A 133,255-nucleotide genomic window follows, 5' to 3' on the forward strand; every position below is an offset into this window, starting at 1 on the left:
CTTCATCCTCTGTTTTGGAACTGTCACCCTATCTAGAGACAATCCCTGTTTTTTGTCCTTCCAGAAGCGACAGCTCCACTGTGTTAAAAAAAAAAAAGCTTTCATCCCTGCACTCAGAACCTTTATTGGAATGAAAATGAAAAAATCCCACCACATTTTTACACCGCCCTCTCCCTCTGCTTTTTTAAGAGAACAGTAAATAGCTGTATGAATCAAGGAAAACTTGATTCCTCAACCACCGCGCCCACTGAAAAAAAAGATGAATGAAGTTAAAAAGGAACACACGTGCATGCCTGCGCACAGAAAAAATGCAAGAAACAAACAAACTCTCTTTAGAAATGTAAATTACAAGAAAAAGCACCCCACCCTACATTAACATTGTTCTCCATTGAAAAATGTAATATACACAAACAGTTCAGGAGTGGTATTATAACTTTTTAAAGACATTTTAAGATGCACTCTTATTCCCACCACTTCTGTGTTTACATCTAATGCCAGTGATCACCAAGAAAATGAGAGAAGTCCTGGAAATAATATGATCGCTTGTGCCTATTCCTCTTCTGAACCCAGCTTGGACATCTGGTATTTCTCATTCAGTTTATGGTAAAAGTCTTTGTTGTAGACTCTATTGAGCATGTCCTTCTTGCATGAGTATTAATACAGTTACTATTAGGGCTGGGCGGTTTCGTTTCGTAATTTCGTAATTCGTTTAAAATTCATTATTTTTTTGATAACGAAGCGATTTTGAACCATTCAGGAGCATCTAAAAAACGAAACGAATTTTTCAATTCGTTTCGTAATTGCTTCGTATTCGTTTTGTATTTGTTTCGAAATCGTTTCGAAATCGTTTCATTATTATTTCCGCATGTCTGGGGCAAGTTTTATAGTTGTTGTTTGTTTAATCAGTGAAAAAAAATATAAATATCACACCAACAGTCAACACCAGAGGGAGAGGGAAGCTTCAGAAGTTCCCCCTGTCCCATTTGGAGGTTTTTTAGCGTATTGCGCGGTCGCGTCCGCCATTAACGAATCGATTCGTAATTGTTTCGTAATCGTTTCGTAATTGTTTCGTAATTTACGAAATTTCGTAAATATCGAACTTTTTAAAAGAAAAATTTCGTAATTCTTTTAAAAATCGAAACGCAAAACCTCCCAAAAAACGAATCAATTTTAGAAACAAATTTTTCCGTGGTTGCCCAGCCCTAGTTACTATGTATTGTCGAAGGCTTTCATGGCCGGAATCACTGGGTTGTTGTAGCTTTTTTCGGGCTGTATGGCCATGGCCTAGAGGGACCTTTTGGCTGCAAGAAATTGTGGGATGGTGTCTGTGTCTCTGCAGCATAGAAGAAAAGTCAGGGAGCACAGTAGATGTGCTTTCCTGATCCTTAGTTTTTCCAATTTTCATGTGTCTTGAAACAGTTTCTCCCCGTAGAGATGTTCAATGTATTGTCGAAGGCTTTCATGGCCGGAATCACCGGGTTGTTGTAGGTTTTTTCAGGCTGTATGGCCATGGTCTAGGTTACTGTACTTACTGTAGTTACTGTATTGTAATCCCTGGTGCCTTTTTCTTGGGGTTGGAATGTATATCGAATGTTTTCAACCTGTAAGCCAATGTTTTGTTTTTCATATTTGCTGACAAATTTTGATTAGAATTTGAGCAGTTTCTCTCTTTGTAGCTTGAAGCTGCTCTCTTGGAATGTTGTTTGATCATGGTGATTTATTTCTCTCAAGTGCAACTTCCACTGCATTTTCCAATGGTTTCCTTGCTGAATCAATCCATCATTTTTTTCATTTCTTTTAAATAGTTTTTTGGCACGTTGTTTATGTCGTCTATTTATTTCTTCATCATATAATGTTTTCTGCTGCTGATCATAGAACATATCCAATTTTAGTTTAAATTTCCCTTTAATTTAAGTCTTGACCTTCCTCCGGAATGCCAGCAGTGAAGGGGCCTGTCTGATGTCCACAGGTAGGGCGTTCCACAGCCAAGGGGCCACCACCGAGAAGGCCCTGTCTCTCATCCCCGCCAATCACGCCTGCGATGCAGGCGGGACCGAGAGCAGGGCCTCCCCAGACGATCTTAATGTCCTGGTCGGTTCATAGGAGGAGGTGCGTTCGGAGAGGTAGGTAGGGCCAGAACCGTTTACGGCTTTATAGGCTAAAGCCAGCACCTTGAATTGTGCCCGGTAGCAGATTGGCAGCCAGTGGAGCTGGCGCAACAGAGGATATCTATATATCTATAACAATAATATCTACATGTCTATAATTATAATATCTGTCTGTCAATAATATCTATACATCTATAATAATAATAGCTATATGCCTATAATATCTATATCTATAATAATAATATCTATATACATGTATAATATGTATACATCTATAATAATAATAGCTAAATAATAATAATAATAATAATAATAATAATATCTATAGGTTTGTAATAATATCCATACATCTGTTGCTCGTTTTTGCTCAAAAGATGTTTAGCCCTGTGCTCCTTCTATTTTTTTTATCAATTTTATACTAATTCATGCAATGCTTTGAGTCCCCCCAGGAGTGAGAAAGGCAGTATATAAATACTGTAAATAATAATAATAAAATTTTGATATGAAATAAAAAATAACATCTATAATAATAATACCTATATAACTTTAATAATAATATTTGTGTCTATAATAATAATATCTATAAGCCTATAATAATATCTATATGTCTATAACAACAACAACACCTACATAATATCTTTGAACTGGGTTATATGGCAGTGTGGACTCAGGTAACCCAGGGCCCTTCCACACATCCATAGAACCCTTTAGCCTCGAGGAGACTGAAAAGGGGCCTATATTAGGTTGACACTTTGCCACTTCAGTTGTGTATTGATAGCTTAGAAACCAGCTCTTCCTCTTTTCTTTCTTTCCCATTTTTCCACAATGGGCCATAGCAACGCGTGGCCAGGTACAGCTAGTGTATAAATATAACAAAGACATGAAATCTTTCCTGTACCAGATTTCTCTCCCATGGTTTTTCTCCCTAAACGCTTTCAGAAATTTGGCAAGATGGCTATTAATTGCATTATATGAATACGGGCAAGTCAAGGCCTCTCCCACTTATTTAATTAGGATGATTAATAAAATCGAGGCCTCTGCTCAGCCACTTCCAAGTTATTGCTCTTCTGTTGACTACAGAGCATGTGTTAGTTATGTTGGAGAAACTCTGACCAAAAGTCCACTTTTAGAATGCAAAAAATGCCTTGGATATTGAGAAAGTTGGCAGTGCCAATCAACGAAAAACTGGTCCCAAATGAGAACACATTTTAGTCAAAAATTTCATACTGTTTCCAATTTTGAGCAAACAGTATTCTTGCTATTGTTTTCATTTACTGAAGAATGCATGTTGATTATTCATTTCTTTATCCATAAAAAGATGGAAGGCCGACCAGACTCTGTACCCGATTATTTCCATCAATGCCTCGAGGCCGTTACTGGATGGCTGCGTGCCAGCAGGTTGAGGGTGAATCCAGCAAAGACGGAGATCCTATGGCTGGGTCGACCGGGCAGTGGGGACATCCAGCTGCCTACCCTGGATGGCAAGGTGCTATGCCCGTCATCATTGGTAAAGAGTCTGGGAGTCCTTTTGGACCCTCTGCTGACGATGGAGGCCCAGGTCTCCGCCGCTAGCAGGACCGCCTTCTTTCATCTGTGGCAGGCTAGACGGCTGGCCCCCTACCTGTCCAGGGACGACCAAGCTACGGTGATCCAGGCCATGGTCATCTCAAGGCTGGACTACTGTAACGCCCTCTACATTGGCCTTCCTCTGTCGGTGATCCGGAAGCTCAAATTGGTACAAAATGCAGCTGCTCGGCTTCTTGCAGGAATTCCGATGAGATGCCACATAACAACAATCTTATGGCAGCTGCATTGGTTACCAATTGAGCACTGGATAACTTTCAAAGTGATGGTACTCACCTTTAAGGCCTTGCATGGTCTGGGGCCGATGTATCTGAGGGACCGGCTCACCCCCTACCAACCCCAGAGATCCCTCCGTTCTGAGGACCAAGATCTATTGGAAATTCCCAGTGTCAAGACCTTGCATCTAACAGCAACCAGACGCAGAGCCTTCACAGCAGTGGCACCATCACTCTGGAATACTCTGCCACCTGAAGTCCGTGCCTTGCGGGACTTACCAGCTTTCCACAGGGCATGTAAGACATACCTATTTTGACAGGCTTTTAATGTTTGATATCGCTGTTTTAAATTGTTTTAAATTGCTTTTAAATTTTGTTAGATTCTAGCTATTCTTCTAAGCCGCTCCGAGCCCCAGGGGAGTGGCGGCATATAAGTTCAAATAATAAATAAATAAAAATAAATAAAATAAAATCTAGTAAAACATTTCTAGTGATATTAATAAAATTTACATTTAATTATTTTTGGATTAACCTGCAATTTTTTGTCTAATAATTCTGGTAAGTCCAGTGCCATTTTTAAAAAATCCTTTTTCTCATCTCTAACATTTTTTTGAAATGTGCTAAAAAAAATTTGACAGCTTATTTCGATTTACATAATCTTATACATGTTTTCTTTTAAATTACAGTACAAAAAAAGATTTACATTTTTGAACCACATTTTTCCCATTCACCAATTTGAACTTTATGCCCACCTTATGTAATTGGTTCCTGGTTTGTCCTCTAATTCTACTTTCAAAAGGCATTTATACTCATCATGACACGGCTCTTTAAAAAAACTATTTTTTTCCAACTTCTGTGGTCAGATCTTTTTTATCTTGAACTAGCCGTCTCCTGCCACGTGTTGCTGTGGCCCATTCTATATATGTGTGTGTGTATATATTTGTGTATATGTGCATATGTGTGTTTGCATATATATGTGTGTGTGTGTGGTTCTGCACATGCATTGTAATGTAATTTTTGAGATTTTTGGCTTTTAAGTCTCTTCTGCTATGTTTTTAGTGTTTTTATGAGTGATGGTCACTCGTTGGCCTGATAGGTGTATTGTGTCCAGATAATAATAATAATAATAATAATAATAATAATAATAATAATAAACCTAACATCTCCCGAAGGACTTGGTGCGGCTTACAAGAGGCCGAGGCCCAACACATCAATAAAACAACAGCATAACAAATACAACAATAAATAATCTCATAAAACAAGCAATAAACATGAAAACAATAGCAATAAGCATTAGACAATAACACCATGACACATTTAAAACTAAGGCCGCGCCAAATGTAATGATTAAAATTTTAAAATGCTGAACATGACAGGTGAGATGGATAGGTATTTGGAGATAGGTGTGGTGTGCAGACAATCTTAAATCTCTAGTAAAGTGCAATTGGGACATGATGCTAGGAGTTTCCTATTCTGGGAAGGCACACTGGAACAACCACGTCTTCAAGCTCTTCCTAAAGACTACTAATGTTGGGGCTTGTCTGATATCCTTGGGGAGAGAGTTCCAGAGTTGGTACCACCACGGAGAAGGCCCTGTCCCTCGTCCCCTTGCAACGCAGGTGGGATCGTGAGCAGGGCCTCTCCAGATGATCGGAGAGATTGTGTGAGTTCATATACGGAGATGCGGTCATGCAGGTAGGCGGGTCCCAAACCATTTAGGGCTTTGTAGGTAAGCACCTGCACCTTGAATTGGGACCGGAAAATGAACAGCAGCCAATGGAGCTCCTTGAACAGGAGGGTTGACCTCTCCCTGTAAGGAGCACCAGTTAACAACCTGGCCACCGCCCGTTGGACCAGTTGGAATTTTCGGGCTGTTTTCAAGGGCAGCCCCACGTAGAGCGCATTACAGTAGTCCAATCTGGAGGTGACTAAGGCATGGACCACCCCGGCCAGATCCGCCTTCGCGAGGTACGGTCGCAGTTGGCGCACGAGTCTCAATTGTGCAAAAGCCTTCCTGGCCACCGCCGACACCTGAGCTTCAAGCATAAGTGATGAGTCCAGGAGGACACCCAAACTGCGGACCTGTGACTTCAGGGGGAGTGTCAATTTGTCCAACCATCTCCTATTTTTATTCCATTCTGTGGGAGCAAATACTAATAGTTTAATATAAAAGTAATATTTATTTAGGATAACTACATTATTGATAGAGTAAAAATGATTCCTAACAATACCTACTCTAAACTCACTCTCAGAAACACAGAAGCAGCAGAAAATTCCAGGGAAAGACTAGAAACTCGAGGAGAGGTAGGGGCTCTGAGACTATCAGTCTAATGATCATAGATGGGTGCAGGACAGATTTTTTTATTTGTCATGTCAGGGCAACCAGTCAATTATATTACATTTTTAACAGAAACAAAGCAAACAAATAGACAAAATACAAAATTTGTGAGTTTGGTAGTTGATTAAATGTCCTTTGACCAGTAGCTGGCCACATGGAGTGCTTGTGGTGTTGCTGCAAGAAGGTCCTCCATTGTGCATGTGGCAGGGCTCAGGTTGCATTGCAGCAGGTGGTCAGTGGTTTGCTCCTCTCCACACTCACATGTCGTGGATTCCACTTTGTAGCCCCATTTCTTGAGGTTGGCTCTGCATCTTGTGGTGCCAGAGTGCAGTCTGTTCAGTGCCTTCCAAGTTGCCCAGTTTTCTGTGTGCCCAGGGGGAGTTTCTCATTTGGTATCAGCCATTGGTTGAGGTTCTGGGTTTGAGCCTGCCACTTTTGGACTCTCACTTGCTGAGGTGTTCCAGTGAGTGTCTCTGTAGATCTTAAAAAACTATTTCTAGATTTAAGTCGTTGACATGCTGGCTGATACCCAAACAGGGGATGAGCTGGAGATGTCTCTGCCTTGTTCCTTTCACTATGGGTTTCTACTTCCCGGCAGATGTCAGGTAGTGCAATACTGACTAAGCAGTGTAATTTGTCCAGTGGTGTAGGACGCAGACACCCTTTGATAATGCGGTATGCCTCATTAAGAGCCACATCCACTGTTTTAGTGTGGTGAGATGTGTTTCACACTGGGCATGCGTACTCAGCAGCAGAGTAACACAGCGCAAGGGCAGATGTCTTCACTGTATCTGGTGGTGATCCCCAGGTTGTGCCAGTCAGCTTTCATATGATATTGTTTCTAGCACCCACTTTTTGCTTGATGTTCAGGCAGTGCTTCTTGTAGGTAAGAGCATGGTCCAGAGTTACTCCCAGGTATTTGGGTGTGCTGCAATGCTCCAGTGGGATTCCTTCAGATAACTTAAGGATAACTTAAGAACAGATAACTTAAGAGGATCAGTCAGGGGAGAGATTTCCCTTACAAAATATCTTTAACCCTATTTATTGATCAATCAATTCCCATCACGAGGGCTATTTTTCTGTAGAACATTGCTGAAATTCTGATGCAAGAGTGTTTCGGATTTTGATTTTTTTGAAGGGGTTCCAATACCTGTATTTGCATAAACATAGTGAATGATGAGGAAAGGCATTAGTCATGCATCCAGCACCTATTTATCCCCCCCACAGGAAATAGAAAGGGGGAGGACCCCCATTTCCACAGATCCACTCAAGCAAGACTTCTAGATGCTTCCCCACCTGCCAACACACTCTCTTCCTTTTTCATAATTGTTTTGAATTAACGGAATACTGTTATTCAAAATTGTTACTCTCAGATATTTAATCTGCCTTTTCCAACACTTGTGTTCTGATAGCTTATTTATACAGATGTAGACATTGTTGTTATGTAACAGCTATTAGATCATAGAATCATAGAATCAAAGAGTTGGGAGAGACCTCATGGGCCATCCAGTCCAACCCCCTGCCAAGAAGCAGCAATATTGCATTCAAATCACCCCTGACAGATGGCCATCCAGCCTCTGCTTAAAAGCTTCCAAAGAAGGAGCCTCCACCACACTCCGGGGCAGAGAGTTCCACTGCTGAACGGCTCTCACAGTCAGGAAGTTCTTCCTAATGTTCAGATAAAGCCCTCTCCACTGAGCTTCCCTTCTCTCTTCTGGCTTGGGAAGAAACGGGAAGCAAGTGAGTCTCGAATTGGAAGGAATATTCAAATATGTTTGAGAACTGGTGGAAAATTGTGAAAAATGGCTTTTAGGAGGATTCTGGACACTTAAAAAGCCTCTTTTCACCCCCTTTAATTGAGTATTATTTCCATGGACCTGTATTTCATTATTGCAAGTAAATATACATTGGGATCATTGTTAACAACCAGAGTGATGAATGCCAAAAGGAAACTGAACAACCCAAAATCTGAAGTAAACAAGAAAATGGTTACAAAAGTTTTTCATTGTTGACTAAACAGGAAGAGAGAAGCAATGACCTACTTGACAAAGCATTTACTGGATAAGTAAAGGTTACTGAAGTACAAACAATAAGAATTTTAGATATTTCTTCTTGGGTACAGAAGCTGTCAAATGGAGATGAAAAGGTAATAAATGCCTCACCATGCACTGAGGTGTAACTTTCATGTTTCACATATATTTAAGCCTATGTTGCTAAAAGGAATGTTAAGGTGAATAATAATAATAATAATAATAATAATAATAATAATAATAATACATTTTTACTTCTAACTCACCCTCTACCCCCAAAGGGACTCTGGGCAAATTCTAGTACTGGAGAAATATGTGTATTATGAAGAAAATTAATACAAAAAAAATATGATTGGAGAAACAGACATATGACAATTATCCCAGTGATGGCTGCTTGCAAAAATGTGTGCAGCATGAAATATTCCATGTAAGAGCACATATTTGAAAATTTCTCACAAATGCATTTGAATTTTCAGGCAGACTTTAAGAAAGTTTCAGGCTAGTATAGAAATGGTATTGAAGGAGACTAAGGCTTGACAACTGGAAAATAGAGGGAGAAAATGTGGAGGCCGTGACAGACTTTGTATTTCTAGGCGCAAAGATTACTGCAGATGCAGATTGTGGCCAGGAAATCAGAAGACGCTTACTTCTTAGAAGGAGAGCAATGTCCAGTCTCGATAAAATCGTAAAGAGTAGAGACATCACACTGGCAACAAAGATCCACCTAGTCAAAGCCATGGTATTCCCTGTAGTAACCTACAGATGTGAGAGCTGGACCTTAGGGAAGGCCGAGCGAAAGAAGATAGAGGCTTTTGAACTGTGGTGTTGGAGGAAAGTTCTGAGAGTGCCTTGGACTGCGAGAAGATCCAACCAGTCCATCCTCCAGGAAATAAAGCCCGACTGCTCATTGGAGGGAAGGATACTGGAGACAAAGTTGAAGTACTTTGGCCACATTATGAGAAGACAGCAAAGCCTAGAGAAGATAATTATGCTGGGGAAAGTGGAAGGCAAAAGGAAGAGGGGCCGACCAAGGGCAAGATGGATGGATGGCATCCTTGAAGTGACTGGACTGACCTTGAAGGAGCTGGGGGTGGTGACGGCCGACAGGGAGCTCTGGCGTGGGCTGGTCCATGAGGTCACAAAGAGTCAGAGACGACTGAACGAATGAACAAGGGAACAAGGCTTGACAGATGCAATACAAAGAAAAGAACAAACCCATACCTATAAAAATGGAGGATGTGAGGCAAGAAGAAACTGGGGAAAATGGCAGAATATTTTGATACTTGTACACATGTTGTGGAAGGGAATTATTGAACAGAAGGATGAATAATATTGTTTTATATCACAGGATCAAAAATGCACAGAATATGCAAACTATATGCAAACTTGTGAAAGCACAATTATGTTTTGCATGCTGAGTTTCTTGGGATTAGTCACTGACTTTTCCAGTTTTATTTTGTCAGATAGGAAGTTACATTTTCAAAACACGCGACTGAAGATGTGTTTTTGCACTCGTGTAATAAATTCTTTAATGATACATTATGGTTGTTACGATTGCCATCCATGAATAAATATTACTTCCAAACACGCGAAGCTGTTTAAGAGATAAGGTATAATATCCTTCCAGTTAAGATACTTGAGAGAGTTAAAAAGAAAGTTAAACTATGACATATCGTGGGTGTCAAGGAAATGGTTGTCAAGGAAGAGAGTTCCAGAGATGAAGTAGCCCAGGCAGGCCCGTAGCCAGGATTTCGTTTCGGGGGGGGGGGGCTGATTTTTTTTCAGGGGGGGGTTTCGGGGGGGGGGGCTGAGTCTGAGTGAAAGAGGGTCTAGCCTAGCAAACCTTTTGTATCATTACCCCAATACCCCCATGCATATGGGATATATTGAGTATGGTGATCAGATCATGATATGAATAAACATAACAGTTTAAATAATACACCAATAAGGCCTTTTCGCGAACCACCATGAAAATTTCGGGGGGGGGGGGCTGAAGCCCCCCGAGCCCCCCCCCCCTCCCTGGCTACATGCCTGAGCCCAGGTGAGAACACTCTTCTTTGTTCCTACTTCCAATTCAAGAATGGAGGTATCTTCAAAAGACTTCAGTGGAAGAGCATTGTGTTTACACAATTAGAAATCCAGGCCAAAAAGAGCTCCTGGTCATTGAAGTAGACAATACTGGGCTAAATAAGTAGCTTGATATGTTATAAACCAGCATCCTGTGTCTGTTTATCAGTTTCAGATTCTTCCTAAAAATACCAGGCAAGATTCTGGAAAAGATTGTTAAGGAAGTGGTCTGCAAACACTTAGAAACAAATGTGGTCATCGCTAATAGTCAACATGGATTTATCAAAAACAAGTCATGCCAGACTACTCTGATCTCTTTTTTCGATAGAGTTACAAGCTGGGTAGATGCAGGGAATGCCGTGGATGTAGCGTACCTGGATTTCAGTAAGGCCTTCGACAAAGTCCCCCATGACCTTCTGGCAAGGAAATTAGTCCAATCTGGGCTAGGCAAAACTACGGTGAGGTGGATCAGTAATTGGTTAAATGGACGAACCCAGAGGGTGCTCACCAATGCTTCCTCTTCATCCTGGAAAGAAGTGAAGAGCGGAGTGTCACAGGGTTCCTTACCTCACCACAGGCATGATTTTAACATAATGTTTATACTCATGTATAAGCTTCAAAAATTGACCCAAAATACCTAGGTCAACTTTTTCACAGGTCAATGCAAGCACTGTAACCTACTTTTTGCATATAAAGGGTGTCCCAAAAATGTATACACACTTTAAAATCTGATAGCTTAATTGATGTATTGTGGGTGGCACTTGGCACAATGTGTAGAGGAGACACACTTTTCAACAAAGATTGTGCGGAGTGACAAGGCTACATGAAAATTAAATCGTTCAATTAACCGCCATAATTCCATCTACTGGGGACTTGATAACCCACATGTTACGGTGAAACAGCCTGTTAATTTACCAGGAAAGAAGTGACGAGTGGAGTGCCGCAAGGTTCCATCCTGGGCCTGGTCCTGTTCAACATCAATGACTTAGATGAAGGGTTAGAAGGCATGATCATCAAGTTTGCAGACGACACCAAATTGGGAGGGATATCCAATATTCCAGAGGACAGGAGCAGAATTCAAAACGATCTTGACAGATTAGAGAGATGGGCCAAAACTAACAAAATGAAGTTCAACAGTGACAAATGCAAGATACTCCACTTAGGCAGAAAAAATGAAATGCAAAGATACAGAATGGGGGACACCTGGCTCGAGAGCAGTACGGGTGAAAAAGATCATGGAGTCCTCGTGGACAACGAGTTATACATGAGCCAACAATGTGATGTGGCGGCAAAAAAGCCAATGGGAGCATAGTGTCTAGATCTAGGGAAGTCATGCTACCCTCTATTCTGCTTTGGTTAGACCACACCTGGAATATTGTGTCCAATTCTGGGCACCACAGTTGAAGAGAGATATTGAGAAGCTGGAATGTGTCCAGAGGAGGGCAACTGAAATGATCAAGGGTCTGGAGAACAAGCCCTATGAAGAGCGACTTAAAGAGCTGGGCATGTTTAGCCTGAAGAAGAGAAGGCTGAGAGGAGACATGATAGCCATGTATAAATATGTGAGAGGAAGCCACAGGGAGGAGAGAGCAAGCTTGTTTTCTGCTTCCCTGGAGACTAGGACATGGAACAATGGCTTCAAAGGAGATTCCATCTGAACATTAGGAAGAATTTCCTGACTGTAAGAGTCATTCAGCAGTGGAACTCTCTGCCCCGGAGTGTGGTGGAGGCTCCTTCTTTGGAAGCTTTTAAACAGAGGCTGGATGGCCATCTGTCAGGGGTGATTTGAATGCAATATTCGTGCTTCTTGGCAGGGGGTTGGACTGGATGGCCCATGAGGTCTCTTCCAACTCTTTGATTCTATGATTCTTTCTTCGCTGGAAGGGAGCAAAGAGCCCTCCCCACCTCAGGTATGAGGGAAGGGGAGAAAGCAATTATAGTGTCAGTGTAGATGTTCCCTGCTTCTAAAGAATAAATAGTTTAATACTGAATAAGCCATCCTAGGAAGAAAATTCTAAGGGTGTGGTGCTGTCATGAAGTAGTTTTCGCAGTAGATATTTGCCTATTGAAGGTGAGGATGCCCAGAGATGCATCCAAAAGAAGACATTCACAGACTTTTAGGATTACATAAATGTGCTAATCCCACCCACTGAAAAAAATCTCAGAAATTGATAGTGGGAAAAATGAGGCCATTAAAGCTAAATGCCATTTTTGGTTCTGCTTGTGCATGCAAAACAAAATAACATCCTTTTCCTAGAAACGAGTATTTGTCCTTGCCTCTCTCCTATATCCTGTGAAAATTCCCTGTAGTTCTGTAACATAGCCTTTCAGATTGGCTATGTTACAGTAAATGAAGTTTTGCTTTATGTCCACACCTCTGTAACTTGTGACTTTCAATGCAACCACTGTAAGTTATGAACTGCCAAATCCCAATGAGCTGGTACTTGTTTGGGTCATTCTACCAACACCTGATAGATAACAGACAAGGTTGAAGTGACCCTCAGGCAAGCAACAGTCCACTGAGATTTGGCAGCTCATAATGCTGCCTTAGGTTTGGAATGTCACATGTTTGAGCATTCAGAATTCTTTAGATAATTGTAGAGATAATTCTGCATAACATTATATTTTTGGAAAGTTTCAGTTGTGAGATGACTTTTAGTCTTTCTTATTAGTAAGGGCCAAGCAGCCATATTTTAAGTACAAATTCAATATCACTTATCCAAAATGTTTGGGACCAGACATGTTTGGTCGGTGGTGACTCCCCGCTTGTGGAATTCGCTTCCCAGCGAGATTAGATCGGCGTTCTTCTACCTTTCCTTCAGGAGAAAGCTAAAATCGTGGTTATGGAACCAGGCCTTTGGTTAATGGGTGTAGCAGCATTCTCAACATGGAACTGGACTTGATGACTGTGACAATAATTTGGAATTGGATATGTGACTATGTGATTGGGTGATGATACAACTAATTGTTAATGTTTTTAACTTTTTATGTATTTTCATATCTTTGTTCATCTGGAGAGGCCCTGCTTACGATCCCACCGGCATCGCAAGCGCTATTGGTGTGGACGAGGGATAGGGCTTTCTCGGTGGTGGCCCCTCGACTCTGGAATTCTCTCCCTAAGGACATTAGGCAGGCCCCATCACTAGCAATCTTTAGGAGGAGCTAGAAAACGTGGTTGTTCCAGTGTGCCTTTCCAGAATAAGGAAACTCCTAGCATTATGTCCCAATGCACTTTATCAGAGATCCAGGATATCTGCATGCCCATCCTCCTCCAAACCCCCCACCTTGCCATGCCCAGCACTTTTTAATTTTTAATTATTACATTTTGCCCAGCCATTGTTTTTAATTGCGTAATTGGGTGTTAATGTTTATTGCAGTGGTTCTCAACCTGGGGGTCGTGACCCCCAGGGGGGTCGCCTGGCCATTTTGGAGGGGTCGTGAGGCCACTTCCATTGGCCCCGCCCCAAGAGCATGGGCCAGGCGAAGGCTCCTTTGCGTGAGGCCTGGGCTCAGGCAAAGCCCGCCTCACCTGCCTCGCACTCTAGTCATCCAGCGAAGGTGCGGGGCAGATAAGGGGTCCTCCGCACGAGGCCTGGCCTCATGCAAAGCCTGCCTCACTTGCCTCGCACTCCCGCCATCCAAGAGCACAAGGCAGGCGAGGTTGGGGGTCACCACATGGTTGGGGTCACCACAACATGAGGAACCATATTTAGGGTTAGAAAGGTTGAGAACCACTGGTTTATTGTTTTGTTTTTTTGAGTTATTGCATTGTTGTTGCTGTTGTTGTTTTTATTGTTGTATTTGGGCTCGGCCTCTTGTAAACCACACCGAGTCCTTTGGGAGATGATAGCGGGGTACAAATAAAGGATTAATAATAATAATAATAATAATAATAATAATAATAATGTTTTATACTGGTGTTATTGTTATTGTTGCATCGAATTGCTGCCTATGTTTGCCGCTCTGAATCCCCCCTCGGGGGTGAGAAGGGTGGGGTAAAAATGCTATTTGTTATATTTGCATATGCATAATGAGATATCATGGTTATGGGAACCAAGTCTAAAAACAACATTCAGTTATGTTTCATATACAGCTTATATACATAACTTGAAGGTAATTTTATACACAATACATTAATACTTTTGTGCACTAAACAAAGTTTAATTGAAGCAACAGGAAGCAAATGAGCATTATATCATCATTCATGTATCAATATCTCATATTTTCATATTTCTAGATCAGTTGTCAATATCTCAGCTTTTCAAATTTCTGGATAAGGGATAATCAAAATATATTCTAAGAGAAAATACTGTTTCCTATGAGCAGGCCCGTAGCCAGAATTTTGATTCGAGGGGGGGGGGGGGGCTGAGTTTGATGGGGGAGGGGGCTGAGTCTGGGTGAAAGAGGGTCTACCCTAGCAAATCTTTTGTATCGTTACCCTAATGCTCCCATACATATGGGATATATTGAGAATGGTGATCATGATATTAATAAACATAACAGTTTAAGTAATGTACCAGTAAGGCCTTCTTGCGGACCACCATGAGCATTTCGGGGGGGGGGGCTGAAGCCCCCCAAGCCTCCCCCCCCCCCCCCCCCAGCTACATGCCTGCCTATGAGACTTATATGAGAGAAGCTGTCATTTAAGCCCTCACCACACCCACACTGCACTCCAGTCCCATGGCTTTGGAAATAATCTAACTGGTTATCTTTTTTTCCATCCTTCAGAATTAGATTGAGTATTAATTGGTTACTTAATAGACATTCAATATCGCAACACATAATTAATTGGTTACTTTTAAATATGTTTTGCTAACTCTTATTCCCATTTCTTGAGCAAGGTTTACTGGCAAACAAATTTGCTATTCTTATGATGCGATAGACAAGAAATTTGCCTTGTTGTGCAGCCCAAGAGGAAAAGTCCACTTGGAAAGTACTGGATTATTAGAAACTGGATATAGTAGTGATTGAAATTGGAATTCCTGGCTCTCATGTGCAAAACAGTGTTGCACATGATTATGCATGGTGAGGTAGATTATGCATGGAGAGGAGATTCCATCTGAACATTAGGAAGAACTTCCTGACTGTGAGAGCCGTTCAGCAGTGGAACTCTCTGCCCCGGAGTGTGGTGGAGGCTCCTTCTTTGGAAGCTTTTAAACAGAGGCTGGATGGCCATTTGTCAGGGGTGATTTGAATGCAATATTCCTGCTTCTTGGCAGGGGGTTGGACTGGATGGCCCATGAGGTCTCTTCCAACTCTTTGATTCTATGATTCTAGAGGATGAAATTATTTGCAAATAGTGCAAGAAATAGTATACATTGTGTTAAGCCATTTCTGTTAACATTAACAATGAATTTAATAAAGTATTGAATTGATTTTCCTTTTCCACTGAACTTTAATTGGCAGCCAAAACGTTCCAGACAAAGTTTGGATGTGCATCGTTCAGGGATCATTTAATTGTGTATTCTTGGATGGAAGGGAGCTTGACAAGACAAGACTTGATCCTATAAAACAGTGATTTATGCATCCCTCGAGCCTGCAGTTGTTATAGCATCTCTTGACTCTTCCAGAGTCTTCCTTGAAGTTGCCTTTTCATTTTGGGTGGTCTGTGTAGCTCAAGGGTTTCAAGGCAGAAATCTGAGCACAATTGCTAATTTTTCCTATATGCAAGCCAATGTATACTTGTGTACCAAATCTCTGCTCTTTAGAGTTTTTCATTTCATAACTCCACAAATGCACACAGCAATGTGTACATATATTAAGGAAATGTGTCCACCAGCCTTCATATATTGGGTGAGACATTACACAGATAAGTATTCTTTTCAGGGGGGAAATGCTTCCAAAAGGTATGTATAACAGGAAAAGTGTGTGGAAGAATGTGTTTAACCTGTGTGTGTGTGCAGAGGGAGGGTGTGTGTGTTTCATGCAGCGTTTGTTTCTTTTACATTTCTTGATCAAAACATAGATTGAAACAAACAAGCAACTGGAGAAAGGAGAAATTCAGGAAAACTGGGATTAATTAATCTTTCCATCTGTCCTCCAATCTACTCAAACAGTAGCAATTAATTTAAGATTCTCAGGTTTTGTGAAACAAGCAGAGTCATCAGGCACCCGGTTCCAGGAATCATAGAAATGGCACAACAACCATCAGAAAGTAGACAAGTCACTTTCAACAATTGGTAGCAGGCAGTGTTGGCTCTTACATGAGTTGCAGCCATCTATTCCTAATCAGGAGCCCGGCAAGGAGCCCCATTAAGTTCTGTCTGCAGTTGCGGAGATGCATAGTGATGGATGCTGTGAGTTTCATTTCATGTATATTTATGTTTAAAGCCCTTGTCCTTGATTGTGTATGTTAATGTTTTGTCCATTGGTGAAAGGACTTTTTATACTGATCCTCATTTGCATTATTATCACCATCACCATCTTATCTCCTACCTCCAAGGTCAGGGCAGTGGCAGTTGGGATAGATGGAAGGTCATTCATCTGCTTCTGGATCCAGACATTATAAATTTATTTTAAACATTTATCACTTCACTTCACTTCACTTTATTTCTTAATTAGTTGCTCTCCACCAAGGTGCTCCGAGCGACTTACAGTCTAAAATAGCATTTACACAATATAAAAACATTCAACATAAAAACATTCAACAGTGACTATTTGGCAAATTAGATCCGATTACTTAAATGCACAACCAAACAGCCAAGTCTTGAGTGCCTTTACAAGACGTCACAACTCCGACATTGCTCTAATGTATGGAGGCAATGAGTTCCACAGAATTGGAGCATAGGTCGAAAAAGCTCTACGCCTTGTAGCTTCCAGGTGTACCTCCCTAGGGCCCGGTATGTATAGAAGATTTTCCTGGGTGGATCGAGGTAACCACTGATGGAGAAAAGGAATGAGGCGGTCCCTAAGATATAAAGGTCCTTGGCCATTTTGAACTCTAAATGTCAGGATCAGTATCTTGTAAGAGATCCGATGTTCTATTGGTAGCCTATGCAGTTGTTGCAGAATCGGTGTGATATGGGATCTTATAGATGATCCTGCTAGCAGCCTGGTCGCTGCATTTTGGACCATCCGAATCTTCTGGGTTGTTGACTTCGGAAGGCCGGCATATAAAGCGTTGCAATAGTCCAACCTCGTGGTGACTGTTGCATGGATTACTGTTGCCAGTGCTTCTACTGAAAAGTAGAATGCCAATTTCCTTGCCTGGCAAAGATGAAAAAAGGCCTGCTTACTTATGGCAATGATCTGAGCCTCCATCGTCAGTGATGAGTCCAACACAATCCCAAGGCTTTTAACAGTGGCAGACGGAACCAGAGCTTCCCCATCAAAATCAGGCAGAGACTGTATTAATTCTGGCGGCTGGCCAGGCCAGAGTATCTCAGTTTTTGCAGGATTCACTTTTAGTCTGCTCGCTCACAGCCAACTCATCACTGCTTCCAAACACAGCTTAAAGTTCTCAGGAATCACGGTTGTCCCAGGTTCGAGACGCAAGAGTAGCTGGGTATCATCTGCAAATTGGTAGCACTCTATGCCAAAGCTCCGCACCAGTCCAGCAAGTGGCTGGACGTAGATGTTAAATAACAGGGGCGAGAGGATAGCACCCTGGGGAACTCCACAGCAAAGGCAGGAGCTCTCAGAGGTTTGGCCTAACCACTCCACCCTCTGTCTCCGGTCCCGGAGGAACGAATTGAACCATTTCAGGCCTAAACCTTGTACACCAGACATAGCCAATTGATGAATCAGCAAGTCATGGTCCACGAAGTCGAATGCAGCTGTGAGGTCCAAGAGTACCTGAGATGGGGAGGGTTTTTTCATAGAATTATAGAGTTGTAAGAGACCTTGTGAGCCATCCAGTTCAACCCCCTGCCAAGAAAAAGGAATATTGCATTCAGAGGACCCCTGACAGATGGCCATCCAGCCTCTGTTTAAAGCTTCCAAAGAAGGAGCCTCCACCACACTCTGGGGCAGAGAGTTCCACTGCTGAACAGCTCTCACAGCCAGGAAGTTCTTCCTAATGTTCAGATGGAATCTCCTTTCTTGTAGTTTGAAGCCATTGTTCCATGTCCTAGTTTCCAGGGAAGCAGAAAACAAGCTTGCTCCCTCATCCCTGTGACTTCCTCTCACATATTTATCATGTCTCCTCTCAGCCTTCTCTTCTTCAGGCTAAACATGCCCAGCTCTTTAAGCTGCTCTTCATGGGGTTTGTTCTCCAGACCCTTGATCATTTTAGTTGCCCTCCTCTGGACACATTCCACCTTGTCAATATCTCTCTTCAGTTGCGGTGCCCAGAATTTGACACATTATTCCAGGCTCTAGATTTTTTTGAGCTATTAATGATGCTACGATATCTATGTATCATTTCAGGAGCAAACCAAAACAGTTGTATTGCATTAAAAACAAACAAACAAACAAAACACAAAGTTTGAAGACTTGGTATTCTATTAAATGTCCTTTGACCAGTAGCTGGCCACTTGGAGTTCTTCTGGTGTTGCTGCAAGAAGGTCCTCCATTGTGCATATGGCAGGACTCAGGTTGCATTGCAGTAGGTGGTCTGTGCTTTGCTCTTCTCCACACTCGCATGTTGTGGATTCCACTTTGTAGCCCCATTTCTTAAAGTTGGCTCTGCATCTCATGGTGCCAGAGCGCAGTCTGTTCAGCGCCTTCCAAGTCGCCCAGTTTTCTGTGTGCCCAGGAGGGAGTCTCTAATTTGGCATCATCCATTGATTGAGGTTCTGGGTTTGAGCCTGCCACTTTTGGACTTTCACTTGCTGTGGTGTTCCAGCAAGTGTTTCTGTAGCTCTTAGAAAACTATTTCTTGCTTTAAGTCATTGACGTGCTGGCTGGTACCCAATCAGGGGATGGGATGGAGATGTCTCTGCCTTGGTCCTTTCACTATTTGTTGCTACTCCTTGGTCAGGTGGTCAATACCGGCTAAACAGTGTAATTTCTCCAGTGGTGTAGGGCGCAGACACCCCGTGATAATGCAGTATGTCTCCTTAAGAGCCACATCCACTGTTTTAGTGTGGTGAGATGTGTTCCACAGTCGCAGCAGAGTAGCATAGAGCAAGGGCAGATGTCTTCACTGTATCCCCAGGTTATGCCAGTCAGCTTTCGTATGATATTGTTTCTAGCACCCACTTTTTGCTTCATATTTAGGCAGTTCTTCTTGTAGGTCAGAGCACGGTCCAGGGTAACTCCCAGGTATTTGGGTGTGCTCCAGTGGGATTCCCAAGTAGTCCTCGGAGCTCGAGATGCTTGTCTGTTCTTAAGATGGAAAGCACATATCTGTGTTTTAGATGGATTAGGAATCAGCTGGTTTTCCCTGTAATAGGTAGTAAGAGCGCTTAGAGCTTTGGAGAGGTTCTGTTCAACCATCTCTGTTCTGTTGCCACTGGAGCCGAAATGAAGTGCTTTTAAGAGAGGATGTTAGGCTTCCATCCAGCGGGAAGCCAGGGCCCCCGAAAAGAAGCCTTTAGGAAAATTTCCCTTATTAAGCAATCTTTATGAGGCTTGAGCTTAAATTTAACAGTTCTTTATTAATGAACAAAGAGGCTTAACAGTCTATTAGCTCTTGCAATCTTGTTTACAGGAAACAGGCACTATCTTCAAGAACTTTGTTAAAAGGAAAATTCCCCTTTCTAGCTCCTCCCAGGCTGCTGTGGACCTAAACCTGACTGATTTGAGTCCACTACCGGCTGAACTGCGTCTCAGAACCTAGCAGACATATCAACAGGCCTGTAGTCACTTAGCTGGTTGATGAGCAGAGCTGTTATTCCCTCCGGAAGTCCTCAGGGCTGTAAAGCTGTTTCCCTGGAACCTTTTGGGAATCTGTAGAGGCTCTTAAAACTGTTCTCCCCCAGGAAGTCTTAAGAGACGAAGCCTTTGCACAGGAGGACGTTTGTGTACATCCTCTGCATTGACTTCCTTTTTGAGACTGCCTGAAAAATGGCCCCTTCCCTCCAAAAAACCCAGAGAGGGGCGGGACCAGGGAACCTAACTGTTATTGACAGGTGGCTTGTCCTATGAATGCAAATTACAACAGGAAGCCACCCTGCTGCAAAATCCTGGGATTGCAAACCAACATTTAATTCAAAGAAATAACATTGGAACTCCTGGAACAGCTGTTCCAGAACAATCTCAAAGCTCCCTGCTTGAGAGGTAATGGCACGATCATCAGCATAGATGCTATGATTAAAAATGCAGGTCTGAATGTATTGTCGAAGGCTTTCATGGCTGGAATCCATGGGTTGTTGTAGGTTTTTCCGGGCTATATGGCCATGTTCTGGAGGCAATTTTTCTCCTGACGTTTCGCCTGCATCTATGGCAAGCATCCTCAGAGGTAATGAGGTCTGTTGGAATTAGGAAAAACTAGGTTTATATATCTGTGGAATGACCAGGGTGAGACAAAGGATTTTTGTTTGCTGGGGCTAGCTGTGGATGTTTCAGCTGATCACCTTGATTTGCATTGAGTGGTAGCGCCATTCAATGGCTTGGTAGCGCCAAAAAAAAAAAAAGATTCTCCCCAGGCGCTACCAAGCCATTGAATGCAAATCAAGGTGATCAAGTGAAACATCCACAGCTAGCCCCATCAAACAAAAGTCCTTTGTCTCACCCTGGTCATTCCACAGATATATAAACCTAGTTTTTCCTAGTTCCAACAGACCTCATTACTAGGCCTGGGTAACAACGGAAAAATTTGTTTCTAAAATCGATTCGTTTTTTGGGGGTTTTTGCGTTTCGTTATTTAAAATAATTACAAAATTTTCCTTTTAAAAAGTTCAATATTTACGAAATTTCGTAAATGTGAAAAAAATTACAAAACATTAACGAATCGATTTCCGAAACAATAACGAATCGATTCGTTAATGGCGGATGCGACCGCGAAATACGCTAAAAAACCTCCAAAAACTTCTGAAGCTTCCCTCTCCCTCTGTTCTTGACTGTTGGTGTGATATTATATTTTTTTTCACTAATTAAACAAAAAACAACCATAAAACTTGCCCCAGACATGCGGAAATAATAACGAAACGACCTCAAAACAATAACGAAACGAATACAATAACGAAATATGAAGCATTTACAAAACTATTTAAAAATTCATTTTTTAAAAAAATTGCTCCAGAATGGTTCGTTATCGTTTTGTAATTTAAAAAATTAACGAATTATTAACGAATTACGAATTAACGAAACGAAACCGCCCAGCCCTACTCATTACCTCTGAGGATGCTTGCCATAGATGCAGGCGAAACGTCAGGAGAAAAATTGCCTCCAGAACATGGCCATATAGCCCGGAAAAAACTACAACAACCAATGCAGGTCTGATTATTTTGCTCAGAAAGTCTGCCTATTTGGAATCCTTTTCTTTTGCTTCAAATGATGTGTGTCTCTCTGTGTGTGTGTTTGCTAAAATGTACAAACTGCCGATTCAGACTTTTTGCATAATCTGTGGAATATATGATAGCAGTGCAAATGGACTGGAAGAGAAATGAGTTGGTAGTGTAGAATGCACAAAACCCAAAGAATTAGATATGTAACTAGAAACACTAACAGATACACTGAAACCAAGGGATCCTGCTGCTTCATGCTCTTGAAACGTGTCTTGCTGTCATGGCCAGAGGGTGCTTCAGGACATTCTCAAAAGTGTGGCTGTAACCACTGTTTCCTGAGTGGGAGTGTCGACTGTTTGGGAGCAGATGCATAATTACAGGGAGGGTCTGTCTGTGGCACCACAAGTGAACTACAAGATTGTAAGGTCTGGAGCAGCCGTTTACTATACTTTCATCTCTCTCCCCATATATGATTTCTTAAAATGCAAAAATCTAAGCATAATAATTTAAAAACCATATTGCAAAGCTTCAGTTCTATTTGTATTTTCCCGAGTGCTCAAAGAATGAAGGAACTAGCAGGCCATCCAGGATGAAAGAGAAGTGTGCAGGGTTGCTTCACAGAGGCAATTTACATGTGGCTGTGTCTTCTCCCTTCTGTTCTCCTACAATGAGTTCTTGTCCACCGCAGGATCTTATCCTTTGGCAGCTACTAATCAGGTGAGTAGCTAGCAAAGGTGTTGTTGCCTCACCCAGCTCATCTAGTCGGAGCAGCTATCTCTCCTTTGTTGTTATCCTGCATTTCCTTTGCACAACTCAAATGGACTGAAAACTAGTCATACTGCATCTGCCTCCTCAGAAGAAGCAACTGCTCCACAATTTTCTCCTGTGTGGAATTAGAAAAAGGAAACAGATGGTGAATGGTCTTTCTGGTGGGTTATATTATGCAATCTCTGTCTGTGTATGTGTGTGTGTGTGTGTGAGAAAGTGCAGTCAGAATTTTTAAAAAGTATTGAGGGAAGGAGTTTGGAAAACAGTGGTGACATCATTTTGGAAAAGAGAAAATAAGGCAGGGAGCTGCACAAAGTGTTTTTGTTTGTTTGTTTGTTTGTTTGTTTGTTTGTTTGTTTTGTCATGTCAGAAGCGACCTGAGAAACTGCAAGTCGCTTCTGGTGTGAGAGAATTGGCCGTCTGCAAGGACGTTGCCCAGGGGACGCCCCGATGATTTGATGTTTTTTATCATCCTTGTGGGTGATCCTTCTCTCATGTCCCTGCATGAGGAGCTGGAGCTGATAGAGGGAGCTCATCCGCCTCTCCCCAGATTTGGCCATCTGCAAGGACGTTGCCCAGGGGACGCCCCGATGATTTGATGTTTTTTATCATCCTTGTGGGAGGCTTCTTTCATGTCCCCGCATGAGGAGCTGGAGCTGATAGAGGGAGCTCATCCGCCTCTCCCCAGATTCGAACCTGTGACCTGTCGGTCTTCAGTCCTGCCGGCACAGGAGTTTAACCCACTGTGCCACCGGGGGCTCCTACACAAAGTGTTGTGTGGAGTGGTGAGCTAGCTGAACTATAAAAATTGAAAAATGGGAGTCACCGAGAAATATTAAATGTCTCTTAGTATTTGAGTACCTGGAAACAACCAGCTACTCATACAGGAAATCTAGAATGTTTTTCATGATAGGTCTGGTAATGGGCCTTTGTGATATAGTGCTTTGAGTGTTGGGCAATGATACTGGAGACTAGGGTTTGAATCCCTGCACAGCATTAGAAGCCTAATGGGTGGCCTTGGGAAAGTAATACTTACCCAACTTAAAAAAAAAAAAACCCTCCCAAATATTGCCAAGAAAAATTGTGTGATAGGAATTTTATGATTTGCAAAATTCAGAAATAACGTTTAGGATTTTATTGCACAAACCTGCTGTTCTACTACACTCATACTATCAATGATTGTACAGACATATTGGGTTGAGCACCTTTGATATTGCATTTTTCTTCAGTTGTCAGTTTGTCATTCTGCCAGTTCATGGTCTTGTGTTTATAATTTTCCATGACTTCATAGCCCCGCTCTCCCTTACTATTCAAGTTTTATGGTTTATAAATTTTATTTTAATTTTTAGAGGAAATTGAATAATTCTAAAAAATATATAATTTATTGTCGAAGGCTTTCATGGCCGGAATCACTGGGTTGTTGTAGGTTTTTTTTGGGCTATATGGCCATGGTCTAGAGGCATTTTCTCCTGACGTTTCGCCTGCATCTATGGCAAGCATCCTCAGAGGTAGTGAGGATTCTGGCCTCTGTTGTTTAACATCTATATGCGACCACTTACTCAGCTAGTTCGAGGTTTTGGGCTTGAGTGTTACCAGTATGCCGACGACACTCAGCTTGTGCTGAAGATGGAAGGCCGACCGGACTCTGTACCCAATTGTTTCCATTAGTGCCTCGAGGCCGTTACTGGATGGCTGCGTGCCAGCAGGTTGAGGGTGAATCCAGCAAAGACGGAGATCCTATGGCTGGGTCGACCGGGCAGTGGGGACATCCAGCTGCCTACCCTGGATGGCGAGGCGCTCTGCCCGTCATCATTGGTAAAGAGTCTGGGAGTCCTTTTGGACCCTCTGCTGACGATGGAGGCCCAGGTCTCCGCCATTAGCAGATCCGCCTTTTTTCATCTGCGGCAGCCTAAACGGCTTGCCCCCCTACCTGTCCAGGGACGACCTAGCTATGGTGATCCAGGCCACGGTCATCTCAAGACTGGACTACTGTAACGCCCTCTACATTGGCCTTCCTCTGTCGGTGATCCGGAAGCTCAAGTTGGTACAAAATTCAGCTGCTCGGCTTCTTGCGGGAATTCCGATGAGATGCCACATAACACCAATCTTACTACAGCTGCATTGGTTACCAATTGAGCATCGGATCACTTTCAAAGTGATGGTACTTACCTTTAAGGCCTTGCATGGTCTGGGGCCGATGTACCTGAGGGACCGCCTCACCTCCTACCAACCCCAGAGATCCTTCTGTTCTGAGGACCAAGATCTATTGGAAATTCCCAGTGCCAAGACCTTGTGTCTAACAGCAACCAGATGCAGAGCCTTCACAGCAATGGCACCATCACTCTGGAATACTCTGCCACCTGAAGTCCGTGCCTTGCGGGACTTACCAGTTTTCCGCAGGGCATGTAAGACAAACCTGCTTCAACAGGCTTTTAATGTTTGATATTGCTGTTTTTAAATTGTTTTACTTTGCTTTTAAATTTTGTTAGATTTTAGCCATTCTTGTAAGCCGCTCCGAGCGCCAGGGGAGTGGCGACATATAAGTTCAAATAATAAATAAATAAATAAATATAGCCCGAAAAAACCTACAACAACCCAATTATATAATTTAATAATAACAAAATAAACAGAATACAGCTTGGAATAGCAACAGTCATCATGCTGGCACAGAAGCATTGCAAAAAGGTATGTTATAGGAATGTTGTGAGATTGGGAGTTATTGATGGGTTTTAGACATCAATAGTTAGGGAAAGAAGAATCACAGAGAGGAGGCAAATTGGCAGTGGGATGTGTATGTCATCATGCAATAGGAACCATGACCAAAGCTGTGGTTCTGGTTTGCTTACCTGGTGCCATGAAGTCCGAAGGCACAAAAAAACAATAACAACAATATGCTAGGCCTTAATGTGGAGGAAGGAGGAAAGAGAAAAATAATATTTTCTATAAACATGAGGAAAAGGGACAAATATTGTGATCTTTGACACAAAGCTATGGTACTTTGGTGTTTATGTTGAAATTCTTTTTTTTTTAATTATTACTTCGCCCATTTTTTTAAAATAAAGCTCTGCCAGAACTATTTTAAGGGGTGATGAGTTCACAACCTGTTTGGCTTGTGAGAGAAGGTCTATAACAAAATATGCATAATTGGTTCACCTGAGGTAAACCAATACCTCATTTCATTCATCTGCAAAGCTTGTTGTGTTTATTGTACTGGAAACAAGGAATGAATATATTAACCCGTGTTTTGCTTTCCTTTGCTTCTATACTGTTCACTCGTTTTCAGATGCAAGTTTATTCCATCCCACTTCCACAGCAATTAGTGGATTAGAGTCTTTTAATCGTTTTATCCTGTACATGCGGCCCGCCCATTGTTATTGTGATTGTGCTTATTGGAATATTTACAGCTTACAGCTTTTTTTATATTCCGCCCTTCTCACCCCGCAGGAGACTCAGGGCGGATTACAATGTACACATATATGGCAAACATTCAATGCCAATTTTTGACATACAAACATATACAGACATACACAGAGGTTATTTAACTTTTTTCATAGAATCATAGAATCAATCATAGAATCAAAGAGTTGGAAGAGACCTCATGGGCCATCCAGTCCAACCCCCTGCCAAGAAGCAGGAATATTGCATTCAAATCACCCCCGACAGATGGCCATCCAGCCTCCATTTAAAAGCTTCCAAGGAAGGAGCCTCCACCACACTCCGGGGCAGAGAGTTCCACTGCTGAACGGCTCTCACGAGTTCTTCCTCGTGTTCAGATGGAATCTCCTCTCTTGTAGTTTGAAGCCACTGTTCCACGTCCTAGTCTCCAAGGAAGCAGAAAACAAGCTTGCTCCCTCCTCCCTGTGGCTTCCTCTCACATATTTATACATGGCTATCATATCTCCTCTCAGCCTTCTCTTCTTCAGGCTAAACATGTCCAGCTCCTTAAGCTGCTCCTCATAGGGCTTGTTCTCCAGACCCTTGATCATTTTAGTTGCCCTCCTCTGGACACATTCCAGCTTGTCAATATCTCTCTTGAATTGTGGTGCCCAGAATTGGACACAATATTCCAGATGTGGTCTAACCAAAGCGGAATAGAGGGGTAGCATTACTTCCCTAGATCTAGACACTATGCTCCGATTGATGCAGGCCAAAATCCCATTGGCTTTTTTTGCTGCCACATCACATTGTTGGCTCATGTTTAACTTGTTGTCCACGAGGACTCCAAGATCTTTTTCACACGTACTGCTCTCGAGCCAGGCATCCCCCATTCTGTATCTTTGCATTTTGTTTTTTCTGGCCCCAGGGGAGCTGTCGCTTTCATCGTCCATCTGCGACGCTGATGAAGCACTTCTGCATTCCCCACATGCTTCCCCGCTGGAATGCTTTGCTGGAGTCTTCTTTATGGCCTCATAAATCAGTTAATTTAGCCTCCCCACACTTTAAGGTGGTACCTTATTTTCCTACTGGACAGATGCAACTGTCTTTCGGGTTGCAAAGGTCAACAACAGGCTACACACAATTGGTTGGAAACCCACTCCAACCCGGGCTGGCTTCGAACTCATGACCTTTCGGTCAGAGTGATCTTAATGCAGCTGACACTCAGCCAGCTGTGCCACAATCCCACAATTTTATGACTGTGTTTATAATTTTTTTCTTTATGTAATGTTGATGCTCATAGAATCAAAGAGTTGGAAGAGACCTCATGGGCCACCCAGTCCAACTCCCTGCCAAGAAGCAGGAATATTGCATTCAAATCACCCCTGACAGATGGCCATCCAGCCTCTGATGTTGTTTATTGTTTATGCTCTGGTCTTATCTTGTTGTAATTTGTTGTTCGAGCTTGGCCCCATGTAAGCCGCTGCAGGTCCCCATTGGGGAGATGGTGGCGGGGTATAAATAAAGATTATTATTATTATTATTATTATTATTATTATTATTATTATTATCCCATCTCCCCAGTCTGTATGGAAATTCATGTCTGTGAAGCATTTTGACTCTCTGAAGAAGTAATGCCATAAGGATAAAAATCTGCATAGATGTATGCTGTCATAGGTGTAGTCTCCACAAGGATGTATGGATTTGAGTCTGAGAAGTGAGACTGTTTGTGAGAGAGATGCAGGGATTGTACAGAAATATGCACAATAAGTTTCATAGAGAATTGGAAGACATCAATGGATATTTTAGTAAAATACGAGGGGTATTTTTAAGTAAGGTCAGTTTGAACATAAGTACACAACAAAAGTTTATTTCAAAAAAGTGAATTGATTTGCAGAAAGTACATACTTCACTCTATTTTTCGACATAGTTGCCAAGTTTGTTCAAACACTTATCATACCTCTGAACCAATTTTAAAATACCCTCTTCATAAAAACTTGCCGCCACCAAAAGCCACCAAATTGTCTGTAATCAAAGAAGGGCGACCGGAGCAGTCCTCATCATGGACGTTGTCATGGCCATCTTTGAATTGTCATACCCACTTATGCACTTTGCTTTAACTCATAACAGTATCACCGTACACTTCACAAATCTGTCGATGAATTTCTGCAGGAGGCAGGTTCCTTGCTGACAAAAACCGTATCACTGAGTGAACCTCACATGCGGAGGGTGAGTTGATAGTCTTAAACATTTTTAAAGCACAGAACAGAACCGTACAGGTTAGTTACAGAGTGGAAACTGAGCACAGTTGTTCCTGAGGCATGCCGGTACACGACGCACGCACTCGTTGCGGTATGCGCGAACTACTAGTGTCTACAACAAAACGGACCTTACTTTAAAAATACCCCTCATACATTCCTTGACATAAAATACATAAACTATGTTCCTTGAAAAGTCAGATTGAGGTAAAGGGGCAGAAACCTTGATTACATTCTGTTCTACGTGGGGCTGCCTCTGGAATTGGTTTGGAAAGTTCAGAAGCTCCTAAGTGCTGCATTCAGGCTGTTGATAAGGGCTGGCTAGATGATACAATGACTCCCCCGCTTTAAACAGCTTCATTGGTTACTCAACCATTTCAAAGTGACTTTTAAAGACTTAACTAGCTTGATTCCATATTATCTGAAACACTGTGACCTCATCTACATTGAGCATTTAATATGCAGGGAAAAGGTCCAGATCAGAGAATCGAAGAGTTGGAAGAGACCTCATGGGCCATCCAATCCAACCCCCTGCCAAGAAGCAGGAATATTGCATTTAAATCACCCCTGACAGATGGCCATCCAGCCTCTGTTTAAAAGCTTCCAAAGAAGGAGCCTCCACCACACTCCGGGGCAGAGAGTTCCACTGCTGAACGGCTCTCACAGTCAGGAAGTTCTTCCTCATGTTCAGATGGAATCTCCTTTCTTGTAGTTTGAAGCCATTGTTCCGCGTCCTAGTCTCAAAGGAAGCAGAAAACAAGGTTGCCCCCTCCTCCCTGTTGTTTCCTCTCACATATTTATACATGGCTATCATATCTCCTCTCGGCCTTCTCTTCTTCAGGCTAAACATGCCCAGCTCCTTAAGCCTCTCCTCATAGGGCTTGTTCTCCTTGATCATTTTAGTCACCCTCCTCTGGACACATTCCAGCTTGTCAATATCTCTCTTGAATTGTCTTGCACAGAATTGGACACAATATTCCAGGTGTGGTTTAACCAAAGTGAAATAGAGGGGTAGCATTACTTCCATAAATCTAGACACTATGCTCCTATTGACAAAATCCCATTGGCCTTTTGCTGCCACATCACATTGTTGGCTCATGTGATGTTGCTGCAGGATTCAGACCTTTCTCAGTGTTTTTTTTTAATCTGGGATCCAGCTGTATTAAGTGGCTTACACCACATTTAATCACATTAATCTGTGTGCATTTTATGGAAACACCAAGCTAATATGATTCCCACACTGCATTATATAGGAGTGTACATGGGGCCTGTGATTACTGGAGAAATGAAGAGCTGATAAATGTATCCACAAAAAATGCTTGTTCTTAAGCCAGTCCTGGTGCCAACTAGGGAATCATCCATGTGATTTCATTTGAATAACCTGAAAGTATGATTGCCTCGAGAATTCCATGAAAAAATGTGATAGTTCATTTGTAAATGGAAAATATTCTACTGAATTGATTTGAATGGGTCTTTGTGAGCATTGCTGTTAGCATTCATTTTTGACCACATACTGAAGAGGTGGTCAATTTGTAGCTCTGTAGACCCGCCACCCTCAACAGCTCTAGCTGGCACAACAAATAGTGCAGGATGTCAGAAGCTGCCATTTAAAAACGTTCAGTAAAATGCAAGTTCATACTGACACTTGAATTACTATGAAAAAAGTCACCTAATTAGATGTCTATTTAACAGATTTCATCAACTGGTCCCACCTGACTAAATTTCTTGCTCAATCCTAGATATTAAGCCCCACAGAATTGCAAGATCCATGGAGATTAGAAGATAATGGGCTACAGATGTTGTCTAAGTGCTCAACATGTTCAGACAGGAGACAAGAGAAAGTTTTAGTTGAAAGTTTTAAGCCTAGATGCCGCCATACCTAGTAACTATCGCCCAGTTTCAAACCTTCCATTTTTGGGCAAGGTGACTGAACGGATGAGACTGTGGATTTGGACCCCTTTCAATCAGGCTTTCATTCAGGTCATGGGACAGAGACTGTCTTGGTAGCTATTACTGACAAAATTTGTCGTCAGTTAGACCGAGGCGGATCAGCGCTGTTGGTCCTCTTGGACCTCAGAGCTGCATTCGACACCATGGACCATGACTTGCTGATTCATCGATTGCCTATGTCTGGTATATGAGGTTTAGCCGTGAAATGGTTCAATTCGTTCCTCCGGGGCTGGAGACAGAGGGTGGAGTGGTTAGGCCAAAGCTCTGAGAGCTCCTGCCTTTGCTGTGGAGTTCCCCAGGGTGCTATCCTCTCACCCCTGTTATTTAACATCTACGTCCGGCAACTTGCTGGACTGGTGCGGAGCTTTGGCATAGAGTGCTACCAGTATGCAGATGATACCCAGCTACTCTTGCGTCTCGAACCTGGCACAACCGCGATTCCTGAGAACTTTAGGCTGTGTTTGGAAGCAGTGATGAGTTGGCTGCAAGCGAGCAGACTAAAAGTGCACCCTGCAAAAACTGAAATACTCTGGCCCGGCCAGCCGCCAGAATTAATCAAGTCTCTGCCTGATTTCGATGGCGAAGCTCTGGTTCCATCTGCCACTGTTAAAAGCCTTGGGGTTGTTTTGGACTCATCGCTAACGATGGAGGCCCAGATCACTGCCATAAGTAAGCAGGCCTTTTTTCATCTTCGCCAGGCAAGGAAACTGGCATCCTACCTTTCGGTAGAAGCATTGGCAACAGTAATCCACGCAACAGTCACCACGAGGTTGGACTATTGCAACGCCTTATATGCCGGCCTTCCGAAGTCAACAATCCAGAAGATTCAGATGGTCCAAAATGCAGCGACCAGGCTGCTAGCAGGATCATCTATAAGATCCCATATTACACCGATTCTGCAACAACTGCATTGGCTACCAATAGAACATTGGATCTCTTATAAGATACTGATCCTGACATTTAGAGCTCAAAATAGCCAAGGACCTGTATATCTTAGGGACCGCCTCATTCCTTTTCTCCATCAGTGGTCACCTCGATCCACCCAGGAAAATCTCCTATATATACTGGGCCCTAGGGAGGTACACCTGGAAGCTACAAGGCATAGAGCTTTTTCGACCTATGCTCCAATTCTGTGGAACTCATTGCTTCCATACATTAGAGCAATCTCGGAGGTGCGACCTTTCGTAAAGGCACTCAAGACTTGGCTGTTTGGTTGTGCATTTAAGTAATCAGATCTAATTTGCCAAATAGTCACTGTTGAATGTTTTTATGTTGAATATTTTTATATTGTGTAAATGCTATTTTAGATTGTAAGTCACTCGGAGCACCTTGGTGGAGAGCGACTAATTCAGAAATAAAGTGAAGTGAAGTGAAATAAGTACACCAATAAAGTCTTAGAATCATAGTTGGAAGAGACACAAGGACCATTCAGCCCAACCTCCTGTCATGCAGGAATGCACAATCAATGAAAATGTTAGCATTGAAAGCAATCCATCTGAATTTAGGATTCAACTTGTAAACATCAAAGCTTATTACCAAGCTACAATTCAGTATTAGCAATAATACCCCCCTCTGTAGATGGGAGACTGCTAATAAATACTATGTGCTGCATGCTTTATTTCAGAGGAAGAATGGGCATAACTGCCTCTGAATATTCCTTACCTAAGAAAACTCTGCCTTAATTGACAGGGGCCACCCTTAGTTGACAGGTGACTTGAAGGCCACACACAGGTGCACAGAGTCCTCTTTCCAAGTGAACCAGTTTCTCTGCTTTGATTGTTGACAGTGTATCATCCTACTTTGTTTACATCTCACTTATGCTAGCAAGGATTAATTTGGTATTAAAGTTAGTTAATACAGTATTTGTGAAAGCGCTTTGTAAACCAAAATGCCACATACCTGTCAAGTGTCACTAGTTAAGTTAGTTCTCCTATCCAAACCTGTTTGCCTAGATTGTCCAATATATACCCGATACTCTGCCTCCTACTTCAGGACAACTGCACTGAATTGAGAAAACTGGGTGCAATGTCCTATGTCAATGGTTCTCAACATGTGAGTCCCCAGGTGTTTTGGCCTACAACTCCCAGAAATCCCAGCCAGTTTGCCAGCTGTTAGGATTTCTGGGAGTTGAAGGCCAAAACATCTGGGGTTGAGAACCACTGTCCTGTGTCATTTTTCCCCTCTCCCTCATGGTCCAGTGCTGCTTGTGAGAATGGGGGAAAGAGTTGGCTGTCTTGGATTGAATCTCTTCTTCCTGGTCTCATGAGACAATTGAGCCACTGAAACACTTACCTCCCTGGGCTGTTGTAGGTTTTTCCGGGCTATATGGCCATGTTCTAGAGGCATTTTCTCCTGACGTTTCGCCTGCATCTATGGTAAGCATCCTCAGAGGTAGTGAGGTCTGTTGGAAGTAGGAAAATGGGTTTATATATCTGTGGAATGACCAGGGTGGGACAAAGGACTCTTGTCTACTGGAGCTAGGTGTGAATATTTCAACCGATCACCTTGATTAGTATTTAACGGCTTGGAAGTGCCTGGGGGGAATCTTTTGTTGAGAGTGATTTGATGTGCCTGATTGTTTACTCTCTGTTATTTTGCTGTTGTAATTTTTGAGTTTTTAAATACTGGTAGCCAGATTTTGTTCATTTTCATGGTTTCTTCCTTTCTGTTGAAATTGTCCATATGCTTGTGGATTTCAATGGCTTCTCTGTGTAGTCTGACGTGGTGGTTGTGAGAGTGGTCCAGCATTTCTGTGTTCTCAAATAAAATGCTGTGTCCAGGTTGGTTCATCAGGTGCTCTGCTATGGCTGACTTCTCTGGTTGAAGTAGTCTGCAGTGCCTTTCATGTTCCTTGATTCGTGTTTGGGCAATGCTGAGTTTGGTGGTCCCTATGTAGACTTGTCCACAGCTGCATGGTACATGGTAGACTCCTGCAGAAGTGAGAGGATCCCTTTTGTCCTTTGCTGAACGTAGCATTTGTTGGATTTTCTTGGTGGGTCTGTAGGTAGTTTGTATGTTGTGTTTCCTCATCAGCTTCCCTATGCGGTCAGTGGTTCCCTTGATGTATGGCAGGAACACTTTTCCTCTGGGTGGATCTTCATCTTTGCTCTCGTGGCTTGTTCTTGGTCTTGCAGCTCTTCTGATGTCTGAGGTGGAGTATCCATTGGCCTGGAGAGCCCAGTTGAGGTGGTTCAGTTCATCTTGGAGGAGGTGGGGTTCGCTGATTCTTTTTGCACAGTCTGCCAAGGCTTTAATGTCCCTGTTATATACTTTTCTCTTTTGTACCCCCGATGGCACAGTGGGTTAAAGCACTCACCTGCTAAACTTGTTGACCAAAAGGTCTCAGGTTCGAATCCACTGAGCAGCGTACTGTCAGCCCCAGCTTCTGCCAACCTAGCTGTTCGAAAACATGCAAATGTGAGTAGATCAGTAGGTACCGCTCCGGTGGGAAGGTAATGGCGCTTCATGCAGTCATGCTGGCCACACAACCTTGGAGGTGTCTATGGACAATGTCGGCTCTTTGGCTTAGAAATGGAGATGAGCAACACACCCCAGAGTCGGTCACAGCTGGACTAAACGTCAGGGGAAAACTTTTACCTTTTGTACCAACTAAAATGGGTGAAAAGTCAACATACTCTTGGGAAGCCAGGCAACTTGTGATGTCGCAAGTTGCTATAGGGTGACTACAGCAACTTATTTTCTCTGTGGATCAGGACTCAACTTAGCAAGCTTTTTTTGACAACTCAACAAATCTTGTTACCTGGGCTACTGGAAGAAATGCATACATCCAGGTTTTTCAGATTCTCCAAGCAGGTTTAGATCCCAAACTACTGGACCCAGTGTGTGTTTGCCCCCCCCCCCTCCCTTGGTAGTAGCCCTAAATGTCACTGGGCTATAATTTCATTCAAAATTTCAGGTCTTTTCAAAATGTTATCATCCCCACTTATCGGTCTCCTTTATACCAAAATAACATCATTGAAAATGATATTTTATTGACACAACTCAAATTAATTTGTCTGCGAAGGAAGTTGTATACCATGTTCGGTATCGTCATTAGCACTTGTGGATGAGTATCTTTTTTAGTAGGGCTGGGCGGTTTCGTTTCGTTAATTCGTAATTCGTTAAAAATTCGTTAATTTTTTAATAACGAAGCGATAACGAACCATTCTGGAGCAACTTAAAAACGAAACGAATTTTTAAATACGTTTTGTAAATGCTTCGTATTTCATTATGTATTCATTTCGTTATTGGTTTGAGGTCGTTTCGTTATTATTTCCGCATGTCTGGGGCAAGTTTTATAGTTGTTTTTTGTTTAATTAGTGAAAAAAAATTATAATATCACACCAACAGTCAACAACAGAGGGAGAGGGAAGCTTCAGAAGTTTTTTTAGCGTATTGCGCGATCGCGGCCGCCATTAACGAAACGATTCGTTATTGTTTCGTTATTGTTTTGTAATTTTTTTACCATTTACGAAATTTCGTAAATATCGAACTTTTTTTAAGAAAAATTTTGTAATTATTTTAAATAACGAAACGCAAAACCCCCCCAAAAAACGAATCGATTTTAGAAACAAATTTTTCCGTTGTTACCCAGGCCTATTTTTTAGAGATATAAACTTAATAGATATTCATCACTATTTGAGTAATCACTATTTGATGTAATACAGAGGACAAGTGAGATACTCTGGCTGAGATGGGAAAAAATTATAACCTTGTACTCTTATTAACCACTCTCTCTTTCTCTTAAATTTGCCTTTAATATATAAGCTAATAAGAGTACCATACAATTATACCACTCTATTTTTATGCATTTTGAGATTAAACTCCTGGAGAAAATTGCATTAAAATCTGATGAACTTTTTTAAAGAGCAAAACAAATAGGGTTTGAATTAAATAACCAGCTGAAATAACATCTGAATGTTAAGAACATGGAAGGAGAGGCAGAAAAAATAGACAAAATGGTCAAAATCAGTGTTTCTCAAATTGTGTTCCTCCAGGTGCTTTGAACTTCAGCTCCCAGAAATCCCAGCCAGTTTACCAGCTGGTAAGAATGGTTGGAACTGAAGTCCAGAACATCTGGAGGAGCAGAGTTTGAGAAACACTCGTCTAAATCATTGCCTCTCTACTGAACTTCAATAATCTATATAATCTATATAAATAAAAATGTAGTGTTTGTTTGTGGGATTAACAGAACTCAAAAACCACTGGACGAACTGACACCAAATTTGGACACAAGACACCTAACAACTCAATGTATGTTCTTCACTCAAAAAAATTGATTTTGTCATTTGGGAGTTGTAGTTGCTGGGATTTATAGTTTACCTACAATCAAAGAGCATTCTGAAACCCTACCAACGATGGAATTGAACCAAACTTGGCACACAGAACTCACATGACCAACAGAAAATACTGGATGGGTTTAGTGGGCAATATCCTTTAGTTTTGGAGTTGTAGTTCACCTACATCCAGAGATCACTGTGAACTCAAACAATGATGGATCTGGACTAAACTCTACAAGAATACTCAATATGCCCAAATGTGAACACTGGTGGAGTTTGGGCAAAATAGAATCTTGACATTTGGGAGTTGTAGTTGCTGGGATTTATAGTTTACCTACAATCACAGAGCATTCTGAACCCCACCAACGATAGAATTGGGCCAAACCTCCCACACAGAACCCCCATGTGGGCCACAGTAACGCGTGGAAGGGGACGGCTAGTGTAAAATAATTGTGGTGTAGAATTGATCACCCCTTTATGTATTGTTACCATAGTCATTAAAATTCAGTTGCCCTCTAACCACTGGACCAAGGACCAAGTAGCAACAGTAAGAACTGACCACGGAACAACAGACTGGTTCAAGATTGGGAAAGGCGTACGGCAAGGCTGCATACTCTCATCCAACCTTTTTAACTTGTATGCAGAACACATCATGCGATGTGCGGGGCTTGATGAATGCAAGGCTGGGGTGAAAATTGCTGGAAGAAACATTAACAACCTCAGATATGCAGATGACACCACTCTGATGGCCGAAAGCGAGGAAGAGCTGAGGAGCCTTCTAATCAAGGTGAAAGAAGAAAGCGCAAAAACTGGGTTGCAGCTAAACATAAAACAAACCAAGATTATGGCAACAAGAATGATTGACAACTGGAAAATAAAGGGAGAAAATGTGGAGGCCGTGACAGACTTTGTATTTCTAGGTGCAAAGATGACTGCAGATACAGACTGTGGCCAGGAAATCAGAATACGCTTACTTCTTGGGAGGAGAGCAATGTCCAGTCTCGATAAAATAGTAAAGAGTAGAGACATCAGACTGGCAACAAAGATCCGCCTAGTCAAAGCCATGGTATTCCCTGTAATAACCTACGGATGTGAGAGCTGGACCTTAGGGAAGGCTGAACGAAGAAAGATAGATGCTTTTGAACTGTGGTGCTGGAGGAAAGTGCTGAGAGTGCCTTGGACTGTGAGAAGATCCAACCAGTCCATCCTCCAGGAAATAAAGCCCGGCTGCTCATTGGAGGGAAGGATACTAGAGACAAAGTTGAAGTACTTTGGCCACATCATGAGGAGACAGCAAAGCCTAGAGAAGACAATGATGCTGGGGAAAGTGGAAGGTAAAAGGAAGAGGGGCCGACCAAGGGCAAGATAGATGGATGGCATCCTTGAAGTGACTGGACTGACCTTGAAGGAGCTGGGGGTGGTGACGGCCGACAGGGAGCTCTGGCGTGGGCTGGTCCATGAGGTCACGAAGAGTCGGAGACGACTGAACGAATAAACAACAACAACACCATGGTCATTAAAATTCAGATGCCCTCTAACCACTGGATGTAATGCCTTAGGTCAAAAACTTAGTTTTCATCTTTTTTTGAAATTTCCAACAAATTTCATACAAAATTTCAGGTCTTTTCAAAATGTTTGCATTCCCACTTACTGGTCTCCTTTATGCTCAAACTTCTTTAACTCACACAGCCACAACCATCTTGTGTCTTCATAGGGGAATTGTCTGCTCTCAGGGTTCAATACTCAACATACAACTGTGCAACAGACATGGGCAACATGGCACCTTCCAAATGTTACTGACTTATAGTTGACTTGACTAGGCTGGCTGGGGCTAACTGAAGTCTAGCAACATCCAAAAAGTCACAATCTGACTAGAATCATAGAAATCATAGATCATAGAATCAAAGAGTTGGAAGAGACCTCATGGGCCATCCAGTCCAACCCCCTGCCAAGAAGCAGGAATATTGCATTCAAATCACCCCTGACAAATGGCCATCCAGCCTCTGCTTAAAAGCTTCCAAAGAAGGAGCCTCCACCACACTCCGGGGCAGAGAGTTCCACTGCTGAACGGCTCTCACAGTCAGGAAGTTCTTCCTAATGTTCAGATGGAATCTCCTCTCTTGTAGTTTGAAGCCATTGTTCCACGTCCTAGTCTCCAAGGAAGCAGAAAACAAGCTTTCTCCCTCCTCCCTGTGGCTTCCTCTCACATATTTATACATGGCTATCATATCTCCTCTCAGCCTTCTCTTCTTCAGGCTAAACATGCCCAGTTCCCTAAGCCGCTCCTCATAGGGCTTGTTCTCCAGACTATACTGAAGTGAACTCCAATCTGACAAAACTGAAGAGCTAAATTGCTTTTAAGCAGATCTCCAAAAACAATCTTTCCAAGCGCTGAATGGTAACAGGATTGTATATCACAAAACAATAGCCTACTTCCTTTTTGGCATCTACCATTCCAGGGAAAAATTGTCATTATATTTGGATGACACGGCAAGGACTTGATATCCCTGTTTGTGTAGCAAAACAATGGCCTTTCATAAACACATACCAGTGTATCATCCAAATCCAAATCCAAAAGTATGAATATGTTCAGTAGCACTTGACATTTTGTTTTGGCACTGTGTGTGAGAGAGAGATAGAGAGAAAAAGGGAGGGAGGGAATAGGAAAGAGAGTGAAGTGTGAGGTTGGGTTTGTTACATGTTAAAGGACAACAGCGAAAATGTCTTTGTCTCCCTGACCCCTGTCTTACTTGGATCGGAAAAAACCCTGATCACACAATGCAATTGTCTAGGTAGGTAAAAGGGTTTTGGGTGGTATAAATAGCCACACAATATAAGTTCAGAGCATTTGCTGCCTCGAAATGGAGAACTGAAACCTATAAAATGATCTGCCCATGATTTAAGGAATTGCGTTGTCAGTAGAAGAACGCACACCAGAACATGAAACAATTTTAAGATCAAATCCGATTTTGCAAGCGACAAAGAACATTTTCCCCTGTTTAGAGGTAAGACTTTTCTAAGTCTTGAAAAATGGTATACAAATATTTACTAATGATTCTAGAATTGCAATATTTGATGCGTTGGGACAATAATGACAATAAAATTTGTTTTTAGTAAGATCTTTGGCTATTGAATCTGTTTCAATAGACTTGCTCTGTGTTTCTATATGTTTCCTTTTTGTATGTAGACAACTGGGGAAGCCAATTTACATTTTCCACCTGAAATTCCCATTAGTTCCCTTGTGTGCAAATACTTAACTATTTTCCAATTCCTATCCTATAATATTTGTGTGAAATATTGGACATCTTCTATAGTGGTGTTCTATTATTGATCAGGTGACAACTTAAGACTTTATATTTCCATTCTAATACCAACTAGGCAACAGAACTTTAATCTTGTGTGCAAATCAAAATTCAGAATTTGCATGGAAGGATTGGAAGCATGTCCACCAATGGGGACAGAGCAGAGAGAATTAATTTAAAACACTTTAATGCCTTTAAAATATAGACAATAAATGTGATTTTTTTTTGTCATGTCAGGAGAGACTTGAGAATCTGCAAGTCACTTCTGGTGTGAGAGAATTGGCCGTCTGCAAGGATGTTGCCCAGGGGACACCCGGATGATTTGATGTTTTATCATCCTTGTGGGAGATTTCTCTCATGGCCCCGCACAAGGAGCTGGAGCTGTTAGAGGGAGCTCATCCGCCTCTTCCCGGAGTCGAACCTGCGACCTGTTGGTCTTCAGTCCTGCCGGTACATGAGCTACCGGGGGCTCCATAATAAATGTGATGGATATATATAATACAATATAAACAATTAAATTATATCTGTGGATGTTGTGAAATTGAGTCTTCACATTTAATTTTCTTAAATTAATTTTTTTAATAACAATAAATTAAGGTCAGTGTCATTTTAAAGGTAACAGTTACCAGGTTCATGCATGGTTCATGGTTCATTGTAATTTGAAAGGAAAAATTAATTGCAAGGGTTAATTTTACCCCTTTAATGTATTGTCGAAGGCTTTCATGGCCGGAATCACTGGGTTGTTGTAGCTTTTTCTGGGCTATATGGCCATGTTCTAGAGGCATTTTCTCCTGACGTTTCGCCTGCATCTATGGCTAGCATCCTCAGAGGTAGTGAGGTCTGTTGGAAATAGGAAAATGGGTTTATATGTCTGTGGAATGACCAGGGTGGGACAAAGGACTTTTGTCTGCTGAAGCTAGGTGTGAATGTTTCAACTGACCACCTTGATTAGCATTTAATGGCTTGGAGGTAAAGGTAAAGGTAGTCCCCTGACATTAATTCCAGTCATGTCTGACTCTGGGATGTGGTGCTCATCTCCATTTCTAAGCTGAAGAGCCAGTGTTGTCCGTAGACACCTCCAAGGTAATGTGGTCGGCATGACTGCATGGAGCGCTGTTACCTTCCCGCCTGAGCGGTACCTATTGATCTACTCACATTTGCATGTTTTCGAACTGCTAGGTTGGCAGAAGCTAGGGCTGACAGCGGAAGCTCACGCCGCTCCCCGGAATCGAACCTGCGACCTTTCGATCAACAAGCTCAGCAGCTCAGTGCTTTAACCCACTGTGCCACTGGGGGCTCCTGAATGGCTTGGAAGTACCCGTTTATTTCTCTGTTTCTATAACATACTATGGCTGGATGCAGTTTATCATAGGTCTCTGATTAAAAAGTAGAAAAGCCTCCCTCTGGTCCAACTCTGTATGGTTAACTTCAAAGTGTATCTTTTAAAAAGAAGCTAGTTGGTATTTGGATGGGAAATTGCCAGCCAATACTAGATGTCATGGGCTATATTTCACAGGAGGAAACTGGGAAAATCATATCTGAATGCTCTGAAGTTCATTTGGAGTGCTTCCGTGAGCCGTCCTCAGTCCCTTTGAGGAGATGGTGTCAGGGTACAAATAAAGATGGTGGTGGTGATGATGATGATGATGATGATGATGATGATGATTAGTATTATTATTATTATTTATTCATGGTGTTGCCATAAGTCAGTGAACAACTTGAAGGCAGGGTTGTTGTAGGTTTTTTCGGGCTATATGGCCATGGTCTAGAGGCATTCTCTCCTGACGTTTTGCCTGCATCTGTGGCAAGCATTCTCAGAGGTAGTGAGGTCTGTTGGAACTAGGAAAAAGGGTTTATATATCTGTGGAATGACTAGGGTGAGACAAAGGACTCTTCTCTGCGGGAGCTAGGTGTGAATGTTTCAGCTGACCACCTTGATTAGCATACAACGGCCTGACAAGAGAGGAGATTCCATCTGAACATGAGGAAGAACTTCCTGACTGTGAGAGCCGTTCAGCTGTTCAGCAGTGGAACTCTCTGCCCCAGAGTGTGGTGGAGGCTCCTTCTTTGGAAGCTTTTAAACAGAGGCTGGATGGCCATCTGTCAGGGGTGATTTGAATGCAATATTCCTGCTTCTTGGCAGGGGGTTCGACTGGATGGCCCATGAGGTCTCTTCCAACTCTTTGATTCTATGATTCTATGACTGTGCCTGGGGCAAACTTTTGTTGAGAGGTAATTAGATGTCCCTGCCTGCTTCCTCTCTGTTGTTGTGCTGTTGCAATTTTAGAGTTTTTTTTAATACTGGTAGACAGATTTTGTTCATTTTCATGGTTTCCTCCTTTCTGTTGACATTGTCCACATGCTTGTGGATTTCAATGGCTTCTCTGTGTAGTCTGACATGGTGGTTGTGAGAGTGGTCCAGCATTTCTGTGTTCTCAAATAAAATGCTGTGTCCAGGTTGGTTCATCAGGTGCTCTGCTATGACTGATTTTTCTGGTTGAAGTAGTTTGCAGTGCCTTTCATGTTCCTTGATGCAGGCGAAACGTCAGGAGAGAATGTCTCTAGACCATGGCCATATAACCCGAAAAAACCTACAACAACCCAGTGATTCCGGCCATGAAAGCCTTCGACAATAACTTGAAGGCACATAGTAAAGGTAAAGGTAGTCCCCTGACATTATGTCCAGTCATGTCTGACTCTGGGGTGTGGTGCTCATCTCCATTTCTAAGCCGAAGAGCCGGCGTTGTCCGTAGACACCTCCAAGGTCATGTGGCCGGCATGACTGCATGGAGCGCCGTTACCTTCCCGCCGGAGCGGTACCTATTGATCTACTCACATTTGCATGTTTTCGAACTGCTAGGTTGGCAGAAGCTAGGGCTTACAGCAGGAGCTCACGCCGCTCCCCGGAATCGAACCTGCGACCTTTCGATCAACAAGCTCAGTAGCTCAGTGCTTTAACCCACTGCGCCACCGGCACATAGAGACATATTAATGTCATCAGTTATAGATCCAGAATAATGTTAAAACAATCGAAAATATTCTGTAATTTAAAGGCACATGCCATGCACCTATATAATAAATTCCAAGAGCTTAGTAAAAACCTTTTAAAATATGATAGTTGCATAAATCCCCCTATCTCAAATGTTGTATGAGAACTTAATATTACTACATTCTGAAGCTATATGAATCTAGAACTAATAATTGCCAGGAGACGACCTTCCTATTCTCTGTCTCTGAAAAAAAAAAAGATTTTTTGGAAGAAAAGCATGTAAATATAACAAAGTATATACTGTAATAATTTTTTTAATGGAAACACTGGAAAAAATGCCTGAAAATGTCCTTTTTGTACAGATGCACACTTGGGTTTTTCATTATGAGTGTTGTCAGTTTCTGAATTGCTTTCTCTTATCATGTTATCTTTTGTTAAAGTCCAATCACGAATCCTCTCTTATTGACCTTCAGTAACAGTTATCAATAACCCCATTGCTATCTGAAGTGATACATTGAACTATTGTGAAAGTGAATGGCAATCTGTATTGCATAACATAAGGCTAGGTCTAGCCTGATAATATTTTTATAGTTACACAAACAAGGGAATAGGAGCTTTGAAAAAGGTAGAGCTTGCAAACTTGGCTGTGACCTGTTGCAAGGGTTGAGCAATAAAGGGATCTATGGTCTTACATTGCACTCATGATACAGTAAGCCAAGTAATTCTTGAGTACTGAGATGGGATTCCATGCAAGCTCATGTTGCATGGAAGTTGAGCAGGTTCTATTTTGCTGGGACAAATTAGAGTTGGATCACATGTAGCGGTAGATGGATCATGTCATGATATAGAACCTTCAGCCCATAAAATCAGGATTTCAAGCTGCTTTTATGAAATGAAAACATTACTTGATGAGAAGATTAGCGTTGATATTTTGTAAAACTGTAAATAGCTGTTTGGACTACAAATTCAATCAGTGCTAACCAGAATATCAAGTGGTGAGGGATGATGAGGGCTACAATCTAATAACTGTAGCTCTGCATGATTGCAACTTCAATTACAGGAGGAGATTGATATTTTTATATTGCCTATTTGTTTGTTTAAGATTTATTAGCCACATCATAGCAAATGCCTTGCAGGATGCTACACAATAAAAACAGAATCATAGAATCATAGAATCAAAGAGTTGGAAGAGACCTCATGGGCCATCCAGTCCAATCCCCTGCCAAGAAGCAGGAATATTGCATTCAAATCACCCCTGACAGATGGCCATCCAGCCTCTGTTTAAATAAAATCCCTATACAATGGAACCTTGATTTAAGAGCATTCCAACTTAAGAGCATTTTGAGTGAAGTGCCATCACTCAGCCTGGGTTTTGCTTTGACAAACGAGCAACATTTAAACCAGAGGGAGTACTAGTGCCAGAGTACAGGGCTTTAGGGCAGTGGTTCTCAACCTGTGCGTCCCAGATGATTTGGCCTTCAACTCCCAGAAATCCTAACAATCCTGGCTAGAATTTCTGGGAGTTGTGGGCCAAAACACATGGGAACCCACAAGTTGAGAACCACTGCTTTAGGGCTTCAAGAAAACAGCCTCAGTGCCTCCATGCCTCGTGCTCTTGTTCACTTTGGGAGATTGCTGTCCGCTTTGCTCTTGTCCTCTTTGAGGAACTTTGGGTTTGTTGACTGAGTAGGTGAGAGAGAGAGCAAAGGGGGGAAGCTGGAATTATAGTATGAAGAAAATGATGCTTCTGCCTCTTCACTTTGTGCTTCCTTGACACAGCTTTGTGCTTCTATCATTTTAGAATCAGGTTGGAGGCATAGAGAGGACACTTCTCTAGACATTTTCCAGGTTCTCTAGAGCGATTCTGTGGAATTCAAAGCTCTTTGTATATAAATGAAACTGCACTCAACAAATTCATATGTAAACGAACTTGCAGTATTTGAAATCCCAAAGTGTTGTGAAAGAGTTATGCTTTGACTTTTCTTTACTTTTGGAGCTTCTGCACAAAACTCCAAGCATTCTGTCCAGTAAAACAAAGTGATTCTCCTGCAACACTTTGGAACATGCAAACAGGAGATAATATTGCAGTAAAATATTTGTTCTTTTCCTGCAGTAGGAAGAAAATTACAATTATTATTCATCTTTACATGGAAGGACAAACTAATGGAGAATTTACATGTATATGTGACACTATTGGAAAGAGCCATTCTAAAATACTCCGGTCATACCTCAAGGCTAAGGTTTCAAAACATAGAGATGGAAATAGATCAAAGATGGAAATGAAATCTATTGCAGTCAAATTTCCCTATAAAAATGCATTTCATTTTGTTTTACCCCACTCCTACCCTCCACCCTTTCCCCTTGGACATATTCTTTGTACAGTAAACTACAGAAATTTGAAATATCAGTCTTAATCTCATTTTTTCCATCTCAATACATTCTCTAATTCCTAACTGGATCCCACATACTCTTAATTATTATAACATTTTCTATTTTATTTATATCGCTCAATTTACAATTTGTTATTTCCACATTTAACAGCTTAACTATACCAATTTATGTTTCCAACCCCTTACTAAAACAATTTGAGCACACATTATTAATTTGTCAACCAACCTTTCCTTTTGCACATTATAAACTCCTGGTATCCTTGCATGTAATGCATTTCTATTGGCTATTATTATTATTTGAAGATTTGACATTTGATTATTTTTTCCATCAATCATTCTCCAGTATGCCTGAACTCTATCACAATCCCATATCATGTGATTAAAAACACCTCTTTGTTTATAATCATGCAAACACCTGTCTTTTACCCCTGTAAAAAATGAGAAGGTTCTGCAAATATGCATTTCATGACTCTTACATCAGGCCCAGGCCCATAGCCAGGATTTTGATTCGGGGGTGCTGAGTTTGATCGGGGGTGCTGAGTTTGACTGGGGTTAGGGGGATACCCCTTAAATGGGTGTCCTCCTTCCTCCAGAATCGGGTACAGCGTGTGGTGAGTGGAGGGATGGTTTCCAAGAGATCTCAGCTAACTTGCAGGGTCCCACAGGGAGCTATTCTCTCTCCTCTATTATTTAATATCTATATGCGACGGCTTGCCCAACTGGTGCGGAGCTTTGGGCTTGAGTGCCACCAGTACGCTGATGACACTCAGCTCATTCTGAGGATGGAGGGCCGGCTGGACCCTGTACCCGAAAATTTCCATCAGTGCCTTGAGGCCATTACTGGATGGTTGCATGCCAGCAGGTTGAGGGTGAGCCCAGCGAAGACGGAGATCCTTTGACTGGGCCGTCCAGGTGGGAGGGAGATCCAGCTGCCTACCCTGGATGGCAAGACACTACGTCCGTCATCTTCTGTAAAAAGTCTTGGTGTCTTATTGGACCCTCTGCTCAAAATGGAGGCCTAGGTCTCTGCTGTGAGCAGATCTGCATTTTTCCATCTGCGTTAGGCTAGGCGACTGTCTCCCTACCTATCTAGGAACGATCTGGCTACGGTGATCCAGGCAACGGTCTTCTCGAGGCTTGACTACTGTAACGTCCTCTACATTGCCCTTCCTTTGTCAGTGATCCGGAAACTGAAGCTGGTGCAAAATGCGGCGGCTCGTCTTCTCGCCGGGGTGCCGGCGAGGTGCCGTATCACCCCAATTCTACAACAGCTGCACTGGCTACCGATTGAGTACCGGATTACTTTCAAGTTGCTGGTATTAACCTTTAAGGCCTTATATGGTCTGGGGCCGGCATACCTGAGGGCCCGCTTATCCCCCTACCAACCCCAGAGAATACTTCGGTCTGAAGACCAAAATTTGCTTGAAGTCCCCAACATCCGGACTTATCATCTGTCCTCTACTAGGCAGAGAGCCTTCTCGATTGTAGCCCCTTATTTATGGAATGCCTTGCCAGTTGAAACCTGAACTATCCGAGACCTACTTGCTTTTCGGAAAGCCTGTAAAACCTTTCTCTTCCGACAAGCTTTTGATGGGTGAACAACCCGGGCTATGTCTGTCCTTGCTGCCTATTGTTATTGTTGTGGTTATTTTTACAACTACAACATATCATGCTTTGGAAATTTGGGATACACATGGAGTAGGAACAGCCAGTGTCATCACATGGTATCCTCCACATGTTTACACTAAACTGAAAACTTTTATGTTCCGATATAAGGTCTGGGAGACATTCATTAAAAACAACAACCTTGAGATTGTTCTATCCAAAAATGTGCAAACATTTGCAATTTTGGGTCAACTTGCACAAAAATGAAGTGATGTTAAACTCTCATATCTATATCTTATTCAGTTAAGCTATACTGACAAATATTCAAAGGTGTATCTGCACTGTAGAAATGATGTTGTTTGATGCTACGTTAATTGGCATGGCTCAATGCTATGGAAGTATGGGAACAACAGCAACAACAATAGCTATTTGTCACCTGCCTCTTCTCACAGCTCAAGGCTTGGTACAACATAATTATAACACATAGATAAAATAAAGAACCATAAAATGCAGGGTGTTTCAAAAAGATGGACTTGATTTGAAATTGCTATATCTCTGCAACCACAAAGTGCCCATGAATGAAACTCTTACAACTTGAAAGACTGGGGCACTGAGTTTCAAATGACTACTGCTAGATGCCTCTTCCAGTGCAAAAACAGCCCTTAGCCCAGCGCTTCTCAACCTTTCTAATATCGTGACCCATTACTACAGTTCCTCATGTTGTGGTGACCCCCAACCATAAAATTCTTTTTATTGCAACTTCATAACTGTAATTTTTCTACTGTTAGGAATCGTAATGTAAATATCTGACCTGCAGGATATATTTTCATTCACTGGACAAAATTTGACACAAATACCTGATACGTCCAAATTTGAATCCTGATGGGGTTGGGGGCGGGCAGGATTGATTTAGTAATTAGGGAGTTGTAATTGCTGGGATTTATAGTTCACCTACAGCCAGAGAGCACTGTGGACTCAAACAATGATGGATCTGGATCAAACTTGGCACAAACACCCAATATGCCCAAATGTGAGCACTGGTGGAGTTTGAGGAAAATAGACTTCACATTTGGGAGTTATAGTTGCTGGGATTTATAGTTCACCTACAATCAAAGAGCATTTTGAACCCCACCAATGATAGCATTGGTCTAAATTTTCCACACAGGATCCCCAAGACCAACAGAAAATACTGTATTTTCTGATGGTCTTTGGCGACCCCTCTGACACCCTCCTGCGACCCCCTAGGGGTCCCGACCCACAGGTTGAGAAACACTGCCTTAGCCTCAGTCATTCACAAGCTGGTGACCCTGTCACTTAAGGCTTAATGAGATATTCTCCATTTACAGTTATTTTTTAGATTAGTGTATGGCTCAAAATGGTTAGTAAAACATGACATCCTGTACATGTAGTAAAGTTAATGAGTTGGGAACCAATCAGAGATCACTATGTGTAATTGTATAGAATTGTATATAAGGAAGTCATGTATAGTGTATATTTCTCCTTGTGCTGTGATGTTGTTTGTCAAAGGCTATATGTAATTAAAGAACCTGTCTGCTAAGACAAGATATAACTGTATGCTGTGATAAGTTTGTAATATCATCTAGACTGGGGAAAAGACAATGGTAAAACTGACAATGGCCGGGCATGTGCTCAAGTGTCTGTAAAAGGTTCCAGAGTGACTGCAGGCTGTGGGAGCAGTTGACTGAAAATACTGTGCAGAAAGAAGCTACTGGAAAGCGCTGAAGTTGTGCAACTGATCTGCTGCTGAATTGTAAAGTTAATCTCAATAGCTTTTGATTTCCCTACATTATCCTTTAAAAGACCACTGTTTAGATACCCTACTTCTGTTCATACCCAGTATTTTAAATTTTTAATCTACTACATCTGGCCCTACCCACAGTGTTTTAAATCTTTTGTGTGTTATTGCTTATGTTATGTTATTTATGATATTGTGTTGATGCTTTTGAACTGTGGTGCTGGAGGAAAGTTCTGAGAGTGCCTTGGACAGTGAAAAGATCCAACCAGTCCATACTTCAAGAAATAAAGCCAGACTGCTCATTGGAGGGAAGAATAGTAGAGGCCAAGATGAAGTACTTTGGCCACATCATGAGAAGATAGGAAAGTTTAGAAAAGACAATGATGCTGGGGACAATTGAAGGAAAAAGGAAGAGGGGGCGACCAAGGGCAAGATGGATGGATGGTATCCTTGAAGTGACTGGATTGACCTTGAAAGAGCTGGGGGTGGTGACGACCGACAGGGAGCTCTGGCATGGACTGTTCCATGAGGTCACAAAGAGTCGGAAATGAATGAATGAATGAACAACAAGAATTGTGTTTTATTTGCTTGCTTACTTTGTTGTTTTTACTGATATATTTTGTTGGGCTTGGCCTCATGTAAGCCGCCCCGAGTCCCCTTGGGGAGATGGTGGCGGGGTATAAATAAAGTATTATTATTATTATTATTATTATTATTATTCAGTTCTTGTGGGTTTTTTCGGGCTATATGGCCATGTTCTAGAGGCATTTCTCCTGACGTTTCGCCTGCATCTATGGCAAGCATCCTCAGAGGTGAGGTCTGAGGATCTGGTCTGACCTCACCTCTGAGGATGCTTGCCATAGATGCAGGCGAAACGTCAGGAGAAATGCCTCTAGAACATGGCCATATAGCCCGAAAAAACCCACAAGAACTGAGTGATTCCAGCCATGAAAGCCTTCGACAATACATTATTATTATTATTATTATTATTATTATTATTATTTCCTTAATCATGAGAATTTTTGTAAAGCAGAATGCTACTGTGTTCCCATGAATTCAAAGCACAATGGTTGATCTTGTATTTTTCTAATCTGGGATAACAGATCTGGACTAGAGCAGCTTTGTCATACACTATCTATCTGTCTATCTATGAACAGGGGGGAAATCAGCAGTATTTCTTTTAGGACTAAATGACACATTCCAGGAATTTGCCCTTAATTTTGAAATAATGGCAAAGTTACTCTTGGCTGCAATGGAGCTAGATTGCAAAAATCTTACCCTTTGCCTTACAGGAGCAATGAAATATGTTGTGGGTGAGAATGTGGTGACAATAATCAGAAAGCTTCTCTTTGAATCTTGAATTCTAAAATCTGGTTGGTAGAATACTTTTAACTTTTCATCCTCCTTTTACAGGTTGTGATGCAGACATCTGGGTGGTAACCTAAGCTTTCCTATAAGCAACTTTCTATAGTAAATAATTCTTGTCAGTGACCTTAAAAATAAAACATTGCATTCTCTGTCAACCTGGGTGTGTGTTCCCAGAAGCTGAAGTCTTAATTAAGGAAAGGCTTTGTTTAATTCCCATATACCCATACCGATGCTCAGAGTTTGGAAGGTTATGTTGGCAATCGGTTCTAATGATGATAAGATATGATTGCTGACACAGGTCCAGCTTTGTTTGTTTTAAATCAACGCTTTTACTTTCCTCTTTCTGTAGAGTAACTGAAATCATTTCGGTTCCTCTTTGAAGAAGTACACATATGAATCGTATGATCCATTGGCTTGTTGTATAAAGCATCCTCTCAGTCTTTCCATTAGTAGCAGCCAATAGTGAAAGGACCAAGGCAGAGACATCCCCAGCTCATCCCTTGTTTGGGCATCAGCCAGCACGTCAATGACTTAAATCAAGAAATAGTTTTCTAAGATCTACAGAGACACTCGCTGGAACACCTCAGCAAGCGAGGGTCCAAAATTTATTTATTTTATTTATTTACAGCTTTTATATTCCGCCCTTCTCACCCCGCAGGGGACTCAGGGCGGATTACAGTGTACACATATATGGCAAATATTCAATGCCAATTTTGACATGCAAACATATACAGACATAGACAGAGGCGATTTAACTTTTTCTGGCCACCAGGGGAGCTGTCGCTTTCATCGTCCATCTGCGATGCTGATGAAGCACTGCCGCATTCCCCGCATGCTTCCCCGCTGGAATGCTTTGCTGGAGTCTTCTTTATGGCCTCATAAATCAGTTCATTTAGCCTCCCCACACTTTAAGGTGGTACCTTATTTTCCTACTTGACAGATGCAACAGTCTTTTGGGTTGCAAAGGTTGACAACATGCTACACACAATTGGTTGGAAACCCACTCCAACCCGGGCTGGCTTCGAACTCATGACCTTTTTTTGGTCAGGGTGATCTTAATGCAGCTGACACTCAGCCTGCTGCGCCACAATCCTGATGCTAGGCTCAAACCCAGAGCCTCAATCAATGGCTAATACCCAATGAGAGACTCCCCCCTGGGCACACAGAAAACTGGGCGACTTGGAAGGCACTGAACAGACTGCGCTCTGGCACCACAAGATGCAGAGGCAACCTTCAGAAATGGGGCTTCAAAGTGGAATCCACAACATGTGAGTGTGGAGAAGAGCAAGCTACAGACCACCTGCTGCAATGCACCCTGAGCCTTGCAGCACAATGGAGGACCTTCTTGCGACAACACCAGAGGCACTCCAAGTGGCCAGATACTGGTCAAAGGACATCTAATCAATTACCAAGCTTGCAAACTCTGTGTCTTTTGTATGTTTGTTTGTTTGTTCTGTCAAAATTGTAATACAACTGTTCGGTTGCCAGACACGATAAATAAAAAAGTCTTTCCATTTCATTGCCACTGCATTAGTCACAGCAGAAGTATATCAGACAGCACTGGAACTATGTGCTGTTTGTCTTTCACTATTTTGTGAAGCCACACACCCCCATGTCTTTTAAAAAGCCACAATTATACTGTAAAGAACCCAAGGTTGGCTCTTTTTAAAATTACAGCGTGTGTGGAAAACAGAGGGAAAGGAAATAACACTAGCTAGTTATTTATAACTAGTCACTTCTAGGCTCTTATCTGGCGCCTGCAAGTGTTGAGTGCCAATATTCTACCAGTACAGTATGACTCCAATACATGTCTGTTTGGCAGCTGATGAAGCTGACAGCAACATCCAATGGAATGTGTGGACAATAGATAACCAATGCGCAATGTAGTACAAACAGAACTCCATTTCTATGACAAATGGCCTGTATTATGACTTGAATTGTCATTCAATCTGATGTCTTATATTATACTAGCGGTCCCCTGACACGTGTTGCTGTGGTCCAGTCTGGTGATATGGAAAATAAAGTGATTAGAAAGTGCTGGTTTCTAATATATGTAATGAATTTATGCTTGCGGGTAAACAGTATTTCTTGATGTTTCTTTGACAGTGTTGATGTAAAAATTGTCTGGTTTGCCTACTCTGGAATATGCAACATATAATTGTCCATCTTTAGGAGGCCCTTTCAAATCTATAATACTTTATCTGTGTGTGAATCATATCTATCTATCTATATCTATGGCTGGATGGCTCTCTGTCAGGAGGGCTTTGATTACGTTTTCTTGCTCTAGTGAAGGTAGTTGGACTGGATGGCCTTAAGTATTTTCTGTTGGTCATGGGGGTTCTGTGTGGGAAGTTTGCCCCAGTTCTGTCATTTGTGGGGTTCATTCAGAATAGTCTTTGATTGTAGGTGAACTATAAATCCCAGTAACTACAACTCCCAAATGCCAAGGTCTATTTCCTCCAAATTCCATCTGTGTTCATATTTGGTCATATGGAATATTCATACCAAGTTTGGTCCAGATCCATCATTGTTTGAGTCCACAGTGCTCTCTGGATGTAAATCAACTACAACTCTCAAACTCAAGGTCAATGCCCACCAAACGCTGCTAGTATTTTCTGTTGGTCATGGGAGGCCTTTGTCCCAAGTTTGGTTCAATTCCATCGTTGGTGGAGTTCAGAATGCTCTTTGATTATAGGTGAACTATAAATCCCAGCAACTACAACTCCCAAATGACAAAATCATATTTTTTTGAGTGATGGTCACTCCTTGTGTAGTGAGATGTTTTGTTGCCAAATTTGGTGTCGTTCATTGGTTCTTTTGTTTTTAAGGTACTCATTATGCACATAACATTTTTACATATATAGATTAACTCAGTGGTTCTCAACCTGGGGTCCCCAGATGTTTTTGGCCCAGAACTCCCAGAAATCCCAGCCAGTTTACCAGCTGTTAGGATTTCTGGGAGTTGAAGGCTAAAAACATCTGGGGACCCCAGGTTGAGAACCACTGTATTAACTGATCCTGTTAATTTGCTCTGTTTCCATGATTTTTCCTATTCCTTAATACATTGTCATCTACCTTACTAAACCATTTTATCCTTTAACTAGTTCACATAGTGGTTTTCCTCCCCCTCTCCAAAATTAGTCTGCTGTTATTGTTGTTGCTAGCTTTGTTATGTTGTTTTATGCTGTTTTTATGCTGTTTTAATTATTATTGCTTTATTTTAATTGTATTCTGCCTGGGCTTGGACCCCATGTAATCCGCCCCAAGTCATTTCGGGGAGATGGAGGCAGGGTAGAAAAATAAAGTTCTTCTTCTTCCTCCCCTCCTCCTCCTCCTCCTCTTCCTCTTTCTTCATGCTGCTCTGTCTTACAGCTCACACACTGAGCTGTAAGCAAACATTGAGTGATCATGTAAAGTGGTATAAATGCATGTGTGCCATACACACTCATAATGATCGCTGCGGGATAGCCAACACTCCAGAGGACAGGAGCAGGATTCAAAATGATCTTGACAGATTAGAGAGATGGGCCAAAACTAACAAAATGAAGTTCAACATGGACAAATGCAAGATACTCCACTTAGGCAGAAAAAAATGAAATGCAAAGATACAGAATGGGGGACGCCTGGCTTGAGAGCAGTACGTGTGAAAAAGATCTTGGAGTCCTCGTGGACAACAAGTTAAACATGAGCCAACAATGTGATGTGGCGGCAAAAAAGCCAATGGGATTTTGGCCTGCATCAAGAGGAGCATAGTGTCTAGATCTAGGGAAGTAATGCTACCCCTCTATTCCGCTTTGGTTAGACCACACGTGGAATATTGTGTCCATTTCTGGGCACCACAATTCAAGAGAGATAACGACAAGCTGGACTAAAATGATCAAGGGTCTGGAGAACAAGCCCTATGGGGAGTGGCTTAAGGAGCTGGGCATGTTTAGCCTGAAGAAGAGAAGGCTGAGAGGAGATATGATAGCCATGTATAAATATGTGAGAGGAAGCCACAGGGAGGAGGGAGCAAGCTTGTTTTCTGCTTCCTTGGAGACTAGGACGTGGAACAATGGCTTCAAACTACAAGAGAGGAGATTCCATCTGAACATTAGGAAGAACTTCCTGACTGTGAGAGCCGTTCAGCAGTGGAACTCTCTGCCCCAGAATGTGGTGGAGGCTCCTTCTTTGGAAGCTTTTAAACAGATGCTGGATGACCATCTGTCAGGGGTGATTTGAATGCAATATTCCTGCTTCTTGGCAGGGGGTTGGACTGGATGGCCCATGAGGTCTCTTCCAACTCTTTGATTCTATGATTCTTCTTCTTCTTCTTCTTCTTCTTCTTCTTCTTCTTCTTCTTCGTGCTGCTCTGTTGAGTGAAATGGACTCACACACTGAGCTGTAAGCCAAGCGTTGAGTGATCATGTAAAGTGGTATAAATGCACGTGTGCCATACACACTCATAATGATCGCTTTTTAATCTGTTGCTTATCATTCAAAATGTGCACTGGGTTCATTGGGAAGAAGGAGATGGCTTAGTACTAAATAGTTGTGGGTTAGCCTTTGATGTTCCTGACTCCACAGGAGTATTTACTTTGGGATTATGCAATAGGATTAAAATACTCTGGTTTTTGCATTTTACCAGCTTCATGCACAACAGAGAGAGAAAAAGAGAGAGAGGGAGAAGACGGGAGAGGAAGAAAGAATGCTTAATTTGGTCATTTAATATATGCACACCAAACCCTGAGTTTGGTGTATATATATGTGGCGGGAAGGGGGGGGGCTTTGATATCCGTTGGGAGTTTGGGTCCAGAACCCCCAGTAGATATCAAAATTCATATATGCTCAAGTCCTGTTGTGTACAATGCTGTAGTAAAACAGCATCTCTTATATAAAATGGAGAACTGTTCAAATGAGCATAGGGGAGAGTCTGAGGATCTATGAAATGGTGAGAAATTACAGCAGAAAAAAATAAGGTTTGTTTTTTGAGCAACTACTGCCCAAATATTTTTGAGCAGTGGTTGATTAAATCTGTGGATGCAGATGCTATGGATATGAAGGGATGACTAGATGCATGTTTATGTGAGTGCTACATGATCTCCCATTTTATTGCTCATGCTGTACTTCGTACTTTGTTCTCTTTTGAAAATGTGTTTAGGTCTCTGCTATATTAGACCCGCCAGTTGCCGAGTGTGCCGTGTGTGTGTGGCAGGACCAAACAGCTGCAAGACGTGCCCGAGGCAAAAGAGAGACTAAGCCTTTCTGTGACCAACACCTTTAAAAAGAAGAATGGGCTGTAGCCAAAATTGTGGCCTGCTGAGTGGAGCGATCATCGGGGCAGTGCTGGCCATCCTTGGAGGTGCCCTAATCCCAGTAGGAAACTATTTTGTTGAGAAGACAGTAAAAAAGGTAATGCAATCTAAATTATCTTGTGATATTTCAATGAGCATCATCTAGCACAGAATCTGGAAATTTTGCTCGTTTATGTTATAACTCCTGGAATCCCCCAACCGGCACTGGAATTTAGCATTGGAATTTAGTCCTACATAGTAACTTTTCCAGGCTGTACCTGGATGTGTGCTCGTAATGTAACCTCCAACCTTCTTGTGAGCATGAACATATTTTTACTAATGTAAGATTGGGCATTTCCAGTTCAGGCACAATACATTTTTTAAAAAAGAGGTACATTTGAATGACTTCCAATTAGATATAAACGTAATTATGAAATTGCATGGAGGCAAATAAATTGATTGCAGAGGTAATGTTAGAGGGACAGTATTGGGCATGATGTGGGATCCCTAATGTCATCCAATGTTACTTTTCCATATGTTGTCAGGCCATAAATACTAAAATAAATTGACTTTTTTCCAACTTAAAATCTTTGAATTTGGATGAGAGGGAGAGAATGGCAGTTGACTTGCACATTTCCAACTTCTGGGTCAATTTATAGTAGACTCTGAGGAAGTAGATGAGGAAAAGCACTTTTTAATCTTGTCAGGAGTCGCTCCTGTTGAGAGAATTGGCCGTCTGCAAGGACGTTGCCCAGGGGACCCCCGGATGATTTGATGTTTGTATCATCCTTGTGGGAGGCTTCTCTCATGTCCCCGCATGAGGAGCTGGAGCTGATAGAGGGAACTCATCTGCCTCTCCCCGGATTCAAACCTGCGACCTGTTAGTCTTCAATCCTGCCGGCACAGGGCTTTAACCCAATGCGCCACCGGGGGCTAAGCACTGCATAGGGATCAATTACACTAGGGGTTCACTTAAGGTAAAGGTTTCCCCTGACATTAAGTCCAGTCGTGTCCGACTCTGGGGTGTGGTGCTCACCTCCATTTCTAAGCCGAAGAGCCAGCATTGTCCGTAGACACCTCCAAGGTCATGTGGCCAGCATGGCTGCATGGAGCGCCGTTACCTTCCCGCTGGGATCTACTCACATTCGCATGTTTTCGAACTGCTAGGTTGGCAGAAGCTGGAGCTGACAGCGGAAGCTCACGCCACTCCCCGGATTCGAACCTGCAATGTTTTGGTCAACAAGCCCGGCAGCTCAGCAGTTTAACCGACTGCGCCACCGGGGGCTCCAGTGTAAGGGGTTCACTTACACTGTAGAATTATTGTAGTTTGACACGACTAACTTCCAGGACTCAGTGCTGTGGAAACTGGAGTTTTGTGAGGCACCAGCATCCTTTGGTAGGCAATATTTAAAACATTATAAAACTACAACTGTAATGAGTTCATAGCATTGAGCCATGGTAATTCAAATGGTGTTAAACTGCACTTTTTCTACAGTGTAGATGCAGCCTAGAATTTCCACATTCTAGCCTCTCAAATGTAAACTCCTTTGTATTTTATGCATCTTATTATTATTTGCATTTTAATGATGCAAATGTATAATATTTAACAACCACAATAATTTCTACCAGTGTTTCAACCTTGATTTCATATTTTCAGTAATTAACTCTTCTGAAAGAACTAATACATAGTAAGGCTTAAAATGATAAGCTTGGAACAGAGAGTCCAAACCTTTTGTTTGGTCAGCACAGAGGAAAATGCAAAATAAACTACCATATATAGTCGTGTATAAGTTGATCTCATGCAGTTCCACAGTCAGAAAAAATGGGGGGGGGGGGGAGGGGGGTTGAAAAAAAAAAAGTGAATCATGAGAAGTAGTTCCATAACACAAAATAATTTAAATAGTATGATTCATTCTATATTTTATATAGACTTAATTAAATCAATTTTCTCATCTTCATGGGGGGCTTCAAATCTCGCCCATGACTTAGGTTTTGCCTACCAGTTGTGGGTGGGCCAACCTGGTTGCTTCCACTATATCAGCTATTGCTGCAAGCTAGGTAATTTTCGACGGTAAGCAAACATTATTTTGAGCCCTCCCCCCCCCCACCAATCACTGATATATATTTTCTGTTCGCCGTGGGAGTTCTGTGTGCCATATTTGGTTCAATTCCATAATTGGTGGAGTTCAAAATGCTCTTTGATTGTAGGTGAACTATACATCCCAGTAACTAAAACTCGCATATGTCAAGGTCTATTTTCCCCCAAGAGCGCCTCAAGAGCGCCCCTGGGCAAAATCAACTATATTGCAAATGCTTACTTTGCGTAATGGGTTCAGCTGCCCCTGGCTTCAAGTAATGACTGTGAATAAATTGTCAAAATTTGCTTGAGATAGTGCTTGCAGTTCTGGAGGGACTTGTTTAATGTTTGTTTCTCATAGACTTAGCATGGGGATTTGGTTAACCATTTAAAATTCATGGGTAAAACAGGAGTTTTTTCAACCTGAAAAATTTGGGGGGGGGGGTTGAACCCCTAACCCCCCCCCCCTTCCCCTTGGCTAGAGCCATTCTCATATATAAGTTAAGAGCATGTTAAGAGGTCAAAATTATGGATTTTGATATATTGAGGATTATAGAATCAAAGAGTTGGAAGAGACCTAATGGCCCATCTAGTCCAAACCTCTGCCAAGAAGCAGGAAAATCACATTCAAAGCACCCCCAACAGTTGGCCATCCATCTCTGCTTAAAAGCCTCCAAAGAAGGAACCTCCACCACACTATGGGACAGAGAGTTCCACAGCTGAACAGCTCTCACATTCAGGAAGTTCTTCCTAATGTTCAGGTGGAATCTCCTTTCCTGTAGTTTGAATCCATTGTTCTGTGTCCTAATCTCCAGGGCAGCAGAAAAGTAGCTTCTAAAGAGAGGAGAAACTCGATCAACCAACTTGATTGCCACCACCGTTTTTTTCAGAGTTATTCAAAATGGCCCAAAGTGGTACCGTGGTGGAGAGAATTGATGGATCGGTGCATCTTTTAGGTTAGGACAGACTAAAATTTCACTTTTTGCCACTCTATTCAGAGAATAGTTAAGGGACAATCATTCTGGGGGGATGTCAATCTTTTTGATGAAAATGTTTGGATTTATACATGGTATATACAGTTAAGAAGAACTTGTGAAACAACACTTCATTTTCTTGTACATTGCAGCACACATGGCTATCTTACTTTTTATTCCTACCTCTAGTATTTCTGGTTTTCTCTTCTCTTCTTCTTTCCCTCTTGATTTTCCTAGGGCCTTTCCCACCCACACATTGCACGTGTACCCGCACCTTCCTTTCTTCCTTGTTTTACCTAGCTGCTTGACTGTGTTCCTCTCCTTTGCCTCTTGTACTCTATCACTTTCACCTCCTACTCTTCACTTGCCTCCCTTGCACCTTCCATTACTTTATATCTACCTTGCTTGCTTGTTCACCCTGACACTTTCACTCTCCTTTATGTCTTTTCCGCTCTCTTACCACACCACAGGCATGATTTTAACATAATGTTTATACTCCTGTATAAGCCTCAAAAATTGATCCAAAACACCTGGGTCAACTTTTTCACAGATCAATGCAAGTACTGTAACCTACTTTTTACATATAAAGGGTGTCCCAAAAATGTATACACGCTTTAAAATCTGATAGCTTAATTGATGTATTGTGGGTGGCACTTGGCACAATGTGTAGAGGAGGCACACTTTTCAACAAAGATTGCGTGGAGTGACGAGGCTACATGAGAATTAAATCGTTCAATTAACCACCACAATTCCATCTACTGGAGACTTGATAACCCACATGTTACGGTGAAACATCCTGTTAATTTACCAGGAAAGAAGTGACAAGTGGAGTGCTGCAAGGTTCCGTCCTGGGCCCGGTCCCGTTCAACATCTTTATTAATGACTTAGATCAGTGGTTCTCAACCTGGGGTCCCCAGATGTTTTTTGCCTACAACTCCCAGAAATCCCAGTCAGTTTACCGGCTGTTAGGAGTTCTGGGAGTTGAAGGCCAAAAACATCTGGGGACCCCAGGTTGAGAACCACTGATTTAGATGAAGGGTTAGAAGGCATGATCATCAAGTTTGCCGATGACACCAAATTGGGAGGGATAGCCAATACTCCAGAAGACAGGAGCAGAATTCAAAACGATCTTGACAGATTAGAGAGATGGGCCAAAACTAACAAAATGAAGTTCAACAGGGACAAATGCAAGATACTCCACTTAGGCAGAAAATTATGAAATGCAAAGATACAGAATGGGGGACGCCTGGCTCGAGAGCAGTACATGTGAAAAAGATATTGGAGTCCTCGTGCACAACAAGTTAAACATGAGCCAACAATGTCATGTGGTGGCCAAAAAAGCCAATGGGATTTTGGCCTGCATCAATAGGAGCATAGTGTCTAGATCTAAGGAAGTCATGCTACCCTTCTATTCTGCTTTGGTTAGACCACACCTGGAATGTTGTGTCCAATTCTGGGCACCACAATTGAAGAGAGATATTGACAAGCTGGAATGTGTCCAGAGGAGGGCGACTAAAATGATCAAGGGTCTGGAGAACAAGCCCTATGAAGAGCGAGTTAAAGAGCTGGGCATCTTTAGCCTGAAGAAGAGAAGACTGAGAGGAGATATGATAGCCATGTATAAATATGTGAGAGGAAGTCACAGGAAGGAGGGAGTAAGCTTGTTTTATGTTTCCCTGGAGACCAGGATGCGGAACAATGGCTTCAAACTACAAGAGAGGAGATTCTATTTGAACATGAGGAAGAACTTCCTGACTGTGAGAGCCGTTCAGCAGTGGAACTCTCTGCCCCGGAGTGTGGTGGAGGCTCCTTCTTTGGAAGCTTTTAAACAGAGGCTGGATGGCCATCTGTCAGGGGTGATTTGAATGCAATATTCCTGCTTCTTGGCAGGGGGTTGGACTGGATGGCCCATGAGGTCTCTTCCAACTCTATGATTCTATGATTGTAGGAGTTACAGTGTGGTATGACTTATCATCAAGATGATTAATTGGATCATTCTTTTTTGATGCTACTGTGACTGAATTTACTTGAATTTGCTGTGACAGTCTGTCATGCCAAGCATTAGAGAAGCTCCTGAAGATGAGGAGTTATATTTTCAGCAAGATGGGGCACCCCCACACTACGATCACAATGTTAGACCCTATCTTGATGAGATCTTGCCAAACAAGGCAAAATCTATGCTATGAAACCTGCAACAACCACTGAATCGAGAGCAGCCATTGAATGGGAATGTACAAAAATACTAAAAACAATATTTAATAATGTTTGTAATTCCATTGATTTGCGTTTTCAACAGTGCCTGGGCCAAAACTGATGACAATTTGAAAACAGGCATTGACGAAATTATTAAATAATGTATGTTGATTCTATTACATTTTTAAATTATGTATTTTAATAAACACCAACTTCATAATTTTCAAGGTGTTTATACAATTTTGGGTCACTATATGTATGAGTGTGTGTGTAAACACACACACACACACACAATCCCTTCTAGTTCTTGAGAAAGAGTAGCAAAAGTCAGGAGTTTATTACATCATGGGAGGGCCTAATACAAGCAGTAACAGTGTCTGTCTACCATGGTGCAGTGTCTATTAAAATCACAGTATAAAAAAACAGGTTAATGTAGCAGACATGGAACTGAGGCAGGGGGGAGACTGATAGGAGAGATCAAAGCACTGGGGAGGGGGGGGGGACTAAAAGGGATGGGAGGGGCACATTACAAGTCTAGTAGCATTTAAACTGTAATTTAATTAAGTAAATAATTTGATTTAATTTAATATAGTAATTAAATTAAATTAAATATTTTAATTAAATAAGTAATTAATTAATGTATTTTAATTTAAGCTGTAATGTAAAAACTACATTCCCAACAGGGTGTTGCCCTGCAGGGTCAACCATCATCTGTCTAATTTAAAGCACTGCAGCACAACACTTAGCAACACTGTAAGTTATTGTAGTGCTAGAGTCTGAAAGCATATTTTTCAGTGCGTTGGATATTTTAGAAGCTATGGTGTATTGATTGATTGATTGATTGATTTACTTTATTTATATACCACTTTTCTCAGCCCTCAGGCAACTCAAAGCGGTGAACAACATTGATACAAAACATCATGAGACAAGTTTAGGGCAATTAAAAACAATTGTAACATAAATCATTAAACATCAGAATAACAATCATTAGCGCCTCAACAGTAAAATCAGAATCCAATCTCATCATCCATTATTCCATTCCTATGGTCAATTACACTTTTTAATCAAATGCTTGTTCGAACAGCCAGGTCTTCACTTTCCTCCGAAACGCCAGCAGGGAGGGGGGCAATCTGATATCTGCAGGCAGGGTGTTCCACAGCCGAGGGGCCACCACTGAAAAGGCCCTGTCTCTCATCCCCACCAAGCGCGCCTGTGATGCAGGCGGGACAGAGAGCAGGGCCTCCCCAGATGATCTTAGTGTTCTAGTCGGTTCATAGGAGGAGATGCGTTCGGAGAGGTAAGTGGGGCCAGAACCGTGTAATGTTATTAGTTCTAAGGTCTCTGTAGAACATGCATTTAAGAAGCAAATGTTCAGTTGTTTCTACATGTCTGGACTCACATGGAGATAATCTCTCCATGATGGGGGTGTTACGATACCTCTCCAATACAGCTGAAGGGAGGGCATAGCATCTTGCTAGAGTAAAAGTCCTTCGGGGTTTGGGCACCTCCAGGTCTGTTAGGCATTCGATGGGGGTGGTGAGGTATCTATTGGCTTCACTAACAATAAAGGCTGGGGGGCAGGATAGGTCTGATTTGTGATCTATGTCCAGGATCTGTTGCTTAATGAGATCCTTGGCTTGGTCCCATCTCATGCTTAGCAATTGTCCTTGGGAGAAACTAGTGTTGCGATCTTTACTGCCACTGCTTTAGTCCATGTGGACTGGAAGTCGTCTCCAGTCACAGGCTGGTGTTAGAGATACCTGTGGGAGCCTGTAGAGCTGCTCTTAGAAAATTTAATTGAACACACTCTAGTGGTGCATAATTTGAAAAGGGGCCAAGCTGGGTTCCATACAGCATTTGAGTGATTGGTTTAACTTTGAAAGGTTTAAGTGCTGCCCAGGCCCATAGCCAGGATTTTGTTTGATTCGGGAGGGGGGGGGGGGTGAGTCTGAGTGAAAGAGGGTCTACCTTAGCAAACCTTTTGTATTGTTACCCCAATACCCCCAAACATATGGGATATATTGAGTATGGTGATCAGATCATGATATGAATAAACATAACAGTTTAAATAATGTACCATTAAGGCTTTCTCGCAGACCACTATGCGAATTTCGGGGGGGGGGGGGCTGAAGCACCCCAAGCCCCCCCCCCCCCCCCCGGCTACATGCCTGGTGCTGCCTGTATAAAGTGGCCTCCTCCCTTCTTCTTCTTCTTGTTGTTGTTGTAACAGCCCCCTCTCCTATCCATGAGTCAAATCAAAATTCACTATTTTAGCCCTCAAATCTGCCCTTAACTTATACATGGGGCCAACTTGTATGCAAGTATATATGGTACTTTCCTTCCCTGCTTCTTGCACTCCAACACTTGCATGTCTCACTCTTTTTGCTTTTATTTCCATTTCCAAACCTTTTGCTTTTATTTCCATTTCCAAACTTCTCATGCTTTGGTGGCTCCCACTTGTTGTACCTTGTGCATCTTCCGTTTCTCCTGCTATCCCTCCATTACCTTTCAGCATGCTTTATCTTTTTTTTTTCTGCACCACACTTCCTTTCCTTAAACATTATCTTTCTAATCCAACTAGCTCCCAGTCATATCTCTGCCTGGATGCCCTTTTAACAGAGGGCAAGCAAGCAATGTTCCTGACTCTACAGCTTTTTTTTTTTTTTTGTCGTGTCAGGAGCGACTTGAGAAACTGCAAGTCGCTTCTGGTGTGAGAGAATTGGCTGTCTGCAAGGACGTTGCCCAGGGGACGCCCAGATGATTTGATGTTTTTATCATCCTTGTGGGAGGCTTCTCTCATGTCCCCGTATGAGGAGCTGGAGCTGATAGAGGGAACTCATCCGCCTCTCCCCAGATTTGAACCTGCGACCTGTCGGTCTTCAGTCCTGCCGGCACATGGGTTTAACCCACTGCACCACCGGGGACTCTACAGCTGCAACACAAGGAACAGAAGGAAAAGGGATAAAACAGGATGTGGTAGCAGCAACAGAAACCAACAAGATTGGATAGAGAGAAATTGAGACTGACAGAAATGCGTCCTTTCTTCATACATCTGCCAATGGGAAAACCCTAGCTTATTGCTGTTGTGTGCATTCAGGTTATTTCTGACTTATGGTGACCCTAAGACAAACCTACCATGAGGTTTCCTTGTCAGGATTTGTTCAGAGCATGGTTGCGGCTGAGAGAGTATGACTTGCCCAATTTACCACATGAATTTTCATGGTTGACTGAGGATTTGAACCTCGGATACTTAGTCCATCACTCAGATCGCTATGCTATGCAAGAAACTAACTAGATTACATGAAATGGAACTGGGTTTTTAATGTTATTCATTTCTTTTAGCTGTACTTTTACTAAAATCCTAATAATGTTATTTGAAGGAATTATGAAAACAGCAAACTTCATTTAACTTTAAATAGTAATCACTGTAGTGAAGCGTTTGCCTTGCTTTTTTTGCATCAATCCAATCCTCTGTTGCTTTCTGTTTCATCTTTTTAAGGAGCTGGGCAAAACTCATTGACATCTACACTTTTCTAGATGTGCGTGCAGAGTTGTAATGTTGACTCAGGGAAATGGAAATCAGCATCTAAAGATGACAGGTCATAAACATCAAAAATATATTGATAATATCGATACCAATCAGAAATATTAATATACAATGTAATAACAATAATATAATAATGAATTTATTACCTGCCTCTCCCTGTGGTTCAGTATGTTTTCATTACTCTGTACATGACACCTCAGCAGAAGACGCTGATAGAATAATAGCATATATGAACCAGGACCCTTCTGGTTTTCTTTAAAAGTCATTAGCTTGTAATGGAAGATATGCATCTTGAATCTCACATCTGAGTGTAGGTATATTTGCAGCTTCCTTATAGATTTATTTATTTATTTATTTATTTAGCAGTTTTGTATACCGGTCTTCTCACCTCCATCGAGGGACTCAGGTCGGTTTCCAACAACAATATTACAAACAATCATTAAAACATCATATTCCAAATTACACTAAAACATTAAAATAGCAAGGTAAAGGTAAAGGTAGTCCCCTGACATTAAGTCCAGTCATGTCTGACTCTGGAGTGTGGTGCTCATCTCCATTTCTAAGCCGAAGAGCCAGCGTTGTCCGTAGACACCTCCAAGGTCATGTGGCCGGCATGACTGCATGGAGCGCAGTTACCTTCCTGCCGGAGCGGTACCTATTGATCTACTCACATTTGCATGTTTTCGAACTGTTAGGTTGGCAGAAGCTAGGACTGACAGCGGAAGCTCACGCCGCTCCCCGGAATCGAACCTGCAGCCTTTCGATCAACAAGCTCAGCAGCTCAGTGCTTTAACCCGCTGCACCACCGGGGGCTCGTAAAATAGCAAAGTATAGTCATAATTACAGTGGTCAGTCATCATCCTAAAATCATTGTTCGTCATCATCCATGGATATCACAGGATCTTGACTCATTCGTCGAATGCCAGTTTCCAGAGCCAAGTTTTCACCTGTTTCCTGAATGTCAAGATAGAAGGGGCAGTTCTAATCTCCAGTGGAAGGGAGTTCCAGAGTCGAAGGGCCACCACCGAAAAGGCCCTGTCCCTCGTCCCCACCAGGCACACTTGTGAGGCCGGTGGGACTGAGAGCAAGGCCCCTCCAGACGATCTTAGCAATCTTGATGGTTCATAGGGGAGAATACGTTCGGACAGGTAAACTGGGCCAGAGTCGTTTAGGGCTTTATAGGTTAACACCAATACTTTGAATTGTGCTCGGAAGCTAACTGGCAGCCAGTGGAGCTGGCGCAACAGAGGAGTAGTATGCTCCCTGTATCCTGCTCCTGTTAGTAATCTGGCTGCCACACGTTGGACTAGTTGAAGCTTCCAGGCAGTCTTCAGAGGCAACCCCACATAAAGAGCGTTGCAGTAATCTAAACGGGATGTAACCAAAGCGTGGACCACTGTGGCCAAGTCAGACTTCCCAAGGTACGGGCGCAGCAAAGATAATATTTAAAAAGTGACTGAAAAATTGTTTACACACAATGAAACTTATTAGAGGGCTTTTAAAAATGCAAACCCTATAGAACACTTCATATTATTCTGATTATTTTTGTCCCTTGGCTAAGATTCAACATTGAGTAATATAGAACTTTGTTCAGTCACTGATAACCAGGACACAATATTTTTACTTGCTCCAGTGATAATATCAATTGAACTAGGTGCTCTAAATACAAATTAAATAGTTGACCTTCACATTCAATTTGTTAGGACACACATTACCCAGAAAGCTTAGGTGTTTCCAAATAAGTCAATCTTCAATTGAATTAGTTCCTAGAAAAACAGGTGCTTGAAAAATATCCTAAAGACTTATTAATTGCATCTGCACATTCGTATCTGTACTCAGAACCAAATATTATACAGGGTTAGTCAAAATGCATAGGCCAATAAGCCATTCAATTGAATGGCTTATTGGCCTATGCATTTTGACTAACCCTGTATATGTCAATGTGAGTAATCTTTGGCATATCATCCCTGACCATAGAGGGAGAGAAGAATTATTTTTAAACTGATTAATTTTGTTACTTTGAAGGTTTAATAGATTTATATGTTTTATTTTATTATTTTAACTTTGTGAGTAGTTGCTTTAATTTGTTATAGATGTTTTATTCATAGAGCTATTTGTTCATTTTGTATTGTTTTATGGCATTTAATGTTTGCCATCCTTTGTTGGAAACTGTCCTCAGTCCTCTCAGGGAGATAGCGCATATAATAAATAAAGTTATTATTATTAAGAAGAGGAAATATCTGTTGGATGTAATCACTTTTTACACTGCCAGATAATGACGATGATGGGTTTTTTTGGCGTGTCAGGAGCGACTTGAGAAACTGCAAGTCGCTTCTGGTGTGAGAGAATTGGCTGTCTGTAAGGACGTTGCCCAGGGGACGCCTGGATGATTTGATGTTTTTATCATCCTTGTGGGAGTCTTCTCTCATGTCCCCATATGAGGAGCTGGAGCTGATAGAGGGAGCTCATCCACCTCTCCCTGGATTCGAACCTGCGACCTATCGGTCTTCAGTCCTGCCGGCACAGGGGTTTAACTCACTGCGCCACCAGGGGGCTCCGATGATGATGATGATGATGATGATGATGATGATGATGATGATGATCTTGAAAGCTAATACTGAACTACACACTAGCTTTCCATAACCATAGAGGGCCTTCTCTATGGTGGCCCCACGACTCTGGAACTCACTTCCCAAGGATATCAGGCAAGCCCCCACATTGGCAGTCTTTAGGAGGAGCCAGAAAATGTGGCCGTTCCAGTGTGCCTTCCCTGAATAAAGGAAACAATTCCCTGCAAATGTCCTCAGAAGTACTTTAACTACCTGTTGGGTTGCTCTCCCTACATTTCTTTTAAAACCCTCCTGCTTAGATACATCCTATCTCTGTTCATGCCCAGCATTTATTTTTAAATTTTTGAACAATTACATCTGGCCTGGCCATAGGTTTTTAAATTTTTGCATGTTATTGTCTATATTAATTATATTGTTTTATTTGCTTATTGCTTCATTGTGTTTTGTTTTTTACTGATGTGTTGTTGGGCTTGGCCTCATGTAAACCACCCCGAGTCCCCTTGGGGAGATGGTGGCAGGGTATAAATACATTATTATTATTATTATTATTATTATTATTATTATTATTATTATTGTATTATTATTGTGTTGTTGTTGTTGTTGTTGTTGTTGTTGTTGTTGTTGTATTCTTATCATTTGGTGCCACATTACCCTAAGGCAGAGGTTTTTTTTGGGGGGGGGGGTTGTCGTGTCAGGAGCGACTTGAGAAACCAAGTCGCTTCTGGTGTGAGAGAATTGGCCGTCTGCAAGGACGTTGCCCAGGGGATGCCCTGATGATTTTGATGTTTTTATCATCCTTGTGGGAGGCTTCTCTCATGTCCCCACATGAGGAGCTGGAGCTGATAGAGGGAGCTCATCCGCCTCTCCCCGAATTCAAACCTGTGACCTGTCGGTCTTCAGTCCTGCTGGCACAGGGGTTTAACCCACTGTGCCACCGGGGGCTCCAAGGTAGAGGTGACGTAACCTTTATTTATTTTATTTATTTATTTACAGCTTTTATATTCCGCCCTTCTCACCCCGCAGGGGACTCAGGGTGGATTACAGTGTACACATATATGGCAAACATTCAATGCCAATTTTTGACATACACAGAGGCTATATTTAACTTTTTTCTGGCCGCCAGGGGAGCTGTTGCTTTCATCGTCCATTTGCGACGCTGATGAAGCACTTCCGCATTCCCCGCATGCTTCCCCACTGGAATGCTTTGCTGGAGTCTTCTTTATGGCCTCATAAATCAGTTAATTTAGCCTCCCCACACTTTAAGGTGGTACCTTATTTTCTTACTTGACAGATGCAACTGTCTTTTGGGTTGCAAAGGTCGACAACAGGCTACACACAATTGGTTGGAAACCCACTCCAACCCGGGCTGACTTTCAACTCATGACCTTTTGGTCAGAGTGATCTTAATGCAGCTGACACTCAGCCAGCTGCGCCACAATCCCTTTGAAGCTTTCAAGCCACTAACTATAACTTGAAACCTTTCATGCCATTTACACCTGCAGTGACTTCTTTTCCTTCTTCAATAAAGCCAAAGCATTGGTAGAAAGGAAGGGCCAGGAAGAGAGATGATGGATATTATTGTTCCCCAATCTATTGTTCCTTCAAGGCATCCATCTGGTGAAACCTTCAGAAGGTGGAGAAAACAAACTGTTCTTGGTATAACTCCCTGAAACATTACTATGTGTTACCCACAAGAGGAAATATTGTCCGGCTTGTTGCTTTTCTCTACTTCTTCTTCTCTTCTTTAGGTCTCTATATGTTCCTTTTTGGCTGAGTCTACTCCTTTTTCCTTACCATGGTGTTCGCCTCTTCAACAATCTTTGACAGCTAGCAACTCTCTACTTCTTTCCATCCAGTTCACACCTTTTAGGTAGCTCTGCTGTTTTCAGATCTCAAAAGGATTTCAGCATATTCTCTCTCATTTGTGCAAACTCTGCAACCCAAGTGACTGCAAAGATCAGGATGATTTGGTTTGTGGGCGTCATGGGGATGATGCTAGTAAAACATGAATCTTTGTTTGCTCGGGACTTGCAAATGAAATTTTAGAAGATCACATACGGCTCCTACAACCCATTTAGTCATTTTGCTAATAACCAGTAATCTGTATATTTGCATCTGATTTAAGCAAATGCAGATTTCTTGATCAGAAGTCTTTAAAGGAGCCACAGTAGGCCAAAAGGTAATTTTAAAAAAACAACAAGAAGATATGAGAAATAAAGATCTCTAAGAGGCTTAAGTCCAAATCTCTGTTCTTTAGTTAGATGAACTGCAACTCAGTAAAAAGATCTGTAGATAGACTCTGGGTACAAGCATAAATCCTGGGAAAAGCATGAGTCACAGTCACAAAGGCAGAACTCCATGTGTGCACTTGCCTATACGGAGTTTGTTCCTAAATGCATATTTGTGTGTTGCTAGCAGTAGGGATGTAATTCTGGACTAGTTTTCTTGCTGATGGAGATAATGAGTAATTTTGGCAATTTACTTCTTACCGTGAGAAAGTCTTTAAAAACCACATCGTTTTTGTAGTCTATGTACATTTCAGTTTCTTCTACGCTAAATCTGCAAATGTTTATTTCCTGTGCTACTGCCTGTGCAAATCATAGAATCATAGAATCATAGAATCAAAGAGTTGGAAGAGACCTGATGGGCCATCCAGTCCAACCCCCTGCCAAGAAGCAGGAATATTGCATTCAAATCACCCCTGACAGATGGCCATCCAGCCTCTGCTTAAAAGCTTCCAAAGAAGGAGCCTCCACCACACTCCGGGGCAGAGAGTTCCACTGCTGAACGGCTCTCACAGTCAGGAAGTTCTTCCTAATGTTCAGATGGAATCTCCTCTCTTGTAGTTTGAAGCCATTGTTCCACATCCTAGTCTCCAAGGAAGCAGAAAACCAGCTTGCTCCCTCCTCCCTGTGGCTTCCTCTCACATATTTATACATGGCTATCATATCTCCTCTCAGCCTTCTCTTCTTCAGGCTAAACATGCCCAGTTCCCTAAGCTGCTTTCAATTTTGTGTGGCATGAGTCCCCAGTTTTCTGCACATTTCATTTTAGAAAATGCAAGAAATTCACATGTGATTGATCTGCATAGAAAAGAACATTTGCAAAGAGGTAAATAAATAAATAATCTATATAAATAAAAATGTAATGTTCGTTTGTGGGATTAACAGAACTCAAAAACCACTGGACGAATTGATACCAAATTTGGACACAAGACACCTAACAACCGAATGTATGTCCTTCACTAAAAAAAAAATTGATTTTGTCATTTGGGAGTTGTAGTTGCTGGGATTTATAATTCACCTACAATCAACGAGCATTCTGAACCCCACCAATGGTGGAATTGAACCAAACTTGGCACACATTTCTCCCATGACCAACAGAAAATACTGGAATGGTTTAGTGGGCAATGTCTGGTTTTGGAGTTGTAGTTCACCTACATCCAGAGATCACTGTGGACTCAAACAATGATGGATCTGGATCAAACTCTATACAAATACTCAATATGCCCAAAAGTGAACACTGGTGGAGTTTGGAGAAAATAGAAGCTTGACATTTGGGAGTTGTAGTTACTGGGATTTATAGTTCACCTACAATCACAGAGCATTCTGAACCCCACCCATGACAGAATTGGGCCAAACCTTCCACAAAGAACCCCCATGTGGGCCACAGCAACGCATGGCAGGGGACAGCTAGTAATAATAATAATAATAATAATAATAATAATAATAATAAACTTTATTTATACCCCGCCTCCATCTCCCCAAGGGAACTTGGGGTGGCTGACATGAGACCATGCCCATCAATACAGTAAACCAATGTAACACAAAAATACAACAGAAAATAATAAAAAAATAAAAAGAAATAACACAAGATACAAAAACCAATATAAATAAACAGCACAACAGTATAATACTCAGAAATATTATTTTTGTACAGTAATAATGTTTTCTGTACAAAATAATCAAATGTAAGTTATTTATTTATTGTGTCATCAGCAACCAGACCATCGTATTACATTTCTAACAGAACTAAACAAACAAACAGATAAAAAAACACAAATTTCGCAAACTTGGTAGTTGATTAAATGTCCTTTGACCAGTATCTGGCCACTTGGAGTGCCTCTGGTGTTGCCGCAAGAAAGTCCTCCATTGTGCATGTGGCAGGGCTAGGTTGCATTGCAGCAGGTGGTCAGTGGTTTGTTCTTCTCCGCACTCGCATGTCGTGGATTCCACTTTGTAGCCCCATTTCTGAAGGTTGGCTCTGCATCTCGTGGTGCCAGAGCGCAGTCTGTTCAGTGCCTTCCAAGTCGGCCCAGTCTTCTGTGTGCCCAGGGGGGAGTTTCTCATCTGGTATCACCCACGGATTGAGGTGCTGGGTTTGAGCCTGCCACTTTTAAACTCTTGCTTGCTGAGATGTTCCAGCGAGTGTCTCTGTAGATCTATGAAAACTATTTCTAGATTTAAGTTATTGACGTGCTGGCTGATACCCAAACGGGATGAGCTGGAGATGTCACTGCCTTGGTCCTTTCACTATTGGCTGCTACTTCCCGGCAGATGTCAGGTGGTGCAATACCGGCCAAGCAGTGTAATTTCTCCAGTGGTGTAGGGCGCAGACACCCTGTGATAATGCGGCATGTCTCATTAAGAGCCACATCCACTGTTGTAGTGTGGTGAGATGTTTTCCACACTGAGCATGCATACAGAGCAGCAGAATAGCATAGCACAATGTAAGTTTAGCATGCAATAAGTCCCAAACTGATGATTACCCAGGATTTTCCTTGTCAGGATTTTACAACAAAAAAACTTTATTTTTCAATCATTTTCCAAATATTTTCAAACATTATTTTCATTTGTAATAATGTGTGGTTCTTGCCATTCAATTTCCATTTTGAAGAGTGGCTGCAAAAGCTCACACAGAAAACAGAGACTGATTCATAGGGTGGAGGGGTGTTTAGAAAAGCGGTTGAAATTGTGTTCCCCTCCAAATTAAAGTTAATCATGAGCCAACAATGTGATGTGGCGGCAAAAAAAGCCAATGGGATTTTGGCCTGCATCAATAGGAGCATAGTGTCTAGATCTAGGGAAGTAATGCTACCCCTCTATTCTGTTTTGGTTAGACCAGTTCTGGGCACCACAATTCAAGAGAGATATTGACAAGCTGGAATGTGTCCAGAGGAGAGCGACTAAAATGATAAAAGGGCTGGAGAACAAGCCCTATGAGGAGCGGCTTAAGGAGCTGGGCATGTTTAGCCTGAAGAAGAGAAGGTTGAGAGCCATGTATAAATATGTGAGAGGAAGCCACAGGGAGGAGGGAGCAAGCTTGTTTTCTGCTTCCCTGGAGACTAGGACGCAGAACAATAGCTTCAAACTACAAGAGAGGAGATTCCATCTGAACATGAGGAAGAACTTCCTGACTGTGAGAGCCGTTCAGCAGTGGAACTCTCTGCCCCGGAGTGTGGTGGAGGCTCCTTCTTTGGAAGCTTTTAAACAGAGGCTGGATGGCCATCTGTCAGGGGTGATTTGAATGCAATATTCCTGCTTCTTGGCAGGGGGTTGGACTGGATGGCCCATGAGGTCTCTTCCAACTCTTTGATTCTATGATTCTATGATTCTAAATGTTGTTGAAATAAAACTTCAAGCCTTCTTTATCATTGTCTGTGGTTGTTACCACTGATAGAAGTTGCAGCCCAAAAACATCTAAAGGACAATGCAATTTTCCTTGGCTTCAAAGTAGAAAAGAAAATTCTTGGTGAGAAATCCTTCATCTGCAGTGCTCACAATTCTTAGGAATTTAATGGGATTTCTAAATATTTTAAAATGGGTCATGTGGGAAATGGGTATGTGAAATCGCTGTCAGATTCAGTCTTTCCAGTCACCCTCTGACAATATGTTGCCTAAGTTGACCTGTCAGCTGGGGATGATTTAACAGATGTTATGTTACTCAATTACTTTACTAATCCTTCTTCAGAGTGGGCCACTTAAAACTAAAGAAGTGGTGTTGCTCAGGTCAGTTTTCCATTTTCCAATCTGATAGGCATAGTGTAGCTTAAGAAGAAAGTAGCTTTTTTCTAACAGTTTTCTCCCTGCGTTCTTATCTGCTTCTGGAAAAATGACCTGACTTTGTCCTTGGCTAAGATAAATACTACTTTTGCAAACTGTTTTCAAACTGGGACATGTATTGTGTCATCACTGTGAACTAACTATTTCAAAATGCTGGTAGTTCATACTGTCCCCACCCCCGAGCATGATTTGTCAGGGTCAATTGGTGTCCACTGTAGACTATGAGTGCAACAAGACATCGTTGCTACAGAGAACCTTATCAGACACCAGAGACAAAAAATTCAGTCACAGGCAGAATCTTCTAGAGGGGAATTATGGGTGATCCCCTCTACCCTACCCCACAATTAAATTTCCAGCAGTGTCTTATGCTAAAACTTGGATCAATGCAACTGCCTCTACACAGAGGCAAGTATTGCAACCTGTGTTCATTTTCCCAAGCCATCGTTGCAGGTCCATGCTGAACAACCCCATTTCTTCTGGACCACAATTAACTTTATATCTTTTACTAGCCTTCCCCTGCCACATGTTGCTTTGGCCTGGTCTGTGTATATATGTGTGTTTATGTATATATGTGGTTTTGTGCATGCGTTGTAATCCATTTTTGGGTGTTTTTTTGGCTTTTTAAGCCTCTTCTCTTGTGTTTTTCAGTGTTTTTATGAGTGATGGTCACTCGTTGACCTGATAGGTGTATTGTGTCCAAATTTGATCTCAATCTGTCCAGTGGTTTTTGAGTTATGTTAATCCCACAAACGAAAATTACATTTTTATTTATATAGACTAGCTGTCCCATGCCATGCATTGCTGTGGCTCACATAGGGGTTCTGTGTGGGAGGTTTGACCCAATTCTATCGTTGGTGGGATTCAGAATGCTCTGTAATTGTAGGTGAACTATAAATCCCAGCAACTACAACTCCCGAATGACAAGATTCTATTTTCCCCAAACTCTACCAGTGTTCACCTTTGGGCATATTGAGTATTCGTGTAGAGTTTGGTCCAGATTCATCATTGTTTGAGTCCTCAGTGATCTCTTGATGTAGGTGAACTGCAGCTCCAAAATCAAAGGACACTGCCCACCAAACCCTTCCAGTATTTTCTGTTGGTCATGGGAGAACTGTCTGCCAAGTTTGATTCAATTCCATCGTTGGTGGGGTTCAGAATACTCTTTGATTGTAGGTGAACTATAAATCCCAGCAACTACAATTCCTAAATGACGAAATCAATTTTTTTGAGTAAAGGACATACATTGGGTTGTTAGGCGTATTGTGTCCAAACTTGGTGTCAATTCGTCCAGTGGTTTTTGAGTTCTGTTAATCCCACAAACGAACATTACATTTTTATTTATGTAGATGGTGTATATTTTATCCAGATGGTTCATTTTTAAATCTGGTGTTTTCCTTGTACTTGCTGCTGCTTGTCCTCAGTCTTGGATTAATCTTGTGGATAGTTCTAGCCACTCAAATTATACAAAGTCCAGACTTCCCAACTTTGTTGTTGTTCATGTGTTCAGTTGTTTCCAACTCTCCGTGACTTCATGGACCAGTCCACGCCAGAGCTCCCTGCCGGTCGTCATCACCCCCAGCTCCTTCAAGGTCAATCCAGTCACTTCAAGGATACCATCCATCCATCTTGCCCTTGGTCAGCCCCTCTTTCTTTTTCCTTCCATTTTCCCTATTATCATTGTCTTCTCTAAGCTTTCCTTTCTTCTCTTGTTGTGGCCAAAGTACTTCATCTTGACCTCTACTATTCTTCCCTCCAATGAGCAGTCAGGCTTTATTTATTGAAGTATGGACTGGTTGGATCTTCTGGTGGTCCAAGGCACTCTCAGCACTTTCCTCCAACACCACAGTTCAAAAGCATCTATCTTCTTTCGCTCAGCCTTCCCTATGGTCCAGTTCTCCCAACTAGATACATCCAAATCTGTTATTCTGACATTCTTAATATTATAGGGATCATCACAAATGAGAAGGACAAGAGCGACCTACAGCAGTTTCCTTTGGTTGCTTAATTATTGTGATGATAATGAAGAGAAATGGGTATGACCAAACAGGTTCAAAATTTTAAAAATAAGTAAATATTTTCAACCTGGATTCAAATGATATGAAAAATGATTCCAACTAAACATTAGGAAGGACAGATGGTAAGAACTGTTAAGCTGTGAAATGGCATTCCTTGGAAAGTGGTGGATTCTTTCCCACTGTAGGTTTTTAAATAGAGGATGGATGATCATCTGTCAATGAATACTTTGGTGGCAGATTTCCACAATGGTAAGGGTTGGATTAGATGACCCTTGAGGTCCTATATGTGCAGGACTGCAAGGAGTCAGTCTTGTGCACCAATAAAATTTTGAGCTCTAATTTAAAACATAAATGACTTTTTGCCTTAAATAGTGGAGTAGAAAATGATACTGGCAGTAAGTCAGCTGGAAAACTGCGAATCTATTGCATGATCAATTATATGTCTCTGAAATAAAGCTGTCTTGATCACCTTCCTATAACACTCAGTTTAATGGCCTGTTATTGATCTTTCTCTCTCTACTCCATCTCCCTCCCCTTGTGTTCTCTGAGTCTGTGCTTTAACAGTATCTGAAAGAGAAAAGGTTTTGCCACACTTTAAAGAGTTGTTTACATATGAGGAAAATTTTTTGCTGGCAATCCAAACAAGGCAATTTTGTTCCCATTGAGCAATCTCGTTGCCTAGTATCAACTCCAAAAAAACATTAAAAAACCAAAGATTATGGCAACAAGAATGATTGACAGAGAAAACGTGGAGGCCGTGACAGACTTTGTATTTCTAGGTGCAAAGATTACTGCAGATGCAGACTGTGGCCAGAAAATCAGAAGACGCTTACTTCTTAGAAGGAGAGCTATGTCCAGTCTCGATAAAATAGTAAAGAGTAGAGACATCAGACTGGCAACCAAGATCCGCCTAGTCAAAGACATGGTATTCCCTGTAGTAACCTACGGTTGTGAGAGCTGGACCTTAGGGAAGGCTGAGCGAAGGAAGATCGATGCTTTTGAACTGTGGTGTTGGAGGAAAGTGCTGAGAGTGCCTTGGACTGTGAGAAGATCCAACCAGTCCATCCTCCAGGAAATAAAGCCCGGCTGCTCATTGGAGGGAAGGATACTAGAGACAAAGTTGAAGTACTTTGGCCACATCATGAGGAGACAGCAAAGTCTAGAGAAGACAATTATGCTGGGGAAAGTAGAAGGTAAAAGGAAGAGGGGCCGATCAAGGGCAAGATGGATGGATGGCATCCTTGAAGTGACTGGACTGACCTTGAAGGAGCTGGGGGTGGTGACGGCCGACAGGGAGCTCTGGCGTGGGCTGGTCCATGAGGTCACGAAGAGTCGGAGATGACTGAACGAATGAACAACAACAGTATCAACTCCGTTTTGACATGCACCAATCTTTAAAAATAAAACAGGTCATTTGTTGTTGTTCATGTTCTTTCCTCTAGTTCTGATAAATTACTTTTGGAGGGCATACGTGGTGCTATGCTGCAGTGATTAGGTGGCTGTAGGTGTTTTCCTTCTTTACTAACCTTTTAACTTTCTCCCCTTCATACATTGTTACAACATCTAGTATATTGAGAGAGAAAAAAATCTGCCTGAGTCATGGGATCTTTATGTTCTAAAGTTCAGTGTTTTAATCCAGAAAGAAATAGAATTAGAATCTTGTTCTAAACACTGACTGTCTTGACAGCTATTATGACCAGTCTATAATATTTGAGGGATGAAGCAGTACATAGGACCTCATCACATGGAACTTTAAGATCTTCCAGGGAGGCCCTCCTTTCACTCCCACCACCGTCACAAGCATGGTTGGTGGGGATGAGAGAGACGGCCTTCTCGGTGGTGGCCCCTTGCCTCTGGAATGCCCTTCCTGGAGAAATAAGACAGGCCCCATTCCTCCTCTTCTTTCGTAAGAGCCTGAAGACCTGGTGGTTTAAACAAACCTTTGAGAACGACTAGTTCTAGCTCTGCCCCAGATATTGTTGAAATTGGCCATATTTTTTTCTACCAATTACCCAGGTCCCTTTCTTCTATTAGGCCCTGGAAATGTACAGCCATAGACTCTACCTAATTACCCGGCCCCTCTAAAATCGCATTAGCCCGGCCTTTTAAACTGCCTTGAACAGGCAGGATTATTTTAAATATATGTGGTATTGTGGTTTTTAATGTTTGTCTTGTCTTGTTAATTTTTATGTTTATGCTGTTTTCTTTGTATGTATTGATTATGTTACTTGGAAACCGCTCCCTTGGGGAGATAGAGCGGTATATAAATGAAATGTTGTTGTTGTTGTTGTTGCTGTTGTTGTTGTTGTTGTTGTCCCATGGAGAAATTCACCATTCTCCATGGCGGATCGGCAGAGCAACGGTGCAATCTGCATGCCCCACCTAACTCATAGCTGGTGGTTTCTCATGCCATGTAGAAGCATCGCTGCATGCCCCCCCCCCCACATTGCTCCCATCACCATACATTTAGTGATCAGTGGTGTGTAGCTCTGAGCAGGAGGCAACCTGGCAGCATGCTAGGATGCTAAATTCAACTTGTGCAATGAGGTGGGTATGAGTAAAGAAATAGGATTGCTTTAGCTACGTAATGGTGGCAAATCCTGTAAGCCTCTCTATATATGTGTATCTCCTTGTTTCATCTGTGAGAGCCGTTCAGCAGTGGAACTCTCTGCCCCTGAGTGTGGTGGAGGCTCCTTCTTTGGAAGCTTTTAAACAGAGGCTGGATGGCCATCTGTCAGGGGTGATTTGAATGCAATATTCCTGCTTCTTGGCAGGGGGTTGGACTGGATGGCTCATGAGGTCTCCTCCAATTCTTTGATTCTATGATTCTATGATCTGCTTCTTCACTTTTTTATTTCTACTGCCCTAAATGGAATGATCTGCTCAAGATTTGCAATTTCTGTGATCCAGAGAATGATGCTATGTAAGCATGCCAGTAAATGCAATTTAATATATTCCAGTCTGACTGCATGTTCTACCATGTAACTTCTGCAAGTCAGGACCAAACAAAGAGTCACCACATCAAACTGTTTGGTAGCTGATGATTTACTCTTATGCAGGCACTTGGGTTGACGCATACAGCCTTTAAATTTATCTAGATTTTTTTAAAAAAATAATGGTATTGTATAGAATGAGCTGCATCACATGGCTTAGCATGGTTATGACTCAGCTGCAGTACAATGACACTAAAACATTAGGTAGGTAGTCCCCTGACATTAAGTCCAGTCATGTCTGACTCTGGGGTGTGGTGCTCATCTCCATTTCTAAGCCGAAGAGCCAGCGTTGTCCGTAGACACCTCCAAGGTCATGTGGCCGGCATGACTGCATGGAGCGCCCTTACCTTCCCGCCGGAGCGGTACCTATTGATCTACTCACATTTGCATGTTTTCAAACTGCTAGGTTGGCAGAAGCTAGGGCTGACAGCGGAAGCTCACGCCGCTCCCCGGAATCGAACCTGCAACCTTTCAATCAACAAGCTCATCAGCTCAGTGCTTTAACCCACTGCGCCACCGAGGGCTCCCACAAAAACATTAGTGATCAATTATTTGGGTTTCCTTGAAAAGAGTTTTTCAAAATGCTGCTTTTGGTTCTTTGCATAACACATTTTTCAAAGTATCCTACCTGACTCTGTAAACTGAAAATCCATCTTGGCTTTCCTGGAAACCAGCAGCTATTTGTTTCTTGAGTTCAGCTTCTCCAGGCTTTGCAGAAACAACAGAATTCTCATGCTGCTTGAAGTGGATAAAAAGCACAATTCTGCTTTCTTCCTTTTTTTTTTTTTGGTCTTGTCAGGAGCAACTTGAGAAACTGCAAGTCACTTCTGGTGTGAGAGAACTGGTCGTCTGCAAGGACGTTACCCAGGGGACGCCCGGATGATTTGATGTTTTTATCATCCTTGTGGGAGGCTTCTCTCGTGTCCCCGCATGAAGAGCTGGAGCTGATAGAGGGAGCTCATCTGCCTCTCCTTGGATTTGAACCTGCGACCTGTCGGTCTTCAGTCCTCCCGGCACAGGGGTTTAACCCCCTGTGCCACCGGGGGCTCCTGAAAAAAAACTAAAAGACAGAGATGTAGACGCAGAAGATTCCCTATCTCTTCCAACTTGCCAACCAGCCACCTGCCATTTAAGCATTCCCACCAGGGAAGGAGAAAGGTGCCACTAGTGGCGCCAACAGCAGCTTTTATGCTACTATCAGCTCTGTAGCTGGCAGCTTCCTGAATGTCTGTCTTAAGGTCTTCAGAGCCAGCCTCTCAAGAAAGGGGCAAAGGGGTTTAGGAAAGTGTCCAAAACACCTCTACTTTCTTCCATAGACCCTAACTTGTAAGACCTAGTGAAGCATTCATGATAGCTAACAGCTCACATCATTGATGTGGGGCTTAGGTTATTGTTGCTATTAAATTTGTATATTATCTTTTATGATGTAACTATGTAAGATTCATGACTACATTGTAGACTTAGATTAGCTCTTTATCATAGTGGCAGGCATGTAGCGGGGGGGGGGGGGGGGGCTCGAGGGGATTCAGCCCCCCCCCCCCCAAATTCTCATGGTGGTCCACGAGAAGGCCTTACTGGTGCATTACTTAAACTGTTACGTTTATTCATATCATGATCTGATCACCATGCTCAATATATCCCATATGCATGGGGGTATTGGGATAATGATACAAAAGGTTTGCTAGGGTGGACTCTCTTTCACTCAAACTAAGCCCCTACCTCCCCCCCCCCCACCCCGAATCAAAATCCTGGCTATGGGCCTGCATAGTGGTACTAGAGCATATAAATACCTGGTGCAGAAATCCTTGGTAAGTGCAGGTGACACTGGGAAGGATGCTTGTTTGGACTCTTCAACTTACAGTCACTGCCAACTGAAATAGTCAATACAGTGTGTTGTTGTTGTTGTTGATTTGTTCAGTCGTTTCCGACTCTTCGTGACCTCATGAACCAGCCCTCCCTGTCAGCCGTCACCACCCCCAGCTCCTTCAAGGTCAATCCAGTCACTTCAAGGATCCCATCCATCCATCTTGCCCTTGGTCTGCCCCTCTTCCTTCTTCCTTCCATTTTCCCCAGCATAATTGTCTTCTCTAAGCTTTCCTGTCTTCTCATGATGTGGCCAAAGTACTTCATCTTGGCCTCTACTATCCTTCCAATGAGCAGTCAGGCTTTATTTCCTGAAGTATGGACCTGTTGGATCTTCTCGCAGTCCAAGGCACTCCCAGAACTTTCCTCCAGCACCACAGTTCAAAAGCATCTATCTTCCTTTGCTCAGCCTTCCCTATGGTCCAGCTCTCACAGCCGTAGGTGACTATGGGAACTATGGGGAATACCATTGCTCAGTACAGTGTAGAACGGGCTATTGATCTGACTTGTTATTAGGCTGGCTGATATATAGATTTATTGAAGAATTGTAACTTGTATTACAGTCTCTTGCATTTGGAGAATATTTTAGAAAATGATTCCACCTTTATCTTAAGAGGAAGGAAGCATTCTGAGGCTGGGACAGGACCTTGCATCCAGGCCTGTAGCGAGGGGGTGGTTTTAGGGGTTCAACTCCCCCCCCCCCGAAATGTTTCAGATTTTTTTTAAAAAAAAACAACTGGTTTACTCATTAATTTTAACTGGTTAACCAAATCCCCATGCTAAGTCTATGAGATGCAAAAAATTAAGAGTCCCTTCAGAACTGCAAGCACTATCTCAAGCAAATATTGACAATTTATTCACACTGTCATTACTTGCAGCAATAGCCGATGTAGTGAAGCAACCAAGTTGTGTGTGTGTGTGTGGAATGCTCTCATTAAGGAGGCCAGACTTGGTGGAGGTGGTTGACAGGGGTGGAGCTGCAGGCTATTAAAGGCTGCTCTGTCTCCTGCTGTGCTCTTTGCTTCTGCATGAGCTAGGAGGCAGGTTTCAACCCCCCCCCCCCCCGTGAAATTTTCAACCCTCTCCCCTGCAAAATTTTCAACCCCTCCCGAATTCTTTTTCTGGATTCGGCCCTGCTTGCATCCCATCTATTTGTAGCATATGGTATGCCCAAAGGCCAAAATTTAATAAAACTCACATGGATCCTCCGGTAGATGATAGAGAATTGTTAGGGAAATTGTTCTGATGGTGGTAGAAGTGGGTAGACATGGCAGTTTAGTCAAGAGCTGTAGCTCAGAGGGCGTGCGTAATCCTTACATTCAGAAGGTTGTATAGCTTTCTGCTTTGGGAATCCAAATATTATGGCTGACTTTGGAAATCATGTATTTTGACTTGGGGGAGGAGGAGTGCCATTTGTCACTCTTTATTAGGCAGCAGAATATGTTGGAAGATTCCTTCTGGTCTCACCCTCAATGGAGGACAATTGTTGACATTTTGCACTTCACATTCACATTCCAGAGCCAGCCCAAAGTGATTTGCTTCCTTCAATACATTCCACAAACATAAGCAGCTAATTTTGAAAGTGGATTATATGCCATGTGCCATAGATAATGTTGTCCCCCAACAGTAAGAAAGAGCTAGGAGCTCAGGAGTAACACTAGGAGTTACCACCCATCCCTTAGCAACTGTTGCCTAATGCAACCACTTCCACCTGTCTAGTGGTGGGACCAAATTTTTTTTCATGGTAACTGAGCACTCTTTTATTTATGTAATTAAATAAATTCCCAAGTGTGGGCAACGACACAGAGAAAAAGCTCATCTACTGAACGCTTTACTTTCTTATATTTGGTATCTTATCTTTGCTTGCACAAGAGAACATTTAATCTCCTGAACCTACCCATGCCTACAGCCATAAGCAGTAAACCTTTGCCCCAACTATATATCTCTATGGCCTGATGCAGGCTTAGATTTCTAATTTGCCTTAAAACATAGAGAGGAAAACACCTCATCACTTGTTTTGATACATGTTTCAGATAAAACCTGATGGACATGTAAGAACATGTACACAACTTTCTCTGTGCCTTTGAACGGCTTTCCCAGACTACTTTTGGGGTGTTTAGGTTTTGTTTGTTTTTTAAAGAAGGCTTTCAGACCTGTTTCTGAAATCTGCATATGAAACTCCCTTCATAAGTGGCCAGATTACTCAAGGGTGTATGAAATAGGCTGGCATCCCATTCAGGGAATTAGTTCAGTCTTTTAGCATTGGAGGAGTAATAGAAATAGAGTAAAGTTGGCAGTTGTGTAATAACAATGCCAGTAATCTTCCTCCCACATGCTCAAATCTGTTTAGTTCTCTGGGGAAGGTTGCGACTATCAAAATAAACTTTCTCCTACTTCTGACAGCAAAGGCCATATTTAGGGACTCACAGAAGCTTCTTTTCTGTTCTTGTCTCCCCACCTCTGGCTTCTCAGGGATTGTACAAAGCCAAAAGACGAGAGTGTTATGACTGCTCAGCCACAAGAGTCAGAAGACGTTTGTTGCTGCCAGACTGTTGCATTTTGTCAGGCAGATATCGCACACATCCTATGTCCCACTTGGGGACATGAGGTGGGAGGTGGGTGCGAATTCCATTGGGGAACACTATTAAACACAGTGACACCAAAATGACTGACCGCAACTTTTTTGTGCAACATTTCAGCAGAGTTTTATTGAGTTCTTAAAAACAAATCTCTGAGATCTTGAAATTTACTGAAAAGTAATTCCTAAAGAGTAGCACTATAATATAGGGCTGGGCAGTTTCGTTTCGTTAATTCGTAATTCGTTAAAAATTCGTTATTTTTTTGTTAATGAAGCGATAACGAACCATTCTGGAGCAACTTAAAAACGAAACGAATTTTTCAATTCGTTTTGTAAATGCTTCGTATTTCGTTATGTATTCGTTTCGTTATTGGTTTGAGGTCGTTTCGTTATTATTTTCGCATGTCTGGGGCAAGTTTTATAGTTGTTTTTTGTTTAATTAGTGAAAAAAAATTATAATATCACACCAACAGTCAACAGCAAAGGGAGAGGGAAGCTTCAGAAGTTTTTTTAGCGTATTGCGCGATCGCGGCCGCCATTAACGAATCGATTTGTTATTGTTTCGTTATTGTTTTGTAATTTTTTTACCATTTACGAAATTTCATAAATATCGAACTTTTTTAAAGGAAAATTTCGGAATTCTTTTAAATATCGAAACGCAAAAAACCCCAAAAAACGAATCGATTTTAGAAACAAATTTTTCCATTGTTACCCACGCCTACTATAATATGTTTCCTAAAATTTTACATACCTAGGTGTTGTTTTTTTCTGAGACTGGTTCTTGGCTTCCACATCATCAAAGGAGCTCAGCCAAAGTGAGACCACGGGCAAACCAACTGCTAAAATTAACAAACCATAGCCAACCAGGATCCTTAGACCCGCTTCTTAAAGTATATAAGGCCAAGGTTACCCCCATGCTCCTGTATGGAGCGGAAGTCTGGGGCCTAAACCAGGTATCATTATTAGAGCAATCTCAAGCACAGCACCTGCGTCACTTTCTAGGAGTGGATAAAAGGACTCCAGCTGCAGCAGTGAGAGCAGAAACAGGAGTATATACAGTCGAGGGTTTATCCAAAATCAGGGCATATAAATATTGGATAAAACTAAATGCCATGGCAAATGATAGGCTACCAAAATTGTGTCTGTTAGAGCAGACCAAAAACCAACATCAGTCCTCTTGGCTAGTGCAACTGACAAAATACATCAGGAGTTGTGGACTTCCAATTCTATACCCAAATCTTCTAGAGGAATTAGATCCAAAAATGGTGGCACAACGAATACAGGATATAGAGGCTCAGAAAGACATTGCCACCCTTAGTAAAGCCGGCTCACTGAAATGGTTAAGCCGCTTCAAACATACTTTTCAAATAGCTGAATACCTAGACAGAAATGCCTAAACATCTAAGGAGGGTATTCACTAGAACCCGATTCGAACAGACAGATATAATGGTTAAACATGGAAGGTTTAACCAAGTTCCATATAATGAACGTTTCTGTATCTGTGGGCAACAGAGGTAGAGGATTTTACACATGTACTGTTTAATTATATTTTGTACAACAAAGAGAGAAATCAATACCTCGGACCATTCATCATACACTGGGATTCCCATATCAAAACTACATTCTTAATGGCTAGCTAGAATGCTAAGATAACACACCAAACAGCCCTTTTTCCTTCATAAAGCAACACAGCTGAGAACTGCATATCTAGAGGAGATATGGGGTAAACTGTAGGGGTGACGCAGATATCTGAAGTGGCTTGGGATTGTGTAATAGCTGGTCTATTTTAACCTTCGTTTTAACCTTCGTTTTTAATTTTTGTGGTATGAAATTTTACCTTGACATTTTAATGTTGATATTTTTAATTATCTTTTAATCAAGTTTGAATGTATGTTAGTTCACTATTATGGGAGTCTTAGGATAGTGATTATTGTCTATTTGTGCACGTTTCTGTTTTTGTTTTTAATGTTGATACGGTCAATGGACTAATCAATAAACTTTGCTTGCTGTGTTTCCTAAAACTGATCTTCTCAAAAACTTTGAAAAGAAAGGGAAACTTCTTCTTTTTTCAATTGTTGAAACTTAAAGCACACTCATGTACATGTAATCCAGCTGTGAGCTCTTCTGTTAGAGCAGAAATCAGCATTTTTCTATTACTTTTTACTGTTTCTGAAGAGTAAATAACATCTTGTTCAATTTACAAATAGCAAGCTCAAGCTGATTTGCAAGATCTGTGGCCCAAACAACTTGGCCAATTAATGTGTAAAACCAACTTTGTGAAAAGGATCAGCCCAGATTTTCAAGATTTTCTTTTCATCTTACTGCTGTCATTTGGTTTCTTAAAGCTCAGTTCAAGAACATGTCTTCTGAATTGTTTAATGTCTATATAGAAATTGTTTAATGTCTATACAGTAGGCTTGTTTGATTGTGTTCGCTAGTTTCTAAAGTCGTTATTAATTCGTATTTAAATTAGCTTACGATCCAATATCGAGCCATGCAGGAATAGTGTGAAGAGTAATTAAGAATCGAAACAATTTTTCCAAATTTTCGTAATTATTTCATAATTATTTCATAATTATTAAGATGGGAAAGAAGGAGAGAAAAGGTGCCAGCGTTGCCTTTCCTCCCCATCCTCCTCCTCCTCCTCCTCCTCCTCCTCCTCCTCCTCCTCCTCCTCCTCCTCCTCCTGGAGATATTTTATTATCTTATTACTTATTTTATTGTTTTATTTTATTATTTATTTTATTATTTTATTATTTTATTAATTTTAAGTGATTTTAATTTGTATTTTTATTAACTTAATGTATTTTAATTTCATCCTGAATTTCAGAAGTTCCCCCTGTCCCGTTTGGAGGTGTTTTTAGCGCATTGCGCAATCACGTCCACCATTAACAAATTGATTCGTAATTAACAAAATTTTGTAAATTTTGAAATTTTGAAATCTTAAATTTCGGAAGTCCTCAGAAATTCGAAACGCTGGTGCCCCCTGGAAACGAAGCAAGTTTAGAACCAAATTTTTTCTTGATCAAACAAGCCTACTATACAGTCTGAATTCAAGCTGACGAGTTAAAGTTAGAAAGTAGTGCAAATTGTTGTCCCAACTACATATGTGGGAGAGCAGTCAGAAGAACATTTGACTCATTCCCAAGAAAACGATCTAGACACATCATGATGAGGAATTGAAAATGACTTTCTAAAAATAACACACAACTCTGAAGTGATGGGGGAAATTATCAACATTCTTTTAAAATGGTTTCCTAAAAGGTTGATATTTTACTGTATTGTCAAAGGCTTTCATGGTTGGAATCACTGGGTTGTTGTAGGTTTTTTCGGGCTATATGGCCATGTTCTAGAGGCACATGCCTTTAGAACATGGCCATATAGCCCGAAAAAGCCTACAGCAACCCGGTTGATATTTTCCTAAAGTTATGTCCTGTGTAAGTATAGACTAATGTGGTGTTAACTTTGATGGCTTACCGAAAATACAGAACATCTTCCCTTTCCCTTTTACAGGAAACGATAATTGAAAATGGCACTATCGCTTTTGAGAATTGGGTTGTGCCCGGGAGTCCAGTGTTTAGGCAGTTCTGGTTCTTTGATGTTCAGAACCCAGAAGATGTAAAGAAAAATGGATCACAACCAATAGTTAAACAGAAAGGCCCATACACCTACAGGTAAGCAAGATGTTGTGCAATTAATTGTTGATTTGTTTTCTTGATTTGAGGGTGAGTTGCTTGGTGACCACGAGCTTTCTACTTATTTTTTTAAAATAACTTTATTACAGATTTCAATGCATATACAAACCAGTGGAATTGGGGCAGAAGAATAGGGGTAGGGAAGGTTGTGGGGTAGGTGGAGGGTAGGTAGGGAAGGGGGACAATGGGACCGAATACGCGGAGGGAATGGGGGGGCAGGGTGGAAGGGAATGGGGAGGGGCAACATCGACAAGCTCCAAAAGGGAAGTGGGGAAGGGTTGGGGTACATAAAAAGACTTCCAGGTTGAACAGACAGATAATTATTTCACTTATATAAAAAAAAATTGCTGATAGCGTATATCAGAGTCTTTCTTTTAGGTTGTCGGATTGCCAATTAAAGTTTCGTAGGGCATTGTCTTTCTTTTTTGAGATATTCTATGAAGTTGCTCCAGTCCGTATGTTTTTCTTTAAGTCCATCGGGTGATAGCCTCTGAGTCAGCAGGTCCATATTCATCACATCATAAGCTTTTAATGTCCATTGCTCTATTGAAGGGACCTCTCTAGATTTCCAGAGACGGGCCAATTGGATTCTGGCCGCTGTCGAGAGGTGGAAGAGAATCTTACTATCATTGCTGTCTAAGTCAAAATCAACAATACCCAACAGAAAGTATTCAGGTTTCAGGGAGAATTTCATTTTTAAGATTTTTTCAACTTCTTTGTGAATTGACCTCCAAAAGGTTTTCACCTTTTTGCACTCCCACCACATGTGTATAAAAGTACCATTGTTTTTTTTTACATTTCATTACATTACATTCTACTTATTGATTGTACTCCCCCCCCCTCCCTGCTAGTCTCTGAATGTGGATATAAGAATACCGATTCTAATCCAGTTACAGAGCCATTTTGGAGATCTCTCCAGGGTCTTCAGAATGCACACAGCACTGGTTTCCCAGTGTAGATGATCAATGAGAAGAATATATTTTGATGTCTTAAACCAGCATGTCATAGTGTGGAGCCCAGGCAGCATGCAAAGTTAGTTAATACAGAGCTAGTTTAGTTTAATATTTATAATGTTTCTTGCTGTACATATATAGCGAATGCTTTCTGGCTTGGACCTGATTTGTTCAGCTCCTGTTAAATGCCACACTTCTCATTTAGACCATGAGAATTAAACATGCACAACAGGAATGTGTGGCCTGCAATTCTTAGACCCTATTTTTTGTAGCACTTGAGTCCTTATTCTGGTTCTTCCAAGACTTCCAATTTTTATCAACATGATTTTGAGGGAAAACCATGTAAAATACCCCCTCCCCCCCCCCCAATAATAATAAAATATGCCTCTAGAACATGGCCATATAGCCCGGAAAAACCTACAACAACCCAATAATAAAATAGCCACACCTCCACAACTCCCAAATATTTGTTACTAGCTTGGGAACCTGGTGATGCCCAGGTTACTTGAGAAAGGCATTGTTCGTTTTGGGAAGTTTGGTAATATCTCTGGATGCAGGGTGAACTACAGCTCCCACATGGACGGGTCATTCTGTGGCAAGTGTGGTCCAGATCCATCGTTGGTTGGGTTCACAGTGCTCTCTAGATGTAGGTGAACTACAACTCCTCTAAATCATGGTGAATTCTTCCCAAACTTGTTCAGTTGCTGATCAATTCCTGTTTGCTGTGCCATAGGAATGGGTAGGAAAGGGTTAAGTGAGAGGCAATGTGCAGGGCCATGCCAATTTAGGGAGAGAGGGGAATCTTGGGATGTCCATTCTGGAGAGAAAACAGAACATCTAGGATGAAATGGTCCCTGAATGAAAGCATTCCTTGGATGGTTGGTGTTTGGGGAGGACATTGGCAAAGATTAGGGTACATGTTCACGACACTCACTATAACCTTCAATGTCAGTTGAAGGAGTGCCTTTGGAGGCTTCTCAGCACTTGGAACTATAGCCTGTTTGTGGAGGTGGGAGGTTGTCTATGTAGGTGGACACCTCTACCACATACACACATTTTCACTTTTATTATGTGTATAGATATAAGTGATGAGAAGCCACTTCCAGTAATGATTTTAGGAACTCTACAGAAATAGAGAGGTGGACATGGAAGGGAAGGTCATCCCTTGGGGGTCTGAGATGGAATTGGCTCATTCCCACATAAAACCAATGGAAACTCAATAAAAAATTCTTACTTGTGCTGGATAAGGCACAGGAAGTATTATCAGAAGTACTACATGGAAACCAATATGAATTTTAGTTTAGTAAGTCTTTGTTTTCAACCTTACTCTCATTGCCTTTTGATTTTAACGAATGTGATTATAGTACACAGATGTCTGTTATGTAAAGATCATAGAGATACTTTTAATAGTGATATAGCCAAGCTGTTCATTAATATTCATCTTACTAAGTGCATGAAAATGTGTAGGAAATCTAGTAATATGTACATATACATCCATACACAATCCAGGAACATGTATGTGGGCTGTGTATTGTGAGTGATTGAGGATTATGGGTGCACAGCAATTTTTTCGTCCCTATTTGAAATGGTATCTTGATGCATCAGGATATCCTATCAAATAATAATTGTCCAGTTCTAGGAGATTTTTCATAATGTGGGAGGAGTTGTGAAAAAAATCCATTTGTGTATTGTCGAAGGCTTTCATGGCTGGAATCACTCGGTTCTTGTAGGTTTTTTCGGGCTATATGGCCATGTTCTAGAGGCATTTCTCCTGACGTTTCGCCTGCATCTATGGCAAGCATCCTCAGAGGTGAGGTCTGACCTCACCTCTGAGGATGCTTGCCATAGATGCAGGTGAAACGTCAGGAGAAATGCCTCTAGAACATGGCCATATAGCCCCGAAAAAACCTACAAGAACCGAGAAATCCATTTGTGTTTGATTTTTGTGCAAAAAATTGCATAGATTTTGGCATAAAGATTGCAAAATGTGACAAGTATTCAAAATATGCACAAAACCCCTTGAAATCCTTTTTGAAATTCTCTATTCCTGCCTTCTTAAATGGTTCAGATTTACATCCCTAGTGAAGATGAGATTGCTCAGAGTCTCACAAAGAATATTAGTTCAGCTGTAGAAAAACAGGCCAGTGCTATTTGTCATGCTTTCCATTGAATGTTTATCACTGAAGTATAATTTCTTCCTTTTGTAAGGATACGATATTTAGCCAAAGAAAACATCACCCACCATCCAGATTCCACAGTGTCTTACTTCCAGCCAAATATTGCTCAGTTTGAGCCTGATATGTCCATTGGGCCAGAAAATGACACATTCACTTTGGTCAATCTTGCTGTTGTGGTAAGTAGTATCACTGAATGGGATACTGACCTTCTGTTCTCTCTCATATGTCCATAGTCCAAAATATACAGGGTTGGGACACAAAACAAATTGGAAAGCACTCCAGAATTGATAGCCATTTGTACAAAATTATATTTTGTTTGGCAAACAAACAAACAAGCAAACTAATCACAGCACTAGAAGTATATTTTTTCATGAGTAACAAAAGTCTTATTGAGCTTTATGGCTTTACTAAAATGTAACCTGGGTCTACCTTGTATGTTTACTATGTTGGGCTCAAGCAACCACAATAGGACCTGTCAAAACCTGTTAATTATAAACTATTTATTTATATTTATTTATTATTTATTTACTTTATTTATATACCGCTTTTCTCAGCCCTCAGGTGACTCAAAGCGGTGAACAACATCAATACAAAACATCAAGTATAGGGCAATTAAAAACAATTGTAACATAAATCATTAAACATCCGTATAACAATCATTAGCGCCTCAACAGTAAAATCAGAATCCAATCTCATCATCCATTATTCCGTATTCCTATGTCCACTGTTTAATCAAATGCTTGTTCAAACAGCCAGGTCTTCATTTTCCTCCGAAATGCCAGCAGGGAGGGGGCCGATCTGATATCTGGAGGCAGGGCGTTTCACAGCCGAGGGGCCACCACTGAGAAGGCCCTGTCTTTCGTCCCCGCCAAGCGAGCCTGTGATGCAGGCGGGATGGAGAGCAGGGCCTCCCCAGATGATCTTAGTGTCCTAGTCGGTTCATAGGAGGAGATGCGTTCGGAGAGGTAAGTAGGGCCAGAACCGTTTAGGGCTTTATAGGTTAACACCAGCACTTTGAATTGTGCCCGGTAGCAAACTGGCAGCCAGTGGAGCTGGCGCAACAGAGGAGTAGTATGCTCCCTGAGTGCCGCTCCTGTTAGCAACCTGGCTGCCGAACGCTGGACCATTTGAAGCTTCCGAGCAGTCTTCAAAGGCAACCCCACGTAGAGAGCGTTGCAGTAGTCTATACGGGATGTAACCAGAGTGTGGACTACCATGGCCAAGTCAGCTGGCCACAAGTTTTAACTGTTTTTTATATATGTACTTATTTAACATGGAAGGGTGTGTGTGTGTGTGTGTGGGTGTGTGTGTGTGTGTGTAAAATGTCTTAATTAGCAGTGATTATATCATGGCAATATACATTGCCTTGGGAGCGCCCGTGTGTTTCCTGAATGACAATTAAGAAAAGCTTAAAGCAAATACATTGTTTTTATCACAGGCAGCACCGGCTTTATATCAAACTTCATTCATGCAAGCATTGTTGAATGTCTTCATAAAATCCTCAAAATCAGAATTCCTTCAAACCAGAAGTGTGAAAGAAATACTCTGGGGCTATGAAGATCCTTTCTTAAAGAAAATTCCAATACCAGGAGTTGTGAAAACGGTTGGCGTATTTTTCCCAGTAAGTATGCCTCCTAAGGGAGAGGAGTTGTTTATGCTGGTGTCCTGTAAAAATGTAGTGATGATACTACTTTCAGCACCTACCTTGCACTTCAAAAAGTAGATAAGTCTAGAATTCGAAAAAGTAGATAAGTCTAGTAGAATCCACCAACAGTTAGTATATGGCTGGTACAACTGAAGGCCAGAAATGAGCAACCTGAGTTTTATTTTAAAAGAATTGACTTTGTCAATGGCGGTCCAATCCTTTAAAAGTGGATAGGAGAGCAAACTTAATTTGCCCATATAAATGGAAGGTATGTGTGGAATGCAAATGAATGGCAAGAATTAAGTACAGTGCTAAACTATGCATGCTGAAAGTCTAAAGCTTAAATTTAGAAATTCTAGTAATTGTGCACTTTAGGGCCATAAAAGAAATATTTCCTTGACTTCCATTTCAGCAGAGTGAATATGTGAAAAAATAAGTGCTTCATACTCAAAGTATAAGTTAAATACATGTGTCCTTAAGGCTGCATCCACATTGTAGAATTAATGAACCTTATAACAAACTTTAAATGCCATGGCACAATGCTATGGAAACTTCAGGTATGTAGCTTGGTAAGACACCAGCTCTATTTGACTGAGAAGGGGTTTGTGTGTGTGTGTGTGTGTGTGTGTGTGTGTGTCAGAAGTGACTTGCTGCAAGTCACTTCTGGTGAGAGAGAATTGACCGTCTACAGAGACATTGCTCAGATGTGTTACCATTCTGTTGGGAGGCTTCTCTCATTTCCCTACAAGCTAGACCTGACAGACGGTTCACCCAGTCTCGCGGATTTGAACCGGCAACCCAACCTTCAGGTCAACAGTACAGCCAGCACAAGAGTTTAACTCATTGCAAAGACCTTGGAAAACTATAGTTTCTATGATTCAATATCATTGGGCCATGGCAAGTAAAGTAAACTGCATCAATTTGACAGTGTAGATGCACTTGTTTATGCCAAGTAAAGTAGTGTAAACTGCATCAATTCGACAGTATAGACCCACTGCCAAGACACTACACTTGGAGGACCCTCATCCTCGACCTATTTATTTATTTATTATTTGAACGTATATGTCGCCACTCCCCTGGAGCTCGGAGCGGCTTACAAGAATGGCTAAAATCTAACACAATTTAAAAACAATTTCAAACAATTTAAAAACAGCAATATCAAACATTAAAAGCCTGTTGAAACAGGTATGTCTTACATGCCCTGCGGAAAGCTGATAAGTCCCGCAAGGCACGGACTTCAGGTGGCAGAGTGTTCCAGAGCGATGGTGCCACTACTGTAAAGGCTCTGCATCTCATTGCTGTTAGACACAAGGTCTTGACACTGGAAATTTCCAATAGATCTTGGTCCTCAGAACGGAGGGATCTCTGGAGTTGGTAGGGGGTGAGGTGGTCCCTCAGGTACAACGGCTCCAGACCATGCAAGGCCTTAAAGGTGAGTACCATCACTTTGAAAGTGATCCGGTGCTCAATTGGTAACCAATGCAGCTGCAGTAAGATTGGTGTTATGTGGCATCTCATCGGAATTCCCGCAAGAAGCCGAGCAGCTGCATTTTGTACCAATTTGAGCTTCCGGATCACCAACAGAGGAAGGCCAATGTAGAGGGCATTACAGTAGTCCAGTCTTGAGATGACCGTAGCCTGGATCACTGTAGCTAGGTCGTCCCTGGACAGGTAGGGGGCCAGCCGTCTAGCCTGCCGCAGATGAAAGAAGGCGGTTCTGCTAACGGTGGAGACCTGGGCCTCCATCGTCAGCAGAGGGTCCAAAAGGACTCCCAGACTCTTTACCAATGATGACGGGTGTAGCGCCTCACCATCCAGGTAGGCAGCTGGATATCCCCACTGCCCGGTCGACCCAGCCATAAGGTCTCCGTCTTTGCTGGATTCACCCTCAACCTGCTGGCATGCAGCCATCCAGTAACGGCCTCGAGGCACTGATGGAAACAATCGGGTACAGAGTCCGGTCAGCCTTCCATCTTCAGTACAAGAGGGATCTTCAGCACAAGAGGGCCTATGAGGGATCGCCTAAGTAAGTAAGATCAAAAAGAGGGAGAATTTAAGTCTTCTTATTTGTGGTCAGTGGGTCTTTGTTGATGTCAGCAAATCTAGCTAATAATGACCAGAAATTCTCTAATGAGGGCTACTGAAGCAACAAAAACCACAGAACAAAAAGAAGATGTTTATTAATTGCCTACTACAACTGGGGTTGGCCCAGATGGGTCTTCTGGACTCCATCTGGCTGCAACCACAGGTAAGACATGGTGTGTCTCTGAACAGTATCTGGGGCTGGGCCAGAGCATTTATACTTCAGACTGGCCACATAAATTTTAGTGTTGAACCTAAAAAAATGGAAGGTTTCTTTCACTACTTTTTTTTTAAAAAAGCAATCAGTTTTCAAATGCACTGGGATAAATCCAATTACTAATTTCCATGGAATTACCTTTGCAATCTTTGAATAACCAAATGTATATTGATCAAACATTTTTTCTAGTTACTGATAACAATTTTGCAATAAACAAATGGATTTTTCACTTTGATTATTGAATCTGTGTTGAAAATTAATTCTCTATCTCTCTCTCTGTCACCCCCCACCCCCAGTTCAATGAAACACTTGATGGGCTTTACAGAGTCTACACTGGGCGAGAAGATATGAGCAAAACAGCAATAATCCACAGTTATAAAAACAAAAGGTACCATATTGTATTTTTACATCATAATACAGCTTGTACATGCCTTCTCTGGAAATCCAAAATCTGAAATTGTCCACAAAGATGGCTGAGCTATAATATATTGTTGAAGGCTTTCATTGCCGGAATCACTGGGTTGTTGTAGGTTTTTCCGGGCTATATGGCCATGGTCTAGAGCAGTGGTTCTCAACCTGGGGTCCCCAGATGTTTTTGGCCTACAACTCCCAGAAATCCCAGCCAGTTTACCAGCTGTTAGGATTTCTGGGAGTTGTAGGCCAAAACACCTGGGGACCCACAGGTTGAGAACCACTGGTCTAGAGGCATTTTCTCCTGACGTTTTGCCTTGACCTCACTACCTCTGAGGATGCTTGCCATAGATGCAGGCGAAACGTCAGGAGAAAATGCCTCTAGACCAGTGCTTCTCAACCTGGGGTCCCCAGATGTTTTTGGCCTTCAACTCCCAGAAATCCTAACAGCTGGTAAACTGGCTGGGATTTCTGGGATTTGTAGGCCAAGAACATCTGAGGACCCCAGGTTGAGAAGCACTGCTCTAGACCATGGCCATATAGCCCGAAAAAGCCTACAACAACCCACTGAGATATAATACTTTTTCTTTCTAAAGTTCAATATACACACATTTTTATTTCAAGCAGAAAATTATTAAGAGTGTTGCATAAAATTACTTTCATCATATGTGTATAAGATATTCTGAAATATAAATGAATCTCATGTTCAGACTTGGGTCTCATCTTCATGATATTGCATATATGCAAATGCAAACATTGGTATCTCAAAATCCAAAGCACTTTTTGTCCCAAGCATTTCAGATAGGGCATGTTCAACCTGAAACATTAATCAGATTATATTACTCTAGTGTTGAATGTTCTGATTTTTTTTACTCGGTTCAATAATCTGAAATGTCCTATTATGGATTCCATTTATCATTTTGAATCTGTTCCGTTAAAATGTTCATCCTTTCCCAGTCAGATAATGAATTATGACTACTGTGTGCAATGATTACTTTATAGTGTGTCATGCACCACCATTTTTCTTATGTCTATATAGGAAATTCAGTTGCAGAAAGAAAATACTCTACATAAATAACACAGCTATGAAAATAATAGAAAAATGTTCATCTAAATATTTCTTTAATTTTGAGATTCTTCAACTTGTTCTGATTTGGATTACACTTTTCTTTTCTCTTCTCTTTTTAAAAGCATGCTTCCATACTGGGGAGGCCATTGTGACATGATTAATGGCACAGGTAAGTACATTAAAATTAGTGCTTTTCTCATACTGCATACATGAACATGAAAACACAATAGAGATGTGATGCAATGAAATGGAGATGTGATCAATGCAATGTAGATGCAATGCTCTTGAGAGGCACTTGAGCTGCAAAGCAATGCACTGGAGATGCAATGCAATGCAATGGAGATGCCATGTATAATAACTCCTTTATGCTATTTGGGCAGGGGGGCAAGCAATCCCACCATCTGACACCAATTATAAAGGCAGGCTTTATGGCCAAACAATATGACTGGACAGGGGGCAAACAATCCCACCACTGTCCCTCCTTTAATAAGGAATTTACACCACTTTGGCACCTAGATAACACTTGAGGGGATGTCTCTTTATTTAAACCTTCGCTGCCACCATAAGTATAAATGAACAGGAACCCTCTAGCTATTTGAAGATATTAGAATTACTTCTAGGACCACCAAACACTGTGTCTTTAAAAAGGGCTTCTTTGAGGGGAAACAGGAGAGGTTGATTTAAAAAAGGAAAGGGACTAAATCCACAAATGGCACTTGACTCAGGCTTAAGTTTTAAAAATAACAAGGAAAGTTTATTGAAGTAAAAGTTACAGAATGAAGAGATTGCAGTTTCATAAGCTTGGCTGTTACAATTAAAGTGTTCTTGTTCTTAAAAGTGTAACGGTTGCATGAGAGAATGGTTCTATGTTTGTTACAGTTCCTATACAAAACCCAGCTATTTCTTCTCTAAAATAGCTGTAACCAGTCTGCCACAGCCTACTTTGCTGTGCAAACTTCAGGCAAGCTGCCTATTCCTAACAGGAACTCCTAAAAGCCTTCTATAATCTTGCTCCAACTCTAACATCAACCAGAACCGAACTGAACTGACTAAAAGCAGCTTCTTGCTTTCCCTCCAACAGTCTAACTCCGCCCCCCTTTAACAAACCAATCCTGGCTGTTTCAGGGCTGGCCCAGGCCTAGGCCACTCCCCCTCTCTGAACTGGAGCTTTTCCCTAAACCAAAATGGCTCCTGCCGCTCTCTGCCAGGCCTTCTAAGCTGAAACTACCTAGCCTGTCTCTCCTAGGCCCTGCCACCCCGGCTGGCAAGGTAAGGGATCTTCACACCATGTAATGCAATGGAGATGTGATGCGATGCAATGGAGATACCATGCAACAGAGATACAATGGAGATGCCTCCTGAACCGCAGCTCCAATGTGGCCGAAGAGGTTCTCTCACAAATCCCGCAACAACAATGCTTATTCCCATTAGAAATGTAATTCTTCGCTCATTTTTTTCTCATGGAAAAAAAATGCTAAATTTTAGTTATTTTCTTCTCACTGCTCTCAGTGGCCAAAGTACAGGCCAAGGATTTCTATTCTTGGACCTAGCTGAAAAGGCTCCTGGGTATCTGTATAGTTTCTGCATGAGAAGTAGTGACAAACCTCAGTTTGTGCAACATCATTTAGAGCAAAATAATGTGTGGTAATCATCAATTATTAATAGGAGCATAGGAGCATAGTGTCTAGATCAAAGGAAGTAATGCTACCCCTCTATTCTGCTTTGGTTAGACCACATCTGGAATATTGTGTCCAATTCTGGGCACCACAATTCAAGAGAGATATTGACAAGCTGGAATGTGTCCAGAGGAGGGCGACTAAAATGATCAAGGGTCTGGAGAACAAGCCCTATGAGGAGCGGCTTAGGGAACTGGGCATGTTTAGCCTGAAGAAGAGAAGGCTGAGAGGAGATATGATAGCCATGTATAAATATGTGAGAGGAAGCCACAGGGAGGAGGGAGCAAGCTTGTTTTCTGCTTCCTTGGAGACTAGGACGCGGAACAATGGCTTCAAACTACAAGAGAGGAGATTCCATCTGAACATGAGGAAGAACTTCCTGACTGTGAGAGCCGTTCAGCGGTGGAACTCTCTGCCCCGGAGTGTGGTGGAGGCTCCTTCTTTGGAAGCTTTTAAGCAGAGGCTGGATGGCCATTTGTCAGGGGTGATTTGAATGCAATATTCCTGCTTCTTGGCAGGGGGTTGGACTGGATGGCCCTTGAGGTCTCTTCCAACTCTTTGATTCTATGATTCTATGATTCTATTACCAAGTGTTGTACTCCAGTCTCATGGAGGAGGGGGTAATAATAATAATAATAATAATAATAATAATAATAATAATCGAATGTGTAAAATGTTAGGAAGACCATGCTCCTACTATCTGGCATCCCTTTCATGATCTGGCCAAAAAACGCACACACAAATGTGACTAGTTGAGAAAATCACTACATATCTTTCCATCTTAATTTCAAGATGCCTAAACAGTTATGTGATCCAACAATGTGAATAAGAAATGCTCTGTATTTTGTTTGCTCTGGAATGTCTGCCTGTGAGTCCAATTGCTAAAATAGAGGAAATGTGCTAGATGGACATAAGTCAATCATCTGCTGCCTCTTGCCCTTATGAATTTATTTGTTATAATTACACACAAACTTGATTGTAAATTGGGAAATATCTAATGTATGCATAATCATCATTTTTGTTTACATATTTCTTATAGATGGATCATCATTCCCCCCTTTCGTCACTAGGCATGATGTGCTGCAATTTTTTTCTTCTGATATTTGCAGGTAAACATGCATGGTGTATATGATTTTATTTATTTTTGATGAAGCAATTGAAATGCTTAGAAAGAAATCAATAACACATCCCTGTTTGACACCTGATTCCACCTTAAATGGGTCACTTTGGGAGCCACTGCTGTCCAAGACTGTTGCCATCATGTCATCATGGAGGAGCCGCAGGATTTTCACAAATTTGTTAGAACACCCGATTTTTTGGAGGATGGTCCAGAGAGCGCTGCAATTCACTGTGTCGAATGCCTTTGCAAGGTCGATGAATGCCATGTACAGAGGTTGATTTTGTTCTCTGCATTTTTCTTGGAGCTGTCGTGCAGTGAAGATCATATCCACAGTTCCTCTGGAGGGGCAGAAGCCATTCTGGGATTCTGGGAGGGTGTCTTCTGGGAGGGGCAGAAGGCGGTTTGCAAGGATTCTTGCGAGGATTTTCCCAGCTGAGGAAAATCCTAAAAACACTAAGGCTATATCTACACTGCCAAATAATGCAGTTTGAACTGTCATATATGATTAGTACAGATTTGCCCCATTAGAGGTGGTTCAGTCCAAGTTTCTGAGATCGGCCTTGCAGGTACCTAAATGCGTTTCTAATGCCACCCTGCGACTAGAGACGGGTTCTATGAGAGTGGAGGCCAGGGTGTGGGTGGCCATACTTAACCTCTGGCTCAGACTGTCCCGTGCACGCTTTGGCCTTGCCCCACTAACCATGGAGGATGACTTCCAATCCACATGGAAGCAGGCAGTAGCATCCAAAATCTCCTCGTTGGGATTTTTTCCAGGTCTACTATTAGCTATGGATTACAATCAAGCCAAAGCACTTATTAAACAACGTATCACAGACACAGAGCGCCAACTAGATCTGGCCTCGGCTCCAACCTTCCTTATCAATGAAGACAGCAGATACCTTGCCTCCCCTATGGCATATTTAACAAACTTAGAGGTTCCTATTCATCGAAGGGCTTTCACCCTGGCCCGATGCCACGCTCTCCCATCAGCTGTACTCGAAGGCCGCTACCGGAAGATCCTTTTCCCAGAGAGACTCTGCCCCTGTGACTCGGGTCATGTAGAAACAATAGAACATGTGCTCCTTCAGTGCCCGTTCTACAGGGATATCCGTGCCAGGCTTATCTTACCTCTGATAGACAAGCACCCAGGCCATTCAGGACAATTTTATACCTCCCTGCTACTTGCAGATACTAATTCAGCTACAACCTACAGTGTTGCAAAGTTCTGTGCAGCAGCATACAAAATCCGCCAGGGAATGACTAGTTCCAAAAGTCAACTGTGTGTCCAGTAATCTTCTTCCCTGAATCTACAATTTGGTGATGGGTCTGGGCATTGTATGTTTTTACCCTGTTCCCCCTTCTTCTCCCTCACCCATATTGTGATTTTAGTAGTTATATTTATATTTTTAATGTACCAAACATGCCAGGTTTGTCTGGAAATGTGACACTATTTCCTGTGCTGGTCAATGACCGAAATAAATATTTTGATTTGATGATTAGTACAGATTCAGTCTTTGGCAGTATGGATCCAGCCTCTGGTGTTATTTTTTTTATCTGAGAACAAAAAGAAAAGCATTTAGAGTGGAAAGGATTTATTTAATTGAAATGGGTAGCTCCGTTCAGAGGAGGCTTTCCCATAGTGATTACGTTTTGTTTGTTTGTTCTTTCAGTGCCATGAAAAAAAGTTGTCTCTTGGCCTTTTAGATGTAATGTCTCTCCCAACTGATTTATATTGATTGAACATCATGCTGCCTGTTTAGTTTTTTTTTCTTGATAAAATTATTTATCTGGATTTGCATTGGGTTTAAATATTGATTTGCAAACTGCCATGGAAATCTGGATTCTATTTTAGGTTCAGTTAGTGATAATATGATAGCAGCCTGTGTTTGTGTTCTATTAAAATTAAGATGCTTTCTACCTGTCCTATTAACACACAGGTCCATCTATGGCAACTTTGACAGTGATCAGCTTGTGAAGGACATTCCACTCTATCGATTTATAGTACCTCCAGATGCTTTTGCATCTCCACTTGTAAATCCCGATAACATCTGTTTCTGCACAGAAAAAATTATATCTGAGAACTGTACTAGGGCTGGAGCACTGGACATCAGCGCCTGTAAAGAAGGTATCATCATGGAAGGCTTACAGACACTTTATGTAAATGAAAATTGTAACACTTTAATGGCTTTTGATCAGAGCCTTGAAAATTTGGTTTTGGTGACTTACAACTCCCAGTATCCTTCAGCTAGCCTAGCTGAATAGTTGAATGTTGTAGTCAGAAAGCCTAACTTTACAAAGTCGTTTTGATGCTTTGACATTTCACATTTGTAACATTTCACATTTGTTGTATTAAAAAGAAGAATCAATCATTTTACAATTTTATTGGGGGGAAAAGTTGGAACCACTGCCATTTTCAAACACTGTGGTCTATACAGCAGCAGGAGAAGAAAGGGGAAGGAGGAAATTTTGTGCAAAAAATGCATTACATTTTCTGCACCAAAAATTTTTTCTGCATGCAAAATAATATGTTCCTTCATTATCCAACCAAAAATGTGCATATCCCCACAGATTAAACTACGTTTTATCTAGGTTTCTCCTTGGAAGGGTTTCCTAACTTGTTTTTCAACCATTTTCCAAATAGTTTTGAATATTCTTTCCACCCTGGGATGACGTTTCACTATTTCAGTCTTTTCACATGTGCCTTTTTACGTGTGATAATGTGTGTGTGTGTGTGTGGGGGGGGGGGTATTTCTTCTTTTAAAATCTTTTTATTGTCTTGTACTAAAACAGTTTCCCTTTAAAATTGGCTGGGGCTTTCTTGTGAGCTTTTACCTTGAAGGCTTTATATCACAGGCTTGGGACACTCTTGTAATAAGCAAAGTAGCAAAGTTTATTTATAGCTTCTGGCTCCAACGCTTATGGTTACATTTGTGTGTTCTGTTACAGTCTTGAGTCTTACATTCAATATCATCCACTTGGTTAACTTTTCCTATCAAACTTCAACTGTTTCACATCAACAAATATGTTACTTTTCATACACTCTTGACAGAACTATATTATTCTGCCTTAAACAACACTGGCAATTTTTTCTTTTCCTTAAAACTTGAGCTCCATTTTCCTAACTGCTTTTCTCTCACAGAAGTTCCTAACTGTACCTCACAAACAGGAATCCCTAACTCACCTTTTCTGACTCTCTAACTGCCTATTTTTAAACTTAACTCCGCCCCTTTTGGAATGTTCAGCTCTCTTCCCCAACTGCCATTCTGGCTCAGTGGCCTTTTCAAATCCTGGCCTACACTCATCTGCATATGACCAATCGGCTGCACATATGCAAATTAATCTTGCCTCTACTGTTGCTTCCCTATTTGGGCCAATTCTGCCACATTGCAACATAGAGCTATACATCAAAAATTTAACATAGATCAACAAATTCGCTACACACCCCAACTCAGCATTCTCAGATTCTGCCCTTGATATATCATTCAGTTTTCTATATGTTGTTAGACTGTAAACCTCCGATATCCTGGTCAAAGATGTGGAATGCCGGAAATTTCAATCAGTCAACATCTCATGGATCACACATTCCCCACACTTAATATTCCCCACACTGCTATTACTTTATAAACCCATCTCTTTAATGCCAAACACAACAACCCATACCTAGTATCCATCTATGTGTTAAGGTGTCCATCTCCAAATACCTTCAGGAAAAGGTTTTAATAATACGAGGACCCTTATTTAATCTGTCATCTATCTATCTAGCTATCTTAAAATATCTAACTCTTTAGTTAGTGTTCTTCTTTCTCTTCTTTCATTTTTAAAATGACGTTGGTGTTAACCTTTCATAAAATAAAGCGTTGTGGATAATTATAATTAATGAAGAAAATGTGGACAGGACTTATGCCAAATATCACTTCACTTGTTGCCCGTCAGATATGGATCCTTTTCTAGGGAAGGATGTGGAAACCCTTTTTGGGTCTTGCCTTACCTGGTGCCTTCCAAATGAAACTACAACTTCTACTATTGCACATATAAATCTCCCACACTAACTCTGAGATTAGGAGGTAGAGAGTCCAACAAATCTGGAGTAGCATCAGATTCATCAAGCCTCTGATAAGTTATGAGTACTTGTCCCACATTGGCACTGTATATTCAGTGTATGCATTCAGAGCATGAAAAGATGGTATGTGATATGCACACCATGAATCTGAATCAATCTTGTTGATCAGAGGCAGGATGCATGTGTGTGTGTCCTATGTCTTGTTTCTCTTATTATGATTACCAAGTTAGGTGTGAAGCACTGTTGCTCAGTGCAACAACTTGCGCAATTTTAAGTAGTGGTTTCATTGGGATTGTTTGATCTAGTCTGAGGTATATTTATGAGACCTAAATTCTCCCTCAGGCCATCCTGTTATTGTGAAAATAATTGCAATCATTTCTTTCTTAACACCTACATGACCATAGGTACAATATGTTCATGTTATTGATCTCACTTATCTACCCATTGACATTTTGGCAGCAAGTTCTAATCTGCTTTTCCAAGCACTTGAAAAATTGCTGTACAGATACTCCCTGAGAAATGGAGTATGTTTCCCAAATGATTTTCTAGTCAACGACATTTTCTTTCCCTCCCTCCAGCCCCTGGAACTCAGCCCAATATCCCATGAAAGATCCCATAACCTTCAAATGTTTTTGAATTGGTGAAAATGGTTTTGGGGTGACTTTATGCTCAAGACCCAACCAAAATCTAACAAAACTATAGTGAGTTTCCTTGCCTCATGCTTCAAACTCCCCCTCCACTCCCCCACCCCCAAAGTCTCCCGAACAAACACAAAAATATAGAATAAACTGAAAATCAGCTAAAATAATAGCTGAAAGTGACATTTGCCAGTGTGAGTACAGGAAGGAAGAATAGCCCCTTAAAACTTATATTGTTGTCGAAGGGTTTCATGGCCGGAATCACTGGGTTGTTGTAGGTTTTTTTGGGCTATATGGCCATGTTCTAGAGACATTTTTTCCTTAGGAAAAAATGCCTCTAGAACATGGCCATATAGCCCGAAAAAACCTACAACAACCCACTCATATTGTTTCCAGCTTCAATCAGAGTCCTATACTAAGCTACAAATGATCCATATTATCCGACTTCTCACATTTACTATCAGTTCTAAATCTATATCAGTATTATTGTTTTCTTTCTGTGTGTGTTTTTTATTTAAAAAATTTCTTCATCTTATCTCCATTGGCTTCCCCTTGTTTTGCATTTACTATGCTATTCGTACTAATGTAAAATCTGCCCGTACCTAGTAATGAGTTACCCATAATGCTCTGCTGCTTTCCCACAATGCTGTAATATTTTCTGAACTTTTAAAATGTTTGATTTACTAATAAATTTAGTGTGTTGATAAGAGAGAAGAAGGAGTGCTCTTGCTCTGTTCCAAAATGGATAATGCTGAATTATCCATTTTGATCTACTTATTGAACAAGATAATAGGTTCTATAGTATAGAGCATCAACCAATTCAACAAGTAATGTTAGCAATTTTCTTCTCGCTACAAGGAAGTATTTGTAAAACATATTGTCTCTTTGCATCTGAGGGCTTATTGTCTGCCACATGCTTAAGATGGTAATTTTAAGGAACAAATTTCAAGTAAACAACATTTTCTGCTGAAAAATATTATTTTCCAAACAGAAAACATGGTGTTCAGCCATTTCTGAATTTTGTGCAGATTGTTTCCAAACTGAATATTCTCATATGTCCAGGATGCTCCTCATTAGTATTTCTTGACATCAAAAACATGTTTTAAAATCAAATATTATTTTCTTCAATAATGGTTTGTATGGTTTTATATTTTTTATTTAGGAAAACCTGTGTATATTACACTGCCCCACTTCTTGTATGCAAGTGAAGAAGTTTTTCTTGGTGTTGAAGGACTACACCCAAATCCTAAAGAACATATGACCTATTTGGATGTAGAGCCAGTAAGTAATGAATTATACAGAGGTTCAAGAAGCCTGGAAAGCGTAGTGATTTGAGTATTATATTACAACTATGGAAACTAGGATTTTAGTCCCCTTTCAATCATGAAAACCCACTAGGTGACTTTGGGTGTATCAAACTCTGTCAGCCTTCAGAGAAACACCATGTAAACTCACTCTGAATAAAGCTAGCCAACGAAATTGAGATTAACTGGAATTGGAGTTCAGACTAAAATCTTGCTTTACAAGCACCTTTCATCTGATTTATATCTGTTTTCCCAACTGTTCCAAGACACTTGGTTAACCCAAATATCAAAACTATACCTTGCAGATGTCATTCTTCAACCAAAGAAACTGTTTACTGTGTGTAGAGAGGGAATTTTCAGCTTTTCTGATATGTTATACAAGGGGTATTTTTTAAGTAAGTTCCGTTTGAACATAAGTACAGAATGAAAGTTTATTTCAAAAAAGTAAATTTATTTTCAGAAAGTACATACTTCACTCTATTTTTCGACATAGTTGCCAAGTTTGTTCAAACACTTATCATACCGCTGAACCAATTTTAAAATACCCTCTTCATAAAAACTTGCCGCCACCAAAAGCCACCATATCGTCTGTAATCAAAGACCGGAGCGGTCCTCATCATGGACGTTGTCATGGCCATCTTTGAATTGTCATACCCACTTACGCACTTTGCTTTCACTCATAACAGTATCACCATACACTTCACAAATCTGTCGATGAATTTCTGCAGCAGGCAGGTTCCTTGCTGACAAAAACCATATCCCTGAGCGAACCTCACATGCGGCGAGTGAGTTGATAGTCTTAAACATTTTTAAAGCACAGAACAGAACCGTACAGGTTAGCTACAGAGCGGAAACTGAGCACAGTTGCTCCAGAGGCATGCCTGTACACGATGCACGCACTCATTGCGGTATGCGCGCGAACTACTAGTGTCTACAACAAAACGGACCTTACTTAAAAAATACCCCTCGTATAAGTTCATGAGGACACTTCTTCAATTTGCTTCTCAATCTGCTTGGCAACTTTGAGCTTCTTTGGAATCATTACCAAATCTTTCCTTGAAATTAGACCACAAGTAGCCTCCTTCTCCCCACAGTCAGGATGGACACCCTTTTCTTTGAATGGGTACAGTTCAAAGTGAAATTCTGAAACTGATAACATATCATGTGAGAGACTGAAAATTTATTTCCCACTTTTGGTAGATAAATCTATGGATTCTTTTGAAGCTGAGCTAAAATTTCTCATCATTCAAATCCATACATGCCCCACGGGCAGGAGAAAAAGTCACCATGCCAAATGATCTCTGGATCTTCTCCACCATTATTGGTAGTGTCAACCAAAATACTTTGGAGAATGCAAAATGGTGAGCATTCTGCCCAAAGAGTCACATCAGATAACACGAAAAGAAAATGTTTAGACAAGACGAAGGATGTGCACCTGCTAATTTTGCACCCCATTATGAGAAAATGCTGGAAATGTTTTCCTCCTCTTACAGAAATTCAGTGGAATAATTCCCCCAATTTTCCTTTCCACAAAGGTGGTTGAAGTGCTGAGATTCTATTGATGCACTGCTCCAATTTCCTATTTGGTACATATATTTGGTGGCCGGGAGAGCTTTTGCACAATTAAAACTTGTGCGCCAGTTGCGCCCATACCTTGGGAAGTCAGATCTGGCCACAGTGGTCCACGCTCTTGTTACATCCCGAATAGATTACTGCAACGCACTTTACGTGGGGTGGCTTTTGAAGACTGTTCGGAAACTTCAATTAGTCCAGCGGGCGGCAGCCAGATTACTCACCGGAGCATCATACAGGGAGCATACCACCCCTCTGTTATGTCAGCTCCACTGGCTGCCGATCCAGTTCCAAGCACAATTCAAAGTGCTGGTTTTGACCTACAAAACCCTATACGGCTCCGGCCCAGCGTATCTGTCCGAACGCATCTCTCTCTACGTCCCGCCTCGGAGTTTAAGATCTTCTGGGGAGGCCCTGCTCTTAGCCCCGCCTCTATCACAAGTGAGATTGGCGGGGATGAGGAGCAGGGCCTTCTCAGTGGTGGCCCATCACCTGTGGAATTCACTCCCGGGGGAAATTAGGTCATCGGCATTCCTCCTTTCCTTTAGAAGGAAATTAAAAACATGGATTTGGGACCAGGCGTTTGGGTAATCTGGCAGACAGATAAAGAACAACGGCGACTAGAACTGATAGGAACTGACAATGTGGAATGAATTTTTGGACTCTGAGCTGGCGAACGTTGAGCATGAGATTGGTTTTATTGATTATGATATGTAACTGATTGTTTTAACTGTTTATAACTGTTTTAATTGCTGTTTATATATGTTTATTTGTACTATTGTGTAGGCATCGAATTGTACCTTTTGTAAGCCGCCCTGAGTCCCCCCTCGGGGGTTGAGAAGGGCGGGGTAGAAATACACGAAATAAATAAATAATAAATAAATAAATAAATAAATAAATAAATATTACAAAAGCATACCACAAATATTAGACAGAAAAACATGTAAAATTTTATTAATAAAAGTGATAGGCAGATAGTCCTGAGGATCATTGCTCTGTGATTCTGCAGCTCCTCAGTTAGAAGAGAATGCAATAATCTTATTTATGTGGTATTCATACTATGATCTGAAATGCTACAGTGATGGTAGCTACATAAAAGTTGTATAAACTATGCAATGGTGTCTATTCTGCATCTACACTAATTTGGGGAAGAAATGGTTTTGAAGCTAAGACCTCAGTAAATTGCACTATGAGTCATTTAATTACACCCACTGCTCCAAATAATTTCCTCTAAATGTATTTGTTTTCTGTTTTTAAGACAACAGGGTTTACACTACAGTTTGCCAAAAGGTTGCAAGTGAATTTATTGGTGAAACCTTCTGCCAAAATTACGTAAGTCTGGAGTTGCTGGTTATTAATATTGATTTTTAAAAACCGATATGTTTTCATCATCAGCACCTAAATTCATGTATTAGTTTCACCTAGATTAAATCTCTCTAACTAGGTAAGTCAACATTTATACATATTATAGGGATTCAGTGGGACAATCCTAGTAGACCTGATCACCTTCACCATATTATCTGACACTTGGATGCTATTTTTTCCTCAAATCATTGCATTTTTGATGAAAATTAGAAATAGATAATTCAAATGTGTATGAATCAGAATTTTTTTATTCGTTTTCCTATACAAGCAGAAAGGATTTCAAATGTTTTCTCCCTACTGTGTGAGATTACAAGTGTTTTAATGCAATTCTGGGTTTGTTTGTTTCTGTTACATTATAGGTGATTTAAAAAACTGTTTTGCATATCAGTTAGTGTATTCTGCAAATCACATTGCTTTCTGGAAAATGCTTTCTGTTGCTGAAAATCAAAAGTCTCACAGCACTTGACGATTTTTCAGTGTGGGTTTTGTTTTGATGAAGAGATATCTTGAGGTCTTAAGACACAATTTCTTTACATCCTGCCATCTTTACATCTCAGTACCAGTGTTTTTTCCCCATGATCAGAGTAAGCTACTAGGGCTGGGCGGTTTCGTTTCGTTAATTCGTAATTCGTTAAAAATTCGTTATTTTTTTGTTAACGAAGCGATAACGAACCATTCTGGAGCAACTTAAAAACGAAACGAATTTTTCAATTCATTTCGTAAATGCTTCGTATTTCGTTATGTATTCGTTTCGTTATTGGTTTGAGGTCGTTTCGTTATTATTTCCGCATGTCTGGGGCAAGTTTTATAGTTGTTTTTTGTTTAATTAGTGAAAAAAAATTATAATATCACACCAACAGTCAACAACAGAGGGAGAGGGAAGCTTCAGAAGTTTTTTTTAGCGTATTGCGCGATCGTGGCTGCCATTAACGAATCGATTCGTTATTGTTTCGTTATTGTTTTGTAATTTTTTTACCATTTACGAAATTTTGTAAATATCAAACTTTTTAAAGGAAAATTTCGGAATTCTTTTAAATATCGAAACGCAAAAAAACCCAAAAAACGAATCGATTTTAGAAACAAATTTTTCCGTTGTTACTCAGGCCTATAAGCTACCCTAAATATTAGGTAGGAAGGTTATATAAATTGACCACATTCAGAGGGGTAGTCACAGATGTTTTTACACTAATGCAAAGCCATTGTACAATTGCACAGGAATCCTGCTGTTAGCCGGCCTGACTCCCTCTTCGGAGGTCGAGAAGACCGGGTTATAAAAGCTCTAAATAAATAAATAAATAAATAAATAAATAAATATGCATCTGACAAGTCTAGGTGACTGGCTGGGCGTCACATGTTAGTGCTTTCTGAAGCACAATGCTACTTCATGTAGATTAGAATTATTTATTTATTTATTTATTTACGACATTTATATGCCACCCTTCTCAGTCCGAAGGGAACTCAGAGTGGCTTACGAGAAATACATACATACAGTATATTATATTATTAGCATGGTACAATATCAGTATTATATATTACTGTATTGCACTATACCATTATATTGTAATATTATTAGTAATATTACATGTAATACAAAACATATAAATATAATATACTATTAGTAGTATTATATTGTATTACATTATAATATTATAAATATTATATGTATATACAATATATATTATATTATATTATATTATATTATATTATATTATTAGTATAGCGCAGGAGAAAAGATAAAACTGTCCCTGGCCCCCTCTCTCTTCATTCTGGCCCAGAGCTGCAGTTGATGCTGGAAGGAAGGGGTCCCCAACTGATGACATATGCAGGAGACAAGATGGAACTGCCCCCTGCCCCCACTCTTCATTCTGGCCCAGAGCGGCAGTTGGTGCTGGGGAGAGGGGTCTTCAACTGATGACATATGCAAGAGACAAGATGGAACTGTCCCTTGGCCCCTCTCTCTTCACTCTGGCCCAGAGCAGCAGTTGGTGCTGGGGGATGGGTCCCCAAGTGATGACATATGCAGGAGACAAGATGGAACTGTCCCCTGCCCTCCCGTCTTCATTCTGGCCCAGAGCAGCAGTTGGTGCTGGGGGAGGGGTCCCCAACTGATGACATTTGCAAGAGACAAGATAGAACTGTCCCCTGCCCCCCCCCTCTTCATTCTGGCCCAGAGTGGCAGTTGGTGCTAGGGAGTGGTCCCCAAGTGATGACATATGCAGGAGACAAGATGGAACTGTCCTCTGCCCCCCCTCTTCAATCTGGCCCAGAGCAGCAGTTGGTGCTGAGGGGAGGGGTCCCCAACTGATGACATTTGCAAGAGACAAGATGGAACTGTCCCCTGCCCCCCCCCCCTTCATTCTGGCCCAGAGCAGCAGATGGTGCTGGGGTGAGGGGTCCCCAACTGATTATTTATGCAGGAGACAAGATGGAACTATTCCCTGGCCCCCTCTGTATTAGAATTAGCCCTCTATATCAACAGATTCTTCTTCCAACCACCTATGCTGAAAAATCTTTTTAAAGAACTTCCATAAGCAAGCCTTGATTTACCATTTTATGCAATGTCACTGTTCTACTACTCCAATGTGTTAATAGGACTTGAGCATCCATGGATTTTTTTTTCCCCTGGGGGCGGGGGCTAAAACAAAATTTTAGTGGATACCAAGGGTTGACTGTATACCTTTAAGTGTGTGTGTGTGAGAGAGAGGGGGGGGGGTGGTTGTCTTGTCCTGGTGGACTTGGGGGGAACAGTCAAATATACGAGGGGTATTTTTTTAAGTAAGGTCCGTTTGAACATAAGTACACAACGAAAGTTTATTTCAAAAAAGTAAATTTATTTTCAGAAAGTACATACTTCACTCTATTTTTTGACATAGTTGCCAAGTTTGTTCAAACACTTATCATACCTCTGAACCAATTTTAATAACTTGCCACCTGCTCCGATAACCAAGAGTTCACTGTAATCAAAGAAAGGCGACCGGAGCAGTCCTCATCATGGACGTTGTCACGGCCATCTTTGAATTGTCGTACCCACTTACGCACTTTGCTTTCACTCATAACAGTATCACCGCACACTTCACAAATCTGTCGATGAATTTCTACAGCAGGCAGGTTCCTTGCTGACAAAAACCGTATCACTGAGCGAACCTCACATGCGGAGGGTGAGTTGATAGTCTTAAACATTTTTAAAGCACAGAACAGAACCATACAGGTTAGCTACAGAGTGGAAACTGAGCACAGTTGTTCCCGAGGCATGCCGGTACACGACACATGTGCTCGTTGTGGTATGCGCGCGAACTACTAGTGTCCTCAACAAAACGGACCTTACTTAAAAAATACCCCTCGTATATGGACTGCTAGATTTACAAAGCACAGATTAAAGCCAATTAAAGGCATCACTGTGTACATTTGCTATCATCCACAGGCACTTCAACTTGCTAGAACGGTATCATTCTGATTGTTTTTTTTTCATGTGTTTTTTGCAGCCCTTTACAAAAAATTAAAGAAGCCTATCTCTTTCCTATTCTATGGCTGAATGAGGTTAGTGTAACTTTTCTTCTCTTTATTTTAGTATTTTAGGTGTGCTAATATTGGTATAACTAGTTTTTAGGATTCCATAATTTTGAATCTTTAAAGAAAGCCAATTAAAACAAAACAAACCCCGGGGGGGGGGGGGGGGCATTGAAACATCTGAAAACTCAAAGAGAAACTTTCCTATCTTATATGATATCCCTAAAGAGAAGCAACCCCTAGACTGCCTATTCTTTTCCTTTTTTTTCAATTCACAATTGGCCTCTTTTGTTTTGGCAAAAGAGGAGCTGAGAGAATAAACATGGAATAAACATGGACCCACCTTTTCCAAACACAACTTTCCTGGGCCATTTATTTGTAATTTACTTCACTTCACTTCACTTTATTTCTTAATTAGTCGCTCTCCACCAAGGTGCTCCGAGCGACTTTACAGTCTAAAATAGCATTTACACAATATAAAAACATTCAACATAAAAACATTCAACAGTGACTATTTGGCAAATTAGATCTGATTACTTAAATGCACAACCAAACAGCCAAGTCTTGAGCGCCTTTACAAAAGGTCGCAACTCCGACATTGCTCTAATGTATGGAGGCAATGAGTTCCACAGAATTGGAGCATAGGTCGAAAAAACTCAACGCCTTGTAGCTTCCAGGTGTACCTCCCTAGGGCCCGGTATGTATAGGAGATTTTCCTGGGTGGATCGAGGTGACCACTGATGGAGAAAAGGAATGAGGCAGTCCCTAAGATATAAAGGTCCTTGGCCATTTTGAGCTCTAAATGTCAGGATCAGTATCTTGTAAGAGATCCGATGTTCTATTGGTAGCCAATGCAGTTGTTGCAGAATCGGTGTGATATGGGATCTTATAGATGATCCCGCTAGCAGCCTGGCCGCTGCATTTTGGACCATCCGAATCTTCTGAGTTGTTGACTTTGGAAGGCTGGCATATAAGGCATTGCAATAGTCCAACCTCGTGGTGACTGTTGTGTGGATTACTGTTGCCAATGCTTCTACTGAAAGGTAGGATGCCAATTTCCTTGCCTGTCGAAGATTTACCACCCATAAGATTGCAAAATCCAAACTAAAATTTCCGGGTCTAAGCATCTAGCTAATCAAAAACCACACATGCACACACATTTCAAGGCAGGACTCTCATCGTAAGATTCTGCCCTTTCAGGCTGTAGGGCAGTCCCTGGTTTCTAGGAATGCTAACCTTCTGTCTTGTGATCTTAATCAGTGGCTGTGGAGAAACTCCTGCCTTATGGAACATTCACTTCTCAAAATCCTGTAGGGGAGTTTCCACAACTTTCCTGTCATGAAGCCAAGGAGAAGACAATCTGAACGCATTGCCCTTTATGATCCAAAGTATTAAAATCAGCTAGAAGAAGAAGAAGAAGAAGAAGAAGAAGAAGAAGAAGAAGAAGAAGAAGAAGAAGAAGAACTTTATTTTTCTATCCCGCCTCCATCTCCCCAAAGGGACTCGGGGCGGCTTACATGGGGCCCAAGGCAGAATACAATTAAAAACAAAACAAAAACAATTAAGACAGCATAAAACAGCGTAAAGCAACATAACAGGGAGGAGGGAGCAAGCTTGTTTTCTGCTTCTCTGGAGACTAGGACGCTAATCAATGGCTTCAAACTATTATTATTATTATTATTATTATTATTATTATCTTTATTTGTACCCCGCTAAGATCTCCCGAAGGACTCGGTGCGGCTTACAAAGGCCAAGGCCCTCAATAAAATAACAGCATAACAAATACAATAATAACTCATAAAGCAACCAATAAACATAAAGCAATAACAGTAAAACATCAAACAATACATTATAACACAATTAAAACTAGGGCCAGGCCAAATGTAATGAATAAATTAAAAGTGCTGGACATGACAGGTGAAATGTAAGGATTTTAGGGTAGGTACGATGTGCAGGCAATCTTAAATCTCTAGTAAAGTGCATTTGGGACATCAAACTACAAGAAAGGAGATCCGATCTGAACATGAGAAAGAACTTCCTGACTGTGAGAGCCGTTCAGCAGTGGAACTCTCTGCCCCGGAGTGTGGTGGAGGCTCCTTCTTTGGAAGCTTTTAAACAGAGGCGGGATGGCCATCTGTCAGGGGTGATTTGAATGCAATATTCTTGCTTCTTGGCAGGGTGTTGGACTGGATGGCCCATGAGGTCTCTTCCAACTCCTTGATTCTATGATTCTATTAATAGCAACAACAATAACAGCAGACTCATTTTGGGGGGGGGGGGGAGGAAAACCACTACGAGAACTAGTTAAAGGATGAGTGGTTTAGTAAGGTGGATAACAATGTATTACGGCATAGGAAATATCATGGAAACAGAGTAAATTAACAGGATCAGTTAATATAGTATAGGACATCAGAATGAATGACAAATTCAAGTCATGAAACAGGTCATTTGTCATGGGAGTCATCAATCGAAAGCACGACGAAACATCCACGTCTTTCATTCCTAGAGAGGTCCTGCCCTCAGTTCCGCTGCCATCGCAGGTGCGATTGGTGGGGACGAGAGATAGGGCCTTCTTGGTGGTAGTCCCTCGGCTGTGGAACTCCCTCCCCAGCGAGATTCGATCACCCCCCCCCCTTCCTGGTCTTTAGAAAATAACTTAAAACTTGGTTATGCAAATAAGCATTTGGTGAATGGCAACAATAATGTAGAAGATGGATGACAACATCGGGATCAGTGCAGTGTTGAAATGTTTTATATTTGTGTTTGATGGTTTATAGTTTTAATGGTTTATCTTATAGTTATATGTTATTTGTTTTAGATGTGTGGTGTGCTGTTTTCATTGTATGTGAAGAATTGAATTTTTGCAATTTATTTGATATGAACTGCTTTGAGGCCTCCCCAAGAGTGGGAAAAACTTTATATAAACACAGTAAACAAACAAACAAACAAACGAATAAATAAGACAAGGAAACTATTCAGCTATTTCTCCTTACCTCTCCAGTCAGCCTCACCCCTAGGAAGCAAAAATTGTGCTGGAGGACCTCTATTTGGAGTTAAACAATAGGGAGCTTCTCCGTGTATCCAGCACCACAATAGATGTTAGAAGCAAATTATGCTTGGAGCATAGAGAAAGTGTCAACCCCAATGTGGTCATCAAAAGAATGGTTAGCACATCTATGTTATGAATTTGGAAAGCAATAAAATTTGCTCCTATGAAAGTGAGCAACAGATTGACATCTTAATCAGTTAGATTGCATATTTCAAACCTGCTAATTATGTCGTTAATTAGCTGCTATATAGAACCGTAAACCACACCTTGTGCTCATAAATACTTCTCTGGCAACAGTGCACATAAGCTTCCAAAAACAATTCAGTCAGGAGTAGTAGCTCATGAAATTTTTAATTCAAATAATCCTTCCAACTTTCATAATAATAATAATAATAATAATAATAATAATATTTTTTGTTGTGTCAGGAGCATCCTGTTGTGAGAGAATTGGCCGTCTGCAAGGACGTTGCCCAGGGGACGCCCGGATGATTTTTGATGTTTTATCATCCTTGTGGGAGGCTTCTCTCATGTCCCCGCATGAGGAGCTGGAGCTGATAGAGGGAGCTCAACCGCCTCTCCCCGGATTTGAACCTGCGACCTGTCGGTCTTCAGTCCTGCCAGCACAGGGCTTTAACCCACTGCGCCACCGGGGGCTCCATAATCATAATAATAATAATCTTTATTTATACCCCGCCACCATCTCCCCAGTGGGGACTCGGAGTGGCTTACATGGGGCCAAGCCCGGACAACATATTGCAGCAAAATAAAACCAATACATAAACATCAAACAACATCAACAAAATTACATAGAGAGAGAAAAAATAAACATAGTCATAAAATAACATTCCAATAAGCACTATCACGATAACAATGGGCAGGCCACATGTACAGGATAAAACAATTCAAAGACTCTAATAAGATAAAAATAGGAACTCATAAAAACACACAGAGTTGTGAAGATAAACTTCCCAATTTGGAGGGCATGTACTCCAGTGGCAAAAGCGTATTATTATTATTAATAATAATTTAATTAATAATAATAAAAGTGTATTATTGTTAATAATTTTATTTATTTATTTATTTATTTATTTATTGTGTCATCAGCAACCATACCATTGTATTACAATTCTAACAGAACAAAACAAACAAACAGATTAAAAAGAAAAGAAAAAAGAAAAGAAAAAAACACACAGATTTTGCAAACTTGGTAGTTGGTTAAATGTCCTTTGACCAGTATCTGGCCACTTGGAGTGCCTCTGGTGTTGCCGCAAGAAGGTCCTCCATTGTGCATGTGGCAGGGCTCAGGTTGCATTGCAGCAGGTGCTCAGTGGTTTGTTCTTTTCCGCACTTGCATGCCGTGGATTCCACTTTGTAGCCCCATTTCTTAAGATTGGCTCTGCATCTCATGATGCCAGAGCACAGTCTGTTCAGTGCCTTCCAAGTCGCCCAGTCTTCTGTGTGCCCAGGGGGGAGTCTCTCATCTGGTATCACCCATGGATTGAGGTGCTGGGTTTGGGCCTGCCACTTTTGGACTCTCACTTGCTGGGGTGTTCCAGCGAGTGTCTCTGTAGATCTAAGAAAACTATGTCTTGATTTAAGTCGTTGACATGCTGGCTGATACACAAACAGGGGATGAGCTGGAGATGTCTCTGCCTTGGTCCTTTCACTATTGGCTGCTACTTCCCGGCGGATGTCAGGTGGTGCAATACCGGCTAAGCAGTGTAATTTCTCCAGTGGTGTGGGGCGCAGACACCCTGTGATAATGCGGCATGCCTCATTAAGAGCCACATCTACTGCTTTAGTGTGGTGAGATGTGTTCCACACTGGGCATGCATACTCATTGTTAATAATAATAATGTACTACTGCAGAATATAGTAAGTACTGCAGCAGTAAATTGTCCCATCACAATTAGCCTAGCTCATGCATAAGCAAATTTTGGCCCTCCAGGTGTTTTGAACGTCAACTCCCAGAAATCATAACAGCCAGTGAACTGGCTGGGATGCCTGGCCTAACTCCTTACTGTTGATTTCTGCTGCTTCTTCATATAAATCACCGTTCCAACCACCTAATTCAGCCAGAAATGCATATACAACTTCTACATATGTGGTGTGGTAAGGATTGTGGTGTTGGAAAGAGATGTGCATCAGCCCTAATCCAGCACTGGCACTGGTAAGAAGTGATGAGATGCAGAGTCCAACAACATCTTGGACACTGCATACTCTCCTGTTGTGCAATAAAGACCTTCTTGGTGGTTGCTCCTCGGTTCTGGAATTTCCTTCCCAGGGAGACCAAATTGGCCCCTCCTTGCACTTTCAGTGGCAGACTAAAACATATTTTTCAGGAAAAGTTTTAAAACAGAAAGTTTTAAAATAATAGGACAGGGAGTGCTATTTGGTTTGTTTTATCAGTTTTCTATTTGTTTTAATGATATTTTAATATATTTCTTTTAATAATTGTACCCTGTTTCGTTCTCTTTTTCAACTTTTGTATGTTTTTATTTGAATAACTTTTTAAGTTGTGAGCTACTTTGAGTCTCAGTTCTGAGAAAAAGTGGGGTACAAATAATAATAATAATAATAATAATAATAATAATAATAATAATAATTCGTCAGCATTGCAGATGGACGATGAAAGCGACAGCTCCCCTGGTGGCCAGAAAAAGTTAATAGCCTCTGTCTATGTCTGTATATGTTTGTATGTCAAAAATCGGCATTGAATGTTTGCCATATATGTGTACACTGTAATCCGCCCTGAGTCCCCTGCGGGGTGAGAAGAGCAGAATATAAAAGCTGTAAATAAAGAAATAAATAAATAGATTAAAATATCCAAATGTAAGTTCTTTTTTCATAGTGTGTAGGTGTATCAAAGAAATATGATGAAAAACGATACATAATGTTGTTCTTGGACTTTCTTTCTCTCTTCTTATTCCAGACAGCTGTTATTGATGACAAGAAGGCTGAGTTTTTTCGGACAAAAGTGACAAATAACATCAGATTGCTATACCTAGTGGAATCAGTGCTGATCGTTGTTGGTGCTGTCATGTTCCTTGGATTCATGGCTGCCTATTTAATATGCAGAGCACAGAAATCAAAATAGGTAATCAGTTCCTTCAAAGACACGTTTTAAAAAATACTTTTGGAAAAAAAGAAAAAACTCAGGGCAAAAAGTTTGGGTTATGAGTTATGAGTGCAAGCCCACACAAAGATGGAAAACCCACAAATAATAATAATAATAATAAACACTTTTTAAACCCAAGGGACTACTTCCCTAGGAATGTTTGGGTCCTCCAACATAAAATCATACTGAAGAACCTAGAAATCACTAGAAATAACATTTTAATAATAACCACAAATAAGATTAGGAAAAGATAAACCAAAAAAAAGGAAGGCCAACTGTAAATTCTATCCAGTGAGTCTGTATCGTAAGAAATACTGGATGTCATCTTTCTTTCCAACCAGCTGACTGCAGACCCAATGACAACATATTGCCTCCCAACAGACCGATGGAATGGGGCCCAAACGGAACAGAATATCAGTTTCACATTGCAGAACTATGTGTTAGTATTGGATATTTATCCCTTTAACAGAGTACGGCCCACTTGGGACTCAGTATGTACAGTCAATATCTATTTAAGGCAGATCTTGAACTGCAGAAATTCAACACTGATAGCTGTTTGGACCCTGATGGAGACTTGGGACTTCATAAGGGTGTCCCTCTGCTTTAAGAGCCCCTTTATACCTGTTCAATTGTTGAAAAAGAGGTCATTGTTGGGTACTTTGGGAATTTTTCCGGCACAATTCTACAAAGATGTCTGCTGTAGACCACTGCTTCCAAGAAATCAACCGAATGCTGATATGGCAGTAGAGATACTGACTAACCAGCTCCCCCCCCCCACCAGAGGCGTTGGATACAGCGGTCCAAAATCAGCCCAGTATAGAGGTACCCTTTGGTGAGTTACACATGGGCGAGGAAGGGGACTTGCTAGAATCGTTCCAACGCCTACCACAAACAAGCCAGAGAGAGATATTAAATAGACCGAGATTGCTACAGGAAGAGCTGCAGGATAGGATGACATAGGAGGGGGAAAATCCTTTGGCTTTAATTCTCTCTGTAGGATGCTGCTAAGAGATGTCAGAATCTTATTTTTATTGCTCCATTTACCCCAGTATCTACTATATGAAACACCAGCTGTTTTTTTTTTTGTTGAGTTGCAGTGAGCACTTCTGCTTACAGGAGGCATCTCTTCTAGCTTCTTCTACCATTAATTGTGTTGGTTTCCTTTGCAGGTTTCACTAGTTTGTCCTTAGCCGTATGTTTTGCTAAAGGAAGGTCCTGCCGAGACTTAGTCTGGCTCATTAGGGATTGTAACAAAGCCTCTATTTCAAATATTTGCCCATTTATGTCTCTTATTATTTCACAATTAGCTGACATAGACTCTTGAGATGGAAATACATGCAGGGAAAGCAACTCAAAACAACTAGAGTTAGTTTTCTTATCATAGATATTTGTCCCTGGGGGAGTTGCCGTGTGGCCGTTTTCCTTCGCCGTCTCAGGGTAATCTTCTGTCAGTATAGAGAATCTATTTTCTGTTGGTATGGGAGTTAAAACCAGGGGTGGGGGTGGGTGGGTTGGGAACTTACATTATCAGTTGAAGAGGAAGATAGTAGGGCTGGGTAACCACGGAAAAAAAATGTTTCTAAACTCAATTCGTTTTTAGGGGGGGTTTGCGTTTCGTTTTTAAAAAGAATTCCGAATTTTTTCTTTAAAAAAGTTCGAAATATACGAAATTTCGTAAATTACAAAACAATTACGAATCGATTCGTTAATGGCGGACGCGATTGCGCAATACGCTAAAAAAACCTCCAAATGGGACAGGGGGAACTTCTGAAGCTTCCCTCTCCCTCTGTTGTTGACTGTTGGTGTGATAATTTATTTTTTTATCACTGATAAAACAAACAACAACTATAAAACTTGCACCAGACATACGGAAATTATAACAAAACAATTTCGAAACGATTTCGAAACAATTTCGAAACAATTACGAAACAATTACGAAATAAATTGAAAAATTCGTTTCGATTTTTAGTTGCTCCTGCATGGCTCAATATCGGATCGTAAGCTAATTTAAATATGGATCAATAACGAATTACGAAATTAACGAACGAAACCGCCCAGCCCTAGAAGATAGGTGTTGATTTGTATTTATATTTGCATTCCTTGGGTTCAAAGAGAGGGATAGTCTTTGGCTTCTCTCTCTCCCCATTGTGCTGCTCAGGCTTCCTCTTGGTCACTCTCAAGGCAGTCTTAAATCGAATACTATTAAGATTACCTTGTATTCATATATGGTTTTATTGTACGTATGGGCAAGTGTGTATGTTTTGTATGTGCTGCATGTTTTGATATGGTCAAAATTGACTAATCAATAAAGAATTGTATTGTATTGTCTCCCAACAGGAAATGGTAATTTCAGATTTTAAGAAAGGATTTAGATAGGTATCATACACAGTTGAATAATTTCTGGTTGTCATTGCTCAACGGAAATGACAACCTTGTTAAGTGGATCCAGTTGACTTGTCAAAAGCTATCGAACAATCTTAGAACTGAAATTGGAAATGCATATCCTACAGGCTATATGTTGTCATCTTTTATTTTTGTTTTCCCACTTACAGTCCTATTTGTTAAAGATAAAGCAAAGAGAATTATGCTCCAGGATGAGTGATTATCTTAAGAAACAAGGTGTACTTTGCTTTTGTCAAAGTTTCAAAATAAAAGTGGGAGTGTGGATTTAAATCAGAAAATTTTGCATTGGTGGAGATCTATCTATCTATCTATCTATCTATCTATCTATCTATCTATCTACCCCATAGCATGGTCATGCAAGAAATGTGGGTGCTGCAACAGATCGCACAACTAAATAATCAGGAAATCCTATTCAATCCCTGCTGAATTCATAACAGCAAATAAAGGCTTACAACCAAGCTTGATACCCATGTTATGCTATTCTTATTGCTTCCAAAAAGCTTAATATGTTTATCCATTGCTATATTTATACATCAGGGCTAAACATCACCCATTATAATGTCTGCACAGAGCAGTTGGGTTAACTTAGTGGCAATCATTTGTGCATTAGTGCCTTTCTAAACGGAGTACTGTAATGTGCACTGCATTTCTTTATTCATGATTTTTCACTTTCGTGGACGTCCTGTGTGTCTCATCCCAGCAAATGTGGAAGGCTGGCTGTATTAGTATACAAGTTTTCTGTGCCAAGGCAAACTATATTCCAGGTAATTTCCATCTGACTAACCATTCATTTGTTTTTTCTGTTCTCAGGCTTCTGATCTCAAGCAAGGAAGAGTCATGGTGACAACTTCTTGATGACATTCCAAATAGAATTACTGGACTATACTTTATAAAAGCAAATAACCTGAGGAAGAATCTCTATCTTGGCAAAGTTAGTGAATACTGGGCCTCTTGGCCACTGAAAGCTGATGACTGTGACAAGGAGCCATTCCAATGCCATTGGAAAGACTAGCGTGAAATTGGAATTCCTGAGAGCACCTAAACCTCCTAGTCATTGAAAGTTTTTGTCCTGTGGATTTCTAAATCTGGAAATCAAGCCTGTGCTGCCATTTATGCAACTTGCTGCTGCCTGCGCACTACTTCAACCCCTCCTCAAGAATTCAAATATGGGATCAGAGGACATTGGCCTGAACTGTTTAACGAAGCCCATGTTTTAGGCCAACCAACAGCTTAGTTTGGAAATTTATGTGCAATCCTTTTTCTCCATCCAGCCGACTGAGGGAAAGAAACCTCTGAAATGAAGCTGTTGTTGCTGTCTTCCAGAGATGTGAAATAAAAATATATATTATAAAGACCAACACTTGACTCACATGACTCCTTAGTTTATGTGTGTTTATGCTCATACCATAACAAGGGTGCACACATGCTCTGCTTAACATAAAGGGCAGTAAAAGTCACCAGAATGTTTTCTTCAAGTGCAAACTTATATCATGATTATAAAATGGTTAATAACTGAGGTTCCACTTAGCAATAAAGATACAAACACCATGTATTGGCTGTAGCTTTTATTGGTTACAGTTGGAGAGGTTTAGCTCCAACATAGGTCTAGATCCAAGCATAAGTTGAACTGCCTGCCAACTGATAGGAACTAATCACTCAGTCTACCTGATAAATATGGAAACAAATTCACATAACACACCTACTGAGTATTCCTTTGGAATAACAGATCTGAGATGCCATTAGGCATAAAACACTGCATTGTTCCTTTGCCAACTAAGGTTGGGGCAGAACACCTGTCTCTTAGCTGGGCATAGCCCTGGTAGCACTCAAAGTTTCCTTATAGAATTCCAATCTTTGTCTTAAGAAGGGCCATGCTAAAATGCCCAAAGTTGTGAAAAACCGAAAGATAATATAAAAAGGCCTCATCATGATATCGAACAAGAATTTAGGGATCTTTGCCAGGAGGCAGAGACCAATCAGACTCATCAAAGAGTTCGTTGCCCTGGCGAGACAGAAAGAAGCACCCAATATTTTTCCCTGATTTTTCCCAATAAAAGGTCTCACCAAGTTGAAGAAAAGCCACCAAGTTGTGATCCAGCTGGAAAGGATGTCATATGGTGATCATTCGTCAAGCAGACATACATTGAATAAAAAAATAAAGTCTTTTATACATATATAGAGTTGTCAGATTTGAATTTCCCACTCCCCGCCACCCAGCCGGCTCGGCGCTGATTGGTTGGCACTACAGCTGGGAGGAGGCTTGGCTGCCTCCTGAGCACCTTAGACAATGGGTGAGCTCACACCACTTCAGCCTCCTGGCCAATCAGGAAAGAGGGAGGTGGGATGAGAGGGAAACAATGAGAACTTGAGTGGATTATGGAAATATGTGATGTCCATGTGGCCGACGAGTCCTCAGGGGCCTTCCAGCTGACCGGCTTATTGTGATGAGGGATGGTAATCAACATTGAGGTCTGGCAAGATGGCCAGAATCTGGATTTTTCTTGAGCCGGGATATGGAGACAATAGAATAATCTGGTTTGCAGTTTCGGTTGAGAGAAGTTTAAATGAGTAAATAGATCAGGACAAATTGTGGCTTTCCAAAGGTCCTTTGTCCAGTTGAGATATGACTATCTATGTCAAGTGGGCACATCCCCTCGAGCGGCCAGACTCCGAGACCCGAGATCAGTGCCCATTGTATTGTCCATGCAAAAATGTCCTTTGTCAAGGTTCCTTTCAATCAGGAGATTACCTCCCTTCCTGGGGTCATAGAGAATGGCATATCATATTTTATACATTTTAAATAAAAAAGGGGGAATGGGGAAGAAGGGTCAGGTGAAGGTTACATTCATAGGGGATAAATTATATAAAGGCAAAGGGGAACCTTGTCAGCCCTCCCTCCCTCCAAAGTTAAGACAAACACATTTGTCACATGGCCATTTTAAGGGTCTTTGATCTTCTCCTTACCATTTCTCTTCTCTGATGGCCCTATACCTCAGCCAACATCAGTCCAGTTAATGAGCAATAGCCACCAGTAATGTTGTGCCTGGAGGCCTCTGATATGACAAGAACAGGAGGGAGATGGTAGGGGCCATCCCGTCTCCCGTCTATCTTAACCCAGAGAATACAGAATGGCCATTTGTTAATGTGGTTTAAGGCTACATTAAGCAGCTTAGATGCACATTTAATTAAATTAGTTCTAAACATCATGTAGCCACCACAGATCTCAGCCAGGTGGAACAATGGAACAATGGCTTCAAACTACAAGAGAGGAGATTCCATCTTAACATGAGGAAGAACTTCCTGACTGTGAGAGCCGTTCAGCAGTGGAACTCTCTGCCCCGGAGTGTGGTGGAGGCTCCTTCTTTGGAAGCTTTTAAACAGGCTGGATGGCCATCTGTCATGGGTGATTTGAATGTAATATTCCTGCTTCTTGGAAGGGGGTTGGACTGGATGGCCCATGAGGTCTCTTCCAACTCTTTGATTCTATGAATCAGCTCCACTGGCTGCCAGTCTGCTACCAGGCTCAATTCAAAGTGCTGGCTTTAGCCTATAAAGCCCTAAACGGTTCTGGCCCAGTCTATCTATCTGAACGCATCTCTCCCAACGAACCCCCCAAGAACTTAAGATCATCTGGAGAGGCCCTGCTCTCGATCCCGCCTGCTTCGCAGGCACGTCTGGCAGGGACGAGAGACAGGGCCTTCTCTGTGGTGGCCCTCTGGCTGTGGAACTCCCTCCCTAGGGATATTAGATTAGCCCCCTCCCTCCTGACTTTCCGAAAAAGAGTAAAGACTTGGCTCTTCGAGCAAGCATTCAGAACCCTGGAGTAAACAGACAAACTAGAGTTGGAAATTGACCCAGGAATGGCCAAGACAATGTAATGGATAAAGATTTGAACGAAAGGACATAGTTTCTTTTTAAATTGTTTGTTATGCACTGTCGTTTATGTTTAATTGCACTTGGTGGTTTTGCTTTATTAATGTATGCATTTTGTTTCGGCATCAAATTGTGCCGACTGTGTATACCGCCCTGAGTCGCCTTCGGGCTGAAATGGGCGGGATAGAAATAATGTAAATAAATAAATAAATACGTAATTTCTATTGTTGAACACACTTAAATGTTCTGATCACACTTAAATGTGATACAGATGCAAAGATACAGAATGGGGGATGCCTGGCTCGAGAGCAGTACGTGTGAAAAAGATCTTGGAGGCCTCGTGGACAACAAGTTAAACATGAGCCAACAATGTGATGTGGCGGCAAAAAAAGCCAATGGGATTTTGGCCTGTATCAATAGGAGCATAGTGTCTAGATCTAGGGAAGTCATGCTACCCCTCTATTCCGCTTTGGTTAGACCACACCTAGAATATTGTGTCCAATTCTGGGCCCCACAATTGAAGAGAGATATTGACAAGATGGAATGTGTCCAGAGGAGGGCAACTAAAATGATCAAGGGTCTGAAGAACAAGCCCTACGAGGAGCAGCTTAGGGAACTGGGCATGTTTAGCCTGAAGAAGAGAAGGCTGAGAGGAGATATGATAGCCATGTATAAATATGTGAGAGGAAGCCACAGGGAGGAGGGAGCAAGCTTGTTTTCTGCTTCCCTGAAGACTAGGACGCAGAACAATGGCTTCAAACTACAAGAGAGGAGATTCCATCTGAACATCAGGAAGAACTTCCTGACTGTGAGAGCCGTTCAGCAGTGGAACTCTCTGCCCCGGAGTGTGGCGGAGGCTCCTTCTTTGGAAGCTTTTAAACAGAGGCTGGATAGCCATCTGTCAGGGGTGATTTGAATGCAATATTCCTGCTTCTTGGCAGGGGGTTGGACTGGATGGCCCATGAGGTCTCTTCCAACTCTTTGATTCTATGATTCTATGATTCTATGAAATTCACTTCTCCCCTCCACAACTTGAACAAAATCTTGACCTCAGTGAAATGGTGATAAATGCTTTCTTTAGACACGTGAATCCCCAATGCATAGCTTTCACTAAACAAATGCATACTAGAATGTTATCTGCCAAATGTGAAACGGTAACATATGTATAACTCTAGCAATGATCACCAGGTGGCAGTGCTGCCTTTCAAAGCAAACCTTTGACAATACATCAAGCTATATTATGCTGCAAACTGAAATCCTGGAGTCTATTTCTCTATGAAGTTGAATAGCAAATTTGCAGCATCACTTCAGTTAAATGATGCGAATGAAATAATTTCTAAAACTGCATGCAAACTCAGTTATGTGGCCTTAGGGAAGGCATCTCTATCCATTCATCTGCAATAAAATACTATTGATAAACTTTACAGAGGTTTCATCATCTCAGTGCCTACAGATATGTTGGAATACAAGGCCTTAGACTATGATCTAAGGACTACAGCCTTAGACTACGATTTTTGGATGGTGTGATTTTAATATCGAATGAAATTTTTAAATGTTTTATATAGGGCTGGGCGGTTTCGTTCGTTAATTTCGTAATTCGTTATTAATTCGTATTTAAATTAGCTTACGGTCCGATATTGAGCCATTCTGTGAGGAGTAATTAAGAATCGAAACAATTTTTCCAATTTTCGTAATTATTTCGTAATTATTTCGTAATATAATATAATAATAATATATAATACAATATATTATAATAATATAATATACAATAATATAATATAATAATATAATAATAATATAATATATTATAATAATATAATATAATATAATAATATATAATATAATATACAATAATATAACATAATAATATTATAATAATATAATATAATAATATATAATATAATATAATATAATATAATATAGTTGTCTTTGGTGATGGATCTGGACATTGTATGTTTTTACCGTTTCCCCTTCTGCTCCCTCACCCATATTGTGTTTTTAGTAGTTGTATTTATATTTTTAATGTACCAAACATGCCAGGTTTGTAAGGAAACGTGACACTATTTCCTGTGCTGGTCAATGACCAAAATAAATGTTTGATTTGAATATCGTTGTTGTTTGTTTTATCACACCAACAGTCAACAACAGAGGGAGAGGGAAGCTTCAGAAGTTTCCCCTGTCCCATTTGGAGGTTTTTTTAGCATATTGCGCAATCGCATCCGCCATTAACGAATCAATTCAAAATTTACGAAATTTCATAAATTTCAAACTTTTTTAAAGAAAAAATTCGAAATTCTTTAAAAAAACGAAACACAATGGACCCCCTAAAAACCAAAATGAGTTTAGAAACAAATTTTTCCATGGTTACCCAGCCCTAGTTTTATATGTATGGATTTTAATTCAATTGATTTTAAGCTTAATATTTGTATGTGTTTAAGGCACCGAATAATTGCCACATGTAATCCCCTTGAGTCCCCCTTGGGGTAGAGAAAGGTGGGGTATAAAAAGGGTAAATAAATAAATATAAGTGCTTTAGTCGGCAGTTAGTTGAATAGCAAGTTTGCCGCATCACTTCAGTTAACTGTCGCACGCTGGGCCTGTGCATAAGACTGTAGACAGGACATAAATTCTGTGTGCCCAACGGGACACCGGGGCTGCCTCAGATTAAAGGCCCTTGGATTTCCTTAAAACAGAGTCTTTAGATTGCTTAAAGGTTCAACAAAGTTCTTTATTAATGAAAACAAACAGGTATTTCAAGGCTTTCTTAACAGTCTATTGGCTCTCTCTCAGTTTTGTCCACATAAACAGGCACTATCTTCATAAACTGTATTTTAACTAATGGGGAAATCCTTAACTTCTAACCTGGGCAGTCTGTCTTTGCCTCTGTTGGCGTGGAGTCCCTACACCCGGTACCAACTGCATCTGGCTTCCGCAAGCGACCCTTACCAAGCAGAGCTTTGTAGACCTCCAGGGGAAAAGGAGTTCAGGTTTCAGTGATGGCTGACTGAAGTCCCTCCGCAAAGGAGCTGTAAGGCTGTATGATCCTCGGCCAAGCTGTGGGCTGTATAACCCCGGCCAAGCTGTAGGCTGTATATCTCCCCGGCCAAGCTGTAGAAGACAAAGCCTTCTACTGGAGCTCTTGGTATTATGTCCTGCATGGAAACTTCTCTGTGTGGACTGACCCAAAAAGGCTCCTATTCCCTCCAAAACTCAAAAAGGGGCGGGACCAGGGAACCTAACGATAATTGACAGGTGGCTTGCCCTATGATTGCAGCCAAAAGAAGCCACCTATCTGCAGAGTCCCTGAAACTTAGGACTATAACAAACATTCAATGCAAAGCAAACAAAACTGGAGCTCCTGGTACAGCTGTACCTGCACATAGGGGAACTTTTTCTTATTTTATTTGCTCATGGTCTTGCAGAAACCTTGGAAACTTGTGAGATGAAACAAAAAGAAAGAGGGTTAAAAGGTCAGGTAACAGAAAAGCAGGTAGGAGGTACAGCAATGTCACATAGTGAGATGAAGCAGGACAAATATTGGACTAATAAAAGCAGCTTTCTCATTCTAATTAATGGGACCGTAATTGTTTTTGCATTTCTTTATTGGCCGAACTGCTTTCACACTCTGAGCTTGGGGAATGCTGCAGTGCAATGTTTAGAAACTGTCCCTGTTTTTTTAATTTTGGGAGGAATTTTCTATTCTTTATTATTGGTGTTAGTGTTGAACTTTCTGATAATAATATTTCCTTGTATCTATTCCAAATTCCTAGCACATTTCTCAACATTGGGTTTTTTATTCTCTTAATTTCTTTCCTTTTTATATCCTTAAAAAATATATTCCATTTTTTTCCTTTACTTCTTCTAAATCTTCCTCCAACCATTCCAAATCCTCCTTATTTATCATCCCTTCTATGACTAGTCTCATCCTGTTTGCTTCATAGTATTTTTTAATATTGGGGAGTGCTAAACCTCCAACCTTTTGTGACTTATATCTAAATTGTTCATTTAACCCATTTTTTATTGCCATTGCAATATTTATTAATTGTTGCCATTTGTTTAATTCCTCCTCTGATAGCTGTAGTGGTACCATTCTAAATATAAAATTTGTCTTTGGAAGAATTTTCATTTTCTGTGATAAGTAGAGATAGGACTAAAAGATAACTTTTGATGAAAGTCATAGAATCATAGAATCAAAGAGTTGGAAGAGACCTCATGGGCCATCCAGTCCAACCCCCTGCCAAGAAGCAGGAATATTGCATTCAAATCACCCCTGACAGATGGCCATCCAGTCTCTCTTTAAAAGCTTCCAAAGAAGGAGCCTCCACACTCCGGGCAGAGAGTTCCACTGCTGAACGGCTCTCACAGTCAGGAAATTCTTCCTCATGTTCAGATGGAATCTCCTCTCTTGTAGTTTGAAGCCACTGTTTCATGTCCTAGTCTCCAGGAAAGCAGAAAACAAGCTTGCTCCCTCCTCCCTGTGGCTTCCTCTCACATATTTATACATGGCTATCATATCTCCTCTCAGCCTTCTCTTCTTCAGGCTAAAGATGCCCAACTCCTTAAGCCGCTCCTCATAGGGCTTGTTCTCCAGACCCTTGATCATTTTAGTCACCCTCCTCTGGACACATTCCAGCTTGTCAATATCTCTCTTGAATTGCGGTGCCCAGAATTGGACACAATACTCCAGGTGTGGTCTAACCAAAGCAGAATAGAGTGGTAGCATTACTTCCCTAGATCTAGACACTATGCTCCGATTGCTGCAGGCCAAAATCCCATTGGCTTTTCTTGCCGCTACATCACATTGTTGGCTCATGTTTTACTTATTTTCCACGAGGACTCCAAGATCCTTTTCACACAAACTGGTCTCGAGCCAGGCATTGTCCCCCATTCTGTAGCTTTGCATTTCGTTTTTCCTGCCAAAGTGGAGTATCTTGCGTTTGTCCCTGTTGAACTTCATTTTGTTAGTTTTGGCCCATCTCTCTAATCTGTCAAGATCGTTTTGAATCCTGCTCCTGTCCTCTGGAGTATTGGCTATCCCTCCCAATTTGGTGTCGTCTGCAAACTTGATGATCATGCCTTCTAGCCCTTCATCTAAGTCATTAATAAAGATGTTGAACAGGACCGGGCCCAGGACAGAACCCTGCAGCACTCCACTTGTCACTTCTTTCCAGGATGAAGAGGAAGCATTGGTGAGCACCCTCTGGGTTCGTCCATTTAACTAATTACTGACTCACCTCACCGTAGGTTTGCCTAGCCCACATTGGACTAGTTTGTTTGCCAGAAGGTCGTGGGGGACCTTGTCGAAGGCCTTACTGAAATCCAGGTAAGTGATGGTTAGATTGTATTCTAATATCCTTCAAAACAGCTTTCTGTGGAATAATAGACCATTGTTAATTACATAAATTCCAGTTGATCTCATGAGAAAATAGTAGGGCTGGGCGGTTTCGTTCGTTAATTTTGTAATTCGTTAATTATTCGTTATTTTTTTCATTTACAAAATGATATTGAAATATATTTTCAAACCCGGAAGTGTTTTTCAATACCGAAACGGCATCCTCCATCTTTTTTACGAGCTTCCGCCCGTTTCGGAAATGACGTTTAAGGATGGAGGATGCTGGGTGCGCCGGGAGCCAATCCGGCGCTCCCAAGCACCGTGTCTCATTCTGATTGGGCGGGCTGCCCTTTAAAAGCGGCTCCGCGTGGCCGCATTGTTCAGTTTGGGCTGGGAAGGCGAGGAGACGGGAGGTGCGGGAGGCTTGCTTGCTTGCTTGCTTGCTTGCATTCATTCATTGCTGTGTGTTGGGACTCGGGAGAGCAAGGGCGGTTTAAGGAGCTGGGAGCAGCGGGGAGGCATTGCTTGCTGCTCTGCCTGTGTGTGTTTGTCCCTGTTTCACCCAGTTGTTGTGGCTGTTTTCGCCCCACTACAGGGCGAGCACTTCATTTCTGTAGTTCCAACCAGTGCGGCCCTTTTGCCAATACAAAGTGCTTACAGTGCTCCTTATTTAATTTTATATATTATTTTTATTATTATTATTTTATTATTATTATTAAATATTTATATTATTATTTATTTCATTTATATAATAATATATAAAAATATATAATATATAAATATATTATATATATTATATAATTTTATATTATTTATCATTTATTATTAATATTTATTATTATTCTTTATAAATTATTATTATTTATTATTATTTATATTTATTTAAATTTTATTATATTATTGTTTATTTCATTATATTATTTGACTCAGTTTTGGCTACTTTATCTTATTACTTTTTTATTTAATATCTTAATATCTTATTCTATTTGATTATTTGATTTGATTTATTTTATGAAATGATTTTGTTTGTTTAGCATTTAGCATTACGTCCGCCATTTTAACGAATCGATTCGTTAATATTAACGAAATTTCGTAAATATCGAACTTTTTAAAAGGAAAATTTCGGAATTCTTTTAAATAACGAAACGCAAAAAAACCCAAAAAACGAAACGATTTTAGAAACAAATTTTTCCATTGTTACCCAGGCCTAGAAAATAGTCATATCGTGTTTTGATTCCCTTTTATCTTATCAGAGGTAAAATGCCCAAGACCAAGGGGCTTAAATATAATCATTTGCTGGCTTTTGCTAAAATTTAAAACAACACTCTAGGAGCTAACCTATTTCTCCCGAGTGCAATGTGTACAGTTTTGTTTAGTCAGGAATGCATTAAACACCAGCTTTTAGCATCTGGAGTAGCAGGAGTCCAAAACAAATTGTACGCTTCGCATATTGTTTAGCTCTGGTGTGGTCATTTGATTCCTGAGAAATGAACACATTCAGCATTTACAGAACAAACTCTTAACCTCTAAGAACTGCTGTCTAGCAAACACCAGCTGCAGGGTGGGATAAGACAATGAAACAAGGAGGAAAACTCAGTTGCTGTGCTCACAGCTGCATTCACACTTAGTAATAGGAATGCCTTTTAAATGCAGACCAGAATGGCCTGCAGGAATTGGAAGCTATGGGTCTTACATCAGGAGAATGTGAACTGGTTTTCTGACAAAAACAACTGGATTACTGGGCTCAAAGCCATCCTTCCATGCAGATGTGTATCTATCCCAAATGGATACTAAATCTCTCTCTTTATCTTTTTTAATGGAATGGTTTGGGCAGTACTTCCTAGTAATTAACATCAAAATAGTCATAATGGTTTTGTTCTATACAATATAAACTCTATTCCTGCATATGAAATATATGTAGAGGCTATGTGTGAGGAGGAGACGCTCTTACTAGGACTTGTCCACTCTCCCATTGTCATGCTCTCTCTATATGGATGACAAGTGGAGTGCCGCAGGGTTCTGTCCTGGGCCCGCTCCTGTTCAACATCTTTATTAATGACTTAGATGAAGGGCTAGAAGGCATGATCATCAAGTTTGCAGACGACACCAAATTGGGAGGGATAGCCAATACTCCAGAGGACAGGAGAAGGATTCAAAACAATCTTGACAGATTAGAGAGATGGGCCAAAACTAACAAAATGAAGTTCAACAGTGACAAATGCAAGATACTCCACTTTGGCAGAAAAAATGAGATGCAAAGATACAGAATGGGGGACGCCTGGCTCGAGAGCAGTACGTGTGAAAAAGATCTTGGAGTCCTCGTGGACAACAAGTTAAACATGAGCCAACAATGTGATGTGGCGGCAAGAAAAGCCAATGGGATTTTGGCCTGCATCAATAGGAGCATAGTGTCTAGATCTAAGGAAGTAATGCTACCCCTCTATACTGCTTTGGTTAGACCACATCTGGAATATTGTGTCCAATTCTGGGCACCACAATTCAAGAGAGATATTGACAAGCTGGAATGTGTCCAGAGGAGGGTGACTAAAATGATCAAGGGTCTGGAGAACAAGCCCTATGAGGAGCGGCTTAAGGAGCTGGGCATGTTTAGTCTGAAGAAGAGATGGTTGAGAGGAGATATGATAGCCATGTATAAATATGTGAGAGGAAGCCACAGGGAGGAGGGAGCAAGCTTGTTTTCTGCTTCCTTGGAGACTAGGATGCGGAACAATGGCTTCAAACTAGAAGAGAGGAGATTCCATCTGAACATGAGGAAGAACTTCCTGCCTGTGAGAGCTGTTCAGCAGTGGAACTCTCTGCCCTGGAGTGTGGTGGAGGCTCCTTCTTTGGAAGCTTTTAAAAAGAGGCTGGATGGCCATCTGTCAGGGGTGATTTGAATGCAATATTATGCTTCTCTTCCAACTCTTTCCATGATTGTATGGTAGGTGCAATCTAGAATCTTGATTTTTCTGGGTTTCTGAACCCGGAATCACTGGGTTGTTGTACGTTTTTTCGGGCTATATGACCATGTTCTGAGGCATTCTCTCCTGACATTCCGTCTGCATCTATGGCAAGGATCCTCAGAGGTAGTGAGGTCTGTTGGAAGTAGGAAAAAGGGGTTTATATATCTATGGAATGACCAGGGTGGGACAAAGGACTCTTGTCTATCGGAGCTAGGTGTGAATGTTTTAAGTGACCACCTTGATTAGCATTTGAATGCCTGGCAGTGCCTGGAGCAATATTTTGTTGAGAGGTGATTAGATGTCCCTGTTTGTTTCCTCTCTGTTGTTGTGCTGTTCTAATTTTAGAGTTTTTTTAATACTTGTAGCCAGATTTTGTTCATTTTCATGGTTTCCTCCTTTCTGTTGAAATTGTCCACATGCTTGAGGATTTCAATGGCTTCTCTGTGTAGTCTGTCATGGTGGTTGTGAGAGCGGTCCAGCATTTCTGTGTTCTTAAATAATATGCTGTATCCAGGTTGGTTCATCAGGTGCTCTGCTATGGCTGACTTCTCTGGTTGAAGTAGTCTGCAGTGCCTTTCATGTTCCTTGATTCGTGTTTGGGTGCTGCATTGGTGGTCCCTATGTAGACTTGTCCACAGCTGCATGGCAAAAAGCACCCAAACACGAATCAAGGAACATGAAAGGCACTGTGGACAAGTCTGCAGAGGGTCCAATACGGCACCAAGACTTTTTACACAAAGTGAGGGACGTAGTGTCTTGCCATCCAGGGTAGGCAGCTGGATCTCCCTCCCACCCGGACGGCCCAGCCAAAGGATCTCCGTCTTCGCTGGGTTCACCCTCAACCTGCTGGCACGCAACCATCCAGTAATGGCCTCAAGGCACTGATGGAAATTTTTGGGTACAGAGTCCGGCCGGCCCTCCATCCTCAGAATGAGCTGAGTGTCATCAGAGTACTGGTGGCCCTCAAGCCCAAAGCTCTGCACCAGTTGGGCATGTGGTAGCATATAGATGTTAAATAATAGAGGAGAGAGAATAGCTCCCTGCGGGACCCCACAAGTTAGCGGAGATCTCTCAGAAACCATCCCTCCCCTCACCCCTAACTATACAATACAAGCAAGGGAAATATGGGAGGAAGAACTGGGAATAAAAATAGGAGAAAGAATTTAGGGCATTATGGAGAGCAAGACACCTCAAGAATTTATCAATTAGAATAAAAGAAAACTAATACAAGATGATATGGAAATGGTACCTGACAAGGATACACAACATGGACAAGAGTTATTCAGAAAAACTTTGGAGTGGTCGGCTTATACTCAAGTATATACGGTAATCACAATCAAGCATTAAAGTTAAAATGGATTCTCTTGTGTCCTGTTTTCTCTTGTATTAGCATAGGTATTTTTTAAAAATAGTTACCAGTCCAGGTTTTATACCTATTTCTGAACTGTGGCAAGTGTAGCATTTGGCTCCAGCACCATCTAGGGACTATTTCAAGAATTGCATGCTTCAAATACACAAAAGTCTGTCTAAGTATCAAAGTATCAAAAATGCAATCAATTCTCTGTTCATGAGCAAAAGCATTTACCGAAGACAAATGGGGAACCCAATGAAAATTGCGGCATAGAAATATATTTTTAATAGGAAAGCCATCTTTTGTGAGTACAACATTGCAGGGGAAATTATATAGCAGTTAATTCCACTGCTGAATCTAAACGCTACAATTAGGTTGCAATAGATCACGATTACCTTATCCTAACTGGATGCTGATAAAAAAAAAAAACATTCCTATGAGCGCCGGGATTGTGGCGCAGCTGGCTGAGTGTCAGCTGCATTAAGATCACTCTGACCAAAAGGTCATGAGTTCGAAGCCAGCCCGGGTTGGAGTGGGTTTCCAACCAATTGTGTGTAGCCTGTTGTCGACCTTTGCAACCCGAAAGACAGTTGCATCTGTCAAGTAGGAAAATAAGGTATCACCTTAATGTGTGGGGAGGCTAAATTAACTGATTTATGAGGTCATAAATAAGACTCCAGCAAAACATTCCAGTGGGAAAGCATACGGGGAAAGCGGAAGTGCTTCATCAGCGTTTCAGATGGACGATGAAAGCGACAGCTCCTCTGGCAGCCAGAAAAAAGTTAAATAGCCTCTGTGTATGTCTGTATATGTTTGTGTGTCAAAAATTGGCATTGAATGTTTGCCATATATGTGTACACTGTAATCCGCCCTTAGTCCCCTGCGGGGTGAGAAGGGCGGAATATAAAAGCTGTAAATAAATAAATAAATAAATATGAGGAAAGAAATTGCCACGTGTGCAGTGCAAGAGTCCATTCCACAACACAAGCATGACATTTCCAATAACTTAAAAGTACCAGATCCTATCTGATCTTGGAAATTATGCCGGGTCATTACTGGCTAGAAAATGCCAATGAATACCACTTCTGAATATTCTAGCAAAACTACCTCTGGATGTCCTTCCACATTGCCTTATATTCCAGAATATCAAGGCAGAAAAATCCCACATTATCGGAGTGTGGATTCAGATAACCCAGTTCAAAGCAGATATTGTGGGATTTTCTACCTTGATATTCTGGGACATAGTGGAAGGGTCCGGAGTATATTATGCTTAAGAAAATCCTATGAAATTTGTGGAGTTACCATAAGTGCACAGGCAACTTAATGGCACATACACACATAAGGAATTGTGGACATAGATTATGCATTAATTATGTGCTGAAGAAGAGTTCCTTCAAAGCAAGAGAGAAAGAGAGCTCTGTGCTAAGATATTTTATTAGAGACAGAAAGAATATTTTGAAACATTTTTATAATGGTTGAAAATGTTTCTCATCTGTTAAGAAATCATGATCAGGACAATTCAAGATTGGGAAGAATGTTTGCTCTTGAGACGTATTCTGCACAAAATTCACATGTATCATTTTGTACAGGTAATATTTTTTTTTGCGTGGGAAGCAGCATTTCTGCAAACAAATAAAACAAATGCTGTTTTCTATACAACTTTTGCACACAAAAAGCCCTAAACTCTGAAGATTCTCATCAGTCTTCAAAACCTCCCCCCTTTTCAAAAAATTGAAGAAAAATACTAAAATTACCAATTCCTTCCTTCAAGGTCTAGTTTAATAAAGAATGATACAATTGTATTGTCGAAGGCTTTCATGCCCGGGATCACTGCGTTGTTGTAGGTTTTTCCGGGCTATATGGCCATGTTCTGGAGGCAATTTTTCTCCTGACGTTTTGCCTGTATCTATGGCAAGCATCTTCAGAGGTAGTGAGGTCTGTTGGAAGTAGGAAAAATGGGTTTATATATCTGTGGAATGACCAGGGTGAGACAAAGGACCCCTGTCTGCTGGGGCTAGCTGTGAATGTTTCAGCTGATTACCTTGATTTGCATTCAATGGCCTGGAAGCGCCTAGGGGGAATCTCTTGTTGAGAGTGATTTTATGTGCCTGTTTGTTTCCCCTCTGTTGTTTTGCTGTTGTAATTTTTGAGTTTTTTAATACTGGTAGCCAGATTTTGTGATACAAATCATATTTACGTGATTTAGCATGACAACCATATTGCTGACATAATGGCCAAATTTGCCTGGTCTTATATTCTCTAAATATGGGCTTTGACTGAGTTTCTCAAGGCTACTCTATGGCCCTTTCTTCCTCATTCATTATGAAAAACAAACAAACAAATAAATAAAATGCCACTTTCAGATGGTTGCTGCTCAATCTCGTAGTATTTTACCTCACAGGTTCCAAAACTAAGTTTGGTCATTGTAAACAAACCCTTCTAAGTGAGAGCTGGAGCACACCAGGATAATCACTCAGATTATCACATAAATTTTTACTTAAAGAGCTTACAGTTAGATGAAAGTGCTTTCAGTTAACTGTTGCTACTCAGATGTAACACTTTCAACCTGTGCCTTTCCCCTCTGTTTCCATGACCCTTTTAAAAAAAACTTTCTGGAAGAATTGCACAACAACATTTCCACAATACAACTGCTCCAACTGCTCCTACAAAACTTTAAATATTAATAAAAATTAGAGGTACATTTTGCAGTTCCCAACCTTTATCTGTATTTTGTTAGGGGGAACTGTATTAAGCACCGGGATTGTGGCGCAGCTGGCTGAGTGTCAGCTGCATTAAGATCACTCTGACCAAAAGGTCA

The 133,255-nt window shown here is 41.3% G+C and overlaps 1 protein-coding gene across 5 annotated transcripts; it reads left to right on the forward strand.

Annotated features, from left to right (window-relative positions):
* The first annotated feature begins 22,500 nt into the window (after nt 1-22,500).
* On the forward strand, nt 22,501-118,276 carry CD36 (CD36 molecule (CD36 blood group)). 5 transcript variants are annotated; one of them, XM_067468850.1, is made up of 14 exons: nt 22,501-22,601; nt 53,853-54,103; nt 84,371-84,531; nt 87,714-87,858; nt 89,121-89,303; nt 91,923-92,014; nt 93,229-93,275; nt 95,822-95,891; nt 97,840-98,027; nt 101,763-101,881; nt 104,735-104,808; nt 108,324-108,378; nt 114,330-114,494; nt 117,729-118,276. In XM_067468850.1, the coding sequence occupies exons 2-13, from the start codon at nt 53,984-53,986 to the stop codon at nt 114,492-114,494; spliced, it is 1,419 nt and encodes a 472-aa protein (XP_067324951.1). In that variant the 5' UTR covers nt 22,501-22,601; nt 53,853-53,983; the 3' UTR covers nt 117,729-118,276. The 5 variants fall into 5 exon arrangements, with proteins under 5 accessions (XP_067324951.1, XP_067324952.1, XP_067324950.1 ...); XM_067468851.1 differs by lacking the exon at nt 22,501-22,601 and adding an exon at nt 38,070-38,094; XM_067468849.1 differs by lacking the exon at nt 22,501-22,601 and adding an exon at nt 38,164-38,307.
* The last annotated feature ends 14,979 nt before the right edge of the window (nt 118,277-133,255 follow it).

This window comes from Anolis sagrei, chromosome 5 (assembly GCF_037176765.1).
Source record: "Anolis sagrei isolate rAnoSag1 chromosome 5, rAnoSag1.mat, whole genome shotgun sequence".
NCBI lineage: Eukaryota > Metazoa > Chordata > Lepidosauria > Squamata > Dactyloidae > Anolis > Anolis sagrei.

Excerpts from the sequence above, each read along its gene's own strand:
- CD36 (XM_067468850.1), top strand. The coding sequence starts at position 53,984 with ATGGGCTGTAGCCAAAATTGTGGCCTGCTGAGTGGAGCGATCATCGGG. Across the intron at positions 92,015-93,228 it reads CACAGTTATAAAAACAAAAG|CATGCTTCCATACTGGGGAG; the intron begins GTACCATATTGT and ends TCTTTTTAAAAG. Across the intron at positions 101,882-104,734 it reads CCTATTTGGATGTAGAGCCA|ACAACAGGGTTTACACTACA; the intron begins GTAAGTAATGAA and ends TCTGTTTTTAAG.